The 107454-nt window shown below is 60.5% G+C and overlaps 2 protein-coding genes and 3 pseudogenes across 2 annotated transcripts; 1 reads left to right on the top strand and 4 right to left on the bottom strand.

Annotated features, from left to right (window-relative positions):
* The first annotated feature begins 4610 nt into the window (after positions 1-4610).
* LOC131496451 (epoxide hydrolase 1-like) lies at positions 4611-28752 on the top strand. Its single transcript, XM_058702008.1, has 9 exons — positions 4611-4783; positions 14554-14741; positions 16522-16702; positions 22724-22951; positions 23425-23554; positions 23965-24170; positions 25415-25450; positions 27823-28018; positions 28463-28752. The coding sequence occupies exons 1-9, from the start codon at positions 4690-4692 to the stop codon at positions 28662-28664; spliced, it is 1461 nt and encodes a 486-aa protein (XP_058557991.1). The 5' UTR covers positions 4611-4689; the 3' UTR covers positions 28665-28752.
* An 827-nt stretch (positions 28753-29579) lies between these two features.
* LOC131495921 (CSC1-like protein 1) lies at positions 29580-58317 on the bottom strand (annotated as a pseudogene).
* Positions 58318-60926: 2609 nt separating this feature from the next.
* On the bottom strand, positions 60927-63647 carry LOC131495928 (left-right determination factor 1-like; annotated as a pseudogene).
* Positions 63648-81298: 17651 nt separating this feature from the next.
* LOC131495933 (pyrroline-5-carboxylate reductase 2-like) lies at positions 81299-84631 on the bottom strand (annotated as a pseudogene).
* A 5532-nt stretch (positions 84632-90163) lies between these two features.
* On the bottom strand, positions 90164-94098 carry LOC131495938 (left-right determination factor 1-like). The gene is made up of 4 exons (XM_058701111.1): positions 93363-94098; positions 92110-92356; positions 91522-91764; positions 90164-91242 (listed from the first exon to the last, which is right to left on the bottom strand). The coding sequence occupies exons 1-4, from the start codon at positions 93610-93612 to the stop codon at positions 90885-90887; spliced, it is 1098 nt and encodes a 365-aa protein (XP_058557094.1). The 5' UTR covers positions 93613-94098; the 3' UTR covers positions 90164-90884.
* Between the last annotated feature and the right edge of the window lie 13356 nt (positions 94099-107454).

Consider the following 107454-nt stretch of genomic DNA (forward strand, 5'->3'; position numbering starts at 1 on the left):
TTTAATGTTTATTTATTTTTGAGAGAGAGAGAGAGACAGAGTGTGAGCAGGGGAGGGGCAGAGAGAAAGAGGGAGACACAGAATCCGAAGCAGGCTCCAGGCTCTGAGCTGTCAGCACAGAACCCGACGCAGGGCTCGAACCCACAGACCTTGAGATCGTGACCTGAGCTGAAGTCAGATGTTCAACCAACTGAGCCACCCAGGTGCCCCTTCAGTGTATATTTTCTTTTTTTTTTTAATTTTTTTTCAACATTTTTTTTTTTTTTATTTTTGGGACAGAGAGAGACAGAGCATGAACGGGGGAGGGGCAGAGAGAGAGAGGGAGACACAGAATCGGAAACAGGCTCCAGGCTCCGAGCCATCAGCCCAGAGCCTGACGCGGGGCTCGAACTCACGGACCGCGAGATCGTGACCTGGCTGAAGTCGGACGCTTAACCGACTGCGCCACCCAGGCGCCCCTCAGTGTATATTTTCTAAGAGCACAGATATTCACTCAGAAAAGAACTCAATTTTCCAAGATTTATAATGCTGTTGTTGAATCTACAGACCTTTCTCAGACGTCCCCCGTAAGTCCTTTCTAGAACTGTTCTCAGCCCAGGGCCGGGTCCAGGTACAACCCTGCGGTTGGTTTTCAGGACTCTATAGCCTCCTTTGATGAGGAAAAGCCTGTCAACCTTGTTTTGTGTTTCATGACACTGACGTTGTTTTGACATTGCCATTTTTGGAGATACAGGCCGTTAGTTTGTGGAACGTTACTTAATTTGGGTTTTGGGTGATTTTTCTCATGTGTTCATTTTTGACATAAAGAATGCTGTTTCCTTTGTGGTGAACCCAGAACTGATCTACAATTTTTATTTAAGATTGCCCCCCCACCCCCACCTCCACCCCCCGGAAATCATTTTTCATTCTACTTGAGGTTCCTGGAAACTTTCCAGATGTTACAAGCACAGAACGGTCTTTGTTCTGATTTTTTTTTTAATCTAATGTATTCTAGAGGTCCCATTATATCCATTCTTTTGCTTCATAAACCTTTTCGGTGGCTTTTGACACATGACAGTGAATACATGACTGTCTAAACTTTGCCCTGTTGACTGGGACTCTGCCTTATTTATTTATGGACTGCATATACACAGACTGCAATTGGAAATGCCTTGCACTATCGTAGATTTCATATTCCAGTGCTGGGCGGATGATGTAACCAAGGAGGAGGGTGTTAGGACCCAGCAGTGAGCCCTGAGGTGACAGTCTCACCACAGTTACTTGGTTTTATTTTTTTAATCTTTTATTTTTAGTTTATTTATTTAGAGAGAGAGAGAGCACAAGCAGGGGAAAGGCAGAGAGAGGGAGAGAGAGAAGCCCAAGTGAGCTCCAGCACCATCAGCCCAGAGCCTGATGTGGGGGTTGGAACTCAAGAACCTCGAGATCCTGACCTGAGCTGAGATCAAGAGTCAGATGCTTAACCCACTGAGCCCCCCAGGCGCCCCCACTGTAGTTCCTATAAAAACAGTTACTGAAATGTAATTCACACACTATGAAATCCACCCTCCTAAAGTGTACCGTTCAATGGGGCATGCAGCCATCACCAGGACCTAAGTTGTACCATGATTTGTTACAGCAAATTTGAGTCCCTTGGTGAACCGGCCAGAACTACTTCTATGTGAAAGATTTGGGGGAAGGTTGGCGTGTGTGTGTGTGTGTGTGTGTGTGTGTGTGTGTGTGTGTGTGTTTGTGTGTGTAACAGACAGCAAGTTTTGCAAGAGTACAGAGATGCCAGGGCCCTCGGGGTGACAGAAGGCTCCTGCAGGAGGGCACCACTTCCGGGTGCGGCGCGAGCAAAGGCCTGGAGGCAGCCACGGTCCTGTGTGCCCGCTGGCCCGAAACAGCCTCTCTGGGTGCAGGGGAGAGTCCGGGGCGGAGATGAGCGGCCAGGCAGGAGGCCGAGGGTAAGTCAGTCCGCGGCACCCCGCCCCCGCGACAGGCCATCCGCCGGCTGAGGCTTGAGGGTGCCCGGCGTGGGGACAGTCGCCTGCGGAGCGCGGGAGCGAGGCGCCGCGGGGGCGCGAGCAGGTTACCGACCCTGGGCCGTCCCAGGGCCAAGGTCCGGGGATCGGTGCCCGCGGGAGCACTCAGCCCAGCACCCGCCGCTCCCGAGTCGGCGCCGCAGACCCTGGACCTCACCGGGAGGACCGCGAACGGGCCCCGCTTTCGTGCACACCGCGTGCAAGTGTGCCAGCGCGTGGCCGCGCGCGTGGGCGAGGTGCAGGGGCGGCGAGGTCTGCGGGGAAGAAGCGGGAAGGACACGCGGCGTGCGATCCACCGCCCCCCCCGCCCCCCCCCCCCCCCCCCCCCCCCCCCCCCCGAGACAGCCGGCCGAGGGGCCGCACTCGGACGCGCCTCTGCGCGATCAGGTGCGCGGCGGCGCGCAGGTGACGCGCCCTTCCCGGGTCGCCCGGGTAACCCGGCCGGGTCGTCCCCAGGCCGTGGGCCCCGCCCCCGGCCGCCCCTCGGGGCCGAGCCTGGGCGGGATCAGCGCGGGGGCGCCCGGGGCGGCGGAGCCACAGTCCCAGCGAGCGCGCGCGCCGGAGCCTGGGGCCTGGAGCCGACGACCGTAAGGGGCGCGGGCTGGGGGCGGACGCGTCGGGGGGCGACTGGGGGCGCGCGCTGGGAGGACGGGTGTCGGGGCGCGGTCCCGGGGGGAAGAGTGGGTGTGGGGGCGCGGTTCCGCGGGGGGCGGGCTCGGGGTGGGGGGGGCAGTGTGACTTACTCTCGCTTCGGGGACCCGCGTCTGCACCCGACGGAGGGCCCGGCGCACCCATGCCTGCCCCCTCCGTGCCCCCGGGGCTGAAGGGGCGCGGCGCCCCCCCCCCCCCCGCCCCGCACTCTCTCCCGAGAGTTCTGCTAACAGGGTGCGTCGCGCCCCGCGGTGAAAAGCACGTGTTTGTCTCTGGACCCCTAAACCCTGCTCGGATCTTGAGTTTGGAAGGCGCTTTCTTGCCTTCGCTGTCCGCCGCCCCCGCCCCCGAGGGGAAAGGGGTGCCTACAGCCACCTGAGGGGACCCGGGCCTGGGTCCCAGTTCACCGTGTGGCCCTGAGTTGCACCCGCCCCTCTCTGAAGCCTAGGCGAGGCGACGGGATCGTGGGGGCAGCGGCTCTAGCAGTGGTCAGTCCCAGTTTGACTTTTTTCTCCACCTGCTCCCTCCCGCCCCCCGCCCCATAAGCCTCGGGGTCCGCAAAGCCTGGATGTGCCCTGCGCCCGCGTGGGCAGACACCCCTCCCCCTTTCTAGACTTCCCTCTCCCTGCCCGAGCAGCACCCAGGCTGGGGGGCGAGGAGGCCTGTGCATTCGGGGTCCCTGCTGTCCGTTCAGCGCCTTTGCTCGGATTCGTGAGCTCTGGTGGGAAATTGCTGAGGACACTGGCAAACGCTGTTTCCGTGCCCCTCCGCGGCATCGCCGAGAGCAACCGTTCTCAGGAGGCCTCGGGGGCTCCAGAAAGTAACACTGGCCTCTGCCCCGATGGCTGGAGGTTGTTGCCCGAGCGAGTAGGGGCTGGAGGGCAGAGCCCCACTGGGCCTGGCTTAGTAAGAAGTTCTGGGATTGTTCAGCATTTATCCCAAACGTCCGCACTTGGAGGGCCATGTGAGGACACTCTTGTTTCCCTGAGGAAGCATGGACTGTGCTCAGGGGTGCCTTCTGCCCTGGGCGGGGGGCTCAGCAGGGAACGTGGACTCACTGGGCTCCCAGGTTTGCTGGGGAGAGGTGGACGATAAAATAAACTTGTAAAATGTAGAGTACGTGTGCCGTCGGGTGTAGAGCCCTGGAAGAGGGAAGGGGGGTGTCCGATGAAAGGGATGCCTTGTCTGAGAGATGGTGGTTGAATGACCCCGAGGAGTTGGGAGTGGCCGGTTGCCATCGGGGATGACAGTGCACCGGGCTGAGGGAAGAGCAGGAGCAAAGGCCCTGTGGCAGGAGCAGTCCTGGCATGGATGAGCTTTAGGTCTGTTTGCTGCGTGCGGGCCTGGCTGCCAGCAGTGTCCTTTGGTGTGAATGACCTCTTGCGTAAACTGAACGAGCTTGAGAGCGAGAGGACTCAGAACTTCTGAACCTATGCTGCCTCTCCCCGACCCCCCAGTTCCAGGAACGGGAGGAGCTCCACGGCCAGTAACTGCTCAGGAGGGCGGCCGAGGTGAACCTCGACACCGTCTGCTCCAACCCGCGTGCTCCCCTGTGCCTTAGGCACCCTGGCCAGACCGGCTTCGGGGAGCGGGGTGCCTGCCGGAAGTGACCGAATGCCCTTGGGCAGGGGGGCCTTTCGAGAAGGAGCACTGGCCATTGCAGGAAGCAGAGCACCACCCCCAGGAACCTCCCGCTCACGTCCGGGCACCAGGTGGAGCTCGCAGGGAGCCCCCCCCCCCCCCCCCCGCCGTTGATCTGAGAGCCCAGCTTGCACAGGCTTGGTAATCGCTCACCCGACAGCTTTGACTTCCCTCCCGGGCTCCCGGCCCAGGCCCAGGCCCCACTTCTCTACCCTTGAGCGGATGACACAGAGCTGGGCTTAGGGGAGAAGCGAGGGCTGGGGGCGCCCGGCCGGCTCAGTCCGTAGAGCGTGTGAGTGTCGATCTCGGTCGGGGCTGTGAGTTCGAGCCCCAAGTTGGGTGTGGAGGTTACTTACAAATAAAATCTTAAAAATAAATGAACAAGGGAGATCTAAACGTGAGCGGGTTGCCACCGCCGAGGGAGGAGCCCAGAACATACCCACCCGGGGCTGGGTGTGCAGAAAGAGCAGGTGCGTGTTGGTTCGGGGGGACCCCCTGGATCTCATGCTCAAAACCCACCTCTGCAAGGGCCCTAGAGCCCATCACTAGTGATTGGAGGGAACGCAGCGATGTGGACAGAGAACTGGTGTGGAGAGAAGAGCGGGGTCATGCACTGGCCGGGCCGAGACGTCCCCTGCCCGGGCCTGGTCCAGGGATGCAGGAGGCCGGGCCAATCTATCTGCAAGGCTCCTCGTGGCTCCAGCGGGTGGTGACTGTGTGGTTAAGTCCAAACTGATCTTCAGGGAAGGAAATTTGTAGGCGGGGTGCGGTCGGTTCAGATGGGGCCAGGGTGGGCTTGAAGCCCGTGCCAGGCCCGCTGAGGGCAGCTTCAAGGACAGTGAGGGCTCCGGCCCCAGGGTGCGGGGCAAACCCTGGGACAGAGGGCAGGGACTTCAGATCGACACAGAAGTGTCATTGCCCAGCCCGGCGGGCCTCCTGGGGATAGCGGGGGACTGCCGGTGGGTGTTCTTGGCCTGGGCGTGGCCCTTTAGGAGCAGACGCTTTAGGAGCGTGCAATGGGGACGAGGTGGGGTGCAGCAGGGAGAAGGCCTCCCCCTGCACAGATCCCCCAGAGCACCCAGCCACCCTCTGCCCTGAGGAGGGAGAAGTGGTTGGTGCTCCAGGAAATCCTCCCTGGCGCCCGGGAGAGGACCTCGCAATCCCATCCCTGCTTACATAACGTAACACAGCTGAGCCAGCCAAGTTCAAACTGGTGTTTTTGCTTTTGCTGAGGTGTGTTTACCTTGCCAAGGGAGGTCCTAGTTCATCGTTTCTTGACTCCTGAAGGCCTGCCCGAGGCCCCTCCCCCCAGCGGGGCTCACAGACCTGAAGTGGCCCCCCCATCGTCTGTGTCCAGCGGCTGGGGACACGGTCCCGCTGCAGCTAAGCCTCCCCCTCTGAGGCCTCACTGGAGGTGCTTGCATTTCGGGAACAAAAGGGCTCTTCTGTCTGAGGAGCTCAGAGATGTTCCAGAAGATTCCATAGGAGGAACAGGAGGTCAGGTCAGGAACAGGGGTTTCTGCTGCCTTTGGGGAGGCCGGGTAAACTGTGTTCAGGGGTCTTCTTGGGGCTTCTGAGCCGGTGGGCTCAAGAGAACGGCTTTGCCCGAGCTTCGTTTTTGTGAGTCTCTTTAAAACAGAAGGAACCAGCCCTCACTTGTCGGGGTTAGTCGGTGTTCGAAGAGCCTTCCCTCCCAGGGCTTCTCCCTGCCTCCTCACAGAAGGCCGTGGTGCCCAGACGGACCGTCCCCACCAGGGGCCCACGGGCGGCCTTCAGCCGGCTGTGTCCTGCCCCCAGAGCCCGGGAGGGCGCAGGAAACCGGTGACCAGGAACAGGAGGCCCAGGTGGGCCTGTGCCTTCCCTGAGGGCCACCACCCCGGGCAGCGGGGACTTGGCTTTTCCCTAGGGGACGGGCGCCCTTTGCCTCACTGAGTGGTGATCCTCCCGTGTGTTCCCCTTCTTGTCGGGACTGGACAGATGGGGCCTTCTGGAAAGTAAGAGAAGTGCTTTGGTTCCGGGACCAGGATCAGTCCGGTCAGTGACCAGCACAGCTCGGGGAAGTCTGAGTCTCTTACCAGGTTTTTGGGGGGTCGGGGGGGGGGTCAAACAGATGTACTTTCCGGCTTTCCAGGTTTTTTTTTTTTTTTTTTGCCTGTGGGAGGACCTGCTTGCTAGGCCGCATTGTCTCCGCAGGAGCTGACGGGCCCTGCCACCAGGTGCGGGAGGGTGACCTCGTCCCCCTCACCCGGCTCCGGTCCCCGCCCTCCCACAGAGGCAGGGCTGTTTTGTCCACCAGGACCTTCGATGGAGTTCCAGAAGTCGTTTTTGGCTTCTGCGACTTTTATTCCTTTTTGCTGCCCAGACTTCGCCGCAAGCAAACTAACCCCAGGCCCAGAACATTCCCAGACACCGGACCCCGGGCCCGAGGGGCCGCCCTACGGGAAGCACAGAGGCCCTTTCGCTGCCGTCCAGACGGGAAGGCGGCTTAGGTTCCTCAGCCAGGGCCCAGCCAGCGGCGCTCTCTGGTTACACAGCCCTGAGGAGGCATCCTGAGCCCGGAGCACATTGGTCAAGGGCTGGCTGAGCTGGGGGGCCAGGGCGGCAGAGTGAGGTCAGCGCTGGGAAGGAGATCCGGGGTGCTCGGCCGGGCGCCACCGGGCCCGCTACCTTTATCCTCGGGAATCGGAGTCTTTTCTCTGCTCAGAGATGCCAAGTGCCGAAACCCCACGGAGCACAGCGCTCTTTCCGCGAGGCGGCGAGCTGTGGTCCGCTCGGGCTCCTTCTCTTGTCACTTAAAACCGATGGAAAACTGAGCCAGGAGACAGAACAGGGTCTCAAGTGACTCCCTGGGCGCGAGCCCCCAAGCCCCTCCTCGCATTGTTCAGCTTCAGGCCTGCGTGGAAGGCTGCGTAGACGAGCCTGGGGAGGGCTCGACTCGGGCCGGCCGAGTCCCCCCAGAGGTGCCGGGGGCCTCTAGCCCAGCCGGGTGGCCTCCCTCCTCCCACCGAGGCCCCTGCAGCAGGTGCTGGGCGTCCCTCGCTTTCTGCCTTCCGCCACCCTGGGCTTTGGGGCTCATGTTCCCCGGGTCCCGCCTGCTCTTTCCTCTACAGAGACCACCAAGCTTCCTGTCGTGGTCCCAGCAGCACATGTCTTCAGGGAAGGTTCCCTCGGCCTCCGCCCCCTCTCACCCACCTGTCGCGTTCTCGGGATTTAAGTGCAAAAGTGAATGCCCAGGGCGCCCGGGGGGCTCAGTCGGTTGGGCGTCCGACTTCGGCTCAGGTCATGATCTCATGCGTCGTGGGTTCGAGCCCCGCGTCAGGCTCCGTGCTGACAGCTGGGAGCCCGGAGCCTGCTTCGGATGCTGTCTCTCCTTCTCCCTCTGCCTCTCCCCTGCTGGCACTCTCTCTCTCAAAACTAAATATTAAAAAAAAAAAAAACCTTTTTTAGCGAGTGCCCGTGTGGGGGCACCACCCCTTGACCGAGGTAACTCCTTGAATCCCCAGCTCAGCAAGGCCTGGACAAGTGGGGCCACCAGCCTGAAGTCATGTGGCTGCCGAGTGGCAGGAGCACAATTGGAGGCCAGAGGTTGGTGCCTAAACACCGGCCGGCTGACCCCTGGCTCCCTGGACGCCCCTGTAACACCAGCAAAACGAGTCCTGTCTGTCTGTCTGTCTGTCCACTCAGGAGCAATTGGAGAGTCGGGTTGGGGGGCGAGGGGTCTGCCGGAGCGTCCCCTCCAAGGCAGCTGTATGTCCCTTCACTGCGGCCCAGAGCAGGGCCCCCCCCCCACCAGGAAGCCTGCACCACCCCCACCCCACCCCCACCCTGTTTTTACTTCTCTATTATTCTGCTTTGTGGTTGCCTGCAAACTGCATTTTCCCTTCCCTAGGGGCTTGGCTCTGGGCTGTTCTTTCTCCCAGGGCTTGGCTCCCGGCCTGGAGGAGGTAAACAAGGCCCTTGTCGTGGGCAGGGGTGCAGGGCCCATCCCGCCTCACCCATCTTGAGTCCCCGTCCTCGTCTGGCCACTGGGGTTCCAGGGAAAAGGCTGTGGGGGCAGAGGGGGCGCGGTCCGGACGTCCTCTCCCCCTCCTCTCTCCCCTCTTCCCCCCATCCCTCCCCCTCCTCCCCTCCCCAGGCTTTCCCGCTCTGTCTGGGCCAGCTGCCACCAGACCCAACAGCGAGCAGGGATGGCGTCGGGGAGCCCCTGGGAGCCGTGCGTTGGCGGCAGGAGGGCGGGAGGCTCCCTGCCCCGCCGCCTTGGCAGTCCCGCCCTGGCTCCGACGGGAAACCATCTGCTTTTCCCTTTCCGCTGGATGTTCCTTTGCCTTCCTCCAGAGAGGTGTGGGGAAGGCGGCGCGGGGCCCGAGGAGGCACACACACCCCTGCGCCCCACTTTCTGTCTGGCTCGCCTCCCCCGTTCTCGCCCTGCCCCGCAGTGTGCTGTCCAGACAGACCTCCCCCAGAAGGAGCCGAGGCCCTCGCTCTCATGTGAGTCTGAGTCACTGGCAGGAAACCCTCAGGAAGCAGGGCAGAGGGCAGAGGCCTCCTGTGCACAGAGCTGGGCCCTCCCGGCCTCTTTTCTCGAAGAAGAGCCCCGGATGCCCGGCCCCCACCCCGGCCAGTACAGGTGCGCTCAGAACTGGGCTTAGCTGGTCTGAGGGTTCTCGCACCTGCCTGGGTGTGAGGCCGGGGGAGGGGCGGGGGTCTTTGAGGACAGGCTGGCAGGACTCCCCACTAGTGTTCAGCAAGGTCCAGAGTCTGAGCCTCATCTTCTGGATCCCAAATCCTGATATCTGCCGGCCACCGGGCACCCTGGCTCTCCAGTCTTCCTTCAGGGGGAATTTGCCAGAACACCACCTCCCACCTACTCAGCCTTCTCCCTGCATCCCACGGCCCGTGTCTCAGAATAGTCTAAGAAGTAGATGATATATATAACTCCTCAAGGAGAATTCAGCCATCTTTCTGGGCACGAGCTCTGGAAATTTTCAACATTGTCAGTGAAAAATTTTTTATTTTGATTTATTTTTTGACGTTTATTTATTTTGAGAGAGAGCGCGGGCAGGTGCAGATGTGTGGCCAGGGGAGAGGCAGAGAGAGAGGGAGACAGAGAATCCCAAGCAGCCCCCACGCCGTCAGCACAGAGGACGCGGGGATCGAACTCACGAACCGCAAGATCGTGACCTGAGCTGAGATGAAGAGTTGAGACGCTCAAGCCACTGAGCCACCCAGGCGCCCCTCGAAGAATTTTTAAATTCATTCTTTCAGCAGAGATTTTCTGAGCATCCAATACGTGCCAGGTGCCGGGGACCAGCGGGGAGCCAGAGAAGACATGGCCTCTACCCTCGGGGAGCTTACTTCCGGGGTGCGGTGGGAGGGTGGGGGCGATATTGCCGCAGGACCTTGAACAGATGTGACCGTGACTCGAGCTAGGGGTGGGAGGCGCACAGAGCTGAACTAGGTCACGGGAGGCTGCCTGGAGGAGGGACGCTGCATTTGAAATCTGAAGGACGAGCAGGGGTTCAGGAGCTGAGGGGAGAGGGTGCTCCCCCACCGCAGGAGGGCGAGGAGGGGAGGGGTGGGCGGGTCAGAGAGCACAGGCCCTGAAGGGTTAACCAAGCATCTCGCTGTTGCAAGGACAGCAGGAAGCTGTCCCGGGGTTTACACCAGGGATGTGCAAGGTCAGGTTTGTATCTGCAGAAAGTCACTCTGGCCGCAGGGCATGCTGGGGGCGGGACAGGGAGGCAGAGCACGTGTGAGGGGACAGGACAGGGCCTTTGCTCTGCTCCAGGGGAGGCGGCCGTGCAGGTGGATTGAGATCGACTTTGGAACTTGCCGATTGATTGGCTCCACGGGGGTGGAACGAAGGAGGGGGTTTCAAAGACTCTTGGCTTGCCATTCGGGGGGTGGGTAGTGCCCGTGACAGCGAGGGAACCCCGAAGGAGACAAATTCAGGGGCCCAAGGTCACGGTGCGATCGCAGATGCGCGAGGAGGGGATGTTGAGATGCTCACGAGCAGGGGAGGCGGCAGGGGGCTGTTGGGGTCTTGGTGGGAAACACGCACCTGTCTGTCTGTGCAGGGGTGACGGCGGGAGCCACGTTCGCGGAAAGGGTGGCCCCATTCGGACACAGGTTCTCTGGCGCCCCAGCCAGCTTCGTTGTTGACCCACTGGTTTCCGGAGGCCTGTGGGTTTCCAGATCGTCCTTTTTACACCCCCCCCCCCCACGGGTCCTTGGCCGCTAGAAAGTCACCCAGCAGGATCCCAGCCACAGCTGCTCAATTGTTCTTGTGTGGAGAGGGCGTCTGACGCACTGTGGAAGTGGGGCCGCAGGAAGGCCGTCGCCCTTCTGGTCTTTCCCCTTTAAAAAAAAAAAAAAAAAAAAAAAAAAAACAACCATAAAATAATCCCTCTGCCGAAGGGGCACAGATTCGTTCTGTGACTCAGCCACAGCGCATTTCATCCCCAACTGGTGGCCAGTCTTACCCTTCTACGGAGAGAACAGGGAGACACCAGCTGCGGAGGCCACATTGTATGTAAACAGAGGTCAGTGTTCCGCAGAGAGAGGCCCCCTCCCTGCCCCCAGGGCTGGGGCGGGGCGGGCAGGGGGCCACTGGTGTTTTGCATTCTGACACCTGTCAGGAAGTTGATTCTCACTTAGAGAAGCAGCCTGAGGGGCGCCTGGGGGGCTCAATGGGTGGAGCCTGCAACTCTGGATCCCAGGGTCGTGAGGTCGAGCCCCACGTTGGTTACTTAAAAATAAAATCTGTAAGAACCGAAAGGACAATTTTGAAGGCTGAGCATTTGTTGTTGAGAGTTTGTCCACGGGGAACTGGATATATTATTTCCCCCGCTGACTTTTTTCAGTTAGTGAGGATGTTAAGGTTTATATAATAGAAAACTCAAAGCAGCAGTGGCTCAAACAATGTAGAAATGTGTTTCCCTGTCACCCAAAGGAAGTTTAGGAGTAAGTCGTCCCGCGGTTAGCAGGAACCCACTTTCCATCATTGTCCTGGTGCTGACCTCTTTCCTCAAGAAAACCTCATGGCCCCAAATGGCTACCAGAGTCCAGGCATCACACCTATGCCCCAGGAAGCGTGAAGGGGGAAGGGCAAAAGGTACGTGCTTCCCAGCCGAGTCCAGGCTCTTTCCAGTCTTCCACACACGGGCAGGATCCATGCACCGTTGTGCACGTTGTGCACTGCACAATCTTAGAGGATGCCACGCACGTCATCCTCTAGATGTATGTAGATCTACGTACAAGTGCTTTCTGGCAGATGGCAATGAGGCATCCTATGACAAGAGCAGCAGATTAGGTTAATTTTCTGGCAGCGTTTTGAAGAATGGGGTCTTTTCCTGATTCACACGGAGGTACTGTCTGGGCCACGAGCGGGGAGGAGGGGGGGCTCCACCCCAAATACACTTACAGCTCTTTGTCAGCACCTAATCGCTCCTTCAAATCCTCAGCTCGATGCTAAGCTGCAGGGAGCACCAGGAAATGCAGTGTTTAGCTGAGCTTTGCCAACAACAACGATTCCCTCCATTCGATTCCATCGCGAGGAAGGAAGGGGCGAATTTAGCCGCCAGGCTCAGCCACCCCGTGTCTCAACCCGAGGGCGCGTTTGCGGAGCGGCCGGAGTTAGGGTGCCGAGTTTTGAGGAACTTGCCCAGGCCCCCTTTTTCTCACACAGCCATGCCGTGCTCCCCTCCCCAAGTGCCCGTCCTCGCCTCGCTCCGGAGTGTTGGCTTGTAATTTACAGGAGGGCCATCCGAATGGCAAACCCGATTTCTGAGTTAAAACTGCCGGCTTCATCATGCAAAAGGAACCGCGTACAAAGGAGGTGAGGTAGAGACCCGTCTCGGCCGGCGCAGGTAGAAATGGAAAGAGTGCGCCCCGGAGGTCCCAAGTGTCCACACCTGTGTGGAACCCGGATGTAGATCCTAGAGGCTCCTTGCTTACACGGTGCACTGTCTCTCGGCCTCGTAAATCCCTGTTTATCCTTAAAACCTCTGCTCCGCTCCCCGCTCATCCGTGCAGCCTTTGTGGCCGACTTAACCACTGCTGCGTTTGCACGCTTCTCCTCGTCTGTGTAGACGGCTGTCATCACTTGTTCATCTGTCTGCCTGTCCTACCAGAGCATGAGCTCCTGCGGCACAGGGCTGTGACCCACCTCTTGTGCCTGCAAAGGGCCGGGCTCACGGTCACAGCCACGCAGTGACCGCCGAACCCGCCTGTGGTCCCACGAGCCAGTTTGCGTTTCCCCTCCCGGGGCCCCGATCCGAATCTCTTACCTGAAAAGAACGAGTGACTTCTGGTGCCTTCCAGACCGCATTCAACTTACAAGAGTTGACTTCGGCTTTTAGGACCAAGCCTCAAATGAGGTGTACATACGGTTTTGAAGCTTGTATTTTTGCCCCGAGCCTAACAGAAACACCGCCTTCGGTGAAACTCCGAGGCCGACGTTCCGTTTACCGGCGACGGGAAGCACCTGCCTGGCTTGACCTCCTGCGTTTAGAGCCGTTACCTTGCGGCAGTCAGGCTCCGAACCCTCAGATCTCGCCGAGTAAAGAGTCAGAACCCGGGCGGGGCGGGGGGCCGCAGTCAAGGGCCGGCGTGCAGGCTCGGAAGGCCCGTGACCACGGCCACCCCAGGCTCCCCACGGGGTGTCCCCGCGGCGGTGACCCCGTGCACCCCTGAGTTGTGTCCCGCACCTGCCCGAGCCTGGCTCCTCGGGTGTCTCTGGCCCAGGCGACACACGGGCCTGTGCCCCCTGCACACTGTCATCGCGGTGAGTGCCGGGCCGGGCCCCGCCACCAGAGGAAACTCCACGCTGCCGTCTCGTGGCCCTGACAGTGGCCTTCCTTTAGGAACGGTCTGCGGGACGTGCCGTTTTGTGTCTGGCCCGTTCGGTGCGGACTGTTGGGGGCCCCCCTGTGTGGACGGATGGCGTCAGGGACGTTTCTAGGTGTGGGGCTCCCCACCTACAGCTGCTCGGTGTGGCGCACCCTCGGGCACCTTCGGGCTGGGTCTGCGCCTCGGGGCGAATCGCGGAGTCCTCGCGTTTGTGAATGTCAAGTTCTAGTAGATTCCGCCAGTGCTCCAGAGAGGTGGTGGGAAAGTCTGCTGCTAGATGTTGACTTCTCCTAGCTTCTCTCTAGGAGTGACCACCACTACGGTTCCGACGGTGCCCTCCACGTGCCCTCGCCTCCTTAAAGGGAAATGTCTCACTTGAGTCTCCTGGTGGCAGGGCTGAGGCCTCCCCAGCCTCCCCGCCTCCCCGCGTCAAGCTGGGGTGATGGCCTCACTGTCTGTCATACACAAAAAATCACCAGATCGAACACTCTAAGTGGGCGAATTATATGGCCCGTGAATTATGCCTCGATAGAGCTGTTTTAAAAAAAAAGCTGAGGGCTCCTGGGGGACTCAGTGGGTTAAGGGTCCGCTCAGGGCATGATCTCAGGGGCGTGGAGCCTCCTTTAAAAAAATACCACCGGGGGGCGCCTGGATGGCTCAGTCGGTTAGGCGTCCGACTTCAGCTCAGGTCATGATCTCGCAGTCCGTGAGTTCGAGCCCCGCGTCAGGCTCTGGGCTGATGGCTCGGAGCCTGGAGCCTGCTTCCGATTCTGTGTCTCCCTCTCTCTCTGCCCCTACCCCGTTCATGCTCTGTCTCTCTCTGTCTCAAAAATAAATAAAAACATTAAAAAAATAAATAAAAATTAAAAAAATAAAAAAATACAGCTGAGCCGCGTGGCCGTGTTCGGGCCCCCAACACTCCCCGGGCCCAAACCGGGTGCGCCCGGCCCCTGATGGGCACCCTGGGGACAGGCCCCTCCCAGAGACAGCCAGGGGCGGAGCCTCAGAAGCCCAGCATTCCTGGGGGTGGGGGCGCGCGCGCACACGCACACACACACACACACACACACACACACACGAGGGTGGAGAGAAGCTGCCAGAAGCATGGAGCAGAAGGCCCCTTAGAAAAGCAAGAGGCCTCAGAAGTGCAGCCCCAGCATCCAGGGCCGCGAGAGGCCACCCTGTGTTGGTATTTTCCCAATTCGGTGGATGAACGCCACAGCTCTTGTCTTTTTCCTGCTGGTTTCTGTTTCTTCCATGTGCTCAGACTCTTCTTTCACAAGTTCCCGCAGTAGGGGGCTGGGTGGGAGGGAGGGTGGGGGTCAGGGTCTCGGCCGGGGGTGGGGGTGGGGGGGGTCTCCGCACTGACGGGCCCTCCTCGCTCCTGCAGGAATCATGTGGCTGGAGATTCTCCTCGCCTCAGTGCTGGCCTTTGTCGTCTCCTGGTTTGTTTCCCGGGACAAGGAGGAAACGCTGCCACTAGAAGATGGGTGGTGGGGCCCCGGGGCGAGGCCCACGGCCCCAGAGGACGAGAGCATCCGCCCTTTCAAGGTGGAGACGTCAGACGAGGAGATCAAGGTGAGGCCCCTTCCCCAGGCTGGGCTGAGCCGAGGGGAGGGCGGGGACGCCTGGCTGTGTTCCCCGGGGAGGCTGGGAGTGGGGTGCCCTCCGCTGTTCTCACACCGGCCAAGGGCAGATCCTACAGAGACGTGCCCAGCCAGCCCCGTGCCCACCCCGTCCCCCTCTGCCCACCCGCCCCTCTGCTCCTCCCTCCCCTGCCCAGAGCCCAGCAGCACCAGGTGGGCAGGGGGTGCCAGCTGGCCCTGGGCGCGGGCATCACGGGTCACAGACAGCAGCTGCTCTCCCCTCCTCCGCGCCCTCCTGCCACCCTGGGGGTGCGTTTAGCCAGAGAAAGCGAGCAGGTTGTCATCAGGGCCTGGGCGGGGGTCCTGAGTGAGACGCAGGGCCGTGGTGACATCAGATGCTGGGGTCCAGAGAGGCCGCCGCAGGGCCAGCATTGGTGACGCACCTGCTCTGTGACAGCTGTTCGAGGCCCCATTCAGTCCCCGTAGGAGGCAGGACCGTCGTTCCCTCTGCACGTGCAGGAATTGAAGCTTTTTACCCAAGGTGACTGAGGGATGAGCAGGATTTGAACCCAGGTCCGTCAGCTCCAGAGCCCAGCCCCCACCCCGCACGCTGGAGTCAGCTGGGACGTGACCAGGGGGGTGTGCTGCCGTGGGAGCTGGGCCAGGAGGGTGACCCGGACGTCCCCTCCCGTTCTGAGCTCGTCGGAGCACGTGTGTGTGCAGGCACGGGCTGGGTGCTCAGAGAAGAGAGGGGCCCTCCCTCCAATAGCTCCTAGTCCCGTGGCTGAGAAAGGAAGGTGCACAGAGAAAACGTAGCTGAGAGATGAGCAGGGGGTACGTGCTTTCACAAGTGCCCAAGTCGTGAGATTTCCGAGGAGGAAAAGAGTACAGAGCAGAAACTGGGCTGCACCCAAGAGAAACCAGGCTGAGGATAACGCCTTTCGTGGGTTCCTAGACTTGGAGTCTAAAACGTCCAGAATCTGGGAGCCCGGGGTGCTATGGAGGACACCGAGAGGGCCCGGGCTGGTCCCCTGGCCTCGCCTGCTAGGTGCACACCTTCCTTCTCTCCCGGTCTGTCATTTTATCCCAGCCGAGTTACAGCGTATCGTTCAGTGCTGTGTACCCGCGTCCGCAAACCACAGCCCTGGGACAGATCTGTCTGCCCCCCCCGGGTTATACAGCCCCCGTGTTAAGAATAGCCTTTACATCTTTAAAATGGCTGAGGACATAACAAGAATAATGTCTCGTGACCCGTGAGAACCACCTGGCCTTCAGACGTCAGTGTCTGCGAATAAAGTTTTACGGGAACACAGCCGTGTGCATTGGTCCGCGCAGTGTCTGTGGCTGCGTCCACACTGCGAGGACAGAGTGGGCCAGCTGCAGCTGGAAAGGGCCTAGAACGTTCATAGTGCCTGGCCTCTTACAAAAAAGTGTGGCGGTCCCCACCAGAGGTCAGCCTAGGTCCGTTAAAGATGCATGTAGCAGTGATGCACTTAAAAACGAAGAGGAGATATACGGGTGACGTCGAGGGTGAAGGACACAGCTTTGGGAACAGCTGCGGTCATGGGAAACGAGGTGCCTTCTGGGGAAAGCGGACGACCCCGAGGGCACCTGTGGCGGACCCGGGGGACCTCACCCTCCCCGAGGGACTTGGCTTCGCCTCCCCTGTCACAGTATCTGGCCGCTGCGGGTCTGCTCGCCTTCTGGAAACAAACCTTCTGTGCTCTGCCCCACCCACCCCTCTCTCCCTGGGGTCCTGCATTTCGCTCCAGGACTTACACCGCAGGATCGACGGGACCCGTTTAACCCCACCTTTGGAGGACAGCCGCTTCCATTATGGCTTCAACTCCAACTACCTGAAGAAGATCCTCTCCTACTGGCGGAATGAATTTGACTGGAGGAAGCAGGTGGAGATGCTCAACAGGTACCCTCACTTCAAGACCAGGATCGAAGGTATGTTCCCCAGACGCCAGCGGGAGAGGGGTGTGTGTCTCAGGAGCGGCCTTGTAGCTTCCGGAGGGGACCCGGACCCAACTTAGGATCCAATTTCTGGTCCTTGGGGTGTATTTACAGGCTGACCTCACTGGGGCAAAAAGAATGCAGAGTCCCCACAAATCCAGTGGGCTTTAGAGCGAGGCAGGAAGACACGTCAGTAATTTGAAAGCCAGAGATACGCAGAATCTGGTCCGCCGCTCCGTGAGGGTTTGGAGTCCGTGACGCCGTGACTGCTCAAGGGCGCTCAGCCCGGCGGTCAAGGTCCTGAGAACGATTGCCCTCCCTGTCTGCGGCTCGAGACCTGGCGTCCTGCCGCTGTGGGACGCCGCTGTCCCTCGGCATCGCCTGGGAGGTCCCTTCCCGCCCAAAACTGTCTTGGCAAGGTGACCTCAAGATCATTTGGGTGAGGGAATAGTTTCCTGGGCAGAAAAGCATTTTCCCCAGTTCTGCTGAGAAGTAACTGACGCCCATCAGCGGGTAAGTGTGAGGCGTGGGGCATGATGGTTTGATTGACTTCTGCTCTAAAGTGATCGCCTGGGTTGGGGGGAGAGGGGGTGTGGGGGGGGTTCAGCTCACATCCAGCTTCTCCTGCAGAGACGATACAGGGAGAGAACAAACTCCTCTCCCCGTGTTGAGCTCTCAGGACTTACCCTGAACCTCCCTACGTACCCACAGCAGCGCCAGGTCCCATCACCAGGCTGGACGGACGCCCCCAGGGCTCACCTTGACCTGGGGTGTGCACCTTCTGACCCCTCCCTCCAGCTCCCCCACCCCCAACCCTCCTCTCGTCTCTTTTTTCTACGATTTCGGCTTTCGTTTCGTTTTAGATCCCACACATAAATGAGATCACGCGGTATTTGTCTTTTTTCTGTCTCTGGCGTGTTTCACTTAGCGCAGTGCCTTCAAGGTCCACCCATGTTGTCATAAATGGTAAGGCTTCTTTGGAGCGCCTGGGTGGCTCGGTCGGTTGGGCGTCCGACTTCAGCTCAGGTCATGAGCTCACAGTCCGTGGGTTTGAGCCCCGCGTCGGGCTCTGTGCTGACAGCTTGGAGCCTGGAGCCTGTTTCGGATTCTGTGTCTCCCTCTTTCTCTGACCCTCCCCTGTTCATGCTCGTTCTCTGCCTCAAAAATAAATAAATGTTAAAAAAATTAAAAATAATAAAAATAAAAATAAATAAATGGTAAGGCTTCCTCATTTTTTTTAACTTTATTTATTTTATTTGCTTGAGAGGGAGAGAGAAAATCCCAAGCAGGCTCCATGCTGTCAGCACAGAGCCTGACTCAGGGCTCAAACTCATGAAACTCAAGGTCAGGACCTGAACCTGAAATCAAGAGTCAGACACTAACTCGCTGAGCCACCCAGGCGCCCCCAAGGCTTCTTCGTTTTTAAAGGCTGAATAGTATTCCATTTATATTTATAGAGAGAGACCACAACTTCGTTATCTGTTCATCTACTGATGGATACTTAGGTGGCTTCCTTGTCTCGACTACTGTAAATAACGCTGCAGTGAACGAGGGTGCATTATCATCATCATCATCATCATTATTTTTAGAGAGAGAGGGAACCTGCGAGTGAGGGAGAGGGGCAAAGGAGGAGAGAGAGAATCTCATGCAGACGCCATGCTCAGTGCAGAGCCCAACCCAGGGCTTGATCCCACGACCCTGGGATCGTGACCTGAGCCAAAATCGAGAGTCGAAATCTCAACTGACTGAGCGCCACCCAGGTGCCCCCGTTATCTTTTTATATATATTCCCAGAAACGGAATTAGTGGACCATATTTCACTTTTCAGTTTTTGAGGGATCTCCATACTGTTTTCTAGAATGGCTACACCAGTTTGCATTCCCACCAGCCAGCAGTGCACAAGGGTTCCCCTTTCTCCACATCCTCACCAACACTTGGTATCTCTTTTTGTCTTTAAAAAAAAAAGCTTATTTATTTATTTTGAGAGAGAACAGGGGTGCCCCTTTTTTGATCATGGCCATTCGACAGGTGTGAAGTGGTATCTCAATGTGGTTTTAATTTGCATTTCCCTGATGATGAGTGATGGTGAGCATCTTTCGATGTGTCTGTTGGTTGTTGTCTGTCTTCTTTGGAGAAATGTCTATTCAGGTCCTTTGCCCATTGTTTTAATTGAGTTATTTGTTTTTCTACTATTGAGTCGTTAGGAGTTCTTTATGTATATTGGATACTAATCCCTTATCAAATGCATGGTCTGCAGTTAGTTTCTCCCATTCCCCAGATGGCCTTTTCGCTTTGTTGATGGTTTTCTTTGCTGTGCAGAAGCCTTTTAGTTGGATGTAGCCTCCAAGAAACTGTCATCAAGACCCACATCAGAGAGCTCTGTGTCTGTTTCCTTCTGGAAGTTTCATGGTTTCAGGTCTTACATTTAAGTCTTTGATCCATTTTCAAGTTCATCTTTGTGAGTGGTGTGAGGTAGGGGTCCAGTCTCATTATTTTCCATGTGACCATCCAGTTATCTCAGCGCCATTTACTGAAGAGACCGTCTCCTCTCCATCGAGTGTTCTTGGCTCCCTTGTCAAAGCTTAGTTGACTGCATATGCCCAGGTTTATTGTGATTCTGTTCCGTTCATCTGTTGGAAACACTTATTTTAACCCCAGAACGATTGATTAATTGATTGATTGATTTAGAATGCTTGTTTACTTATGTTGAGAGAAGGAGAGAGCAAGCAGGGGAGCGGCAGAAAGAGAGGAAGAGAGAATCCCAAGCAGGCTCCACACTCAGTGGGGATCCTGACATGGAGCTCTAACCCATGAACCGTGAGATCATGACCTGAGCCAAAATCAAGAGTCAGACACTCAGTTGACTGAGCCCCCCAGGGACTCCTTGGAACAATTTCAAATTTACAGAAAAATAGGACGGTACGGGAAGTTCCCCTGTACCCACTCCCAGTTTCCCCTTACTGTTAACCTTAGTCTGGTACATTTGTTACAAGGAATGAACCAATACTGATATGTTAATACCTCCACTAAAGTCCATACTTTATTCAGATTCCCTTAGTGTTAAAAACATCTTTACTTTTTAAAAAAAATTTTATGTTAATTTATTTTGGGGTGGGGAGGGGCAGAGAGAGAGGGAGACACAGAATCCAAAGCAGGCTCCAGGCTCCGGGCTGTCAGCACAGAGCCCGGCACGGGGCTTGAACTCATGGACCGCGAGATCATAACCTGAGCCGAAGTCGGATACTCAACCGACTGAGCCACCCAGGTGCCTCAAAAACATCTTTATTTTTTAAATTCTATGGTTGTGGGGCACCTGGGTGGCTCAGTCGGTTGGGCGTCCAGCTTCGGCTCAGGTCATGATCTCACGGTCTGTGGGTTCGAGCCCCGCATCAGGCTCTGTGCTGACACCTCAGAGCCTGGAGGCTGCTTCGGATTCTGCGTCTCCCTCTCTCTCTGCCCCTCCCCGCTCATGCTCTGTCCCTCTGTCTCTCAAAAATAAACATTAAAAAATAATAATAATAGGGGCGCCTGGGTGGCTCAGTCGGTTAAGCGTCCGACTTCAGCTCAGGTCACGATCTCACGGTCTGTGAGTTTGAGCCCCACGTCGGGCTCTGGGCTGATGGCTCAGAGCCTGGATCCTGCTTCCGGTTCTGTGTCTCCCTCTCTCCCTGCCCCTCCCCCGTTCATGCTCTGTCTCTCTCTGTCTTAAAAATAAATAAACATTAAAAAAATTTTTTTTTTAATAATAATAATAAAATAAAGACTGAACAACACAGTGTCCACAGACAATGGGATATGGCTCAGATTTCCTCAGTCTTCACCTAATGTTGTATTTCTTTCCCGGGACCCCATCCCGGACACCCCATTACGCTTTGTTTCCATGTCTCCCTAGGCTCCTCTGGACTGTGACAGTGCAGACTTTTTACAAAAGGCTCACAGATCCTAACTTGCCTTGAGCAAAAATAGAAGCCTATGTACATTCTATTTTGGAACGTGGTTTTCCACTTGACAACACATCCCGGGGTCCTTCCGCGTTGCTGAATGCACTCCTATTCGGGGGCGCCTGGGTGGCTCAGTCGGTTAAGCGGCCCACTTCGGCTCAGGTCACGATCTCGCGGTCCGTGAGTTCGAGCCCCACGTCGGGCTCTGTGCTGACAGCTCAGAGCCTGGAGCCTGTTTCGGATTCTGTGTTTCCCTCTCTCTGACCCTCCCCCGTTCATGCTCTGTCTCTCTCTGTCTCAAAAATAAATAAACGTTTAAAAAAAATTTTTTTTTTAAAATAAAAAAAATGAATGCACTCCTATTCATAGGAGACCTTACCTCCTTTGGAACATACTGCACGGCGTGCGGTTATTTCGAATTCAGATTGTCACCTTTTCATCTGAGTGTAAAGTTAGGGAACACCCACTCATTCGCGCCCGTGCTGGCGTGCGCACGGCGGTCCTTGGAAGCTGTCCCCCGGGAGGGGACTGGTGGCTGGGGGAAGGGCCGAGGCCAAGGCTGACTGTTCACTGTTCCCTTGTATCCTTTTTGAATTTTAAATATTTGAATTTTATTTTCTTGCTTTTTATGTTTATTTTAGTTTTGAGAGAGACAGAGCACGAGCAGGGGAGGGACAAAGAGAGAGGGAGACCCAGAATCCAAAGCAGGCTCCAGGCTCCGATCTGTCAGCACAGAGCCGGACGTGGGGCTCGAGCCCACAGACGGCAAGATCATGACCTGAGCCGAAGTCGGACGCTTAACTGACTGAGCCGCCCCAGCGCCCCTAAATGTTTGAATTTTAAAAGCGAAGGGGTGCCTGGGCAGCTCAGTGGGTTGAGTGTTCAACTCTAGGTCACGATCTCACGGTTTGTGGGTTCGAGCCCCGAGTCGGGCTCTGTGCTGACGACGCAGAGCCTGCTTGGGATTCTCTCTCTCCCTCTCCCTGTCTCTCCCCTGCTCACACGTGCTATCTCTCAAAAATAAATAAATGAACTTGAAAAAAAAAATGAAGACAGACGTTAAAAATCAAAGAGGAAGCCCTCCTTGTTTCCCGGCAGGTCTGTGGAGCCCCAGGCACCCCAGACCCAGGCTGCGGGCTCAGAACCCAGGAGCAGAGCTGGGCCCGGGCCTGACGGGTGGCGAGGGGCCTGGAGGGGGGTGTCCTGGCCCAGCGCCCGCCGGGAAAGAGGCTGGAGGCGAAGGGACAAGGGCCCTGAACCTCGGCCTCCCTGTGATCAGCAATGCCGTTGTCTCTGAAGGCCCTGCCTCACCCCCCGAGGGAGGCCCAGGCCTCCTTGCAGAACAGGGAAGCCGGCACAGAGGCTGGAGCCCGGGGATAGGGGCAGAGAGGACCCCAGAAAGTTCGGGGCGTGAGGGTCAAGGACGGCAGGCGATGGAGAGGAGGGAGGCCCTCTGGGATCACCCGGGCCGGGGAGCCAGGGGAAGACTCTCGAAGGCTCGCTGGGCCCGGGCCAGGCCACCAGCGCGGGGACGAGGCCCACGGCACCTGGGTGCAGCCACAGCAGGCCGCTGTCCGGACGACTCAGTGTTTCGTGCTGTGACGTCCTGGGGAACCCCGAGGCGGTCCTGGGGTCAGGCGGTTTCCGGGAAGGGAACAGCCCTTTAATAGCTCTCGCCTCTGGGTTTTTAAACATCCAGGCACCCCTTAACTTTTTTTTTTAAGTTCATTTATTCATTTTGAGAAAGAAAGAGTGTGAGCAGGAGAGGGGCAGGGAGAGGGAGACGCATAGAGATGACTTACAAAAATAAAATCTTGGGGCGCCTGGGTGGCTCAGTCGGTCGAGCGTCCGACTTCGGCTCAGGTCACGATCTCGCGGTCCGTGAGCTCGAGCCCCGCGTCGGGCTCTGTGCTGACGGCTCGGAGCCTGGAACCGGGTTCGGATTCTGTGTCTCCCTCCCTCCCTGCCCCTCCCAGGCTCGCACGCTGTCTCTGCCTCTCAAAAACAAATAAACATTAAAAAAATAAAGACAATATCTCCGATGCCTGCCGGCCTGACTGTGCTCGTCTCCCCAGGGCTGGACATCCACTTCGTCCATGTGAGGCCGCCCCAGCTGCCGCCCGGCCGCACCCCCAAGCCCCTGCTGATGGTACACGGCTGGCCCGGCTCCTTCTACGAGTTTTATAAGATCATCCCCCTCCTGACTGACCCTGCGAACCACGGCCTGAGCGAGGAGCACGTGTTCGAAGTCATCTGCCCTTCCGTTCCTGGCTACGCCTTCTCGGAGGCAGCCTCCAAAAAGGGTATGGGGGCTGCGGGGGGCGGTGTGGACCGGGCCTGCCCGCCAGGCGGGGAGCCAGCACACCCTCTCGGGCTCTGAGGCGGGCGAGGGGCGGTGGTGACCGACGCTGGCCCCGGGGCCCCGACTCCCGTGCCCTCGGGAGCTCCCCGCATCTGGGCCCCGGGCTGTCCCGGGCCAGCGAGGCTGACCGAGCCCCACAGGAGCACACTGGTGGCTGGCCTGAGCCCGTCGCGCCCTCGCTGCTTGGCTGTCCCCTCGCTGTCCCTCCCTGCCACGCGGACACCAGGCTCGCTCCCTGCGGGGCACTGGCCGCGGCCTCGCCACCACCGTTGGGCCCCGGGACGCCTCCTCCCCTCCTGTGAGCTGCTGTCACCCTAGCGGGGGGGGCGAGAGGGGTGTGAGGAATTTCACAGGAGCCCAAGAGGACCCCACAAGTGACTTCCTGTGACTCTGTTCTCCTTCCCTCCCAACCAGGCTTGAATTCAGTGGCCACCGCCAGGATCTTTTACAAACTGATGCTGCAGCTGGGCTTCCGGGAGTTCTACATTCAGGGCGGGGACTGGGGGGCCCTGATCTGCACCCACATGGCCCAGATGGTGCCCAGGTGAGTGTGCGTGTGCACAGCCCCCGCGAGGTCACTGTGTGCGCGGGGGCGGCAGGATCTGCCTGCGGGGGTCCACCGGGCGGGGTGTCTGTGGGCCCAGGGGGAGAGGACGGAGGGGCCCCTGTCACCCAGCCGCGCCCAGAGCTCTTTGGTGTGGATCCTCTCCGTTCGGTATCACACGGGGTTGGTGACGCTGGGCCAGGTGCCCAGACAGAGAGGGACAGATAGAGGAGGGGAACGTCAGAGTGGACCCTTCTGGTGGCCTGAGCCTTGGGAGAAGCCAGAACTTTCTGGAAACTCTGTATTTCCCCCTCCCCAACGCCTCCCTCCTCCTGCCGGCCTCCCCCCACCCTTGCCCTGGCCCTGGCCCTGACGCCAGCCTCACCGGGGCCCGCTCTCCGCCCTCACAGCCATGTGAAAGGCCTGCACTTGAACATGGTTTTCATTTTAAATGGCCGCATCCTGACCCTCTTCCTGGTTCGGCATTGCCCGAGGCTCTTCGGTTTCACGCAGAGGGATATGGAGCTGATGTTGCCCTTCAAGGAGAAGATTTTCTACAGACCGCTGCGGGAGAGCGGCTACATGCACATCCAGAGCACCAAGCCCGACACCGTGGGTGAGCCGGCGCTCGGGACACGGCGGCCAGGGCGGGGGTCACTCCCCTTCCATCCAGCCGGGCGCTGTGGGGGGGGGTGGGGGGGGAGCTCACCCGCCCCAGAAGCCGCGCTCCAGGGATGCACACCTCCTGGGAGGGACCTGAGCTCTTTCTTAGGCTGCGTGTCTCCGCTGAGGTCATTTGAGGTCAATTGTCCCAGACGACAGCTTGAGCTGAATGCCGTGTGCACTGGCTTTGACCCCTGACCCCTGGACTCTATGAGCCTGCACGGAGCAGGAAGCCCGGGGGCCCGGCAGCCCCAGGACCGTGGGGGGTGGAGGGGGTCGTGTCCATTTGTAACAGATCCCCTATTTTGGACGTTCAGGCTGCTTCTTACTTTTTACTGATCAGAGCGTATAAACCAAAAGCCCCACCTTTTCTTTTTAAATGTTTATTTATCGTGAGAAAGAGTGAGCAGGGGAAGGGCAGAGAGAGGGGGAGACAGATTCCTAAGCAGGCTCTGCACCATCACACAGCCTGATGTGGGGCTTGAACCCGCAAACCACGAGATCATGACCTGAGAAGTCAAGTCGGACGCTTTAACCGACTGAGCCACCCAGGCGCCCCAACCCCACCTTTTTTTTTTTTTTTTTAGTTAGTTTATTCATTTATTTTAATGTTTATTTTTGAGAGGGGAGGGGCAGAGAGCGAAAGAGGGAGAGAGAGCGAATCCCGAGCCGGCTCCGCGGTGTTCGCACAGAGCCTGAGGCGGGGCTCAAACTCACAAACCCTGAGATCATGACCCGGGCTAAGATCAAGAGTCTGACGCTTGACCAGCTGAGCCACCCAGGCGCCCCCGGGTCTATTTACGTATGCAGGTAATCTCTACACCCAAAAGGGGCTCCAGCTCACGACCCCGAAATCCAGAGTCGCACGTTCCACCAAATGAGCCGACCGGGTGCCTCTGAGACCCCACCTTTTAAAAAACAGCATTCATACAGATCTCGCTTGTGGACCTCCCCGAACACAGGACGCTGCCCGCGTAGTGGGTGGGCCCCCAAGAAGCCGTGAGGGTGTCCCCCTTTTACTCAGATCAGGATTCCAAGGCCAAGGGTTAAGTAGACGGGGTGCAGAGCACCCCAAGAGTTAGGGCAGAGCCGTGCTCCGACCTGGGCGCCGCCCTGTGGGGCCCGCAGCAACCCGTGTCCTGACGGCCAGCTCGCGGGTCCCAGGCCTCTGTCACTCCCCGCCTCTCCCCTCGCCAGGCTGCGCTCTGAACGACTCACACAATCGACAAATCTGTAGTGGACGGATGAGCTCTGAGAGACCGTCCAGAGAAAGGAGGCCTTGCCTTGTCTGAGGGGCGGGGCGGAAATGACTGGGAGAATCTACTGGACTTGGGCTTTGAGGGATGAGGAGGAGTTTGCCGGCGGACAGGGTGGAAGAAGGGAATTTAGGCGAAGAGAAAACACCAGGTGCTCCTGGAAAGGCTGGCTCGGCAGAGGCCAGGGCAGAGGGCAGGGACGCAGGGGCCGGGCCATGAACCCGTGCACAGCCCTCACCTTGGGATCTGTTCCCCATCCCACATTGGAGAGGACCCCGGGGGGATGGGCTTCCACCAGGAGCTCCTAGGCAGGGCTGGCCCTGTTCCTTGCCCAACAGTACCTGCAGCCAGGTGAGGATCCCCACCAGACCGCCCCCCCCCCCGGGCTGACCACCCACTGTAGCTGCTGCCTGGCCCCCGGGGGCACCAGAGCCTGGAGCAGGGGGCAGGCGCCATCAGCTCTGTGTTCTAGAAAGATCACTGCGGTAGGCCGGAGACGGGTGTGGTGGTAGTTTCCAAGCCGGGACCGGAGCCGAGGGAATACGGGAGCCCTTAGCCACCTCGCTGAAAGCCCAGTTCACAGGGTTTGAGAGCCGATTCTAACCATTCTGTTCCCATCAACTGCTCTCCATTTGGAGGTTCCCTTGTCTCTGTTCCCGCTCCGGGCCGCTGTTGCTGGAGACTAAGAATGTGGAAACGAAGATTCCTGATGAACGTGTTCATCATTCTGGAGAAGCCTCTTTTCTCCCAAATCCTTCGTATTTTCATATTAATGTTAATGCTCTCCCTTCCCCCGTCACTATCTCAAGCTGCACCGGTGGGGAGCAGGGCAGGGGTGAATCGTGGTGCCGAGGACAAAAGCATATTTGGCCGACGGCCTCCCAAGAGCCGACACAAACAAGTAAATTTGGCAAATTGGCTTCGGTTCGTCAAAGTCACTGCCCTGGAGGCGGAGAGCTGGGCAGGCGCAGTGACGCTGCGGGGCCTCCCCCCGCGAGGGGGGCAAGCAGGGCGTCGTGGGGTCGGTGTGAGGGAGGTGGCAGGGGGGGCGGAGGAGGGGTGCCTCGAAGTATGCATGTGCGCATGCACTTGCATCCGTGAGCGTGTGTCCGAGAGGGGCTGGGCACAGAGCACACTTCTGTTCCGGACGTGCTGGGTGCCAGGTGCCCACTGGGGAACAGGACTGACATCTGAGCCTGGGGAGGGGTCCAATGGGAGGAAATGACCCTCTCTGTGCTCGGGGAAATTAGCAGTTGGCATCAGTGCAGGTGGGGCAGCATCGGGGGGTGCTGGGGGGACCCCTGGCTTACTGGCTGCTTACTGGGAGGGGGACGGAGGGAGGTCTGGGAAGACAGAACATAGTGAGAAGGGCGAGTGTGGATGGAGAGTTGCAGCGTCGGTGGGGGGGGGGTTGCCGAGGCATGGGGGATGGGTGGGGCAGGGGAGGGGAGGCAGAAGGCAGGCCCGGGTGGCATCGGACGGCAGACCGTGGGCAGGGGAGGGAGACTTGGAGGCGGATGGAGGGATCGGGCCCCCCGACAAGGAAGCTTAGATCTCCTAAGCCCCCAGGACTGGAATGGAGCAGGGAAGGCCCGAGGGGAGCTCTGTGCAGACTTGGGTTCCCTCAGGGAGGCTGGCGGGGTGGGGGCTGTGGGTGGCACGTGGCCATCGGGACGCACCGAGGGTTGGGACCCGTCCCCAGAGCTGGAGTCCCCTGGGGTCTGCGCACCAGCAGGTGGGTCTGGGTGGCCGAGGGCACTGGCAGGGCGTTGTGGGAATGAGAGGGGACAGGGTGGGAAGCTGGCGGGTCTGTGCGCAGTGGATGTGGGGTTTCTAGGGTCAAGAGGACCAAATGGCTCTTTCCTCCCCAAGGGTGGAGCCCCGCAGCCTGGGTGGGGTCCCCCTGCTCAGCAGTCCCAGCCTGAGTGTGTGTGTGTTGGGGGGGGGGGGTCTGCACAGGGCCCCATGACTCCTAGGGTGACTCACTTGGCGGGAAGCTTGTGGGTAATGCCAGGCGCGTCCAGGGGCTCCAAACGCTGCCTGGAAACCCCGTCCTGCCCAGGCCCCGGCAGGGGCGAGCCCACCTGGGGATGGTCCTCAAGGGCCAGAGGTGGGCAGCCACCTCCAGGCACCCGGTGGTGACCAGCCCAAAGCCTCTGGGTTCGGTTGTCCTCACCTGCTGTTTCCTGCCCAGGTGGGACCGCTCTGGGGGTGGTCGGGGGTGCGGGCGGCCGTGAGGGCCAGCGGAACCTGCCTCATGCACGGTCCGCATGCCGCGTCACCTGCCATCATGGTGGCTGGTGACCCTGGGCGGAGCCTGCCTGTGCCCCGGTCGCAGTGATGTCTGAGGGGGGGGAAAGCAGGCAGGCCTGGAGGCTGCCCTCTGGTGCACCCGGGGCTCAGCGGCCGTCTGGTTCTGCTTCCGCAGAAAGTTCTCCCTGGACGACCTGCTGACCAACGTCATGCTCTACTGGACAACTGGCGCCATCACCTCCTCCCAGCGCTTCTACAAGGAGAACAGGGGGCAGCTCTTCAAGCAGGATCGGTAAGCCTGGCCCAGCCCAGAGGCCTCCAGGGCAGGGAGCCGCAAGACAAGCCGGCCTTGAACCCGAGGGCAGACGCCCAGCCTGAGAACGAATTTGTGGGCAGGCCGGAGGTGCTGGGAGAAATCTTGTGCGTCTAGAGTTAGCTCAGGAAGGGAACGCGGGGCCGGCCCGCTGTGCCACCCCTGCTTCCGGGGCCCCTTGGACCTTCACACGGAGACCCTCAGGTGGCAGCGGAGGGACAGGGGACACCTGTCCCACCTGGCCCTGTTCCCCAACCTGGCCAGCCCTTCCAGAAAGGCCCTGGGTGGGTTGGAGTTGAGGGCGCGGTCACAACCCTGGCTCTGACCTCCTGTCCCCTCCGCCCCGTCCCTGAGCCCCCGCTGTGGGGACAGAAGGGGACCAGGATGCGACGTTGCCTCTCAGGGGATCTCTGTCCCTTCCAGGGTCAAGGTGTCGGTGCCCACCGGCCTGGCCGCCTTCCCGTGTGAGCTGATGCACGTACCGGAGAGGTGGGTGAAGGGCAAGTACCCGAGGCTCGTGTCCTACTCCTACATGCCCCGCGGGGGCCACTTTGCCGCCCTCGAGGAGCCGGAGCTGCTGGCCCAGGACATCCGCAAGTTCGTGGGGCTGGTTGAGCTGCCCTGATGCCACGGGGGTGGCCCCCGGGGCCGAGTCTCCCTCCCCATCAGCCACCCCCTCCCAGTGCGGCCCCCCCATCCCCCTCCCTCTCCCTCCCCCCCCACCCCCCCGGCTTCTCTTGGCGAAGGTGTATCCCCACCCCCGCCCCCTCCCCTGCCCGTCCTGGGCCCCAAGCGCGCTGCACGCACCCTCCCACACGCAGGTGGATGCCGATAAATGATTTTAGTCCTCAGAGCGGCTGGAACCAGGTGACCTCTGCTTGTCCCGGCCCCACATAGGGTCCCCTCCCAGGAGAGCTGGCAGGCATACGGTCTGGGCTGGGGAAGGAGGCCCCACTCGACGTGTGCCCACCGGGTGTCCTGGGCACCTAGAACACCCAGCAGGACCTGAGGCTGGGCGGTGCAGGGGTGGGGTCTCAGGAGGCCTGGGCCACGCCCTGCCCCTGCAGGATGGAGCCCCACCCCTACCCCCTTCCCTGAAGGATGGAGCCCACCCCCCCCAGCCCCACCCCACCCCTGCCGGATGGAGCCCCAGCCCCAGCCTCGCCCCTGCAGGATGGAGCCACCCCCCGCCCCCACCCACCTACCCCGTGCACAAGGGCCCCCCTGGGCCTCTGGCTCCCCCTGATAGCAGTGGGAGGCTGCTTCTCTGGCAGGTGCCCAGAACGGAGTCCCTGTCCCATGGGGAGAAAAATTTAGGCAAGGGGCCACCTGTCCTCACAGTTTAAGGATGGTGCCTGGCCCAGCTAGGGGCAGACACCCTCTCCTCCTCCCCCCTGCCCCACTCAGGTTTCCCCCTGGCTCCAGGGCACTGGGAGCACTAGCCCCAGCCTGGGAGGGAGCAGGTAGATGGGGCCCTGACCTCACCAGTCTGGCCAAATGAGTGCTTTATTCGTGGTCCTCCTGCCCTTGCCTGCTGCAGGGTGACCTGACCCAGCCACTGTCACTGGCAATGTGACACAGAAACAAGGAGCCTGGTCCCTTCCTGCTCCCGCGGCGCAGCCCCGATGGGTGGGAGATGGCTGGATGCGGTGATGGGGGGGGTCTGGGGGGGCCGGAAGAAACCCCGCCCAGCATCGCGGCCCCGCCCAGAGCTACACGCAGGCTCTTTGGTTATCGCTGGGTGTGTGCCCAGAGGTGGTGGGCAGTCCATCCTCACAGAAGAGCAGTCCTTCGCTGTGTCCTCCCGGGTACCTGGGACAGCTGCAGGGGCTGCTGGGGCACCGTTCCCACATGTGGTCCTGCGGAATCACCAGGGATGTGTCCCAGCTACAGAGCTGGGACATTTATGCAGAAGGGGGACCTGGAGACGCACAGAGTCCCCGGCACGCACCGGCCCCCCTCCCCGCTGCTGTGACCAGAAAGGCCGCCATTCCCTGCGTGGTGGCCCCGCCCTGTCTTCCTCGGCCAAGGGCCTGGGGAACCTTTCTGGGTCCGTCTTCCCAGAGCAGGTGTGCTTCACACAGGTCAGAGTAGTCCTGGGCCTGGTTGGGGCCCGAGTCAAGCCGCTTTTCCACCTGGGTCTCCTCCTCTCCGTCCTCGGAGCCTGGCCCGGCCGCCCTCAGGCCTCCTGGTAGGCAGCCGGCCTGCTGTCGCTGTCCGCAGGGCCCTGGGCGGGACACTGCCCCAGGACGGTCCCACTGATGTCACAGACGGCTCCATAAGTCTGCTGATGCTGTGGGGACAGGGCCGTTCTCTCCGAGGACAAGCCGCTCAGAATCCGGGGCACGTAGGGCTGCCAACATACGGGGGCATGAGCACCTGGAGCGGGGGCTGGGCACGAGATTCCTCCCCACTCCCCCCGCCGGCCCCTCCCCCAGACCCTGGCTAAGAAAGGCATTTCCGCCACCCGCCTGCCCGTCTCCTCGTCCGCGGAGGCAGGTGCACCCCTGGGTAGTGAATCTGAGAACCGTCTCCCTGGGGCTGGTCCAAGGACTGACACCCATCAGAGTGCCTGAAGCGGCTGGAGAGAAGGCTGCTGCTGACGGGGTCTCTGTCGCAGCCCTGGCTCCTGTCAGGGACCCGGAGCAGGACGCCGGGGGCTTCACGCAGCAGGCCGTAGCGGGCATTAGCCACGCCGGGAAGGGAGGAGGGCGCCCGGTGAAACATCCAGCCCGCGGGACCAGGATGCCCTCTCCCGTGACCTCAACGTAGGAACGTGGGTGCCACGCGGTCGGGGCCCTTCTGTCTGGACAGGAGATGCTCGGCACGTTGCCCGGGGACACTCACCGTGAACGGCGGTGGCCTGTGGGCCTCGGCCTCGCTCCCTTTGTCGCTGGCCGATTCTTCCATCTGCAGACACAACAGAAACTCGCGATGAGAGACCAAAGGCCCTTCCCAGATGAACATCCTCCCAGCACACAGACCGGCACCGCTCGGGATAAGAGCACCAGCTGGTGCCAGGCTCCTGGCAGCAGGGGCCGGGGCGGGCGGCACAGGGCAGGGCAAGGGGCGGGGAGCGCAGGGCGCACCCCAGCCCCAGGCCTGCCCACGGAGAATCTGCACGCGCTGGGATGAGGTGCCCCTTACCCTGTAGTTCAGAGGGCTGAGGTGCTTGAAGCATCCGAAGCAGGTATAGACCAGGCAGACCAGGATGGTGAGCAGGACGGCCAGGAAGGTGAACAGGGTGAGGGGGGCCTTCAGACCTGGGGACACAGGGATGCCAGCCTCAGTGGGGGGAGAGGGGCCACGTCTGGGGCAGGAGCCGTGCGTGACCTCTGCCTCGGGCAGAAAGGGAAGAAAAGAGCGTCCGCCCCCCGCCCTCCAGCAGCTGGGGTGGTGTCTTCATCGCTTGGACAGACAGAGGGACCCACTGGCCTCGCCCCCGGTTGGATTGCAGGAACTGGGACACCGAGTCGATGGCCTGTGCCAACGGTCAGCCCCCTCCAGGCTCCAGCGTCCTGGGCCAGGCGGGACGCAAGCTCCCCCACCTGGCTGGGGCACGGTCACGTCCCGTCTGCCTTTTTCTTTTCCCCGAGAGTGTCCGTTTTCCCTTCTCCACCCCCGCCCCCCAAAGAGCAATCCGGCCCCCTTGCCCGTCCCCTCTGGTTCAGCCCCTGCGGAGCTCACAAAGGGACTGCCTTCTAAGGCTTCTTGAGCGACGCGGCCTCCTCCAGGGTTCCCCGGGCTCAGGCCAGCTCGGGAACCGGGGCGTCGGCGCTGTCCCCAGCCAGCCCTCAGCCCGGGTACCGCGTTCCGACTGGACACCGGGTTGGATGCTGTCGGGTGGCGTGGATGCGGAAAGAGGAGGCCGAGGGCCGCCACCCGCCCCCACCCCGCCCTGGTCAGAGGGCCCCTCACCCAGGCGCAGGAAGGAGAAGAAATAGAGCCAGAAGAGGCACAAGATGGGGGCGGCCAAGGCCTGGTTGACGGCCGCTAAGTGGATCCTTTTCTCCAGCTTGGCCGGGAGGTAGGCAAAGTACAGGTTGTGACGGTCCACCAGGTGCTTGAGCAGGATGTAGGTGAGGCCTGCGGACACGGGGCCGTGAGCAGCAAGCCTGGTGGGGCCCCAGGGGCCCCCGTGCCCCCTCCCTCCCGGGGCATCGATCTGTCCACGGGGCCGGGCTGGTCTGCCATCTGACTACACGAAGGCAAAGTGGGGCTCAAAGCAGATCCCGGCAGCTCGGGAGCGCTCTCGCGCTCGCTCGCTCTCTCCCCCGCCCTCTCCCAGTTTCCCCCTGACCCCAAGGAGTAAAAGGCAGCTGTCATTCTGTCCCTAGGGAAGACAGAAATTCTAGGATCATTTTGCAGAAAGAAGTTACTTTGTACCGAATGCCTGGCCCGACCTCTGCCCGGGCCCTCCCCCGCGAGCCCCCCACCGTCCTTCCGGGCTCCCTCTCTCTGTCCCTTCCCGGCTCCAGCTGGCCCTCCGCACTCATCAGGCGGCAGGTGCCAGAGGGTCCTGCCCCAGGGGCAGCACACAGGGTGGATGTGCTTCTGTTATGTCAGGATCTTTAAAATTTTGTTTTTTTATTTTTTATTTTTTTAAAGGTTTTATTGTTAAGTAATCGCTACACCCAACACAGGGCTTGAACTCACAACCTGAGATCCAAGAGTCGCACATTCCACTGACAGAGCCAGCTGGGTGTTCCTGTTTTGTTTTCAAAAAGTAAAACTTTTGGGGCACCTGGGGGTTCAGTCAGTTGAGCGTCCGACTTCAGCTCAGGTCATGATCTCACAGTACATGAGTTCGAGCCCTGCGTTGGGCTCTGTGCTGACAGCTCGGAGCCTGGAGCTGCTTCAGATTCTGTGTCTCCCTCTCTCTCTCCCCCCTCCCCCACCTGCGCTCTGTCTCTCTCAAAAACAGACACTAAAAAAAAAAAGTAAACCTGTTGATTTTTTAAATAGTTCAAGAGTAAACGGAAAACTAAAACCTCCTCCCGCCCCTAAACCTCAGCTGCAGTGCCAACAGTGTGCTGGGTGTTCTACTTCCTTCTAGAATCTTCCACCTGTCTGCAGTTCCTCACGTTTATTTTAGCTGCAAGACCTCGGTCTTTAAAGTCAAACAGTCCTCAGCTCAGATCCTGGGTCTACTCCTCACTCGTGTCACACTGAGTGTGAAAGGGGCCACAAACGAGATGCGTCGAGCGGTACGAGTGACAACCCACGGAGCGCACACATTCAGAGCGCGTCTGCCGCGCGGCGCGGTCACCCGCGAGCCAGGCGGTAGCTGCCGGACGCTGGGATCAGGGCGCCACCAGGGATGGCCAGCAGGACCAGGGATGTCCCTGTGGCTCCCGGGCGCTGCAGAAGTCCTCAGTGTGCGGGGGGCACCCCTAGGGTGCCCCGAGGGGTCAGCCACCGCCCCCGGGGCCACACTCACCGAAGGGCGCGATGATGGGGCAGGTGATGCTGTAGGCCATGATGACGGTGAAGACGCACAGCATCCACGCGTACATGGCTCCGAACTCGTACTGGAAGGCCTGGTTCTGTGCCAAGAGGGCAGAGCGCAGGGTTTGCTCCAGACGCCACCCGCCCACGCCACGGGGGCCGTAAGGGGAGGACTTTGGAGACGGGAGGCTCACGGCTGCCCCCTGCCCCACGGACCTCTCCGGCCCGCCCCGGGTGCCGTCTGCACGGACCTCTCCGGCCCTGCTCGCTTCACACCCAGGCCGCCAGGGGTAAAGGAGTCTCGTTCTCTCAGTGTTTCCCTTGCTCCAATCGGGTCTACGCAGCAGGCCCGAGAGTCCCGCGTCTACGCAGAGGACAGGTGCAGAGTGCGTCCCCCCCCAGGACGCGCCTCCTGGGTGATCACCGGCCCCGTGGAGGGGGGCGGGGTGTACCTGCTTGATGTTCCTGTGGTCGGCGGCCGTCTTGGCCACGACCATGCGGCAGGTGTAGAGGACCAGGCCCGGCAGCCGCAGCAGCTCCATGCCGTTGCCAATGAAGGCCGAGGCGATGACGTAGTTCACAAAGAAGGTGCCCTGGTCGGGCAGGAAGACGCACCTGGGGGGCGGCCGGGCTGTGAGCCTCTTTCCCGCCCCGGGGAGGGGCACTCGGCAGGGCGGGAGCGGAGCCCCTGCATTTGGTGCGGATGCTCGCTCCGTGTTCCGGGCTCAGAGATGAAAGGGGGGCCCTGCCCCTGCCTCTGCCCTACCCCCGCCCCTGCCCTGCTCTGCGAGAGCCTGCATCCCAGCGAAGGGGACACACAGCATGCCAGATGTGACGTGTGCTCGGGGGAACCGGAGCAGAGGAGGGACGACGTGCCCCCTGTTACACGGGCCGCCAGAGAGGCCTAAGGAGGTGAGACCCGTGCTCGCGGAGCAGGAGGGCAAGGACAAGCGTCCAGGGACCGGGCAGAGAGCGGCTCTCGGCGGGTGCGGGGCGCGCGCACCCACAGGGCAGGGGGGCCGCGGGCCAGGGAGAGGCAGGGCATGCGTGCAGGGAGGGCTGGGGCTGCACAGGGGTGGCCGCTGGCATCGGTGAGGCGGGGCGACCGGAGGGGTGCTGGCGGACCAGGTGCGGCGGGGGAGGGCACAGAGGGGACAGGTGCCCCAGGGCCCCTCGGCTGGGGCAGCCAGACACTCGTGGGCAGCCCTGGGCGCAGGGCCGCGGGTGCACGGGGCCTGCAGGCTCCAACTCGGGAGCACGGGGCCACGGAGGCCGGGGTCCAGCTGAGGTGACTGGGAGCAGGGCCACAGGCATCGGGGAGACGCAGGAGAACCCGCGATGGGAAGAGAACCGGGACAGGGCCATCCTGGAGCCTTCGCGGACGAAGGCGTGACGATGTGTCAGACGTGGCTGACGGTTCATGAAGATGAGGGCCCAGCCCCGAGCGCCAGATCTGGCCATCTGGAAGCCACAGTCCACCCAGACGGGAGCTGGCTGGGTGTGTGGGTGCCCGCCTGTGGCCGCCAGCCCCCGAGCCCTCAGCCTGACCAGCAAGAACCCACGTGGAATAATTCGGTCTAATCTTCCCAGGAAACGTGGCCAGCCTTCCTACCAACACTGGGTTGGATGAGTCAATGCCAAGGCGGGGGGCCAGTATTAGGGCCCAAAGGGTAGAGCAGTCGGGGCTCAGGCCGAGTTAACGGGCTGGGTAGCCCAGGGCAAGCTATTCCAACATCTCTGAGCCTCAGTCTCCCCATCCATAAAATGGAGAAACAATGGCGCCTACCCCCACAGCTTGTCGTAAAGGTTCAACGAGAAAAAGAATAAAGCATTTAGCCCGCAACGCCCTGTCAGGGGGACACACCCCAGAGACAGGTTTATTCTGTTCTCCGGGGGTAAACGGGGCCCGGGCCCAACCGCACAGCCGCGTGGCCGTCCCCACCCCGGCCTCCCCGGCACCACTGGGACCCACGGGTTCCTTCTCCCTGAGCGGCTCCATTCTCAGTAAGTAAGTGAGTTTCCAAGAATGAACAAGACTGCCCCTGATGGAGTTTCAGCCTAAAAGATTAACCACACTTCTGCACACCTGGCACAAAGTGGGTCAGCCCCCATAGGGCGGCCTCAGCCCTGCCAGGGGCCGTGGGCTTCCCCGGCCCCGATGGCCTCAGGAGGAGACGTCTGTGCCGGGCACAGGCCACCGCGCCCCCAGCCCCAGCGTAGCCACGGCTGAGCCCCCGTGGGACCTCTCCCCGGGACCACGGCTCCAAAACGCAACGTGGCCGATACTTACTCCAACCTGATAGAGGCTTCGGAGGAAGTTTTGTCAAAGAGCCACCGGAAGAAAAAATCCAGACTGGAAGAAAAATGAATCCCGTAAGAATTTATGTCCAGCCCTCCAGGTGATCGCGACCCGTTTTCATTCTTCCCTGCTCTCACCAGCAGGCAGGATATCGGGACCCCCATCTGTCGTCTAAGGTGCCCCCACTCCAGAGCAGCCTATGAGGGGCTGCTCCAACGGCGGCCCCCTCCCTTAAAATCAACACAGCCGTGACTCTACCCTCCCCCTGGGCGGAAATGTTGTCTTCAAGCTTCTTTTTAAGGAAGAGAGACCGGATCTCCGGAACAATCCGTGAGCCTGCCGCGCAACGGCACCCCAAGTGGGAGGGACCGGCTTAAGTGTCGTCAGGGATCTGCATCCTCTAAAACCACTTGGGGACGGAGCTGTCCAGATCCTGACTGTGAACTCAGGGCAGGAGGTGACGACGCGTACCTGGTGAGGCCGAGGGACGGCAGGATCAGCACCATGAAGATCAAGAATATATAGACCTTGGACATCATGATCTCGTTTTCTCCTGACCTGCAGGAAGTCAGAGGTGAGCCCTGCCCGGTGCTCCCCCCAAGACCCCTGCTGGGCACCCACGGATGCCGTCAGGCGAGCGTCCTCACTCACTTGGTCCAGTGAGACTCCAGCAGCGTGGAGTAGTAGACGATGGTGGGGAGCAGGGCCGAGAAGGACCACAGGAGGAGGGTCGGGAAAAACTGACTGATGACCGGGTCCTGCAAAACACGGCCCACAGAAGACACAGGTGGAGAGGCTGTGGCCATGGGGGCTTGGAGGCCACGACCTGCTGTCACGGCGACTCCGGGAACTCCCGGTCGCCCTTGCCTTGCCCCCCAGGGCTGACGCTGTGCCCCATACAGAGCAGGTGTCCCGTGCCGTTGGCCGAACAGACCAGAACTGCACTTGGTGTTAGTAGGGCTGGATGAGCAGAGAAAGTAACTTCACATACAACTGATCTCCACCTGTCTGACTGCCCAGAGCGACCGCGCCCCCCCGACCCCCACTGCCGGCTCCCCTCTGCGCAACCAAGGGCAAGTGGGAACACGGAAGCCAGGGCCTCCCCAGGAGGCCTGCCCGCTCAGCTCCCTCCTGCCCAGCAGTGACCTAACTGCCTGTGCCTGATATGCTCACTATTGCAATCACAGGAGCTGCCTACTTTCCCTGATAAAACAGGCATCTTTAAAAAGCTGCGTACTGGGGCGCCTGGGTGGCTCAGTCGGTTGGGTGTCCGACTTCGGCTCAGGTCATGATCCCAGGGCCGTGGGATCGAGCCCCACGTCAGGCTCTGCACTAAGCCTGGAGTCTCGAGATTCTCCCTCTCTCTCTCTCTCTCTCTTGCCCTCTGCCCCCCCCCACCCATGCACACTCTCAAACAAAAAATTTAAAAAATGCTATTGAGGGGCGCCTGGGTTGTTCAGTTGGTTAAACATCCGACTTTGTCACAATCTCGCGGTTTGTGGGTTTAAAACCCGCGTCGGGCTCTGTGCGGACAGCTCAGGGCCTGGAGCCGGCTTCGGACTCTGTCTCCCTCTCTCTCTGCCCCTCCCCTGCTCGCACTCTGTCTCTCTCTCTCTCTCTCAAAAATAAAATAAATATAAAAAAAATTTTTTTAATGCTATTGAATGAGACGAGAGTAAATGAACTGTAGAAAACGGATGGAATGAGAGCCAGGAGGGTCCTGTTCTTAGAACAGTGTTGCAAATATCTGTAGATTCTTGCTTTACCATAAGAAACCGAAACTGGTTTAGGGAGAATCGACAAAGAGGGTTCCACTCGGCCGATTCCACCCTCAAAAGAACAGACTTGGCCATACATCCAAAGATGCGCAAAGGCGTGAACACTGACACGCTTTTAAAGATAAACAAAATTCTTAATGTGCGCAAGGGGTTATTTTCGGGTAAGAAGGCCTGGGCCACACAGCAGCTTATGTGGTCACCATCACCAGAACCCCGCAAGGATCATCCGGCAGGTGCCTTCGCCCCAGCTTTGGGATGAAAACCCAGCGTTCGGAATTCGTCAGCTGGGGGACGGCACAGCGAGGCCCTCACGCCTTCTAGCCCCGCGTGCTTGCCCTGAGCGTGACTGACTGAATGCCAAGTGGAACTGGAGAAAAAAAAAAAAGATTTAGGGGGATATTTCAACAGAGCCAATTATGGGAAATCAGTATCTTTTTAATTTTTTTACGTTTACTTATTTTGAAAGAGCGAGCAGGTGAGGGACAGAGAGAGAGCAGGAGAGAGAGAATCCCAAGCAGGCTGCACGCTATCAGCTCAGAGCCCGACACAGGGGCTCGATCTCACGAACTGTGAGATCACGACCTGAGCCAAAACCAAAAGGTGGACACCTGAGCCCCCAGGTGCCCTGGGGAAACCAATATTGTTTTCAAGCAGAGGCCACTTCAGGAAGCGTTTCGTTGTCTCGATTTGTCTAAGATTTTAAATAATCATTTGTTGCCTATCTAGAATCAATGAGTTGACGATTATGTAACAGATACTTAACTTTCCATCAGTACATGCCCTTCAGCTCACACGACCCTACCGTTGAACGTTCAGATTGATTTCGAAAACACGCACGGGCGCGCGCGTGTCGTAAACCAGTGTCGTAAATGTGGCCACACCTGCTCAAGGCCTAAAGGCACGGACGTGAGCTGAGAGGCACGGCTCCTGGTTCAGCCCCCACGTCCCTGGGCTCCAGCCACCGCCCCCCCCCCCACGCCTTCTTGTCCCCAGCCCTGCAGGACGGGCTTGTAGCATAGTCACTCACGTTGAGCTCACAGATGGGTTTGGTGACATTGAACTTGTCTATGGTGGACAGGATGATGGCGGGGGTGGTCAGGAAGAAGAGCCCCACGAACAGAGTGAAGTTGATGCCCAGCCACTGGAGCCACCAGCAGAAACCCTGGACGGAGAGGTTCTTCCTGCAGGAGGGGACACAGGCTTGGAGGCTGAGACCCCCCCCAGGCCGGGCTGCCGACCACGCCCCCGGTGCCCTCAGGTGGGTCAGCGGGTCACATCGAGGCCCGGCGAGAGACCAGACTGAGGCACTTGGACCCCAGGAGTACAGGTGAGCCCTCTGTACCGACCTTCAGCTCCAGCAAGGTCAAATGCGGGGTCCCCTTGAGTTCAGAGAGAAAACAGGTTATCCACCACTCACACGGCTCCCCGGCCACAGCCCGGGGGCCAGAACCCACCAAAGGGACTCCACGGTCACCCAGACAGACAGAACGAGGCTACGACACGGCCACATCTAAAATGCCTGGTGACCAGCGACACAGGGCCGGGGGCTGGGTGCACGCAGAGGGAGGGAGGCAGGGGACAGCAGTGCCCAGGCCCCACGGCGGTCATGCTGGCCTCTCACCCCACCGAGAACACAGCAGCACGCTGCCCCCACGTTTGGGAAGCCCTGTGAACCATCAGAGATCAGCTTGGAGCCACGGAGACGCTCCCAAAGCTCGCTCTGGGCAGGGAGCTGAAGCCAGCCACGCTGGGGGCTCTGCTGGGGCTGCCCTCACCCGCGGCACTGTGCTCAAGGCTCACCAACGGCCCCCGTGGACGCGGCCGAGCTCAGCAGCGTGTCCCCAGGCTAGACCTAACGCCACACGACACAGCAGCCAGGGGCTACCGAGCCCTGAACCGGGGCTGGTCCGACTCAAAAGAACATACACGCCGGATTTCAAAGCTACTAAGTATGAAAAAGAGACGCATCTCCACTAGAAGGTAACTGATCACGTTAGAGTGATAATATTTCGGATATATAAGGAGAGAGAGATTATGAAATTAAGTTGAACAGTTTCCTTCTACTTTTTCAACGCGGCCGAAAGGAAACTGGAAATTATAGACGTGGCTCCCGGACACCCCGGATGCCGGGGGGCATCACTGGAGCGCAGTGCCGGGTGTGGATGCCCCCCCCCACCTGACGCATCCCCCCACGCCCGCCCCAGGCCCAGAGCGGAGCCAGGAGCTATGGTGGGGGGGCCCTGAAGGCCAGCTCGCACCTGTGATGCCCGGCCTGGGGCCCCTCCCCCCTCCCCAGTCCAGGGCCGGGGCCTCACCAGCAGATGTCCTCGGGGTACGTGGCAAAGGAGACCGTCCACTTGGAGATACGGAGCTCCGCGCTGCAGGAGGACGGCTGGGGCTCGCCTTTGCACTGGAGGCTCTGACACTTGCAGGCATTGAAGTCTTTGAGGATGCTGCCAGGAAGGAAGAGCAGACGTGGCCGTGGCCCAGACACCCGGGGCACCGCGCACACGCGCAGAGTGAGGGCAGACGCCGCGGGGCCCCGGGGCCGTTGCTCTATCAGCGGGTTGCTAGGTTAGCCGTTACTACAGCTCACGGGGAGGACTTGGCCTCATCCTCAGGACCACGCGGCGAGCCGGGGGTCACTCCTGCCTCCGCGTCAGGATCCCGAGGCTCTCCGGCTCAGGTGCGCACCCCGTCTGGCCGCTGCACCCCTGGACCACGGCTGCTCCCTGCGCCATCATCACCCTCGGCCGCCCAGGAAGTCGGGGCCGCGGACGCACTGCGCGGCCGGGCCAGGGCCTAGCTGTCCTCACTTCTTCCCACCCTGACGCCCAGGGCCCCCCCGGACTGCCACCTGGACCCCCGCCGTCTCCATGCCCCTCACTCCTGCCTCAGCACGCCCCCCCTTTCCACGAGCCCCTCCTGGCTCTGGCCTGGCTGCAGGGGACTTTTCCCGGGTGTGCGGTGCCCGCAGAGAGGGCTGGGAAGGGGCACTTGTGTGGCCACCTGCGTCCCCCACCCCAGGCGTGACGCCACTCCAGGAGCCAGAGCCCCGTGCTGGGGCCCACGTGTGCTCCGCAGCCTGGCCCCGGGGTCTCCCTGCTGCAGAGCTGGGGGTCTGTGCAGTGCCTGGGGTCTGTGCATCTGTGCGACGGAAAACCCAGCACAGAAGATCATCTGCGGTCCAGAGTGGACATCTGAAGGGGGGTGGCAGAATGCTGGACGCCTTCCCTGGCATGGCTGGTGGGAGCTCGGCCCGGGGGTGAGGCCACGTCAACCCACGAGGGACTCACCTCGCGCGAGGATCACCCCACACGTGTCACACGCACCTGGGTTGGGATGATGGGGGGATTGTGGCCTGCCCCAGCCCCAACCCGTCCCAGGGGCGGGTCATAAGTCACCTGGAGGAGACAAAGGGCTCCGGACACGCCCTACTCACTAGGTGGCCATGGACTTCTCCTGGAAAGTGACGAAGGCCATGCCCAGGGGCTGTTCCTGCACCCGGCGTTCCTCATCCGCGATCCTCTCCAGCAGCCTGTCCCTCATGCGCGCGTAGTAGGAGACGGCATCCTCCTGAGGACACGCACCCCCTCGTGACCACGGGCCCTGCGCGGGCGGCGGGGACCCCGTGGCACTCCCGCGGGGGGCCGGGCCCTCACCCACTCGCACCCCGGCACTTTGCAACAGCAGAACTGGCCGCAGGGCCTGGGGTTGATGAGGGTCCACTGGCCTGTCTTCGCCCGCAGGTTCATGTAATAGATCAGGCTCTTTTCTGTCTTCTTCCTGCAGGGGTGGGGGTAGGGGGACACACGTCAGAGTCACCATAACCCTGCGGCACAGACCCCACGCCCACTGTCCAACCGCCAGGCCCAGGAGCTCAGCTTTCTTTTTTAAAGTTTATTTTGAGAGAGAGAGAGAGAGAGAGAGAGAGCGAGCGCAAGCCGGGGAGGGGCGGAGAGCAGGGGAGAGAGAATCCCAAGCAGGATCCGCACTGCCCAAGCGGAGCCCGATGCGGGTCTCGAACTCACGAACCGATCCGAAACCAAGGGTCGGAGGCTTAACCGACTGTGCCCCCCTGGCACCCCAGGGGGTCAGCTTTCCAAACAAGAAAGGGGCAGAGCCCCCCCTCCTGCCTTCCCCCCTGGGGGCTCCGCCTAGACCCCCCACCAGCAGCGAGGCAGCAGGGTGGGCGGCCCAGGAGGGAGGGACAGGCTTCCGGCCACCGACCAGCCCCGCTCACCTCTCCCTTCACAGGTGAATCAGCCTGGCCACGTCGTAGCACAACTGTACGTCCACCACTTCACACGTGGGATACGCGTCCCTGTGCGCAAGGCAGGCCGTCGGAAAAGAGAACCCCCCCACCCGGCAGGAGAGATCCCCCCCAAGTCCCCGAGGGTACTCGGGGTACCACAGAAACCTCTTTCCTTTCGTCTTTTTACAAAGGGTGAAATTTTGAAATTCAACACAAAGAGGGCTTTTTTTTTTTAACAGCACGAAAGCAATCGCCTGAAACTGAAAGGCTCGTGCCCGCTTGGCTGTACGTCAGCGGGCGCGTGTGGGGCCAGATGAATCCGGTTCGTGACCTCCTTCACCCACCCGGAGGAAGAGCACTATCGTCTGCTCTGGCTCACGCCTACCTTGGACCGTGCGGAAATCCTACCCAGCGTGTGGCCCCTTTTTGAAGATCACAGACCTTTCAGGTTCAATGAACGCAGGGGGCTCGCAGCCCAGCAAACGTCTACACCCGCATTAACAACCGTAGTACGACCCTCACAAGTGTGCTGTGTGTGGACTCACACCGGCCGGGTGCTCCCACGGTATTCACTATGCCGTCCTCACCATAGCCTGGGAGGTTCTGTCCCCATTTTACAGATGAGGAAAATAAGGGCCGGAGAAGTTAAGCGACTTGTGCCCAAGGTCACACCGCGAGTGGCTGTTGGAGCCCAGATGTGAATCCAGGCAGCCGGGCACCAGTGGCCGCTAAACGATGCTCCCTGCCCACCAGACACACAAAATCAGGCACTCGCTCTCTGTTTCTACGAATCGCCGTCGTCCGCAAATAGTGCTGAGTTACACCGTGGTCACCCCGAGTCCCCGCGGCAAGTTAGTGGCTGCGGGACTGGGAGGGGTGCGTTCGGACTGAATCCTCAGCTCGCCGCCCGGGGCAAGCCCTCCAGCCGGGGTCCCGGGGCCTCTGCACCTGCCCTCCCCTCTCCTGCTCCACACCCCCCTCCCCTGCATCCCTGGTACCACACACACACACACACACACACACACACACACACACACGGCCTCCCCCAGAGGAGCCCTGCCTCCTCCTCCACCGCAGGACTCCTTGGTGCAGGTGCTCCCTCCAGAGACACCCGTGGGCGGACGCCTGTGCCAGCGCAGGCCCCCCCCACCCCCCGGAGACCTGCTCGTGCCCTCGAGCTGTTTCTCTGCACCTACAGCCTGGCCTGTGCTCCAGCTGCTGTGGTCCCCCGGGGCGGCCTGCAGCGGACAGGCCTTCTAGACCCCAGACTTCTAGAAGCCTTCCACAGCAGGCTGGCACACGGCGGCCATGGGATGCTCGCATGGCAGGGCCAGGCCCTTCGCCAAGTCTCTGGGCGCCCAAAGAGAAGACAGAGCGGCCCGCCTGAGGCATCTGCCCCGCCTGGAGGGGCCACAGCCCTGCTCACCGGAAGTGGGTCTCCACTGTCTCCTTCTTGCTGTCTCGGGGGAGTCCCGTGATGAACAAGGTCCGCCTCACCTGCCAGAGACACACATGGGGGCGGGGGATGTCACCCCAAGGCACGCCAGTCCCCAGGTGGGCCCAGGGTTTCCGCCCTATTCAAGCCCACCCAGCCCCGCCCCTCCCCACGGAACACAGTGAGAGCTTGGAGGGACCAGTGCTCCCCTGGGAGAGCCCAGAGGGGGTCCTTCACATGCTTTACTGACTGACCCCCGCCCCCCAGATGCCCCTAATCAGAAAAATTTTAGAAGCTAATGTCAGGCATCTGGGTGGCTCAGTCAGTTAAGCGTCCGACCACTGATTTCGGCTCAGGTCACGATCTCACGGTTCGTGGGATCGAGCCCCGTATCGGGCTCTGTGCTGACAGGGCAAGGCCTGCTTGGGGTCCTCTCTCCCTCTCTCTTTGCTCCTCCCCTGCTCGTGCTATCTCTCCTTCTCTCTCTCTCAAAAAATAAACACATAAAAACCTTAAAAATAACAAGTGAATTGGGGCGCCTGGGTGGCTCAGCCGGTTGAGCGTCCGACTTCAGCTCGGGTCACAATCTCACCGTTCGTGGGTTCGAGCCCCACGTCGGGCTCTGTGCCGACGGCTCGGAGCCTGGAGCCTGCCTCGGATTCTGTGTCTCCCCCTCTCTCTGCCCCTAACCCACTCGCATTCTGTCTCTGTCTCTCTCAAAAACAAACATGAAACAAAAAGAAATTTATGAAATAAAAAAAAAATTAACAAACGAATGAACGAAAAGCTGAAGTCAACCGTGAGCACAAACATGCCAGCCAGGTCCCACAGAGGCCTCTTTAAGCGCACGGCTCCCGTGTCCTGGCAACAGGCCGGGTCAAGGCTCCGCTCTGGCCCCACCCGTGACCCTCCCCGCCTCGCTCACCGAGTTCTCCTCCTGGTACTGGATGGACCGGGTGTGGTGTCTCATGAAGCCCACGGTGAGGAGGAGATAGATGACGGCAAAGACAGTGTGCAGCCAAAGGAGGTCATCGCTGAGCGGGGACACCTGCCATCAGGGCCCGGCTCCCACACAGGGCGGGGTTTGCGGGGGGGCGGGCCCTCCACGTCTCCTAACCACCCCCACCCCCACCCCGCACAGCAGCACTGCCCGGGGCAGGCAGTGCCCGCAAAGCCCTGGCCCCCGCCCCATACTCACTCCGTCTGCAGGTTTGCGATGGTCGTCCTCCCAAAGCTATAAGGGTCTTTGTCTGCAGACAAGCAAGACACTTAGTCTTAGGGTCACACTAGGGAAGGGGGACGGGGGCGGCCCGCCTCGGTCCGTGGGTCTCTGAGGAAGCACGAGACGGCCAGGCCCGTCAGAGGACAGGGACCGGCCGTCCGGTCTTTTCAGAACTGCACCAACCCAAGGCCCCACTTTACCCGACAACCTCTTCCCGACCCGCCGCGTGGGTAAGTCACAATCGGAATTTCTCTTGCTTTGAGATTCTTGTGACATTCCTTGAGAATCTGAAATCCTCCTGAACGGGTCCCAAAACCGAGCTGGGAATCCCTGGGCATGAGAAGTGGATTCGTGGGGCCCCTGGCTGGCTCAGTCAGCAGAGTGTGTGACTCTGGATCTCGGGGTCGTGAGCTCCAGCCCCGTGTTGGGTGGAGAGAAAGAGAGAAAGAGAAAAAGAGAAAAAGAGAGAAAGGAGAAAGGAGAAAGGGGAAGGAAGGAAGGAAGGAAGGAAGGAAGGAAGGAAGGAAGGAAGAAAGGAAAGGAGAGGAGAGGTAGGAAGGAAGGAAGGGAGGGAGGGAGGAGGGAGGAAAGAAGGGAGGGAGGAAGGAAGAGAGGAGAGGGAGGAAGAGAAGGGAGGGAGGGAGGGAGGGAGGAAGGTGGGGAGGGAGGAAGGTGGGGAGGGAGGGAGGAGGGAAGGGAGGAGGGAGAGAAGAAGGAAGGGAGGGAGGGAGGAGGAAGCGGATTCTTTGGCATTTTGGAAGCCAGCCTCCCGCACTGGCAGGACACACGGTTCCAGGCTGTGACTTTGAGCGTCACGAACATCTCCCACACCCACTCACTGTGGCCTCCCGATTGTGATCACGTGGGGGCAGGAAAGTATGAAACGCTCTCCGAAGGCCCCCGATCCTACGAGTCTTGGGGTTTTATTCCCCTTACTTAGAACCGAAGCTCACACCGGGGGCCAAGCTCCTGGCCCAGGCTCAGGTCCGGGGGTGGGGGGTGCCTCTTGAGAGGCACGGCCAGGCAGAGGGGAACGTTCCGGAGTCACCCCGAGGCCTCCTGACACCTGGGCCCACCCCAGCCCCACGAGCCCCCCCCAACCCCACCCCGGGCCGTGAGTCACACAAGACGAGGGAACATTACCCAGCAAATCACCCGAGAGGTTGACGGGCAGGATGACGCACAGGGACAAGCAGCTGACGACCACTAGTAGGAAGATGACATGTCTCTGGAAGGACAGGTAGTGGATGGCGTCCTCCCCACACCGCTCCAGAATCTGGTCATCGCTGCCCAAGACACGCACAGGGGACCCGGGTGAGCGGCAGGGCCGGGCCGGGCTGTCCCGTCTCCTCACATCCCAGGACACCGAGCTTTCAGTCGCGCAGCTCGGGAGGGCGGAGGCAGGACAAGCCCGGAGGAGCCTCCTTCCCAGCGCCCTGCACCACACCCCCCACACCACACCCCCAGGCACCTGCTGCCCGCATCCCTGCAGACACGTGTGCAGGGGGAGGTCCCGCAGCCCCTCCTGCTTCTGTCAACATGTCAATTGTTCCGGGCTCCCCACCCTGCCGTCCGGCCCCCTCCCTGTGTCCTGCTGGCCTCATGGGGGCTCCGCCCTTTCCTCCTTGCCCTATTTGGACGCTCCGGCCCCCTTGGGGACCTGGAAAATTCCAGGCGCTGACAGCCAGAATGCCACAGAGGGAAAAGGGGGGTCTCCCTGAGGGTCCGGCTTCCAGAAAAGCAGGAAAATTCTGCGCGGGCAGTGGTAAGAGAAGCGGGTGTCACGGCACCAAAGCAGATCCGAGAGGTGGGAGACCGGCGGGAGCCACGGGCCACACGTGAGGCGGTGAGGTGGGCACGCCAGGCCGGCCGGGCACCGGGCAGATGCTCAGAAGCCAGCCTGGGGACGGACGCTACCCTGCGTGCTGTTTACCTGGAGGACAGAGCTTTGCACCTGACCACACCGGCTGCACTTCCCAATCACCTGCCAGAAAGTACCTGCCCTGCCCCCAACCGTGCGCACTGAACAAACAGGATGGGGGCCCAAACCTAACCCGGCGGCGACTTCCGACTTTCTTTCCTCAACAGGTTTTCTGGAGACACACCTCTGACCGACTCCCTATCTTGCCAGGAAGGCAAAGCCAAGGAAACTGAGGGGATGCTTTGAATGTCACCTGCGACACTGGCCGCGAGCAGCTGTTAGAATGCAACTGTGGCCTTAAAACAGTCAAAGTATCCTTTTTGCAACAGGAAGGAGTAGACACTGAAAACATATCTAATACAGTGTTACAGGGACACAGGGAGTCCCAGTGTCTGATACAGTGTTACAGGGACAAAGCCGGGGGACACGCGGCGTCCCAGTGTCTGATACAGTGTTACAGGGACAAAGCCGGGGGACACGCGGCGTCCCAGTGTCTGATACAGTGTTACAGGGACAAAGCCGGGGGACACGCGGCATCCCAGTGTCTGATACAGTGTTACAGGGACAGAGTGGGGACACTCAGAGTACCAGTGACAGCCCCCCTCCAGAGAAATGCCTGTGCCAGCAGAGGGAACTGGGCGGGGGGGAGGGGCACGGAACAGGGTGGGGTATGGAGGGGAGAAAGGGGGTATGGGGAGAAGGGGGGATATGGGGAAGGGAAGGGGGGTATGGGGAGGGGAAGGGGGGTATGAGGGAAGAGAGGGGGTATGGGGAGGGGAAGGAGGGCATGGGGGGGAGAAGGGGGTTGGGGGGAGGGAAAGGGGGTATGGGGAGGGGAAGGGGTATGGGGGGACAAGGGGGGTATGGGGAGAGGGAGGGCGTATGGGGGGAGAAGGGGTGTATGGGGAGAGGGAGGGGGTATGGGGGAGAAGGGGTGTATGGGGAGAGGGAGGGGGTATGGGGGAGAAGGGGGGTATGGGGAGAGGGAGGGGGTATGGGGGAGAAGGGGGGTATGGGGAGAGGGAAGGGGTATGGGGGAGAAGAGGGGGTTGGGAGGAGGGGAAGGGGGTATGGGGAGGGGAGGGGTGTATGGGGAGGGGAAGGGGGGTATGGGAGGAGAAGGGGGGTTGGGGGAGGGGAAGAGGGGTATGGGGAGGAGGGTCTATGGGGAGGAGGGGGGTGTGGGGAGGAGCAAGTGTGGGTGGAGGAGGGGGTATGGGGAGGAGGGGTGGAGGGAGGAGGGGTACAGAGCAGATCTGCCAACAGCCTTTGCGGGTTACCATGAAATGACGACGCAGCGTGTCTCACGCCGCCCCACCCAACCCAGGCTGAGTGGGGTCCCCACCGCCGGGACAGGGGAGCGGCGTGAGCCCCACCCAGCAGTGGCCACAGGCCGCAGTCCCCCAAGGGGCACCCGCCGTGGGCACGTGTCAGGGGAGGGTCTAGGACACCTAAAATCCTCTCTGTGTGCGCCGGACCCGCGCTCGGAGTGACCTGCCACGTCAGGAGGAAACGCGTCCCAGTGACGTGATTTCGCGGTGGTGGGCAGGCAGGGGCCGGCCGACCCACCTCTCCCGCTGTGTCGCCTGGGCCCCTCTTACAGTCGTGGAAACTGAGGCCCAGGGAGAGGGACGTACCCGACGTCCCGCAACCACCGCATTTCATCAATTCTAAGAGGCCCTCCTCTTTCACCACCTCCGAAACCGCACCTCCTCCGCTCCCAGCCGCTCCCAGCTTCACAGGATTTCTCCCCACGGGCCCCAAACGTTAGAAACAAGGAAACTTGGAAGCGGAGGAGTTGAAGGTGCAAAGCGTTCCTGCCCAAAGCGAGGGGGAAAGTGGCTTGTGCGGGCCGTGTGGGCCACCTGCATGCCCGGCCCCCACACGAGGCTCCGCCTCGAACCCAGAAGCATCTAGGGACCCATCTCGGCGTCAGGCATCCCGGCTCCTTTCCTCCTCGCCGGCCAAGCGCAGAGGCAAAGCCACCCGAGGAAAGACAGGCAGACACGCGCGCCCACCCACTAACACACCCACCCACGTTCACGCACACACCCGCTGTACTCACTGCAGGCGAAAGATGGCAGTCAGCCAGGGACAGCATCCCTGGGAACGGAGAGATCAGGGATTAGCTTTGAGCATCTCTGTCCCCGGGAGGCGGATGGAATCACCGCCTCTGACGGTCACTAACCATCTAACCCCCCGTTATATAGAAGCAGCGCTTTTGTCCCAAATCCAGCAAAGGCCACGGCTTGTCCCCAAGGCGACAGAGTCTGCCGGCCCCCAGTCCTCTGGGACACGCACCTTGTGCCTGGAATTCTCGTAAAAACCCCTCAAGTTTTGACAGTTTGCTCCAGGGCCGAGGCCTGAACTTGACCCGAGAGCCGGTGAGAGCTCAGAGCGGTTCTGGAACTGTTCTGCTGGATGGCCCGCAGTGCTGACCGAGACGCAGGACAGACACAAGGAAACAAGCCTCACGGATGGGACAGGCCCCCCCCCCCCAGGTGGGACTCTGGAGGGAAGAGGGTCCGTCGGCTGACTGTCCATCGCCTCTCTTGATCGTAACCCCTCCACCCCCAAAGCTGGGCTGGACCCCGGCCCGCTGGGCACCTCCTCAGGGTCAGGTGCCGGGGAACCCGGCTGGGCCGCCCACCTCTGACTCGCCGCCAGCAGGCACGTCAGCAATGAACCGTCACACAGATCCCTGCGTGTGATGAGAGCCGAGCGCTGGGACCACAGGGGACTCGGGAGCCCCTGCCTCAGAGTTAACCCCGTGTCACCCCCTGGGCCTCCCCGCTGCACCCTCCCCGCGGTCCGTCCCAAGTCCAGGGGGCTCACCACCAGCACCTGCCACTCAGGACGCGGGGGGCCAAGTCGGCCCCCGAACCAGTACCCGGCTGCCCTGCCCCGCCCCCACCACGGCCACAGCCACGCCTGTCCCGTCGATACCAACCAGCTCGCTTTCAAAATCTTGTTGCCCAAAAGAGGACGACGATGACAGTCTCTGGAACCTGGAATCGCTGGGAACACAAAAGGAAAAAAATGCCAGGAAATCCTTTTTCGAAGTCTGAAAACCTCCGTCCGGTATCCCGCCATCCCTTAGAGCCCGGGACCAAAGCTGTGGCCTTCCTCCAAGTCTGGGACAAGATCTAACTCAGCCCGTGAAACACACCCACCAGGGCGGCGACCGCACCTGGGCGTGCAAGACGCGAAACCCCCGCGTTACATGGGCCGGGTGACAAGGGGTCAGGGCACTGGCAGGCCGTCCCCGCACCCCGCACCCTGGGGCCTCGGCTCCGGGCCCACCCAAGGGGACTTCAGACTGTTGACGTTTGCGATACGTCTCCCGGCACGTCAGATTAACCTCGTTTTATCAAATCGACACCACCACTGGCTGCCAGGGACATAATAATCTTATGAACCGATGAGAAAGACTGAAGTGTGACCGCCATTGATGACAAGCGGCACCCCACTTTCAGGGACAAGAAAATGGGAGCGTGGGCGTCTGGATGCTGGGGGGGGCTCCCCTCCCCTGCCCTGTGTGTGGGGGGTCGCTTGAGGTGTGTGAATTATGTTCATTATCACTTCCAGTTTTCTAGAACCGATTCCAAAACCTCACTCGCAGGGGCAGAAGACAGGACGAACCTTGACTTTCAAAGCCTTCACAGGCAGCTCTCTCATTTGACCTTCTGGGTGCCCTGCGGGGGACAGGGGACAGGAGGAGAGAAACCCCAGAAGGTGGGGACTTGACCACGGCCTTGCAGCCAAGGAGGAAGCAGGGCCTCCTGGGGTTCACAGGCTCAGTACCTTTCCAGTGCACGGCCCCTCCTGGGACTCGGGGTGCCACAAACACATCACGTCCCCAGAGTCCCCCCAAAACTGTCTAAGGCTCCCAAGAAGCCCTCGGGGCAAGGTGAACACCCTCGGGCTTTCGCAAACGCCAGGACCCAGGAGGCAGGAGGCGGCACGGAGCTTTCGCAGCGACGCGGCCCGTGCCTCGCACAGAGACCACAGTCCAACGCCTGTGCAGCAAGGGTGGAGGTCGGCCTGGGGAAGCCGAGCGGCCCGGTGGGGGGAGCCTGGCCACAGGGGTGTCTCCCCCCACTGCTTCCTGTCCTGCATCTGACACCAGGTCCCAGGCCGTGTGACAGCCAGCCGGGGCTGGAGACGCCAGGGTGCGGACCTAGAGGACGGTCCCCCCTTGAGGAGTCGTGAGCAGCCAGCAGAGCCCAGGTGACGTCCAGCCAAGGGGGTCCCTGCTGCACCAGACTCACCCGACGCTGGCTGAGTGAGGGCCACCGGCCCACGCTGACCCTGAGCGGGGACAGGAGCAGCTCCCCGGGGGCTCGCCTCGCCCCCAGCCCCCAGCTAACTCATGTCAGAGAAGGGACACTCTTTCAACATTCAGGGTGAGGAAGAAGAGTGGCATCCGTCTCAGCTGATAACGAAAGCCCCGAGTGTGTAAAGGAACTAAACTTCCTCCAGCAAGGTTCACGGCCAGGCCACGGCCGTGGGAGAGGCACCTGTGGTGAGGAGAGACGGCTTCTGACCCAGGCCTGGCGGACGGATGTGCTCAGTGGACACAACGTAGTGTCAGCAACACGCGTGGGCCCCCAGCCCCGTCCCAGTGACACACACACACACACACACACACACACACACACACTCACGCTCTCGAGGTGACACGTCCTGCTTACCTGTCCGCTTCTGACACCAGGGCGATACGGCCATAATCCCAGAATCTCCTTCTTATGATGGAAAACACCAAGATCAAACACTGACAGGAGAGAAGAAACCAAGTAAAGGGACTTCTCATTAGAGACACCTGCCTTAGGGGCAAAGCCCACCAGCCTGAACCCAGCGGGGCTACAAGGGCCCAGAGAGGGCACCGAGCCGCCCGAGGCCACACAGCTCAACCATCCGACCCTTTGCCCACCGTCTTCACGAGCGCCTGTCGCCGATGCCAGGGCACAGAGGCCACGAGCCCGTCCCTGAGCTGGCCCCGGCGCCCTCCTCACCATGAGCATCGGCCCCGCTCTTTGCTCTCAGGGCAGCAACAGCCAGGACCCCCACCCCACCGACCCTGCGCTGATCAGCCCTCAGTGCTCCTGAGCAGGAAGGCGAGACCAGGCCTCACAGCCGCCCAGGACCCGCTTCCTTCCTCTTACACAGAACTGCACTTAATTACAGGGCGAGGAAGCAGAGCTCCCCCAGGCCGAGCCGGGTGCTCCCCCAGGCAAGCCCCGAGGACCCCAGCATGGGGCCTGGACGGGGGACACTGCCCACCAAGGAGCCTGGGCTCTGGCAGCTCGGTCTCCACAGCCTGGGGCCCTCAGCCGATCGCTCTAAACCCCGTCCAGCTGTAAAATCTGTAAGCTCCACACCACCTCCTCCGCGTTCACCTTGGCGGTCCTCAGACCCGGTCTTGCCTGGACAGACCACCGCCCTTCAAGGTTCAGGGAGGGTGACACAGAGCCGTTTTCAATTCACCTACCCCTGCCGGCCTCGGTCACAAACCAGGCTTTCATTTCATTTCATTTTCTTTTCATTTCATTTCATTTATTTCATTTCATTTCATTTATTTCATTTCATTCATTTCATTTATTTCATTTCATTCATTTCATTCTATTTCATTTCATTCTATTTCATTTCATTCTATTTCATTTCATTCTATTTCATTTCATTCTATTTTATTTCATTTTATTTTTTATTTTCATTTTATTTCATTTACTTATTTTTTTTAGGAACTAAGCTTTTTTTTTTTTAAGGTTTATTTATTTATTTTCAGAGAGAGACAGAGAGAGCAACCAGGGGAAGGGCAGAGAGAGAGAGAGAGAGAGAGAGAGAGAATCCCAAACAGGCTCCCCCAATGTGGGGCCCAAACCCACGAACTCGGAGATCATGACCTGAGCCGAAATCAGGAGTCAGATGCTTAACCGACTGGGCTACTCAGGCGCCCAGAACTGACCTTTTAAATGTGGGTTTGTCTCCCTAAAGGGAATCCAGAGGCCAGAACCCCACAGGGGCCGCGTCCCTTTCGGGACCGTCTCCAGGTGGACGGGGAAGCTGGTGACTATTCCCGGAGGCAGGTGAGTCACGTCTCAGGACAAAGCTGAAGGCCGTCCGGCAAGTGCCCCCCCCAACCCCGCCGCCCCCTCTGCTGCCTTCTTGGGGTGTGTGTCTCATGCGCCCATGTTCTCCCAGCCGCTCTGGCTCACGTGTGCACCCATCACATCCCCTGATAAACACCCAGCTCCCCTCGCCGGCGCCCCTGCAGCCGTGTCCACCCTCGCTCTCCAGCGCCCCTTCTCGTTATTCCCACCAGCCCTCAGCGTCACCGGCGCACCCCCGGGACCCCCCACCCCTGTCACCCGAGGCTGGTGTTCTCAACCTACACGTGGACTCCAAGAAACAGGTTGTCTGGCACCTAAAAGCCCTTCTCATAAATGTTTTTAAAGTTTATTTATTTGAGAGAGAGAGAGAGAGAGAGAGAGAGAGAGAGAGAGAGAGAGAGAGACAGCACACGAGCCAGGGAGGAACAGAGAGAAAGGGAGACAGAATCCCAGGCAGGCTCCTCCCCATCGGCACAGAGCCCACTGTGGGGCTCGAACCCATGAACCATGAAATCAGGACCTGAGCCGAGATCAGGCGTCGGACGGTTGACCGACTGAGCCCCCTGGGCGCCCCACAGAGCCCTTTCTCGTGAAAGCGACGTGAGTGGCAGGTGGGTTCCCATGCCAGCCCCTAAGGTGCCACTGTGAGGCAAATCCTGGGGCAACAGGGCAGATCTGAGTCCTGGGGACACCCCCTCCCCAGCACAAGCTACTCATTTATACCCTCAGCGAGAGGTATGGCCACCCCACAGGCAGGAACACAAGAAGGGGCCCCGTGGCCCCCGGGGAATCCCACCCAACCACCCGCGGGGGAGAAGAACAGCATACTGCAAACCGGGGGACCCCCTGGGAACAGGCAGGTCTGGGCCACTGAAGGCCACGAAGGTGGGCCTTTCCCCAGCTGTGTCCTCTGCTCTGCGACTGATCCCCTAAAAGGCCCAGGACCCAGCGGGGGACAGGAGGTGACATTTCTAAGCTGGGAGGTGCGGCCACTCTATTCCAGCTCATGCCTCTGGTCCCTGTGGACTGACCCCTTCCACGGGCCTCACCACGCAACAGGCTGACTCTGTGACCAGGGGGACAGCTGCGTCACCCGCAGAGCGCGGCTCCCCGGGGTACAGCAGGTGAGGGGCAGAGGTGACGTGTGAACTCGGGCACGCCTGATCCCATACCTGAGTTTTCCAGAAGGCCCGGGAGGAGAGGGGGGGACACGATTCAGGAGGGGACTCACCAGGAAGCAACTGACGTCTATGAGCAGGACAGTGGGGACGCCCCCGAAGGTGACCCCCTGGAGCACGGTGCTGTTTTTGGCCGCGTTGTAGCAGTACGAGTAGTTGGGCTGGTCCCCGATGCCCAGCCGCTCACGCACAGACACCGCCTTGGACCGCCACAGCTCCAGGATCAGGGAGTTGTTCATCGTGCCCCTCCTCCCTGGAGAGCAAACCGGGCAGACAGTCAGGGCCAGGGGTCCCCGGAGGGTCCCCCACCCGCACTGGCAGGGCCCGAGGTGGGCCCAGGGGCCGCTAGGCACAGCCAGCAGCAAGCAATCAGGGAGAGGCGGGCACCGGGCCCCGCGTGCCTGGCAGAGCCCAGGAGAATAGCCCCATTGTGGGAACAGTCCCAAGGGTCAGATGGCCCGGTGGACAGCTCATCAGGACACAGCAGGGAGGGAGGTGGGGGGACAGGGGCCTGCCTCCTAAGAGGTGCCTGAGCTCCTGCCAGGAAAGTCCTCCCCGGGGAGCCCCTGGGGGCTTGGGGGGACAGTCGGGGGACAGAAACGAAGGAGATAAAGGTGGGAAAGACGAAAACGCAGGAAGAAACAAATCAGGAACGTCCATCCAAGTACGCACACACATGTCAGCTCCAGGAAGGCCCTGAAGGGGCAGCCAGAAAGGGCAAGGGGGGTGGTGGAAGCAGGTGGGAAAGAGGGGCACACCCCCACCCTCCCGGGGAAACCCCTCCCCCACCTCCCCAGTCTAACAGGAAGGCCCGGCCTTTTCAAAGCAAATACGACTCCAGGTTACTCCAGGCTGCTCATAGACCTTTCCTCTCTGAGGCTTCTGGGAGCCCCAGGAAGCTAGGAAACCACCAGTGTTTGTCCCTGTCATCGAAGGCCCCCGAAGGCCCCCGAATTAGCGCCCCCTCACACCGTCTGTGGCTGGAGAGCCGGGAGCGATAACTCAGCAACCCTTCCTCAAGCTCTGACTCGTCTGTCAGGGAACTTCTGCGAGGTCTGCTATCTCTAACCTGCCACAGGGACAAAAATCTTGGGGACCAGAAGAAAAGGGACGGAGATATTTGGACTGCCTGGCGATGTGGCTGGGGTGGTGACTGCCACTTCGACCCCCAGGACGGGCTGGCTGGGGACAATGTCTCATACACACACACACACTCTCTCTCTCTCTCTCTCTCTCTCTCTCTCTCTCTCACACACACACACACACACACACACACACACACACACACACACACAAAGGATGGACTGCAGGAAGCGGTTAGAGGCAGCTCCAAGGACATGGGAGGATGACCCAGGAGCCTGAGTCACTCTCTCACCCCTTATGAGAGGCTTGCCAATGGCCAGACGATGTGACGCCAGAGCCACGGAGCTGGTGGCCCTCAACAGAGTCACAAAGACTACCTCTGGGAGGCAGATCTTGGTTTCCCTGCTTTAAGGGTCGCCCAGCAGCACCACCCCCGACAGAGCGCCCGGCCTGACGCTGTGAGGCCAGCGCCTGCCCCCCCCCCAAAACCCCTGTCCTGCCTCACACATACCAGACGCCCAGGGAAGGAAGGACTGCGGGCGAGTCCCTGGGCGAGGTCCTCAGCCAGTGCCGGCAGAGACAGGAACAGTCCCGGCCGCCTCCCAAGCTGCCTCAGGCCTGCCACTCACTTCCTGCTGGGCTCTCCCGACCCCAGGACTGGGCCGCACAGCCTTTCCAGGCCTCCCTGAAGGAACGCAGAGTCACCAGGAGCTGCCTTTTCCGCTTTGGCTCACGCCCGCCCCAAGCCTCTGAACTCAGGGCCTCACATGCAGCCTTTGGTGTTTCCACCCTGCTTCCCCCGCCCAGCTCCCCCCCCCCAATCCCCCACCACCACCCAAACTGGTTCTGGGCGCTCCTCTGTGCTGCCTGCCCCTCTCCTCCTCCTCCAGCCTCAGCAGCCTGACCTCTGGCTCGAGGCCTCGCTGGGCCCAGGGAGGGTCCACTCCACAGAAGCATGGGTGGCTGTGGGCCCCCGGTAAGGGCCTCCCCAAGGGCAGCTGCTACCCGAGGGCCAGAATCAGGAAAAGGGACACAGCAGAACAGGGAAGGCTTGAAAGGTAAAGAGGAAAGGAAAAATCACGCCCATAAAATGCTCACAGAGGGAGCACTGTCCCTGAGGAGTGGCTGCTGGGGGCGGGCGGCCCTGGCCGATGCTGCTTGAGGCTGAGCAGAGCAGAGGTCCCGTGGGAGGAAGCCCCCCGAGGCTCCTCGTCTTCCTTGTACCCCCTTCCACCCCGGGCACACCTCTGGGTCCCTTCCCTCCTGCCAAACTGGCTCCCTGGCTGGTTTTACACAGTCCGATAAGAACTGGCCAGGTCGGCCAGCAAGGACTGCCAGCCTGGTGGGGGGGGGGCTCCGGGCTCCCCAGAGCCAGCCCCCTTCCGGGGGAGGGCACAGCTTTGGGGGGTGGTGGTCTCTCTCAGACCTTTCAGCTCGATCGCGGACTGTCCCTGCGCTGGACACACATGGCGTCCAAACTCTGCTGAAAGGTCGCGCTCCCTCCAGGGCCAGCTCCCCTGCACTTTCCCCAACAGGCCGCTGGGGACACAGCCAGCACAGGGCAGCCTCGCGGGCTGGGGAGGAGGCCCTCCTTCATGGATGCGCAGTCCTCCCTGTGTGCGTCGACAGACCTATGTGAGTGCCTAGCACGTATCTATGCCTTCCAGAGGGTTCTCCACTACCAACGTGAGGGCAGGAAAGCCACAGTCACCGTGGAGGCCCCGCAGCCCCTGGAGCAGCAGGTGACTCGGGTCCCCAGCTCAAAGTTCAGCCCAGGTGCACCCCAGAGCCTGGCCGTGGCCGTCGGGAGGGAGGGCTGGGTCCAGCAGCTGGTCTCCCACTTGCCACAGTGCTAACTCACGGCCCACGTGTGTCCAGCAAGGACCGGCCCACGCAGCACACCTGACCACCTCCCCCTTCCTTCCGGAAACGCCAGAACGTAGCACCAGGTGCGTGAGCATCATCAGTTCTTACAAAAAGGCCCCACACAAATTCAGGGTATTTTTATCATCGCAGATCTTCCGGTTTTGTTACAAGACCACAAGCAGCCCGGGTCCCTCCACCACGGGAGGAGCGGACTCGGAGCTCCCAGACGCAGAAGAAGGTTGTGAAGGAAACACAACGGGGGGGGGGGGTTCCCCAGGAACCTGGAGAGCTGTCCACCTCCAGAGATGTCAGCCCTGGAGCGTCAAGAAAACGGCCCAGCCTTTGGCTACAGTGGGAGGCAGCGCGCCCAGCAGATACCTGAGCAGCCCTGGAGTTTGGGCTCAGACAGCGGCTTACACGCTCAGTGCCTTGACTTCCTCCCCTGTGAAGCGGGGCGGTGGTATTTCTCTCAACCCGGGCTGTTGGGAGGCACACGCCTGAGACCGTGTGCATGAAGCACTCAGCCCAGCACCTGGTCCGTGAGCACCCAAAAGGCTCCTGGCTTTTATTTTAAGTCACTTCTCCAGCCAATGGGAAACACAAGGTCAGCAGCCGGTCCAGGTTTTTCCCCTGTTAGAGCCCAGGGAACAGCCAGGGAGACCTTTGCCCCAACACTGAACAAAGAAGTGGTGTGAAGAGAGGTTTCTGCTTCTGCTCACGTCCACGTGGAGGCAGAAGCGACTCAGGGCTGTGACAGGTGTCCCGCCGGGAGGGGAGGAGGGAGGAAGACAGTGATGCGGGCCGGAGGGGAAAGGAGAAACAATACGGGTTGTTTCTCGGGTCGGGTTCGGGATGATCTGGAGTCTGTCCCCATCCCCCACGGCCTCAGCCCTGTCTGAGCAGGAGCCAGGGACTCAGAAAGGCGGGTCTCCCTCCCCTGCCCCCTTGTGCCCGGGGCTGCACTGGTGGGCACAGCCCCCTGGCTTAACCGCGAAGCCTGGACACCGCGGGGGTGGCGCGCAGGCACTCCTGGGCCTGGAAGGAAGCTCGAGGTCGTCTGGTCAATCACCCCGGGCAAGTCCTGCGCCAGCGGCCGCCCCACCCGGGGCTGGGACGTGCAGGCCGCCCCGGAGTCTCAGGTAGCCCGTCGTCTTATCAGGTCCCCGAACCCGACGGTTTGGGTTTCCAGGTGGAGATCTCCTCCTCCTCCCCTCCCTGCAAGGCCCCCTCCCCCCACACCCCGGCCCCCCTGGACTCCAGCAGGGCCGCGGGCAGGGGTCACCGAGGAAAGGGCCCAGTGGCTCCCACCTGCACCCCCCGGGGGGGGGGCGTCTGAGAAGGAAGAGCCCCCCCCCCCCCCCCGGCTGCGCTCCTGCTCCCCGGCCGGCCGGGTCAGCCCCCCAGCGAAGGCGGGGGGGGGGGAGGGGAGGGGGGGGCGGTCCAAGACGGCTGCGGGGAAGCTAGAGAAGCACGTCCCCGCCCTGCCCGGAGAGAGGGGGTCCGCGCGGGCCGGGACCCTGGACTCGGCCCCGGGAGGGCTGCGGGCGACCCCGACCCGGCGCCCCTGCCCACCGTACCTGCGGCGCCCGCGCGGCGGCTGCACCTGACCGGCGGGTCCCGCCCCCGAAAAGTTTCAAAGTGAAACTCCGGGCGCCTCCCGCACATGCGCACCGCGAGCCCAGTTTTCGGATCCCGCCCCCGCCCCCGCCCGACCGCGCGCCGCCCGGGGACTTACGCCCGGAACCTGACCCCGCCCCTGCGCACCCGGGGCCGCCCCGCGGGGGGAGGGGGCGCAGGTCCAGGGGTCCCGGGGCGCGGGGGCGGCTGTTCCTGGGGCCCTTCTAGGGGTCCCGCTGGGGAGAGAGACCTGGATGGCATGTGCCCTTGCAGCCCCGGCCTCCTGTGGTTGCAGCGATAAAGGCGCTCTCTTATCTCCCTACTCATCACCGTGACCCTGACCTGAGCCCCGGCCTGTGGCTCCCTGCGCTGGGCTGGGGTCCGGGTGTCTCCTGTTGCTTCCCTGAGGGGTTTTTTCCGTCCCATCTGGCCTCCTCCTTCTCCCCACCCCGCTCCCGCCCCCACTAGTTATTTCCTGGAGTTTGCAGAGGGCCCCTGAGCTCGGCCCCCTTCGACTTAGTCCCTGCGCTCTGCCCCTGCTCTTGGCCCTGGTCTGCTCGGCCTGGTCCACTCACCCCTGCGCTTGGCCCCGGTCCGCTGGGCCCTGGTCCCCTCCGCCGGGTCCCCTTACTCCTGCGCTCAGCCCTGGCCCGCTCAGCCCCGGTTTGCTCGGCCGGTCAACTTAGCCCTTGCACTCGGCCCATGTGCTTGGCCCTGGCCTGCTCGGCCTGGCCTGCTCAGCCTCTGCGCTCAGCCCTGGTCCACTCAACCCTGATCCACTTAGCCCGGCCCGCTCAGCCCCTACGCTCCACCCTGCAAGTGTGTGGACATCTATCCTTTCCTGCTCTTACCTCCGCTGCCCAGAGCCTCACACTTGATCCCCCCCAAGGTGATGGGGGTGGGGGGTGTTGGCTGGATGTCTGCCCCCCCACCTCCCCAGACTTATCAGACCTCCTCTCACACCCCTCTCCTGCATGTCCCCACTGCCTCCCTGCCTCAATTAATGCCACCAGCACCTGCCTGGTCTGTGCTGAAGGGTCCAGGGAAATGCCTGGTTCTAAGTTTATCTATTTTGAGAGAGAGAGAGAGAGAGAGAGAGAGAGAGAGAGAGAGAGAGGGCACACGTGCACAAGACAGGGAGGGGCAGAGAAAGACCAAGAGAGAATCCCAAGCAGGCCCTGCACTGTCAGCGCAGAGCCCCAGGCCGGGCTCAAACCCAAGAACTGTGAGGTCATGACCTGAGCTGAGATCAAGAACCTGATGCTTAACCCACTGAGCCCCCCAGGTGCCCCAGCAAGTGCCTGGTTCTAACTAATCTCTGTAATTAGAATGGTGAAGCCACCCACTGACCAAAAAAAGAAAAGAAGAAACGTCAGGGTCTTTGACTTCACAGCGAAGGGATTTCTAAATTTTATTTTCAGTAGGTTAAGTTTATTTCAAAATCAAGAGAAGGCCAAATGGGTGAGACGGTGTGTTGAGGTAACTAACCACAGCCCCTGTTATGGATCAGACAGTATGAGGGGTGCTTGGGAAAACACGGTTTCCTTAAATCTCCAGTAAGTATATGGGAGTCAGGAATCGTTCTGTTTGATGGGGAAGGAAATAGGGGTTTTCAGAGTGTGGAATTCAGAGCTAATTAACGCTGTGCAGACCGGCTAGGAATTAAGGTGTCCTGGCTGGGATCCTGCGACACAGTCACAACTTAACAGCCCCTATAATCTGGGCATTCTAAATTGTCTGGGGCCCCCCAGGTGGCTCAGTCGGTGAAGCATCCGACTTTGGCTCAGGTCATGATCTCACAGTCCTTGAGTCCCAGCCCTGCTTGGGGCTCTGTGCGGACAGCTCAGAGCCCGGAGCCTGCTTCGGATTCTGGGTCTCCCTCTCTCTCTGCCCCTCCCCTGCTCACGCTCTGTCTCTGTCTTTCTGAAAAATAAACATTAAAAAATAATAAAAATAAATTGTCATAGCCAGCGTTTTCCACAGTTGCTCCCCTCATGTGCCCCTAAATCTAAAGGAGTGACCTACAGGCTTGTGTGACTGATGATTTTCATCACAGACTTTTTTATTTTGTAGAAAGTAGAATTGAAACAAAGCCGGCTTGCTGTGCCCAGAACCGTAAGGCGTCCACCACGACAAAAAGATGTCTGTTTCGATTGTAAGAGGACAGACACACAGGGCTCAATGTGTTTCAATCCTAGCTTCCTGTGTTGCTCGGCTCCTTCCTTGATTTTCTAAGCAGGTTGACCTAATCTCTATAGAACTTTCTGTTCCCTTGGGGTTCTGGGGAAAATAGAGAAATACAGAATAAAACGTGTTTCATTTGTTTATTAGATAATGCCCTTACAATCCGGGTTGGAAATGCATAACCCGTACTTGACCGGACCACGTAGGCCCTTTCCACAGAGCTTAGCCCAGACCCAGTGAGGGGACGAGGAGACAGTGACAGTTTGGGAACTGACAGAGGTAAGTGCTTGGGATGTGCAGTGAATGACCAGAGCAAAGCACGGGAGTCGTGACCCTGGGCAGAAAAATTAGGAGGTGAGCTGAATGGACACAGGAAGCAAATTCTGAGCTCAGTAGATGGCCCAGCGTTAGCCATCAGCAGTCCTTAGTCCCCAGCTGTCCCGATGCCTGGATGCACACAGAGGCAAGTCCATCGGAGGCCACAGCCAGCCCTAAGGCCCCAGCCTCCTGGGCACAGGCGCCCCGTCCCACGCGCAGCTGCACTTCTCCACCCTCATGTTGGGCAGGCTGACCACCTGGGGCCTGGGCCTGCTGCCCTCCTTGACGCCCACGATCAGGGGCAGCGAGGTCATCTCCGAGGCGACGCACTGTCGCGGCCCCGGGAACGGCCGCCTGAAGGTTGGGGGCTCCGGGGGCTGCTGGCACGCGCCCACACACTCGTAGGCCAGGAAGCCCGGGGGCTCCAGGACCCAGTTCTCGGCCCACCGCATGCCCCGCAGGTCAACGTAGGTCTCCTGGCGGCAGCAGCGGGCGCCCTCCATCGCCTCGGGGGGTCGCAGTCGCCCTGAGCTCTGCGGGGACGGGAGGGGCGCAGGTCAGCTGAGGTCACGGGCCTGGGAGGGCACCCGGGAGGGAGATTTACCGCCAGCTCTCGTCACGTTGCACAGGCTGGGGTTTGCGCCGCGGACGGGGAACCACCAATAACCAGACCCTGCGCAGTACGTGGCCTTAGTCCCGGGACGGGGGGGGGAAACCCCGCGTCCGTTGATTCCCACGGCGCCCCTGGGAGACCCCACGCCAACCCGCCCGTTCGTGGGGGCCCCCGAGGGCCCAGGCGCCTACCCGTAGGCCCCGAGGTCCAGGGTGTGCAGCTCCAGCTGGGGCTCGCCCTGCCCCGTGCCCTCCTGGCCCTGGGACGCGAAGCGGAGCAGCGTGTGGGCGCCCGAGGCCCGCGGGCCCAGGTGCGCCCTCTGCACGGACACCTGCAGCAGCAGCGGCTGCCCAGACCGGCCCAGCTGGCGCCAGAAGTTCACGGCCTCGGTCACGTCGAAGGCCTTCCAGCCACTCCCCTGGAGGGACACCAGCCTGCGACACCCGTGGAGACGGGGGCCTGAGCTGGGGCTGGGGACACCCCTGGGGGGAGCCTGCCCCGCCCCACACACTGGGCCCACCTGCCCCCTCCCCCTCCCCTCCCCCTCTTCTCTCCCCCCCTCCCCCACACTAGGCCACATGCCACCCTCCCCTTCTCCCCCTCCAGCCCCCTCCACCTCCCCCTTCCCCCCCACGGGGCCCACCCACCCCGTCCCCACTCCAACAGTCCCCCTCCCCCCCCCCACTCCCCGCCAACCCCCACCCACCCTGCCTTGCTGGGCCCACCTGCGCCCCCTTCCCCTCCCCTCCCCACTGGCAGCCCGGCCACGGCCTCCCCACCTGGAGTCCACCAGGTAGGTGCGGTTCGAGCTGTCCTCGTGGATGCGCAGCCACTCGACGGTGACGCGGGCGCGGGCGCCGTGCGGGGACAGCCGCTCGAGCCTGCGCAGCGCCGCTTTGGGGACCGGCTCCTGGAAGAGGCGCAGCACGGCCTGCACCAGCTCGCTGTTGGGTGGCAGGCGCCCCTCCATGCCGAACACCAGCACGTGCGTGGAGGCCTCGGCCGCCAGCAACCTGCCCGCCACCTCTGGGGACGGGAGCAGGGTCAGCAGGCAGGTCAGGCCTGCTGGGAGGGCGCGGGGCCCAGAGCCAGTGAGCAGAATCCCCCAGGAAGGCAGGGAGAGGTGGGGGCGGGGCCTCACCTGCACAGCCGCCTTTTTTTTTTTTTTTAGTTTATTTATTTATTTTCATAGAGAGACAGAGAGAGCGAGTCCAAGAGGGAGAGGGGCAGAGAGCGAGGGAGAGAGGGACTCCCAAGCAGGCTCCGTGCTGACAGCGCAGAGCCTGACGTGGGACTCGATCCCACGAACCCCGAGATCACGACCTGAGCCAAAACCGAGAGTCAGACGCTTCACCGACTGAGCCCCCCAGGCGCCCCGACACGCAGCCTTCTTTAGGGGAAGGCGCTCAGCTAAAGTGGGAGGGCCAGCGGAGAGAGGGAGGCAGAGAGCCACCGTGGATATCTGTGGTCACCAGCTGAGAGTGGCCTTTCCAGGAGGGAGGGCAAGAGCCCCGACTTCCTCTCCACTCCCTGCCTGAGGGGCTCCTGCCCAGTGAAATGTCCCCAACCGGAGGAAGAGGCACCTGGGGCCTGTTGCCAGCTCCTGTTCCCCAGAGGCACCAGGCCCCGTGTCCCCAACGCCTGAGGCTCCGGGCTGACGGTGGGACCACCTGACCACGGGCCACGTGGCCGCCAGCGGTCAGCTCTGCAGAGCGTTCAGGACCAGCCTCCTCGTCCCCAGGCCTCCAGGCGCCTGACCGGCCAAGGCCATCCTCCCTGTCACTAGCCCCAAGTCCCCTTTCTCTGTCTCCCCTCCTCCCACGGGGCTTCTGCACCCACGAGGGTGTCGTTCCTGCCTCGCCTCTGCCAGTGGGGCCCCTGGTGCAGACGGAGCCCAGGGCCCCGGATGCAGCCACGCTCACAGTCCCGTGGAGCTCCCCACCCCCACGACGGCCACCCCGGGACAGGCCCGCTGGCCTCAGCCTCCCCGCTCCCAACGAGCACCGGGCTGCGGTGGGAGGGGGACCTCACCTCGGACCCTCTGGCTGAACCTCTTCCCGCGGGAGTGGGCGCCGTGACTGCGCCGCAACAGGGCCACGTACTGGGCCCTCACGTGGGCCGGGGTGACCAGCCCCTCCACGTCGCGCTGGTCCAGGACGGGCGCCTCGCGGAGGCCCAGCTGCCGCAGCAGGCTGGCCCGCACCTGCTCGCCGGTCAGGGCGGCCCCGGGGCCCGTCAGGGGCAGCGCCCAGAGCGCCCAGCACAGCCACAGGGGCCTCATGGTGCCGCCCGGGGATGGGGGGGCGGGGGTCAGAGCGCACGCGTCCCCCGAGGAGGCTCGGCGAGGGTCCCAGCCCGGTGTGCGGAGGACCGGGCCCGGGCCAGCTTTATAGGCAGCCCTGAGCTGGGCCCGGGCGGAGGGGGGAGGTCACACCCCTCGGACCTCCTGGGAGCTCAGCAGCCAGACGGTCCTTGGGCCTCGAGGAGGGGGCCGTCTGGAAAGGGCACAGAGGCCCGTCTGGACTGTGGACAGCTGGCTGTTGCTATCTGCACGGTGGCCGGGAGGCCCTGCCTTGCTTCGCGCCGCCTGCCCTGTTAACCTCACAGATGTGTCTCCTGGAGAAGAAGCAGGCGTCTCCTCTGTGCCACGTTCCCAGTCTCCCCAGTCACAGAACCGACCGGAGTGTGGCCCTGGCGTCCAGTTGCTGGCCGCAGGTAGAGTGCCTGCCCGCCACCAGGGCTCTTGGATCAAGGACCAGTTCTGGTGCAGGGATGAGCCTCCAGCCTGGTGTTCGCAGGGCGGTGGGGACTGCTGAGATCCTGGGCTGTCCCCGGTTGGAAATTCCTGCTCCGGGGACCCTTCCCAGGCCAGGGAACCTATGATCATTTAGCACCGATGGGTGGGTGTCCAATAAGGACCCTCCCTCCCCCTCTTCTTGGCTGTTCATGGATTCAGACATTAGAGGGGGGAAACCAATCCATGGCCCCTTCCGACTTCTGAGCCAGAAACCGAGGGGTGACATACTCAGACTCACTAATTAGTTGCCGTTTATCTGAAGTCCGGATTTCAGTGGGAGTCCTATACTTTGATTTGCTAAATCTGGCAGCCAGAAAGCCAGTGTGGATTGGGACATTTGTTACAATGGGCCGTGGCAGCCCCATCCATGGTGATGCGGAGGTGGGAGTCTGGCTTCCACCTGCACAGGGTCCCTTGGGCCAGAGATCCTCAACGGCCCTGGGGCCAGATCCTGTGTCCTGAGGGAGGAGAGGGGGGTGAGGGAATGAGGGATCAGTGCCACTGCCTGAGGGCCTGTTTGGACCCAGTCAAGGGCACTGTGGGGGACACCGGACCGGCCTGAGATGTGGGCAGCGAACCTGGCACCCAGCTCGTCCCGGAGAGATGGGTGGTGGGGGCCGGGCTGGGCAGGAGGTGGGAGCCACCACCTCCCTCTGCCCCTTCGGGCCAGGATTTGACCCCAGCCAGAGTCCAGGCTGCCACGTGAGGGCCACGGGAAAACGTGGGCTCGGAGGTCACCTTCAGCCTCCATGCTGGGGGACGAGCCTGACCGGACCTGGGCTCAGAAGCAGAGGGGACTCAGGGCAGTGAAGGCTGGAGCCCAGGAGCGGCTTCACGTCGGCATCACCCTGTCCCCTCCTTTTCAGGGCCGACTCTGCTATGGGTGTCCCAGAGATGGCCCGAGGCCCGGCCCCAGGTGCCCTGGGCTGTCCCAACAATGCCGCCCTCAGCCTCCCAGACCCCAGGTCTGGGGCCCACATGGCCCCGTGGGGCCCTCCCAGGACGGCCGGGGTCCATGGGGCCGCCCTTGCCCAGGGCTCCCTCCACAGGAATGGGGACCCACGTTTCAGTTCGTCCAGCCCCTTCCCGGCAGGAGTGAGTCCTGGGCTCTCCTCGCTGTGCCACCCACGAGCTGTGTGGCCTCTTGAGTCACTAAACCTCCCTCCTGACAGCTATCTGCTAGTCAGCTGGGTGAGGCCAGTAGAGCCTTTCTGGAAGGACGCCTTTGCATTCAGACAAGGAGAGCTGATGTGGATCCGGGCTCCTAAGCCCCTTCCCATGAGCTCACAGGATACACATTGTTAATGCCCCCATCTGACAGATAAGGACAGCACACACAGGCAGGTGATGAACTTGTCCAAGGTCAGGGGCCAGGCCGGGCACCCCTCAGTGCTCTCATTAACAGTCTACGACCTTGGGCAAAGGCCTCAACTGCTCTGAGCCTCTGTGAAATGTCCACATTGTTTTCCACCCAGGGTGTGGGGAGGGCGAAGGAGAACCGTGAGGTCCCCAAAGGGAAGGGAGGCACCAGGCTCTGCAGGGGTGAGAGTGCCCACTGTGCATCCCCCAAAATGGGCAGTGGGGCACCCTTTGGCTCCTAAACACAGCTTTGCAGGGAGTGCCTCCGGTCCCCTGGGCCCCCACACTGCACTTGGGCTTCCTTTCCTGTCAGCTGCCTCTTTGTCCCCACAGGTGTCCCCAGGACACAGAGAAGGAGCCAAGTCATCAATAAATATTTGCTTAATTAATTGAAGAGAAAGGGAGGGAGGAAGAGAGGGTTATGGAGATGCATGGCTTCCAGAAGATCCTTCTTCAGGGCAAGATTTGGGGAAAGAGACTGGCTTCTGTGGGCATTTTTGTTTTTGAACGTTTTTTACTGGGTAGTCAAAAAAGAGAGTATTATTGCTGACAACTCTCCCCAAGAGAGAAAGAAAGAGAAAAGGGAGGAAGGAAGGAAGGAAGGAAGGAAGGAAGGAAGGAAGGAAGGAAAGGAAGGAAGGAAGGAAGGAAGGAAGGAAGGAAGGAAGGAAGGAAGGAAGGAAGGAAACAAGGGAAGGAAGGAAGGAAACAAGGGAAGGAAGGAAGGAAGGAAGGAAGGAAGGAAGGAAGGAGGGAGGGAGGGAGGGAGGGAGGGAGGGAGGGAAGGAAGGAAGGAAGGAAGGAAGGAAGGAAGGAAGGAAGGAAGGAAGGGAGCCGTCTGCGCTGGCCTACCGCCTAACAGTGATCGTTCTGTTTGGAGTTTCTGAGCCCTGGGCCTCTGGGTCATTAGAAGGGAGAGGGAGGGCAGCGTCTGCACTGAGGAGGTGTGGATGGGGAGGAGGGCAGGCCAGAGCGCTGTGGACAGAGACCAGCAGGCGGCAGGCGACAGCGACCATCGACCATCGGGAGCACAGCCTGGAGATGGGCCGGAACCGATGCTCGTCCTCCAGAGGACCACCTGGGTGTTTTCTCGACCCCGGGGCCGTGGTTCACCGACTGGGAGGGAGCCCATCCACCCGCCGGGATCGCTGCCTGTCCCGGGGCTCCTTCGCTGGTGACCTACCTGTCCTACCTGTGTCACCCATCCCAGGTCCTACCAGAGTTTCCGTGCTTTTGTTCTGGGCGGAGTGAGGCCCGCGACACAGAGAGCAAAAGACAGGCTCGTCAGATACGTCGTGGAAGTTGCGGGGAAGGGGGCCCCGTGGGAGCTGGCGAGGAACCAGCTCCAAGCCCTCTGGGGCCCAGCCGCCCTGCCCCCTCCAGCGGCTCCCCCTGCCCCAGCACCAGAGGAAGATGCAGGGGTGGGGAGGGAGGTCCCCGTGCAACCACGCATGCGCCCACCGTGCACCGCTGCGCGGAGGCTGGTGCGGGTCCCCATGCGGCCCTCCGGGGGGGCACAGAGGACAAGCACTTGGGGGGGGGGAGGTCCTCCCCACACACCAGTAGTCCCAGTCCAGGGCGCCGGGAGCCCTGCAGGCCCCATGTCACCCCCCAGAGATCAGCCGCTGGCCGCATTGGTGGCGTGGGAGCCCCGAGCCTGCCTGGGTCACACGGGCAGGAGGACGGTGTGGGTGGGACAGCTCAGGGACAGGAAAGCCAGCCTCCCTGGGACTCTGGTGGGCTCTGAATATGGGGACATGGGGGCCCCCACATTGACCTGATGTCCCCCACCTCCAGTCCGGTCCCTCCTCCCCCCCATCCCCTCAGGTACTTCCAGCCTCAGACAACTAAGTGACACTGTCCCAAACTGTCCCCAGGGAGAGAAAAGGGCCAAAGGGGGCTCCGCAGCTGCGGGAGGCCTCCTTCCTCCAGCCACCGCTCTTGGGCACGACCCGGGCCACCCCACCCCTGTCCCCAGACGTGCCCCCCAGATCGCGGTGCCCCCTCCGAGACAGCTTCTGGCCCAAGGAAGCCTCCAGACTCGGGGGGCCACCCCACCCCGTAGTTGTGGGGCTCTGCCTCTCTCTCATCTCATCTGGCTGAGCCACCCAGGCGCCCCAAACTTAACTTTCTTAAAGTAAAACATTGTGAACATTAGCACTGTGAAAGACTCCTCCTGTTTATTAAGCACCTACTGTATGTATATGATGGGCACTCTGTTGACATCTCGATTAACCCCAAGACGTTCCTTGCCAAAAAAAAAAGGACATAATTCCCAGTTTACAGGTGGAGACATATTGAAGAGGGTAGAAAACTCGCCGGACGACACGCAGCTCGTGGACGGCACAACGAGGAGAGCCCAGGACTCACTCCTGCCAGGAAGGGGCTGGACGAACTGAAACGTGGGTCTCCATTCCTGCAGAGGGAGCCCCGGGCAAGGGCGGCCCTGTGGACCCCGGCCATCCTGGAAGGACCCCAAGGGGCCACGTGGGCCCCAGACCCGGGGTCTGGGAGGCTGAGGGCGGCATTGTTGGGACAGCCCAGGGCACCTGGGGCCGGGCCTCGGGCCGTCTCTGGGGCACCCACAGCGGTGCCGGCCCTGAAAAGGAGGGGACAGGGTGATGCCGATGTGAAGCCACTCCTGGGCTCCAGCCTTCACCGCCCCAAGTCCCCAAATGTCCTCAACTGCAGGCCCTCGGTCAGAGCTGTCGAGGGTCTCCTCGTTCTCCCCACCCCAACGCCCCCTCCTCCCCTCAGGGACAGCAGGTCTGGCTTTGAGATGACTTCCCCGCCCAGCAGACCCCACAGAAGGCCTGGCTCTGCCCAGACCCACAGCCTGGGGGGCAGGGCCCCTCTCCGTGCATGACAAACGTGGGGGCCGACCCCCCCGTGACCAATGTCCCTGTCCACAGTGGCTTTCTTCTGTTTGATTGCCCCGTTGTTTTACGTCCCCAGCAAAACTCTTGAGCCCAAGTGGAATCCACATCCGGGAGAGGGGCTGTGTTTGCAGAGGGCTAACAGGTCTGGGAGAGTGGCCCTCTGTCTCCACTGGTCCCCGTGCTGGGTCCACACTCAGCCTGCTGTATTGAAGGCAACTCACCGTGTCTCTGACCCCGGGCCAGAAGGGCCCCCTTGAGCCGCACACGGCAGGAGGCCAGGGAATGAACCGGCTTCTCTTTCCTCCCGGCTGCAGGGGCGTCTGGCCCGACCCCCCACACTGGGGGGTGACCATCTGGGACCAACCATCCATCCCTCGTCCTGGAGGCTGTGACTGCCACCTCCCTCTGCCTTCCCTGCCCCCACAGTCCACAGGAATCCCAGACAAACTTTAATCAGAGGTACTCTATTAATTAAAACCCTCCCGAATTAACTCAAAACGGATCACAGATCTAAGTCCAAAATGCAAAGCCACAGAGGTGTCTGGCTGGTTCCATCAGTGGAGCAAATGATTCTTGATCTGGGGGTCGTGAGTAAGAGCCCCACATCGGGGGTAGAGTTTACTTTTAAAAATATATGCGGGCGCCTGGGAGGTCCAAGCATCCGACTCTTGATTTCGGCTCGGGTCATGATCTCACAGTTCATGAGTTCTAGCCCCGCGTCGGGCTCTGTGCTGACAGCTCCGAGCCTGGAGCCTGCTTCTGTTTCTGTGTCTCCCTCTCTCTCTGCCCCTAACCCACTCCCATTCTGTCTGTCTCTCTCAAAAATAAACATACGTTAAAAAAAAAAAATCAAGTCAATTAAAACACAACCACCACCAAGCAAAAACCCTCCAATGACTTCCTGCTGTACTTTTGGATGGAACTCAAATATCTTAAAGCCCAGGCTGACCTGGGCCAGGCTCACCCCCCTGCCTCTGAGCCCACGGTTCCCCACTTGCTCCCCGACAGCCAGTCACGTGGGCCTTCTTACCGTCTGCACACCTGCCATGCCGGTCCTACCCCAGGGCCTTCGCACTAGCCGTCCCCTCTGGCTGCAAGGTGCTGAGCCCTGACCTTGGCAGGGTTAGCTAATTCCTATCATCCAGAACTCAGATCAGACGTCACGTCCTCAGAAAGCCCTCTCTTGCCCATGCATAAAATCTGTGCGTCCCTTCCTGCCCCCACCCATCAAGGTCTCTCTTATCATCCAGCTTTATTTTCTTCCTGCTGCTTGGTGCTATCTGAAATCACCTTCTTTATCTGTTTGTTTAACTGCTTGTGGACCGACTCCCCATTAGAATGTAGACACCACGGCTCGGTGACTTTGTCCGGCCCATTCACGGCTGTGTCCCTGTGGGAGAACGGCTGCCAGCCCCCTGTGCTGGATAGTCGATCAATATTTGTTGATTGCATAAATGAAGTAACGAATGGCAAGATGGAGTCTTAGCTCTGTGTGAACTTGGGGAACGTCTCAGGATCTCCGTCTCTTCGTAAACTCGATTTTTCATCCAGCTCCAAAGCACTAGGAAAGAGCGAAGGGTGGGGGGCTTCTCCCTGCACAAACCCTCGTCCGCCTAAGAGGCTGCAGGTTCCCGCCAAGGATGGCCTCCCGGGGACCGGGAAGGGTCGTCAGCTCCCCAGCTGTGGCCCACCTGCCCCGGAGCCCCGGGAGCACCAGGCTCATGAGGGCAGGGCCGTTCCTCATGCAGCGAGCTCTGCTGTGGACCGGGAAGTCTCTGTACCCGCCTGGGACCCCGGTCCCAGCAAGGAGCGGGACCCCAGGTCCGCACAGGGGCCCCAGTTGGTTCTGTGCTGCGGGGCTGACCCTGAGCCTTACTGAGGAGGTGAGCCCGACTTCATTTCCTTCTCCGGAAAATAGCTCTGAGGTGTGCGGTCTCCCCAGGCCCAGGAGAGGCTCTGCCCCCACCCCCCGGGAGCCCACAGGGGCCCTCCCCCACCCCCACCCCCGCCCCGTCCCAGGGCATCTCCTAACAGGAGGACACCTTGTGCATCGAGTGGGGGTCACACTGGTGGGGACGGGGTGGGGAGAGGGAAGCCCCACAGGACAGGGAAGAATCAGAACAGCAGGAAACACCCAGACCCCAGCCCGGCACAGTGCAGAGCGCCACAGGCGGGGGCTGTGGTCACGGTCACGGGCAGGCAGGTATGGAAAGGCTCAGAGCTGCCAGAAAGGCTCTGAGGGCAAGCTTCCTTGTTCTACAGACGGGGAAACTGAGGCCTGCTGAGGTCCTTGCTAACGGAGCGGCAAGGCTGGAGTCAAATGTCTCGGTCATGGGACGCCGCCCCCCCCACGTCTCCAACCCTAGGCCCCCGGAGCCCCACGCGCCCCCCATGCTCTGTGCAGTGGGCCCACGGGGCTTTCCTGTGGGAGAACAAAACTCCAGTTAGAAAGCCTCACCCCTGCAGTTAAAACTGGAGAGACACGGCAAGTGAGGGAGGGCCGGTCCCCAGGGCTCCGTGTTCCCCGTGCAGGGCTCCAGTGTCCTGCCCTGAGCCCTAGAAGGGAAGGAGGCTGCAGGGGAGGTGGGAGGCAGGGGGAAAAGTCTCGGGCACCTGCGGGCTGGTGTGACACAGCCCCTGGGGTGGCTGAGGGAGCCTCGAGGGGGCACGGGCGGGACCAGTGAGCTGTGTGACCTTGGGCAGCCCAGGGGCCTCTCGGGACAAGAGGGATTCGACCTGCGTGTGCTCACATCCCTCCAGAGACGCCAGTTCGAGACCACGGCCGTCTCCCCTGGTCGGGAATCATCCAAGACGTGTCTCTGTTTCATTCTGAGTCCCTTTTTACACTGGAGGTTTCCGCGAGAGGCGTCCGCTCTGTGTGAGCAGCAGTTGAGTGAAACAGAAGCATCCGCTGGGGTGCGTGCATGTGCGTGTGTGTGCGTGTGTGCGTGATGGTGCAATCCCTTCCCTGCAGCACTGGGGACCGAGGGGACATGAGCAGGCTAGGGGTGGTCCCAGGAGATGTTCTGGTGTCTCCGGAGCGGGGACAGCTGTAGGGAGACTCCAGATATGGGGAGCCTGGGGACAGCAAAGGAACAGAACGGGAGACACCACAGCCCCGACCGGCGGCGGCCGGAGGTGACCCCCATGACCGCACTGGTGGGACGGATGACTGACTCTGCAAGGTGGAGGCAGCCGCTCCAGCCACGACCTTCGCCTGCCGTGAGCCTCCCCACTCCCCCGGGTTCTGGTTCCAGAGCCCAGCTCCCTCCACCCGGATCACTTGTGGCCTCTGTCGCCGGCCAGGCCTCTCCTCCACCTCGTCCTGCGAGCTCCCCGCACCCCCGCGCCCCTGCCCAGACTGCCTGCCCTTTGCTCTCTGGTCCTTCTCTTCCCCTTCTCCCTATGACGTCCCTGTTCCCCAGACTCTGCGTGTTATGGGCTGAATGCTGTCCCCCAGAATTCATGGGCGGACGCTCTAAGCCTCAGATCTCAGAACGTGACTGTACTCAGAGGTACGGCCTCTAAGGAGGTGACTGAGGCAAAACAAGGTCGCGTAGGTGCCCACAGGGGATTTTCGTTGCTGAAACCCCCCGGGCTGGGGGACTTCTCTATACAGTCCAAGGAAACGGATATTCTGATGTCCTCACTCGTATGTGCACAGAGTCCTAACTACCCGGCTCTAAGTTACGCTGAGGCTAGTGCGTCCACACCCGGGGCCTCGGCCTCTGCCCCCACGTGTTGTTCGGAGATGGGGTCCCCCGGCAGAATGGGTGCTCTCGGGCTCTAAGTTACTGCGGCTCACCACAGCCCTGGGCGACCCGGAGCCTCGTTCTCCTGGCTTGTAAAAGTGGGGATCGAGACGCCCACTTGACGGGGCGACCAATTCAGACAGGCGACCAAGACGAGGCCTGGGCTTGTGAGGCTCGGGGCGGCCGGCGTGAAGGGCCCGGGCCGGGCTGCAACCTGTACTCGGCGCTCAAGGACTGCAGCCGCTGTTCGGTCATTTCTCACAAGCCTGACCTCCTTGCAGGATCTGGCAGGTCAGTGAAGGGAGTCGCCGAGCGGGAGGCCTCGGCCCCTGCTTTCCCTCACCTGCCCACGGTCCCCACCGAGCCCCTTCTCAGCGAGTGAGGGTGTTTACTGAGCACACAGGGTGAAGCCTGTTGGGGGGGGGTGGGGGCAGCTTATGTGCACAGTGATCACACAAACTCTTTTTTTTAAAGTAGGTTTCACGTCCAGTACAGAGCCCGACACGGGGCTTGAACTCATGACCCTGAGATCAAGACCTGAGCTGCAATCAAGAGTCAGATGCATAACCGACTGAGCCACCCCGGCGCCTCTTAAATTCAGTTTTTGCAGTTTTTTTTATGCTTATTTATTTTTTGAGAGGGAGAGAGAACGAGCAAGCGTGGGGGAGGGGCAGAGAGAGAGGGAGACCCAGGATCCGAAGCAGGCTCCGGGCTCCGAGCTGTCAGCACAGAGCCCGACGCGGGGCTCGAACCCACGAACCGTGAGATCGTGACCTGAGCCGAAGTCGGACATCCCACCGACGGAGTCCCCCAGGCGCCCCTGCAGTCTCCTTTCTTAAGTGGAAATAGGCCCGCCCTCCACCCCCTGCTTAAAACCCCCGTGGGTGCTCCCACCTTCGATCGTGGGGTCCCACAGCCGTGCCACACCAGCTCTGGACGCCTGCCATGCGGAAGACGCTACCGACGTCGAGTGCTGGCGGGCAGTCCCCGCCTGGCACAGGCACCTCTTCCCTCTGGAAGGTCCCCTTATCTTTCAGGCCCAATCGCAGCGTCACCGCCTCTGCGGGCTCCTCGCAAGCACCTGCTGTCCGCTCCCGGCGCTCTTACCGCCTGTCGAGCGTTGACCGCCCGGAGGGACGGACTTACGGTCATCCTTCCACGTCTCCTTCCCCCACCAGATCAGAAGGCCCTTTGGGGAGGAAGAGACTGGGTCACATCCGCCGCTCTGGTGTCCCGCACGCCGTGGGGCTCCGGGCGTGCAGATCGAGTAAATCACTGACCTCACGTGAGTCTCCCACCGAACCGGGCGCTGCCTCCGCCTCCGCCCATGTCACCCCCCGCGGCCGGGGAAGGACAAGGTGGCTTCAAGGCCACCTTCCATCTCTGCCTTGCCTGTCCCTTGACCCCGCGGTCCCCGGGGTGTCCGACCCCTAGGGCTGCCCTGGACATCTCAGGATACTGACAGCAGCTCAGCGAGGGTCTCGGTATGCAAATACTTTGTAGCTCATTCCAGATAAGTCGTAAATAAACGCCTCCTGACGGTAACGGCCACGTCTTTTCTCCGTCTTCGGCTCCTTTCTGGCGTGACTCCTCCGACGCCCAGGCGTGTTGGCTGTGGCCACAGCTCAACTCCGTCCAACAGCATCTCTCAGACTCACAGGACGTGCCAGGAGGCGGCCCCCCCGACCACCCGAGGACTCTGAGGTTTGGGGTGGGAGACGACGACCCGCCAATTCAGACAGGCGACCAAGACAAGGCCGGGCGCGTGCGGGCGAGGCTGGGTCTGGGGTCTGGGCTCAGGGAGCATCTTGGAGAGCAGAGGGCAGTAAGAGTGGAAACGGGACTCAAGGCTGCTTTCCTCTCCACTGGCCTCCATTAAAAAAGGCAGGCGAGGGGCGCCTGGGTGGCTTGGTCGGTTGAGCGTCCGACTTTGGCTCAGGTCATGATCTCGTGGTCCGTGAGTTCGAGCCCCACGTGGGGCTCTGTGCTGACTGCTCAGGGCCTGGAGCCTGTTTCAGATTCTGTGTCTCCCTCTCTCTCTCTGCTCCTCTCCTGTTCACGCTCTGTCTCTCTCTGTCTCAAAAATAAATAAACGTTAAAAAAATTAAAAAAAAAAAAAAAGGCAGGCGATTGGGGCGCCCGGGGGGCTCTGCCGGTTCAGCATCCGACTCTCGGTGTCGGCTCAGGTCACGATCTCACGGTTCATGGGTTCGAGCCCCCGCATCGGGCTTTGTGCTGACAGCACGGAGCCTGCTTGGGATTCTCTCTCCCTCTCTCCGCCCCTCCCTTGCTCGCTTACTCTCTCTCCTTCTCTCAAAATAAGTAAACAAACTTAAGAAAAAAGAAAGGCAGGCGACCGGGGGCACTGGCTGGCTTGCTCGGTGCAGCATGACTCTTGATCTCCGGGTCGTGAGGGTGAGCCCCACGTTGAGCGTAGAGATGACTTTAAAAATAAGGGCAGGCGATCACTTGGTTTGAGAACCAGTCTGGAGCCAGTGGTGCCGGGAACAGGGGCCGTGGCTGCCCCCTCCCCCCCGCCCCCCACCAGAGCTCTGGATCTGGGACCTGCCTTCCTAGCTGTTATGTTCCCTGAGCCCCAGATTCCTTTCCGATCCCCATGAGAACAAGAGCAACTCCTGGTTATTGGAGCAGCGTCCGTCCTGTCGGACCGAGCCCAGCAGGTGAGTTCCCGGAGGACAAAGCAACTTGCCTCAGGTCACATGGCTACCAAGGGATGTGACTCTCCAGACCTCTTGGTGAGACCAAGGAGAAGCCTGGACACGGGGGGCCGCTCCACAAGGCCCTCCCTCAGCCGGGCCACCCAGGAGGCAGCGAGGGGTGAGGGCGGCCGAGAGGTCACCTGCCTGCACACCGGGGACGGTGATGCTGGGGGCAGGGGCAGAGGCTCGGAGGAGGAGGAAGATTCAAGAGCTTCCTTCTAAGGGATACTAAGCCGCTTTGTCACTGTGTCGCGGGGAATACGTGAAATCACCTGTCACAGCTGGCAGAGGCAATGAGATGGCTCCGGTGTCCCTGCAGGGTCTCCTCACGTGTCCGGCGACCTGGGCCTCAGCGGTTAGCGGCTGGTGCCCTCTAGTGGCGCAGCTGGGCAGTGGGGCACCGGCAGCCAGAGCACAACGTCCTCCCGGGCCTGTCCCCTTTGTCAGGGGCACGTATGGGAGCCACCTGCTGTCCCTGAGCGCTCTCTGGGGGACAATGGGGGACACTGGAAAGAGGAAGTGGGGTCTGAAGACTGGGATTCCGGCCCCAGCTGCTTTAAATAAGTGCCTTGGGTTCTTCATGTAAGCGAAGGGATGCCCACGCCCACCCACCCCCGCCTGCCTCGGGGACCCTGGAGAGACAGGTGACAGCTCCTTGCCAGGTCAAAAGCATTGCTGAAGAGCAAACTATTGTGCTCATGAGAAAACAGTGACAGCGCAGGTCCCGGATGCCAAGGATGGATGGAGGGCTGGTGTGGGGGAAGGGGCTGGGGCAGGGGAGCCAAGGAGGAGAAGGCATCCCCCGCAGAGGCAACGGTGTAAGTGCCGCTGGGGAGGGCGGCGGGGAAGGGCGTCAGCAGAGACAGACACGTCCGTGCAGGGTGAAGTGAGCCTCCGGGGAGAGCCAGGCCATGGGGTTGGAAATGCTCACTTCCTGTCCCTTTCTCTTAATCCAAAAGGCAGGTAGGTCCGTACTGCCCAACCCGATCTACAGACTCGATGCTCTGCCTATCAAAATTCCAGGGGCATTTTTCACCGAAATAGAACAAACCATCCTGAAATTCGTGTGGACGCACAAAAGATCCTGCACGGCCAAAGCAAAGCTGGAGGCGCCAAACTATGTTACAAAGTTACAATAACACAAACAGTATGGTGTCAGCGGGAAGACAGACACGTTGATCGAGGGAACAGAACAGAGAGCCCCCAAATAAACCCACACGCATACGGGCAGGCAATTACGACAAAGGAGGCAAGAGTATACAACCGGGGAAAGACAGTCTCTTCAATAAATGGCAGGAAAACTGGACAGCTGCATGCAACAGAATAAAACTGGACCGTTTTCTCACACCACACACAGGAACTAACTCAAAATGGATTAAAGATCTGAAGGTTAAGGCCTGAAACCATAAAACTCCCAGAAGAAAACATACGTGGTAAACTACTAGACATTGGTCTTGGTGATGATTTTTTTTTTAATTTTTTAAATGTTTATTTATTTAAAAAAAATTTTTTTTTCAACGTTTTTAATTTATTTTTGGGACAGAGAGAGACAGAGCATGAACGGGGGAGGGGCAGAGAGAGAGGGAGACACAGAATCGGAAACAGGCTCCAGGCTCCCAGCCATCAGCCCAGAGCCTGACGCGGGGCTCGAACTCACGGACCGCGAGATCGTGACCTGGCTGAAGTCGGACGCTCAACCGACTGCGCCACCCAGGCGCCCCAATGTTTATTTATTTTTGAGAGACAGAGAGCGTAGTGGAGGGGCAGAGAGAGAGGGAGACACAGAATCCGAAGCAGGCTCCAGGCTCTGAGCTGTCACCACAGAGCCCGACGCGGGGCTCGAACTCACAGACCTTGAGATCGTGACCTGAGCCGAAGTCGGACGCTTAAATGACTGAGCTACCCAGGCGCCCCCTGATGATTTTTTTAATTTGACACCAAAAGGAGAAGGAACAGAAGTGAAAATCGACAAGTAGGACCACATCGTACGAAAAAGCTTCTGCACAGCTCAGGAAGCAATCAACAAAATGAGAAGGTGGCCTACCGACTAGGGGAACACAGCATATCCGATTAGGGGGTTATAGCAGAAATAGATAAAGAACCCACACAGCTCAACAACAGTAACAATCATTTCATCAGAAAATGGGCAGAAGATCGGAAGAGGCGTTTCTCCAAAGAAGACAGACAACAGCCAACAGACACGTGAAAAGATGCTGAACATCACTCACCATCAGGAAAATGCAAATCGAGACAATGAGATACCACCTTACGCCTGTCAGAATGGCTAAAATCGTAAAGACAAGAAAACAACCGGCGTGGGCGAGGATGCGGAGAAAGGGGAACCCTCGGGCACCGTTGGTGGGAATGCAGACTGGTGCAGCCACCGCGGAAAACGGCGCGGGGGTTCCTCAAAAAATTAAAAACAGAAATACTACTCCACTTCTGGGTTTTCATCTGAAGGAAATGAAAACGCTGACTCGGAAGGGTGTCTGTCCTCCCACGTTCGCTGCAGCATTATTCACAATTGCCAAGACACGGGAACAGCCATCCATCGACAGGTGAACGGACAAAGAAAATGCAGCATAAATATGGGGGAATATTACTAGGCCATAAAAAAGAGTGGAACTTTGCCATTTGCGACAAGGACGCATCTCAAGGGCATTATCCTAAGTGAAATTCGTCAGATAGAGAAAGACAAAGACTATATGATACGATCTCTCTTACATGTGGAATCTTAAAAAACCAAAAACCAAAACCAGGATCATAGATACAGAGGATATTGGTATTTGCCAGAGGCAGTGGCTGTGGGGTAGATGAGATGGGTGAAGTGTTTTTCTTGTTTAGTTTAAATGAATTGAATAACTTGTATTTTTTTTTTGAAGTATAATTTAGGGCGCCGGGGTGGCTCAGTCGGTTGCGTATCCGACTTCAGCTCATGATCTCGCGGTTCGTGGGTTCGAGCCCCGCGTCGGGCTCTGTGCCGACAGCTGGGAGCCTGGAGCCCGCTTCAGATTCTGTGTCTCCCTCCCTCTCTGCCCCTCCCCTGCTTCTGCTGTCTCTTTCTCTCTCTCAAAAATCAATAAAAGACTTTACTGACTCAGAATGTCAGCAACTAGGAATTTGAAGTTTTTCCCATTAAAAAAAAAAAAAGGGAAGTAGGAATATTTGCTTCTATGAAACAGAAAAAACTAAAACGTCTACTTCTTGAAGCACGTTTGCCAGAGGCTTAATACCGTCAGAACCTACCCTCCAGAGTAGGCTGTGAGGAGGCCAGTCCCGACCCTGTCGGCTTTCTGGGTCTCCTTCCCAGGCCCCTGCCAGGGACCCCTGCCTCCACCCCAGCTCCTCACCAGCCGGGCCTTCCCGCCCTTCCTCCCGCGGAGGGCCCGTCGGAGGGGCGAGGACAGCTCAGGGCTCCGGAAAACGGGTCTTAGGTTTAGGCCACGGGCTTTCCTCCTCACTGGCTGCGTTCCTAACTTCTCCCAGCTCCAGTGTCCATCAGTAAAATGGGGAAATACTAATTCCACCATAATTCTCAAATTAGGGGCGCCTGGGGGCTCAGTCGGGTAAGTGTCCAACTCTGGGTTTCAGCTCAGGTCATGATCTCACGGTTTGTGGACTCGAGTCCCACGACAGGCTCTGCGCTGACAGCGGGGAGCCTGCTTGGGGATTCGGTCTGTCTCCCTCTCTCTCTGCCCCTCCCCCACTCATTCTCTCTCCCTCTCTCTCTCTCTCTCTCAAAATAATAATAATAATAATTCTCAACTTAAAGGTGAAATGAGGTCGTGCATCTCGCACATGTAACATTGCGCCTGGCGCTCGGTCGGTTCAGGCACTTCGCGTGTTTTAGGTCACACAGGAGGAGCTGTTGACCAGGAACAGCGACAGGGTGTGCCGCCTGGTAAGGGCTACCCGGGCACACAGAGGCAAGTCCACGTCCCCCACTTCTAACTGGGGAGGCCGGGTCTGCATGCTGGCTGCCACGACCTCAAGGGAAAGAGAGAAAGAAAATCAGGTGAGAAGACCGCCTCGATGCCACTTTCCGGAAGTAACTACTGGTAACAGCGGGGCCGAGATTTGTACCATTTCCCAGGAGAGCAAAACTGGGGCAGCAGAGAAGGAAGTTTGGGGGGTCTGGAGAGAAGCCAGCTGTGGAATGGGGATTGAGGCCTGCTCTGGTCCTGATGGGGGCGGGGGCAGGGGACGGGGGTGGGGAAGAGCAGGGGGCAGGGGCTGGGGTGGGGGGTGGGGGTGCTGGAGGCAGGGGGCAGAGGGCAGAGAGCAGGGGGCAGTGGGGAGGGGGGAGGGGGACAGGACAGGCAGTTATACACACGCCTTCCTTACACCCCCAGCCCTCTCCGCACCGCCTTTTCCTCTGCCTGCCACATTCTCCACGTCCCGTGTCCACACGTGTCCCTGGTCCCGGGCCACCCCAAACAAGGACGGTCTTACTGACCGGGGACCGGGGCGCCGCCAGGCCGCAAGGGCGCCGGGCAGGGGAGTCCTTGGCACGCACTTCCCGGCGAGGCTGCGCGGGCCTCCAGCACCAGCTCTTACTCCTAAAAGCCTTGCAGGGGGCACTCGGGCCCGAGCTCGAAACCTGCGCAGGCCTGACTCTCGGGGGGCCCCGTGACCCCCCCGGGAGCTCCCAGCCTCCGGTTCTGTCTGCCTGCAGCTCCGGCCCCCCCCCCCCCCAGCCCAGGGCCCCTCAGCTCTGTGGGAAGCTGGACGCAAGTGTCCTCCGGGGGGTGACGCCCTCCTCCCTCTCCCTGGAGGTCGAATCCAGCCCTGCCCTGACCGGGTCAAAGGGCCGAAGCGAAGGGCAGGCGCCCTTAGCAGGTGAGGTCCCCCTGTGCCGGGTGGGCCCCGCGCACCAGGGACGAGCCAGGGCTCGGCAGTTGCAGGTCCTGGGTAAGTGCGTGTTGGTGGATTTAGGCCCGGGAGGGGGTGGCCTGGGGGGGGGGTGAAGGAAAGATGAGGGTCACCCGTCACCTAGGCCAGTTCGCCAGCGGGCACAGCGCCCAGAGGCCGGGATCGAGTGTCAGACATGGGTGTGAGTCCTGGGCCTACTCTCCAGCCAATGACACTTGGGTGACTCACTTCACATTTTTTTAATTTAAAAAGAATTTTTCTAACATTTATTTCTGAGAGAGAGAGAAAGACAGAGTGTGAGTGGGGGAAGGGGCAAAGAGAGAGGGAGACACAGGATGTGAAACAGGCTCCAGGATCTGAGTGGTCGGCACAGAGCCCGACGCGGGGCTCGAACCTACAAACTGTGAGATCGTGACCTGAGCCCAAGTTGGACACTTTATCGACTGAGCCCCCCAGGCGCCCCAGGTTTTTAGCAGGGTTGAGCCTATCACTCTGGCCCCACAGGGACGAACCTGGCCCACAGGCTCTCGGGTCTGGAGTCGAAGCCCGGCGGTCTGACTCACGCGAGGGGCCCACCATGTTCTAGACCGCGTGCTGGACCACTCCGCAAGGTCTCACTGCACACCCGCCGGAACCTTTCGGTGAAGCGTGATCCCCTATTTACAGGATGAGACCTGCACACCGGACTCGCTAACATCTCCCGGTTGCCCAGCTGAAAGTGGGAGGACTAGTGCACTTGTCGCGATGGGCACCCGGCGACGGATGGACGTGCCAAATCCCTACGTCGTACACTTGAAACGAATACGACTGTAGGTCAACTAGATGGAATTAAAGTAAAAATAAACTACCAGCAAATTGGCAGTGGCGGGGGGGGGGGATTGGCAAAAACCAAGACTTGAACCCAGCGACGCTGATGCCAATGCCACAGGCGGCCAGCCCCTGGGGACACGCGCGAGGGACACTGGCCTGCATGGGGAAACCGCAGTTCAGTCCGGCTGTGTGGACGGCACACCCAGCCTCGGCCCCACCAGCGACCAGCGGCTCCATGAGAGCTGCCCCTGGGCCTCGGCATCTTGTGTAAGGTGAGAGAAAAATCATTCCCCCCACAGAGAGCGCTTGTCTGGACCCAGCGTTCAGCAGGTAAGAGGCCCGACAGAGCTGGCAGCTTCCACCTTTGTGTCTGGGCTCCTGCCCTCCCTTCCTGCACCCCAGCCACTAGGCTCTTCTCTGCCATGAGCTCTGGTCCATTCTAGAACAATCTCCTGACCTGCTCCCAGGGGCCGGGACGGAGCAGAGTATCTTTCCAGCTCTCAGGGTCTAGCCCACAATTTCTTGTCTTTAGACAGTGCTCCCCACAGAAGGGTGGGGGCACCCAGTAAGGTCCTGGAGTTCCCTAGAAGAAATTAATATTAAGCATAAAAAAACAAGAGAAGAGGGGCGCCTGGCTGGCCCGGCTGCTAGGACGTGCACAACTACTGACTTTGGGGTCGAGAGTTCAAGCCCCACGTGGAGGGTAGAGCTCGTGTAAAAAAAAAAAAAAAAAAGCAGGGAAATACAAAATAAAACTTTATTCAAGCAACTAAACAGCAAACCAGAGAACACTTTGTTCCATGGGACACCTAGGGCAGGCGAGTTAAATATCTGCGCACTTTTCTAATTGGAACAATTTTAAGTTGCTCGTACCTTTCCCGTCTGTAACTCAAAGCGAACAGCCCCGCTCACGTTTGTACCTCTGTGTCCTCAACCCGGCAGCAGGCCAACCCTGCCTCAGGCTCCGGCTGGAGGACGTGACCGAAGGAGCCGTCGGCTGCAGGTCTGCAGACCTTCTTGCCGAGTGGGACTCGGGACCGCCCCCACCCACCGCCGGCATCAACCCCCGGAGCAGCGTCCCACAGACGGGATGGGAAACCAGCGTGGCCCGGCCTGAAAACGTCTGAGGAGGATTCGTCACAAGGCCCTGCACACTAGGGAGCCGAACCCGGTCCTGCACAGCCCCTCGGGGATCGGAGGCCTGGTGGCCTCACTCCTTCTTGCCTCCAGGGGCCGGGTTTCTCGTCAGGAGCTTCCCGGAGTTGGAATGGGTCAGCGTGGACACCGTGGGGGACTCCAGCTTCACTCTGTCCAGGAGGGTCTTCTTGAGTGCGGCCGGGGAGATCTTCTCCTGGTCGGCCATGGACTGCAACTCCCTACGGACAGAACCCCGCGGGGGTTACGGGAGCCCGAGCTTCACGAGGCCACCCGGTGCGCACGACCCCGGGCCCCCAAGAACCCGAGCCCGCCCCAAACCACAAGCCCCCAGATCAAACACGCCCGGAAGCTTCTCAGAAGTGCTCTTTAGCTACGTGTGAGTCACCACCAGGTGTGCAGCTCCCCACGGTGCCTGCGGTCACAGGAGGAGTCGGCATGGAAAAGCCCCGGGTTTGGAGTCAACGCTTCCCCGGCCCTGCCTCCACCACGTACTGGCCGCCTGAGCTTGGGGACGTCGTCTCTGAGCCCCACCTTCCTCACCCTGATAGATCACAGCCACCCCGCCACCACGGCCACGGTGGGCATTAGCGAAGTAAGGCCTGCAAACTCTCAGCTGAATCAAGTCTAATGAACCGTGGCTCTGACCGGAGCACAGACTCTGACGCCGCTAATGGACCAGGGACGGCAGGATCTGCCCGACGGGGCTGGCCCACGGGCCACGGGGAGATTAACCCACCGTGTTCGGATATAGGAGGCCTCCACGGCGTTGATGAGCAGGGAGCGGAAGCCCCCGCTCTCTAGGAAGTGCAGGGCGTGGATGGTGGCACCCCGGGCGAGCACACGTTGTCCTTGAGCTGGCCAGGGTGCTGCTCTGACGCCAGCAGCATCTTGGCAGCGCCCTGGGGCGGGAGGGAAGGAGGGGGGGCGGGAGCGGCTGGTGGGCCTTCGGAACTTCCACCCTTCCCCACACCAGCCCCGCCCTTCCCCAGCCTTACCCCGGCTTCCCCACCGTGCCCCACCCCCAGTTCAGGGACCCACGGAACCCCCATCCCACACCCCGGTCCAGAACGTGCAGCGTGTAGATACCAACCAGCAGGGCCTGGGCCCCCAGTCGGACGGCCAGGCGCCGGGGCAGGCCCATCTTCACCCCGCCATCAGCCAGCACGTCCAGGGCCATGAATGCCTGCGGGGACACTCGCTGAGCCCCAGGGCAGCAGGCACTCGGGGCATTCCCTAGGGCCCACTCTCCGGGTGACCGGAACTGGCGACCAGAACTGGCCGCAGAGGCTGACCTCCTCCGCTAGCTGGCCACGCCCCCAGCCCCAGTCTGCCTACAGCCCGCCTGCCACCCTCCGTCCCCAGAGGGCCTCACGTAGGCAGGCCCGCTGCCGCTGAGCCCGGTGACAGCGTCGATCAGGTCCTCCTCCACCTCGGTGCAGAAGCCCACGCTGCTCATGAGCTGTTCCAGAAGCTGCCCGTCCTCCACCAGGGCGTGGGTGCCCGTGGCGTACACCGTGGCGCCCTCCCGCACCACCACGGGCGTGTTGGTCATGCAGCGAATCACCTTGGGGGCCGGCTGGAACGCCATCAGCTTCTGGGACGCGGAAGATGCCCAAGTGAGTCTCTGCGGCGCAGCTTCCACCGGCACCCCGCCCCCTCCCACAGGAGCACCCCGGGGAAGAGAGGGGGCACCTTCTCCACAGAGCTGATGGTGACACCGGCAGCACAGGAGACCACGATGTGCCTGGCCTGCACGTCCGCCCCGATCTCGTCCAGGATGAAGGGGATGATGTGCGGCTTCACGGCCAGGAACAGGACGTCACTGTGCCTCACCGTCTCCTTGTTGCTCCGGGTCAGGTTCACGCCCATCTTCTGCAGGAGGAGATGGTCCAGGCTCAGGGCGCGGGGCGGCCTCGCTGGGCCCAGGTCCTCTCCGGGAGCAAGCGAGCCCCTGCCAAACCCACTCTGCCCCTGCAGCCTGGAATTCCTGTCCCTTGGGGAGTCTGCCCCTCCCCCCAGGGGCCCGAAGTCCCCGGTTCCACTACTAGGCGGGCGAGCTAAATACCAGATACGGACCAGCTTCTCCGAGGCAGCCAGGAAACAGCTGTCTCCCATCCAGGGGTTCGCATGGAAAGAGGCGCAGGCAAAGGGAAAGGTGAACCGGGAGCGCCAGTGGGAGACAGAGGAGTTGGGTCCAGCCTTGGACCATGAATGGACACCTGTTCGCCAGGCCGCGCGGTCTCCGCGTGGTCCAGGGGCGACCCGGAGGTCACCCCTCCGCTTTGGACTCCGAACTGAAAACCGGGGCCCTCCAGTTCTGGGAGCTGCCCAGATTTAGGGTGAAGAACTAACTCAGCCAGCTTTCCCAGCGATCACTCGTGCCTCAGAATAACTCCGAAAAGGGGCTACCGTGGGCTCCGCTTTGCAAAAGAGGAAACTGAGGCTCAGCGTGGTTGAGCACCTTAGCGTCGCACTGCCAGCAGGTGAATTAGGCAGTTTGTTCGCCGCGCATCAGTGTGCCGGGCGCTTAGCACACCTCGGCCTCCATCAGTGTCGGGCCCACCCCGCGCCGTCCGCCCCCTCGCCCGCCCCTCGGCCCCGGCCTCCCCGGCCCCGCCTACCCGGAGCGAGGACACGGTGGGCAGGTCCATTTCCGGGGAGCTGGCTATGATCCTGTGGGCCGACAGGATGCCTGCGGAGAACGGGACCCGTCAGCCGGCGCCCCCGGGAGTCCCGGACTGGGCTGCGGCCCGTCCGCCCCCGCGCGCTCACCTGCGGCCGTGAAGCCCCGCGCCAGCGCACAGGCCAGCTGGCCCGCGCCGATGAAGCCCACGCTCATGACCGCGGGAAGGGGCTCGGCGCCACCCGGGAGCTGCACGACGCTGGGCCGACAGAGCCCCAGAGGCCCGCGCGCGCCCCGGAAGCCAGACCCGCGGGGCTTCCGGCGGCTTCGGGACCCCTCCCCACTGCCTCCGCGGCAGACGGCGCCGCGAGGGCGGCCAATCCGCGGCCAGAAGCTCGACGGACCAGTCCGCGGCCAGAACCTCGGACGGACCAGTCCGCGGCTGGGAGCTCGGGCCGTGTGCCCGCCCCTTGCGTCCGGGATTGGGCGGTCGGAACCTCCGGAGCGGAGGCCGGAAGTCGCGTCCCCAGCTGGCGTGTTCGTCTGGGGGCTCCTCCAGGCGTCCGGGGGTTCCGGGCGCGGGTCAGGCGGAAGTGTGGCCAGAGTTGTGCCTGGGGCGGACCGGCGCCGCCGACTGTGGGCGGGAGGCGTCACCGGGTTGCAGGGATGAATGGGGCGGGGATCGGGCCGGCTAGCGGCGGCGCGCACCCGGCTGAGCGGGGCTGCCGCTGGAAGCTCCAGCTGCCCGCTCGCTCCCGGCCCGCGGGCGTGGTGGCCGAGCAGCCGGTCCTCGGCTGGAACCTGCAGGGCTCCCAGGAACTGGTCCCGAGGCGTGGTGGATAGGCTCCTTTCCGGTGCTTGGGAGGATGGACTCCTGAAGTAGGGAGGCGGCCAGCCCCCTGCCGGTCGACCGCCGTCTGTGCTTCCTAATTCGCCCTTCCCGGTTGATCACCCAGGCACCCACCTGCGGGCAGAGCGTCCCCCGTGGGAACCGAGACTTCCCCCTGGAGCGCAGGGACCGCCCTGAGCCTGGTGTCCGACCCCAAGACCGTGGTGACCTGACCTTCACTGCCCACCTGCTCGGACCCACGACCTGTGTCCCACACTTTCTTTATATGAACCTGGACATGCTTTGAGCACTTTGGAGACGGTCTTTGAGACCCTAGTCTGCAGTCTCCGGGTGGTGGTCTCACCGAAATAAATTCCTTTCCTGTTTCCCCACCATCCGTCTCTCTCTGCCTTTGATTTTGTGCGTGGCCAGCAGCCGAATCTGGTCTGTCTGGGACCCCCAGGGCCGGGTACTCTCGCCCCCTGCGCCCTGGGTACAGGTAGGGCCCCGCCAAGTACAGGGAGGTCTATGCCTCTGCCACCCCACCACTCGGTGTATACGCCCCACACACCGGCGGTTTCCACTTCCATCCGCAGTAAAGGTGTAAGTAAGGGGCCTCGGGGACCGGGTGACAAAAAATACGGAGGAAGAACGCAGCATCCCTGAAGGGTTCGCAGGAGCGGGAGAGACCGTGGCCTCCCCAGCCCCGGTCTGCCGGCGGTTCCGCAGCCCCGCCCCTGCCCCCTCCCTGCACCCCTCCCTGGGCTGGGAGCTTCCTCTACCTGCTCCCCCTGAGCAGGCCCCACCCTCTCAGTTCTTGCACCCTTAAAGGTGCAGGCCAAATGTTCACTATTTTTATATTAAAAGTTTTTATTTGTTTTTATTTTTTTTAATGTTTACTTATTTTTGAGGTTGAGAGGGACAGAGCCTGGGCAGGGGAGGGGCAGAGGGAGAGGGAGACACAGAATCTGAAGCAGGCTTCAGGCTCTGAGCTGTCAGCACAGAGCCCAACTTGGGGCTTGAACCCAGAACGGTGAGATCATGACCTGAGTGATGTCGGATGTTTAACCAGACTGAGTGCCCCCAGGTGCCCCATAACTTTTTCTGATTAGAAAAGGAATACAGGCAGGGGTGCCTGGGGGGTTCAGGTCAATCAGACTCTTGATTTCCGCTCTGGTCATGATCTCACCACCTCTTGAGATGGAGCTCCTCGCTGGGCCTGAAACCTCAAGATTTCTCTTTCTCCTTCTGCCCCTCCCCTGCTCCGGCGCGCGCGCTCTCTCTCTCTCTCTCTCTCTCTCTCTCAAAAAAGAAAGGAATACATGCATATTGAGGAAAATACGGGAAATACAAAAACAGTAAAAGTTAAAAAGGGTCAAAATCACCTACAATCACACTTCCTAGGGATAGTTTTTTGGAAACATTGTTGGTGTATTTCCTTAACGTTTTATTTTACAGGCGTATAGACTTTTCCATCTTTGGAAATAAATGATAAACGTAACAGTCTTGAAATTTCTATACTAGATACGTAGTAAGCATTTCCCAATGCCACTGAAAAGTTATTTGAAACAAGATCTTAGTGACTACTTGGCATTCCATTATGTGGACGCGCCACACAGATGTAACCGCTGTCCCAAAGGTCAGAGTGAGGTCCATTCATTGCACAGATGCCTACCAAGCCAGGTTCTGGGGAACAGCCATTGGCAAAGCCAAGTCCCTGTCCTCACAAACTTACATCGGTTTTTAAAATTATTCACACTACTGTGAGGAAACCTTTGCCTAACTCTTTGGTTATTTCCTTAGTTACATGTGGTTAGTGGCTTTTGTTTTTTAATATTTAAAAAAATTTTTTTTATTTTAACGTTTATTTATTTTTGAGACAGAGAGAGACAGAGCATGAGCAGGGGAGGGGCAGAGAGAGAGGGAGATACAGAATCTGAAACAGGCTCCAGGCTCTGAGCTGCCAGCACAGAGCCTGACGCGGGGCTCGAACTCACAAGCTGCAAGATCATGACCTGAGCCAAAGCCGGACGCTCAACCGACTGAGCCACCCAGGCACCCCATGTTTTTTAATATTTATTTTTGAGAGAGAGACAGACAGACAGAGTATGGGCAGGGGAGGGGCAGAGAGAGGGAGACACAGAATCCCAAGCAGGCTCCAGGCTCCAGCCTCCGAGCTGTCAGCACAGAACCTGACGTGGGGCTCGAACCCACGAACCGTAAGATCATGACCTGAGCCCAAGTCGGACGCTTAACCGACTGAGCCACCCAGGCGCCGTAACATGGTAGTGGCTTTAAAGGCTCCCCGTGACGGCCACCCTCCCCTCCTCCCTCCCTCACCCCTACCTCCTCCTCCATTCAGGGGGTTTCAGCTGCTGAGGCCCCTCCCCCCTCCTCCCTCCCCACAGCGCCCGCCCCCCTTCCCTGACAAAGTGCCCCCACTTGTCCAGGTGCTTATCCCAGGGGCCCTCCTTCCTGGCCTCATGAGCAGGCTCCCATGTTCTAGGAATGGACGTGACCCACACATGACCCAGGGAGGATTCTGAACTGCTTCCCGCTAACCCTGTGGCAGAGCCCTTGCCCCCAACCCTTCCTGACTGAGGAGGTTCTCCAGGAAAGCACACTGTGCGTGCAGTTCTTCCAGCAATCCAGCAATTCGTGTTGGCTGTAGAAAGAAAAATGTAGTGTGATCAAAGGGAAAAACGATCATTGCTTTTAATCCCACCACCTAAAGAGATCCCACGTGACTCTTCGGAGTATAGCTCGACGCCTCTTTGGCTGACAAATCGGGCACGTATTACATCTGCGTCTGATTTCTTTTTTTTTTTTAGTGTTTATTTATGTTGAGAGAGAGTGGGGGTGTGAGCGGGAGAGGGGCACAGAGAGAGAGAGAGAGTCCCAGGCAGGCTCCATGCTGTCTGCGCAGACCCCGATGCAGGGCTTGACATGGGATCGTGACCCGAGCCAAAGTTAGGAATCGGATGCCACCCAGGCTCCCCACTTCAAGTCTTTGGGACTTCCTCTTCTGCCTCTATTGGTTCCCACCCTGCTGGCAGCTCCCGGCTGTGATCTGAGTCCGGCCCCCCAACACGGAGGACAGGGAGGGACAGAGGAAAGAGGCCGCTCCAGGTGGGCAGGGGGCAGGGGGCAGGTGCTGTGAACACAGGGAACTGACCTATGAGGCCTGTCTTGGGGCTGCAGGACGCTGGACCCCCGCACCTGCCCGCCACGTCCTAACAGGTCACAGAGCGGCCGCAACGGGGTTCGGTCACCCATACCCTCCAGATGGTCCCGGCGCCACATCTCTGTCTCAAGGCCGTCCTTGGGGCAGCTTCCCGGAGAGGGGTCCCGGGGCCACATTGCAAGGACAGGAGAGGAGGTGAGGCGCCTCCATTGCCCGGGTCCAGCTCACAGGTCAACTGGCAGTCACGTCCTCTCATTGACCTTCCCAAGTAGCCTCATCTCTGTGCCTCCAGCCAGAGAAAGTTCTCTGCTTTGAAGGACTCATGTGATAAGATCAGATATACTTGGGTCATCCAAGATCACCTCCTCATTGTGAGGTCTGTAACCTTAATCCCATCTTCAAAATCCCATTTGACATGTAACCTAACGGGCTCCAAGGACTGGGGGGGTTGGATGTACTCGGGGAGAATATTCTGTCTCCCGCACTGTCTCCCTGCGCTGATGAACACGTCCTTACATTTTGAAACAGAGTCAATCTCCTGGATTTGTTTTTTAGCTCACATCGGATGATGCGAACAGACTCGTCCCTGCCCCTGATGGAGTGTGACTGGCTGGGGGTCCACAGGTCATTTAGAGCCACGGAGAGGTCACGGAGTAGCTGGTAGGATTCTTTAGAAGGGTATGATATCCTTCCTGTAGAGAAAACAGCTGTGCCTGGTGCCCACAGCATCCCACGCGGAAGGCTGTCTTCTGGAGGTGACCTAGCCATCTCTGGGTCAGAGCCACGGCCTCCCTCCCCACCTCCAACGGTATGCCTGCCACGTCCTCAGACCCTGGCTGTCCAGAGACTAACGCCACCTTCCCCTCCACCGTCCAGTTGTTCTTCGTTAGCTCTGCGGGTAAACTGAGTCCCAGATCTTCAACAGCCATGCAGAAGGGACTCCAGCTGACTGGGAAAGGTGAATGCAGGGGGACTGCCCGATGTGGCAGCTTCCAAATGACCCGGTGACTAATGCCCGGGTCGTCAGCCCGGCACGCTTCCTGGGGCTTGCAGCGGGAAGGAGCTTTATAACGCATTCTCCACAGATCTGCATCGCCTCGGTCTTGATTTCTTCACCTGAAAAATGGGACTAATAATACCTACCTCAAGGAATCCGTTGCAGGAATTAAGTGCTGTCACGTATACAAGGTGGCCTGGTTTATGGGGAGCGCTCAGGACGTGTTAGCTTGCCTGCCCCACCACTGTCACCCCGTGCCGTGTCCCCATAAGAGTTAAATTCTTTCTTTTTTTTATGTTTATTTATTTTTGAGAGAGAGAGCACAAGTGGGGAGGGGCAGAGACCGAGGGGAACGGAGGATCCCAAGCAGGCTCTGCTCTGACAGCAGCGAGCCCGACGCGGGGCTCGAACCCACGAACCACGAGATCGTGCTCTGAGCTGAAGTCGGACGCTTAACCGACTGAGCCCCCCAGACGTGCTTTCTAAAGCGGAGGCACATGTGAGCGATCTAGTTTACTAGTTTTGGAATGAGACTCCGGGGAGGACACACAAACAAAATGTAGTCCAAACTTGGCGATTTCTGTCTTCGGCACCCCAGAGGTTGGGGGTCTGTCACCCCCTCTCTTCATGTCATCACGTGACCTGGTTCCCTGTTACCGCCCCCGTTCGTCTTGTGTAAAGAGTGCTAGAAACAACGAACCGCAGAGACCCAGTGAAACATCACTTTATTTTCTTTGGGTGGACACTCCATTGTTTTTGCTACATTTGTTTTAAAAAAGGAAACACGCGTGGGTTCTGGTGGTAAAATCTCTAAAACGGGGGTGGGGAAAGAAGCTAACTTTGCACAGGCAAAGCCGGGTCTGGGGAGGTGCGGGTGAGGGCAGGGCTCCCTGCCCCAGAGGGTAATGACTCTTACAGCTCATTCCCACCTCCTCCTTTTTCAGAGGAACCCGGTGGCCCAAAGGCTGCCCCATCTGCCTGAGGTCACAGGTGTGGCCCTGCTGGCTCCAGAAACCAGGTGTCCTGGGTCCCTGCCCACTGCCCCCAGCCGGACGCCCCTCGTCCTCCCTCCCAGCCATCTCCCAGGGAGCGGGGGACCCAAGGGCGTTTACAAAAGTCCAGAATGGGTCAACGTGTTGGGGAAACGGTTGTAGGGGAAACGGGAAGTTTTTGGTTGTGTTTTAATCCCTCCTGCCATAGAGTAAATCAGTCTGTTTCTCCCATTCTCATCATTGGGGTGTGTTGTCCCCAAGCTTCGTTGCGAATTTGCCAGAGAAGGTCCCGGCTGACCATCTGTCCGTGCTTGGCTACATCCTCTACAGAGCAGTCTGGGATTCCTTCTGGAATTTGGCAATCCCGCTGCATTAGTTACTCCTGTAAGTGCTTGGGGTGACGGAGGGACAGGAGGACAGGGGGAGGGGCACGTAGGCAGGAAAGTTACCGCAGGGGCCAGGGCTATGGTGCTAAATTGGAAGATCTGCACCAAGGCCCCGGGCGGTGCACGGGTCCATCGGAGACCTCGGTGGCCACGGCCAGCCCTAAGGCCCCAGCCTCCTGGGCACGGGCGCCCCGTCCCACGCGCAGCTGCACTTCTCCACCCTCATGTTGGGCAGGCTGACCACCTGGGGCCTGGGCCTGCCGCCCTCCTTGACGCCCACGATCAGGGGCAGCGAGGTCGTCTCCGAGGCGACGCACTGTCTTGGCCCCGGGAACGGCCGCCTGAAGGTCGGGGGCTCCGGGGGCTGCTGGCACGCGCCCACACACTCGTAGGCCAGGAAGCCCGGGGGCTCCAGGACCCAGTTCTCGGCCCACCGCATGCCCCGCAGGTCAACGTAGGTCTCCTGGCGGCAGCAGCGGGCGCCCTCCGTCGCCTCAGGGTCGCAGTCGCCCTGAGCTCTGCGGGGACGGGAGGGGCGCAGGTCAGCTGAGGTCACGGGCCTGGGAGGGCACCCGGGAGGGAGATTTACCGCCAGCTCTCGTCACGTTGCACAGGCTGGGGTTTGCGCCGCGGACGGGGAACCACCAATAACCAGACCCTGCGCAGTACGTGGCCTTAGTCCCGGGACGGGGGGGGGGGGGGGGGGAACCCCGCGTCCGTTGATTCCCACGGCGCCCCTGGGAGACCGCACGCCAACCCGCCCGTTCGTGGGGGCCCCCGAGGGCCCAGGCGCCTACCCGTAGGCCCCGAGGCCCAGGGTGTGCAGCTCCAGCTGGGGCTCGCCCTGCCCCGTGCCCTCCTGGCCCTGGGACGCGAAGCGGAGCAGCGTGTGGGCGCCCGAGGCCCGCGGGCCCAGGTGCGCCCTCTGCACGGACACCTGCAGCAGCAGCGGCTGCCCAGACCGGCCCAGCTGGCGCCAGAAGTTCACGGCCTCGGTCACGTCGAAGGCCTTCCAACCACTCCCCTGGAGGGACACCAGCCTGCGACACCCGTGGAGACGGGGGCCTGAGCTGGGGCTGGGGACACCCCCTGGGGGGAGCCTGCCCCCCCCCACACACTGGGCCCACCTGCCCCCTCCCCCTCCCCTCCCCCTCTTCTCTCCCCCCCTCCCCCACACTAGGCCACATGCCACCCTCCCCTTCTCCCCCTCCAGCCCCCTCCACCTCCCCCTTCCCCCCCACGGGGCCCACCCACCCCGTCCCCACTCCAACAGTCCCCCTCCCCCCCCCACTCCCCGCCAACCCCCACCCACCCTGCCTTGCTGGGCCCACCTGCGCCCCCTTCCCCTCCCCTCCCCACTGGCAGCCCGGCCACGGCCTCCCCACCTGGAGTCCACCAGGTAGGTGCGGTTCGAGCTGTCCTCGTGGATGCGCAGCCACTCGACGGTGACGCGGGCGCGGGCGCCGTGCGGGGACAGCCGCTCGAGCCTGCGCAGCGCCGCTTTGGGGACCGGCTCCTGGAAGAGGCGCAGCACGGCCTGCACCAGCTCGCTGTTGGGCGGCAGGCGCCCCTCCATGCCGAACACCAGCACGTGCGTGGAGGCCTCGGCCGCCAGCAACCTGCCCGCCACCTCTGGGGACGGGAGCAGGGTCAGCAGGCAGGTCAGGCCCGCTGGGAGGGCGCGGGGCCCAGAGCCAGTGAGCAGAATCCCCCAGGAAGGCAGGGAGAGGTGGGGGCGGGGCCTCACCTGCACAGCCGCCTTTTTTTTTTTTTTAAAGTTTATTTATTTATTTTCATAGAGAGACAGAGAGAGCGAGTCCAAGAGGGAGAGGGGCAGAGAGCGAGGGAGAGAGGGACTCCCAAGCAGGCTCCGTGCTGACAGCGCAGAGCCTGACGTGGGACTCGATCCCACGAACCCCGAGATCACGACCTGAGCCAAAACCGAGAGTCAGACGCTTCACCGACTGAGCCCCCCAGGCGCCCCGACACGCAGCCTTCTTTAGGGGAAGGCGCTCAGCTAAAGTGGGAGGGCCAGCGGAGAGAGGGAGGCAGAGAGCCACCGTGGATATCTGTGGTCACCAGCTGAGAGTGGCCTTTCCAGGAGGGAGGGCAAGAGCCCCGACTTCCTCTCCACTCCCTGCCTGAGGGGCTCCTGCCCAGTGAAATGTCCCCAACCGGAGGAAGAGGCACCTGGGGCCTGTTGCCAGCTCCTGTTCCCCAGAGGCACCAGGCCCCGTGTCCCCAACGCCTGAGGCTCCGGGCTGACGGTGGGACCACCTGACCACGGGCCACGTGGCCGCCAGCGGTCAGCTCTGCAGAGCGTTCAGGACCAGCCTCCTCGTCCCCAGGCCTCCAGGCGCCTGACCGGCCAAGGCCATCCTCCCTGTCACTAGCCCCAAGTCCCCTTTCTCTGTCTCCCCTCCTCCCACGGGGCTTCTGCACCCACGAGGGTGTCGTTCCTGCCTCGCCTCTGCCAGTGGGGCCCCTGGTGCAGACGGAGCCCAGGGCCCCAGATGCAGCCACGCTCACAGTCCCGTGGAGCTCCCCACCCCCACGACGGCCACCCCGGGACAGGCCCGCTGGCCTCAGCCTCCCCGCTCCCAACGAGCACCGGGCTGCGGTGGGAGGGGGACCTCACCTCGGACCCTCTGGCTGAACCTCTTCCCGCGGGAGTGGGCGCCGTGACTGCGCCGCAACAGGGCCACGTACTGGGCCCTCACGTGGGCCGGGGTGACCAGCCCCTCCACGTCGCGCTGGTCCAGGACGGGCGCCTCGCGGAGGCCCAGCTGCCGCAGCAGGCTGGCCCGCACCTGCTCGCCGGTCAGGGCGGCCCCGGGGCCCGTCAGGGGCAGCGCCCAGAGCGCCCAGCACAGCCACAGGGGCCTCATGGTGCCGCCCGGGGATGGGGGGGCGGGGGTCAGAGCGCACGCGTCCCCCGAGGAGGCTCGGCGAGGGTCCCAGCCCGGTGTGCGGAGGACCGGGCCCGGGCCAGCTTTATAGGCAGCCCTGAGCTGGGCCCGGGCGGAGGGGGGAGGTCACACCCCTCGGACCTCCTGGGAGCTCAGCAGCCAGACGGTCCTTGGGCCTCGAGGAGGGGGCCGTCTGGAAAGGGCACAGAGGCCCGTCTGGATGCCGCACCAGCCCGGGGCCTCTGGCTATTGCTGTCTGGGCAGCTCAGTGATAACTTTAGTGTCTGTTGAACTTCCCTGGCCCTGCCCCAGTCCTAGTCTGCGAAAAAGGGGGCCTATTCTGGGAGAACGAGAGTCCTATTAGGAGACCGTTTAAGTCTCTCCTGGAGGCTAGTGTGGGTCTCCGTTTGGTCATCAGGCAGGAAGGACTCTGGGTTCCTGCAGCGAGCTTCCCCAGAAGCCCCTGGACCCATGTTGCCCCTTTCTCTGTCCCTGCCAGCCCCCCACCCCCCCACCCCGGCTCCCCTCCACAGGCCCTGGGAAGACTGTGTCCCGTCCATGACAGAGGAGGCCCCTGCAGTCAGGACCATCAGGACCGGCTCTCCAGGGGTCCCAGGAAGAGCAGTTTTGCAAGTGTTTGCTGTCACATGACAGACTCGAAGCTCTTTAGGCAGGAACTTCATTCTGGGGGCCCTCCATGCCCTAAAACAGAGGCCACAGCTGCCCAGAGTCTCGTCCTGCCCACAGCCTCAGGTATGGCGCCCACGGGGGTGGGAGCCCCCAGTGCCACAAAGCGCACAGTTGAGACTGGCTGGGTTCAAATATGGGGCGGGTCTAATAGCCAGCAAGTTCCTTACGCCTCGGTGCCTCAGTTTCCTCATCTGAAGGATGGGTAACAATCCGGTCTACTTCACAGGGCTGGTCCGGAGATCAAACGGATTAACACGCAGAGGATGTTCAGCCCGGCCGCTGGCAAGTAGTGGGTGCACGATAAGGGTTTGCCACCCTGATCACCTGTCCACCCAGTGCACCTCCAGGGCACGGCTTTCCTAAAAATGCCAGTAACGAGAACAATCGTTTCTCGAGTGCCCCCTGTGTGCCAGGAAGCCTTCTAAGCTCTGAACACGATTCACAGCAGCCGGAGGCGGCAGGCGTACCCTCCCGACACGCAGCCAGAGCTCTGCCCAGGGAAGGAAGGTGTCCCGGCTCACTCAGCCATTGGAGGCCAGGAGGCCAGTGCCCAAATCTGTCCCCAGAAGCCCCTGTGTGGCGCAGGGGATTTGGGGAGGTGCAGGAAACATGTGGGCCTCATAGCCCAGTGTTCTGACACGGCCTGTGCCTGAGCGCCAAGGGGCCCCGCAGCCAGGAAGCCCCCCGCCTCCTCTGAGGTTCGCTGCGTCACTGACAGGTCTCCCACGCCACCCCCCTGCCTCTGTGCTCCCACACATCCCAGGCAGAGGAAGAGAGAAACTTCTCATGCTCAAGGGCGGAATTGCCACCATGGGCGTATGCATATGAAATATGTAATAACCTGTAATAATGGTGGGAGGGGGCGGTGCTTAGAACTGGAGGAATAATAACACTGATCGTGAACCTCATGGTAACAGTGCCTGCGGCTTACACACGTTCTGAGTGCTTTGCACATATTAACTCTTTTGTTTACACTCCGGTGTAATCCACATGTAACATTGTTAGTTTCACGTATACAAAGTAATGACTTGATTTGTTTACTGGGCCACCTGCTCCCCACAGTAAGTCTGGTTCACATGGGTCACCACACGTAGTTACAGAATTGTTCTCCTTATGCCGAGAGCTTTAAGATAGTACCGAAAAAAAATTTTAATGGTTATTATTCACTTTTGAGAGAGAGAGAGCGTGAACGGAGGGGACAGAGAGAGAGGGAGACCCAGAATCCGAAGCAGGCTCCGGGCTCCGAGCTGTCAGCACAGAGCCCGACAGAGGGCTTGAACTCATGAACTGCGAGATTGTGACCTGAGCTGAAGTCGGACCCTTAAGAGACTGAGCCACCCAGATGCCCTATTGTCCCCGTTTTGGAAAGAAACTGAGCCACGACACTGCTCCCTGGCTTGCCCGAGGTCGTCCGAAGGGAAGGAAACGGGTTTTGGCACATATGTCCCCGGTACGTGGAAGGGTAAGACAGAAACCCGGCAGCAGCCGGACCAGAGGAGAATCGGGGCCTCAGCTCCTTCTCCACCGCCCCCGCCCGTCCCCACCCGCCTCGCATCTGCAGAATTAGTGTAATTCACAGGCAGGAGCCCATGTCAGAGCTCACGTCTCCCATAGTCTGAACGCCCCTGCATGGCGAGGCGCCACCCCTCCCTCCCCGCCCCCCCCCCCCCCAGCGGCCCCACAGGCCTCCCGCTCGCTCTGGGCCAAGTGCATTCTCCCGCAGAAGGGAAGCTGTCACTTTTCTTGGTGAGTGATTAGCAGGGACTTACTTGATGCAAACATTTGGGCCAAAAGGTGCAGAAGTGTCACATTCCCAGGCAAGCGGGACCGTGTCCCTTAGTCCTGGCAGCTATTCTGAGCTGGTGTCCCATAAATATGCAACGGTCCATCACCCTTGCCGCGGGGTGAGCGGAAGCCCGGTGGCTTATCACTGGCCAGTAGGTGCCAAGGAAGTAACACCTGGGCTGCCTCTTGCATGCCAGGGAACCCCTCCCCGGGCCCCCAACATCCCGGCCCCAGGAGCTCCCTGGGGCTGGAGCCTCGCGGTGAGGCCGATGGGCCCCTGTGCTGGTTCCAGCAAGGACGAGGTGTCACAGGCTGCTGTGAGCGGACAGGATGCTCCCCCCCGCCGACACCTCTGGGAGCCCCCTGTGCCCCAAGTCCCTTTTGCACCAGGGGTAACTGACCGGTTACCCTGAAACTTCACTTTCCCAAGAAGAAAGTCAAGCAGAAAGACCTGCAGACCTTCCTCTGCTGGAATCTCTGCCTCCCCCAGGCCTGTCACCGTGCTACTGGCCTGGCCTCCCAGCACGGAGAAGACTCTAGAGCCGAGTCCTGAGTGCGAACTGGACTGCGAGTCAACACCCAGCACCTCTGACTGAGGAATGGGCTTCTGGGCCCGGGTGCTCAGGGGGCCGTGGGCACCTGGGCAGGTGGCTCTCCAGGATTGTGGGGACCTCCCTCAGGGGAGAGCCTGGGGGCCCTCAGCTCCCACCCCAGAGGGACTGCCCCACAAGGTGCCCCTAATTCTCCCCCCGCACCCCGTACTCTGTAGCCTCAGGGATCTGAGAGCTGAAATGCACCGTCCAGGCCATTCTGCCCGCCCCCCGGTTTTACTTTATTTATTTTTTATGTTTACTTGTTTATTATTTTGAAAGAGAGAGAGGGAGAGGCAGAGAGAGGGGGAGAGAGAGAATCCCAAGCAGGCTCCGCACTGTCAGCACAGAGCCCAATGCGGGGTTCGATCTCATGAACCGGAGATCCTAGCCTGAGCCCAGATCAAGCTTACCCGACGCAGCCCCTCCAGGCGCCCCTCTCCCCCACCCCCACCTCCCGTTTTCAAAGCCAAGAAAACCGAGGCTCAGAGAGGCGACCACTTGGCCAAACTCGCACAGTCACGGATGGCTGACAGTTGAAGCCAGGCCATCCAGTTCCCAGGCTGAGAGCTCCTGCCTCACGCTGAGGCCGGCAGGGCACACCCGGCGGCCCCAGTGAGCTGGGGACTCGGTCAGTCCGGGTCGGGCTTGGACTGGACGGGGGCCACAGAAAAGCAGACAGACAGGCAGCCCCCCTGACTCCTGAGGTTTCCTGGGCACAGGCTTTTGGTCCCGAATGTGGATTCCAGGCCGACTGAAGTTCTGCTGGGGAAATAAAGTAATTGGGCAATTAGCCAGTGGCCAAAAAGAAAAAACAGGAATGTGGATTAGGACGCTTTTTCCGAGGGACTCATCAGCCAGCAGGAGGGAGGGTGGTGGCCTTTGTCATGCGGAGCCGGGAAGCAGGCCCACCCTGCAAACACTGTGACCTGTGGACAGTCTGGTCTGGCAGCCTGTGGGGTCAGAGTGGGCTCGAAAAGGGGGAGAACTACGAAATCACCTCTTCTGACCTCGTGGGAGGAAGACTTACAAAGCTGTCGAAATCAGCCCTCGCTCCCCCGGGGCTTTGTAAGGCAGAAGGCCAAGCCACTTACCACCCTGTACTGTAGGTTTCCAGTTCTGTAAAGACCTTTTTTTTCAGGTTTGTGTGTTTGTTTATGAAAGAGTGAGAGTGAGAGAGAGAGAGCGCGAGCTTGAGCGGGGGAGGGGCAGAGAGAGAGGGAGGCACAGAATCGGAAGCAGGCTCCAGGCTTCGAGCTATGAGCACAGAGCCCGACGCAGGGGCTCGAACCCACGAACCATGAGATCATGACCTGAGCCGACGTCAGATGCTTAACCAACTGAGGATCCCGGTGCCCCTTTCTCGTGACTTTCCTTTCTCTGCCTTACTTCCTTGTAAGAATACGGTATATTGGGGCGCCTGGGTGGCGCAGTCGGTTAAGCGTCCGACTTCGGCTCATGAGTTCGAGCCCCGCGTCGGGCTCTGGGCTGATGGCTCGGAGCCTGGAGCCTGTTTCCGATTCTGTGTCTCCCTCTCTCTCTGCCCCTCCCCCATTCATGCTCTGTCTCTCTCTGTCCCAAAAATAAATAAAAAACGTTGAAAAAAAAAAAAAGAATACGGTATATAACACACAGAACATGCAACCTACACGTTCACCAGCTATGCTGTCCGTAAGCTCTGGTCCACGGCAGGCTGTTTATTGGTGGTTAAACTGGGGGGAAGTTGAAAGTTCCACGCAGATTTTGACTGCACAGGGGTTGGCGCCCCGACCCCCCCCACATCGTTCAAGGGTAGGCAGTACTCCGCACCCCTATGCATGCACACTCGGGCTCAGCACACGACCCAAGTCCCCTCCCTCCTCCTCGGGTGGCCGGTGCACAGCCCAGCCTTCCGGCTGGCTCCGACCTCTGCGTCGGGGACTCCTTGGTTCCTGCGGTGGCTCTCCCTGACCCGGTGCTGCCCGGCCCAGTCTTTCTGCACGGCTTGGCCGTGGTAGAGCCACAGCGCGGGCCACCCTGAGCTTTGCAGAAGGGCTCCCCGCCCCGCACCTGCCCCGTTCTGGCACCTTCCCTCCCAGGTCAGGTTTATTCCGTGGGCGAGCCCCGGGGTGCGGTGATTTCTGCCCGGAATCACCCAGGAAGCTGCAAAATCATGGACGGCTGGACCCCAGGCCTCCTGAGTGTGCCTCGCTGGGCTACAGGGTCCAGGAATCCGACAGACGCAGGGGGGAGGCTGGCTGGGACTGTGAGAGCAGGCCTGTGAGGGAGACGACATCTGTTCTGCCATTAAGGGCATGGTAACCTGGCCCGTTCCAGACAATTCCTTGGCTTCCTGATTGCCTGAGAGAAGAAAGAAAGGGCTCAGGAAAAAAAAAAAAAGGAAAAGAATTTTTGTCGTGAGGTCTTTTCTGGGCTTTACCTGAGCGTTCGAGAGTAAGAAGAGAGGGACAGAAAGGGGTTTCTCTCTCTAAACGCTCCAAACAAAATCACGATCTATGCAAACGGAGGTTCCTATTCAACACTCTGGAGTTCACACCTTGTGGGTCAACATTTCCCTCTAAATCTCTGTTAATTCTCGGGGCGCGGGGGGTGGGGGCGGTGCTCAGTCGGTTAAGTGACTGACTTCAGCTCAGGTCATGATCTTGCGGTTCGTGAGTTCGAGCCCCGCGTCGGGCTCTGGGCTGACAGCTCGGAGCCTGGAGCCTGCTTCGGATTCTGTGTCTCCCTCTCTCTGTCCCCCCTGCCCCTGCCCCTGTCTCAAAAACGAATACACATTTAGAACATAAATAAATAAGTATTCTCCACCACCACCCTCTCCTGCGAAAAAACTCTTTTCTGTCTTTCTGGCTATCTTCACTTTCCAGAGCCCTGGCCCAGGAGCAGGAGGCCAGTGCTAAGTCTGAACCATGGCGCCTCTGCCTGGGGGACCCCCAGCCTGTCACTTCTGTGACACAGACCCAGGTTCCTCCTCCCGAGCACCCCTGGAGGCTCTCCCGAGGCCCAGCCCAGCTCCCCGCACCCCCCCACCCCTGCCACCAGCAGCACCCTGGCCTCTCACAGAACAGCCCGGGGAAGGTCAGCTACTGGCTGGCCCTCCGTTTCTTCTTTGCCTTGGAGACAGTCTCCACTGGCAGGTGTAACATAAAGTTCACTTCCTTCATGAAAACCCCTCGCTGGTGCTCTGACCACCGCCTCTCTCCCTGCCCGGTCCTCCCTCTGTTCCCTGGATGCCCTTGACCCCTCATGGGAACACCGGGTGACACTCCCTCTTGGCAATCTGGTGCCAGACAGAGTTATCAGCTTGGCCGGGGACGGACAGCCTCTGGTTGGAACCAGTAATCCTGCCCAGCCCGGTGCCTGGCAAACAGCTGGCACTCAGGGTTGGTGGGGTGGGGATGGGGGGCAGGGGGAGGGAGGAAAGGACGAGAGAATACATGGGTGGGCGAGTTCTTTTTTTTAATCTTTATTTGTTTATTTGGGGAGAGAGAAGGAGAGCATGAGCAGGGGAGGGGCAGAGAGAGGGAGAGAGAATCCCAGGAAGTTTCTGTGCTGTCAGCGCAGAGCCCGATGGGGGGCTCGAACCCCCAGACCGCGAGATCGTGACCTGAGCCGAAGTCGGACGCTTAACGGACTGAGCCCCCCAGGCGCCCCTAGACGGGCAGTCACATTTTCCAGGCGGCAGGTACCGAGTCGGTCATGTGGAGCCAGAGCCCGGGAGCAGCAGCAGGGAGGCTCTCTCGGCAGGGCGGCTGATAGCGGGGAGGAAGGATGTGTGGGCTCTCCGGGGGGGACGGGGCAGGTGGGCTAAGGGCACAGGGGGCCCCCGGGAGGCCGCAGCCTTTTGTCAGGAGCTGTCTGGGGAAGGAAACGAGCTTTGGCCCTTTTGTCCCCTCCGGCCTGCTTCCCCCACTCCCCACTCTTCATTAGGGAGTGTGACACCGGGGCCACCGCGCAGCCCCCGCACCTCCTGGGAACACCTGTTGCTTCCTGCGTGGCTCTTGCTGCCCCTTGAGCATTTGGCTCCAAGAGGTTCCTGGTGGGAGCTGGTGGGGTTTCTAAAGAGACGAGTTGGGGGGCGCCTGGATGGCGCAGTCGGTTAAGCGTCCGACTTCAGCCAGGTCACGATCTCGCGGTCCGTGAGTTCGAGCCCCGCGTCGGGCTCTGGGCTGATGGCTCGGAGCCTGGAGCCTGTTTCCGATTCTGTGTCTCCCTCTCTCTCTGCCCCTCCCCCGTTCATGCTCTGTCTCTCTCTGTCCCAAAAATAAATAAAAAAAAAAAAAAAAAAAAAAACGTTGAAAAAAAATAAAGAGACGAGTTGGGGGGGGGGTGTGCGTGCGTGCGCATGATGTGTGTGTGTGTGTGTGTGTGTGTGTGTGTTAACTTACACGACCCGGTGGACGCCCCGCTCAAAAACCCCAGGTGCAGCCCCTCCCCCGCTCGGCAGTCCATCCTCCCCTCAGAGTTTCAACAATCCCGTGGGTGACTTGGTCCCTCTGTCGCTTTGCAAACGTGTAAACAGCACACGCAAGCCTGGCGCCTCGGCCCCGGGGCCGCAGACGGTCTGTTGTGTCGCCAGATAAATGCAGGGGTCCTGCGTCTGCTCTGGGGTCACCCGTGCCGAGCCGGTGCTCGCAGCCCGGGGGACAGCTGCCACCTGGGAAGACACGCGGGAAGACAAGGGGTCTGCCCAAGTCTCTCCAGGGACAGGTGCCTGGTGTTGAGGCTCGTGGCCGAAACACCAAACACGTACGTACCATCTCACGGAGGCCGGGCCACGGGGCCAGGAACGGCTTTGCTAGATGGTTCTGGCCCAGGGTCCCTGGGGGTTGCGGTCAGGACCACAGTCAGGGCCGCAGGGCGGCCTCCAGCTGGGCTCGCTCACCCCTCGTGGACCCAAGGCAGCGACCCCAGGTGGAACTCTCCAGAAGCTCCAGGACGCAGCTGGAGGGAGGAGGTCAGGGCTGGAAGTAGAAACCTGGGAATTGTCTAGATGGAAGTCGAACGGGATGTCGCAGAAGCCAAAGTCTGAGACCCATTCTGGTTTTAGTTTCAAATGTGACACTTTGGCATTCATTTTGATTTTTTGAAATTCTCAACTAAGACAGTATTTATCTTGACTCCTGAGTTTCCGGAGCCTCCTGAATGTCGCGTGCAAGCTGAGTGCGTCACTGACCCCCCCTCTGGTCCCAGCCGTCGTGGGAGAGGGGATGAGGAGGGGGCAGGAGGGGAGGAGGCTCGGTGGAGACAGGCCCTCGCCCCTCCGGCTCCCTGTGCCCCCCTCCGCTGTGGCCACATCACCAGGCTTGCTCCCGAATGTGGGAAAGGTGGGAGGAAAGCTTAGAACTTTCTAGAGGCCAGCCTCAGCCTCTGTGGGACGTCTCCGGGCAGACCCCCCAGTGGCCTTTGCCCTCACGTCAGTTTCTTCCCCGGGGGTTGGCTGAAGCCCGTCTAAGGGCAGAGCCCCTTGTGAGGAGAAGAGGTAAGTCCAGGCAGGGACCCCAAATGGTGTCCCATGTCCCCTTTCTTCAGCAGGACCAAGAGCAGGGGCAGGCTGGGGCCCCGTGGCTGCCTGCCCTTACCCCCATGGCGTGGCGCCCACGGTGTGTGTCTGTCCGGGGCTCCAGGCCCTCACGTGTCTCTACCCTCAAAACAGTGGAGGCTGGGAAGGGAAACCGAGGCCAAAGTGCCCAAACTAATTCCATGTCAAGGCCACGCAGCCTGTCAGGGGCCCCACCGGGATTTGAACCCAGGGCCCCTGAGCAGCCAGACTGCCCCACGGCTCCTTAATCTCGTGGGGAACAAGCCCCTGATCCCAGTGGATGGGCCACTTCTGGGTAGGGGGCTCAGTCGGTTGAGTGTCTGACTTCGGCTCAGGTCATGATTTCGAGGTTCGCGAGTTCGAGCCTTGCGTCGGGCTCTGTGCTGACAGCTTGGAGCCTGGAGCCTGCTTGGGTTCTGTGTCTCCCTCTCTCTCTGCCTCTCTCTCTCTCTCTCAAAACTAAATATTAATAAAAAGGAAAGAGAAAAGGAAAGGAAAGGAAAGGAAAAGAAATAGAGTGATGAATCAGGAAATGTGTGCCTGAGACCCAGGCCAGACCGGCTGGCCTCTTCCCCCAGCAGAGACCCCCCCCTCCCTGCTTCTGAGTGGCCCCAGTGCCTCCTGCCAGGCAGTGTCACCCTCTGGTCAGGCCCAGCTGGCCCCTGAGCCATCGTCCCCATCCTCAGAACAAGGAGAAGGCCCAGCCTTTGCAGGGTTGTTAAATCAGTACTTATGAAGCACTTAAAACGGTTGCCAGAACACGGAAAGCCCCAGGTAAGTGCTTTATAAAATAAAAAAACGAAAAGAAAGGATCCCAGAGGCTGTTTAACTGACCCCAGGGCCCTCAGACAGGACCCATCCACAGAGCAGGGACGGAACAGCACAGCCTGGGCGGCAGGAAGGGAACATCACGCAGGCAGGTGGTCAGTGAGGACCCCTTGTGAAGAGCTGGCGGTCAGCAGGTGTGTTTACAGGAGCCGCCTTTTTTTTTTCCCAAGTTTATTTATTTTGAGAGAGAAAGTGTAAGTGGGGGAGGGGCAGAGAGAGAATCCCAAGCAGGCTCCACACTGTCAGCGCAGAGCCCGACGCGGGGCTCGAACCCACAAACCTCGAGACCATGACCTGAGCCGAAGTCGGGCGCTTCACCAACGGAGCCACCCAGGCACCCCTTAATGTCATCTTTATACTCTCTGTGTTTTCCAGAATTCTTGCAAGCTTTTGTTCCAGAATCAGAAAAATGAGGGGTTTTTTGGGGTGGTTTTTTTTTTTTTTTTTTTTTTTTTTTTTTGGCTGTTTTGAATGCACCGATGCTGGTGTTACAACAGATAACTCGTCACAACAGACGGCGTTACAATAACCTGCCCGCTTAGAACCTTGGGTGAGTGACGTAACCAGTGACACTGGGTCTGGTTAGGCACAACGAGGGGCGAAAAGAATGCCAGATGCGGCGGCCTGGCAGAAAGCGCCCATTCCCTGACTCGTCCCTTCACCACGCTTTGTGCCAGAGGGGATGCCGCGGGGGAAGAGTCGTGCCCACCCCAGGGACGTCAGACTCAACCAGGCTGTTTATGGATTGGCTGTTTGCTGCCCTTACACTTTGGGAAAACGTTCAAGTGCTTCTTGGCCGCACAGGCTGAGCTACACTCCTTAACCCACAAAGTCAAAGGAACTTCCTTCCAAGCCCTCAGATGTAGAGCGTTTGCGAAATGGTCTTGCAGACTAGAGAGGGGACGTCCACGTGGCCGACAAACCCCAGCCTCGCTGGTCATCGGGCCACAATCCGCTGTCAGGAAGGACAGAAAGGGTTGACATTTCTCTGTGTCTCCCAAAGCCGAGCGCATCCGTTCCTATGACCGGCGTAGGCGTGTACCCGACAGAAAAGGGTCACGCGTTCCTCAAAAGCATGTGCTAGGACGTTCATAGCTGGCCGTCGGTGATGCTCCCACACCGGAAACCATGCAAAAGTCCGTCGGTCGTAGAACGGACGCGGCAGGGCAACAAATGTGAATGGACAACTAGCCCGAGCGGTATGCGGAATCCCACACGGACATGCGCACAACAGAACTGACTTCGCGTTCGGTTTCCGGAAGCCAGGATGGCATGTGCCCTTGGGAGGCGTGGCCCAGGAGCAGGCCTCAAGGGGCTTTGCCGGTGCTGGTGACGATCAGATTCTCACTGCGCGTGCTGGTCACACAGTTCCGTTGTAAACAAGCCACCCTGTGCACTGCGGCTTAGTCACGGGTTCTCTGTAAGTGACATTCAGCGGTACATTTATTGAAAGGCCCCATTGGGGCGCCTGGGTGGCTCAGTCAGTTTGTTCATTTCCATTTGTTTTGTGGGCACCAGGGTGGCTCAGTCAGTTGAGCGTCCGACTTTGGCTCCGATCACGATCTCGGGGTCCATGGGTTCGAGCCCCGCGTTGGACTCTGTGTTGACAGCTCGGAGCCTGGAGCCTGCTTTGGATTCTGTGTCTCCCTCTGTCTCTCCACCCCTCCCCCGTTCATCCTCTCTGTCTCAAAACTAAATAAACGTTAAAAAAGAAAAGAAAAGAAAAAAGAAAAGAAAAGGCCCCTTAATGAAAGGACGAGTTGAGAGCAGGAAGCAATACTTCCCTAGAACATCACCGAGGCTTGCCCGCCCTCGAAACCAGGGCCTGGTCGTCTTTCTCTCACCACGTAAGTTTACGTGTTTCTGCAGACACGCGTGATTGGAAACTAAGTTCCTTTTTGCGTATATTGGATCGATTTCCCCCCAGTACGAACTTCTGAATGCAGATGAGTGGAACTTGGGCTCTTTCTCTGGGGAAAATTTTCAAAGAAGTTTCTTATGTTGCCCTGGGTTTCTTTCTTCCCTGTGGTTAAACGATTCGACAGGCTCTTTTCTCAAGCTCTTTATTTTTCCCCCAATGTTGTCAGAGTCTCTGTCTCCTACATCCTGTGAAAGGAAGGAGAAGAGCCTGGGGTGGGGTCCCCTCCCTCGGTGTGAGGTGGGGGGACCTGACCCTGTCCCGCTGAGTGATCCGGGGGTACGGGCGCGGGGACGGGTGGGAGCCGGGACCCCGATCGGTCTAGGTCGGCCCCTTCCCAGGCCGACCGCCGCCTCCAGTACTGCTGTTGTAGATGAGCTTGTAGGACAGTCACAAGCCACGGGTTCAGCCAGGCGCCCGTGAGCACATCCTCCCCAAGCCTGGCAGCTGTGACCCAGACGCGGCCTGGGCCTGGACGGCCCCCCTTCCAGGAGGGGAGACAGACAATAAAGAAGACGCCAGAGAAACCAGATAAGGGAGAGGAAGTAAACAGGGTCATGAAAGAGAGAGTGACAGCGGTGGCCTCCCCGAGAGGGGCGGGGGGTCGTCTGGGATGGAAAGGGCCAGCATGAAGGGGGGTGGAGAGGGCCGATCCAGGGAGGCAGCAGGGGTGTGGGGCCCAGAAAAGGCGAGGTGTGTGTTCCAGGAAGTGGCCCATGCGGCTGCAGACAGAGGCAAGGGGCAGGGGCTGGAGGAGGAGGGGGTCTCCGGCCATGGGAGGGCTCTGACTCAGAGCCCTGGGAAGCCGCTAGGAGTTCTAGGCCAAGAAAAGTGACACGATCTGATTTGCATTTTATGTTTTAAACTTTTATCTATTACGTAATCTCTACCCCCACCATGGGGTCAAACTTTTGACCCTGAGATCAAGAGTCACACGTGGGCCGCCTGGGTGGCTCAGTCGGTTGGGTGCCCGACTTCGGCTCCGGTCACGATCTCACAGCCCGTGGGTTCGAGCCCCGCGTCGGGCTCTGTGCTGATGGCTTGGAGCCTGGGGCCTGCTTCGGATTCTGTGCCTCCCTCTCTCTCTGCCCCTGCCCTGCTCATGCTCTGTCTCTCTCTCAAAAATAAACATTAAGGGGCGCCTGGGTGGCTCAATCGGTTAAGTGTCCGACTTCGGCTCAGGTCATGATCTCGCGGTCCGTGAGTTCGAGCCCCGCGTCGGGCTCTGTGCTGACGGCTCAGAGCCTGGAGCCTGCTTCGGATTCTGTGTCTCCCTCTCTCTCTGACCCTCCCCCGTTCATGCTCTGTCTCTGTCTCAAAAATAAATAAACATTAAAAAAAATTTTTTTAGGGGCGCCTGGGTGGCTCAGTCGGTTGAGCGTCCGACTTCGGCTCAGGTCACGATCTCGCGGTCTGCGGGTTCGAGCCCCGCGTCGGGCTCTGGGCTGATGGCTTGGAGCCTGGAGCCTGCTTCCGATTCTGTGTTTCCCTCTCTCTCTGCCCCTCCCCCGTTCATGCTGTGTCTCTCTCTGTCTGAAAAATAAATAAACGTTAAAAAAAAATTTAAAAAAATTTTTTTAAATAAAAAATAAAAAAAAATAAACATTAAAAAAAATTTTTTTTAAATCAACCAATAAAAGCCCACATGTCGGGCCACTGCAAGTCTCCAAGCCCGGCACGTGTCAGGGCACAGGACGCTGGCCTGGAACTCGCATCCATAAGGGCTCTCATTCCAGCAGGGTCTGGTCCAAGAGCCCCACTCACTCCCGACTCCTGGGCTTTGTCTGACCGCACAGGGTCGTAGCTCCAGCCCCCCAGCACTAGAAGGCACTGGGCCCAAGAGGGGTGCTTTAGGGAAGTGCCTCGTTGAATCCTGAGGCCACCTAGGAGGCAGGGACGCTGGCCCCTATTTCACAAGTGAGGACGTAAGGCTCACGGAGGTCGAATGGTCAGCCAGCCGGGCCGGGGTGGGGACGAGGTGGATTCTCCTCGGGAGACACTCAGACCCTCACCCAGAAACCCTAGGGGCCCCACAGGGGCAGAGGGCGACGCAGAGGTCCTCAGAGGCCTTTCTGGCACCTTCCCCTCTGGGCCGCGGGCTGGGCCCCGCGGGCTGGAGGCTGAGCCCGGCCTCCCCGAGGGGTGCTCTGGGGCCATTCTGCGGAGGGAGAGGCCGGCCGACCAGGCCGGGCTCGGGGAGGCTGGGCGGACGAGGAGGCCGGAAGGTGATGGAAACAGCAGCGCCTCAGAGCCCCAAGTCCTCGGCCTCTCTGCGTCATGTGCCTGGGTCAGTACTGGTCAGCCTCAGTGTTTTGTCTGTAAAACGGGGTGGAAACAGGGTCTGCTTTGAAGGGCGGTTGTGAGAAGCAAGATAGAAAGTGTTTGCACAGCGCTGGCGCTCAGATGCTGTGTTTATCTGGGGAGGCCCGGCGGGGGGAGGTCTGCTGGGGGCTTCAGGGTCAAGGGTGGCC

The sequence above is a fragment of the Neofelis nebulosa genome, chromosome 15 (assembly GCF_028018385.1).
Source record: "Neofelis nebulosa isolate mNeoNeb1 chromosome 15, mNeoNeb1.pri, whole genome shotgun sequence".
NCBI lineage: Eukaryota > Metazoa > Chordata > Mammalia > Carnivora > Felidae > Neofelis > Neofelis nebulosa.

What these genes read in the sequence shown, in the direction of transcription:
- LOC131496451 (XM_058702008.1), top strand. Translation starts at nt 4,690, where the DNA reads ATGAACAAGGGAGATCTAAACGTGAGCGGGTTGCCACCGCCGAGGGAG. An exon ending in TGGGTGTGCAGAAAGAGCAG is followed by an intron (nt 4,784 to 14,553) that starts GTGCGTGTTGGT and finishes TCGCTCCTGCAG; the next exon opens with GAATCATGTGGCTGGAGATT. An exon ending in CGTCAGACGAGGAGATCAAG is followed by an intron (nt 14,742 to 16,521) that starts GTGAGGCCCCTT and finishes ATTTCGCTCCAG; the next exon opens with GACTTACACCGCAGGATCGA.
- LOC131495938 (XM_058701111.1), bottom strand. Translation starts at nt 93,612, where the DNA reads ATGAGGCCCCTGTGGCTGTGCTGGGCGCTCTGGGCGCTGCCCCTGACG. An exon ending in ACCTACCTGGTGGACTCCAG is followed by an intron (nt 91,765 to 92,109) that starts GTGGGGAGGCCG and finishes CGGGTGTCGCAG; the next exon opens with GCTGGTGTCCCTCCAGGGGA. An exon ending in CTGGGCCTCGGGGCCTACGG is followed by an intron (nt 91,243 to 91,521) that starts GTAGGCGCCTGG and finishes CCGTCCCCGCAG; the next exon opens with AGCTCAGGGCGACTGCGACC.